At 38.7% G+C, this 142,466-nt stretch overlaps 11 protein-coding genes and 1 pseudogene across 16 annotated transcripts; 9 read left to right on the forward strand and 3 right to left on the reverse strand.

The window, feature by feature from the left end:
- The first annotated feature begins 4,636 nt into the window (after positions 1-4,636).
- LOC105044410 (metallothionein-like protein type 2) lies at positions 4,637-5,600 on the forward strand. Its single transcript, XM_010922290.4, has 3 exons — positions 4,637-4,792; positions 4,981-5,061; positions 5,324-5,600. The coding sequence occupies exons 1-3, from the start codon at positions 4,728-4,730 to the stop codon at positions 5,430-5,432; spliced, it is 255 nt and encodes an 84-aa protein (XP_010920592.1). The 5' UTR covers positions 4,637-4,727; the 3' UTR covers positions 5,433-5,600.
- Positions 5,601-5,966: 366 nt separating this feature from the next.
- On the forward strand, positions 5,967-9,199 carry LOC105044413 (pentatricopeptide repeat-containing protein At1g18485). The gene has a single exon (XM_010922292.4). It carries the CDS (start codon positions 6,015-6,017, stop codon positions 8,946-8,948), a length of 2,934 nt encoding a protein of 977 aa, XP_010920594.3. The 5' UTR covers positions 5,967-6,014; the 3' UTR covers positions 8,949-9,199.
- A 19-nt stretch (positions 9,200-9,218) lies between these two features.
- On the reverse strand, positions 9,219-14,350 carry LOC105044412 (uncharacterized). Its single transcript, XM_010922291.4, has 5 exons — positions 14,214-14,350; positions 13,555-13,765; positions 13,314-13,390; positions 10,488-12,363; positions 9,219-10,103 (listed from the first exon to the last, which is right to left on the reverse strand). Exons 2-5 carry the CDS (start codon positions 13,712-13,714, stop codon positions 9,388-9,390), a joined length of 2,829 nt encoding a protein of 942 aa, XP_010920593.1. The 5' UTR covers positions 13,715-13,765; positions 14,214-14,350; the 3' UTR covers positions 9,219-9,387.
- Positions 14,351-27,179: 12,829 nt separating this feature from the next.
- Positions 27,180-31,176, forward strand: LOC105044414 (probable protein phosphatase 2C 23). The gene is made up of 4 exons (XM_010922293.4): positions 27,180-29,020; positions 29,118-29,231; positions 30,394-30,658; positions 30,762-31,176. The coding sequence occupies exons 1-4, from the start codon at positions 27,329-27,331 to the stop codon at positions 30,875-30,877; spliced, it is 2,187 nt and encodes a 728-aa protein (XP_010920595.1). The 5' UTR covers positions 27,180-27,328; the 3' UTR covers positions 30,878-31,176.
- Positions 31,177-35,737: 4,561 nt separating this feature from the next.
- LOC105044415 (U-box domain-containing protein 33) lies at positions 35,738-48,001 on the forward strand. 2 transcript variants are annotated; one of them, XM_010922295.4, is made up of 8 exons: positions 35,738-36,136; positions 39,508-39,626; positions 42,073-42,182; positions 43,046-43,439; positions 43,522-43,659; positions 44,249-44,800; positions 46,658-47,380; positions 47,556-48,001. In XM_010922295.4, exons 1-8 carry the CDS (start codon positions 35,878-35,880, stop codon positions 47,736-47,738), a joined length of 2,478 nt encoding a protein of 825 aa, XP_010920597.1. In that variant the 5' UTR covers positions 35,738-35,877; the 3' UTR covers positions 47,739-48,001. The 2 variants fall into 2 exon arrangements, with proteins under 2 accessions (XP_010920597.1, XP_073113240.1); XM_073257139.1 differs by lacking the exon at positions 39,508-39,626 and having other exon boundaries at positions 35,902-36,136.
- A 2,092-nt stretch (positions 48,002-50,093) lies between these two features.
- LOC105044416 (pectin acetylesterase 5) lies at positions 50,094-71,264 on the forward strand. 2 transcript variants are annotated; one of them, XM_010922297.4, is made up of 12 exons: positions 50,094-50,669; positions 50,780-50,862; positions 51,334-51,463; positions 53,835-53,914; positions 54,120-54,209; positions 55,916-56,040; positions 58,383-58,443; positions 59,274-59,324; positions 59,430-59,507; positions 59,597-59,702; positions 59,807-59,952; positions 70,805-71,264. In XM_010922297.4, exons 1-12 carry the CDS (start codon positions 50,447-50,449, stop codon positions 70,937-70,939), a joined length of 1,308 nt encoding a protein of 435 aa, XP_010920599.1. In that variant the 5' UTR covers positions 50,094-50,446; the 3' UTR covers positions 70,940-71,264. The 2 variants fall into 2 exon arrangements, with proteins under 2 accessions (XP_010920599.1, XP_010920600.1); XM_010922298.4 differs by having other exon boundaries at positions 50,118-50,669; positions 70,811-71,264.
- A 19,529-nt stretch (positions 71,265-90,793) lies between these two features.
- Positions 90,794-94,896, reverse strand: LOC105044417 (very-long-chain enoyl-CoA reductase-like; annotated as a pseudogene).
- Positions 94,897-95,868: 972 nt separating this feature from the next.
- LOC105044418 (uncharacterized) lies at positions 95,869-99,552 on the forward strand. The gene is made up of 5 exons (XM_010922299.4): positions 95,869-96,442; positions 97,606-97,663; positions 97,759-97,876; positions 97,982-98,099; positions 98,367-99,552. Exons 1-5 carry the CDS (start codon positions 95,942-95,944, stop codon positions 98,418-98,420), a joined length of 849 nt encoding a protein of 282 aa, XP_010920601.1. The 5' UTR covers positions 95,869-95,941; the 3' UTR covers positions 98,421-99,552.
- Positions 99,553-99,700: 148 nt separating this feature from the next.
- LOC105044419 (uncharacterized) lies at positions 99,701-102,092 on the forward strand. Of its 2 annotated transcripts, XM_019850633.3 has the most exons (4): positions 99,701-99,915; positions 100,068-100,203; positions 100,407-100,553; positions 101,320-102,092. In XM_019850633.3, exons 2-4 carry the CDS (start codon positions 100,183-100,185, stop codon positions 101,809-101,811), a joined length of 660 nt encoding a protein of 219 aa, XP_019706192.1. In that variant the 5' UTR covers positions 99,701-99,915; positions 100,068-100,182; the 3' UTR covers positions 101,812-102,092. The 2 variants fall into 2 exon arrangements, with proteins under 2 accessions (XP_019706192.1, XP_010920602.2); XM_010922300.4 differs by lacking the exon at positions 99,701-99,915 and having other exon boundaries at positions 99,925-100,203.
- A 5,036-nt stretch (positions 102,093-107,128) lies between these two features.
- On the reverse strand, positions 107,129-110,930 carry LOC105044420 (E3 ubiquitin-protein ligase XB3). 2 transcript variants are annotated; one of them, XM_010922302.4, is made up of 8 exons: positions 110,622-110,930; positions 110,452-110,511; positions 110,257-110,328; positions 110,019-110,140; positions 109,755-109,895; positions 109,539-109,646; positions 108,695-108,953; positions 107,129-107,893 (listed from the first exon to the last, which is right to left on the reverse strand). In XM_010922302.4, exons 1-8 carry the CDS (start codon positions 110,802-110,804, stop codon positions 107,513-107,515), a joined length of 1,326 nt encoding a protein of 441 aa, XP_010920604.1. In that variant the 5' UTR covers positions 110,805-110,930; the 3' UTR covers positions 107,129-107,512. The 2 variants fall into 2 exon arrangements, with proteins under 2 accessions (XP_010920604.1, XP_073113241.1); XM_073257140.1 differs by lacking the exon at positions 107,129-107,893 and adding an exon at positions 107,913-108,513.
- Positions 110,931-121,637: 10,707 nt separating this feature from the next.
- Positions 121,638-124,969, forward strand: LOC105044422 (large ribosomal subunit protein eL36x). Of its 2 annotated transcripts, XM_010922303.3 has the most exons (4): positions 121,638-121,773; positions 122,086-122,193; positions 123,878-124,077; positions 124,802-124,969. In XM_010922303.3, the coding sequence occupies exons 2-4, from the start codon at positions 122,095-122,097 to the stop codon at positions 124,830-124,832; spliced, it is 330 nt and encodes a 109-aa protein (XP_010920605.1). In that variant the 5' UTR covers positions 121,638-121,773; positions 122,086-122,094; the 3' UTR covers positions 124,833-124,969. The 2 variants fall into 2 exon arrangements, with proteins under 2 accessions (XP_010920605.1, XP_029120231.1); XM_029264398.2 differs by lacking the exon at positions 121,638-121,773 and having other exon boundaries at positions 122,066-122,193.
- A 3,578-nt stretch (positions 124,970-128,547) lies between these two features.
- On the forward strand, positions 128,548-133,991 carry LOC105044423 (uncharacterized). The gene is made up of 11 exons (XM_010922305.4): positions 128,548-129,200; positions 129,313-129,447; positions 129,622-129,688; positions 130,941-131,037; positions 131,410-131,506; positions 131,609-131,692; positions 131,896-131,936; positions 132,326-132,391; positions 133,325-133,384; positions 133,488-133,539; positions 133,632-133,991. The coding sequence occupies exons 1-11, from the start codon at positions 129,041-129,043 to the stop codon at positions 133,718-133,720; spliced, it is 948 nt and encodes a 315-aa protein (XP_010920607.1). The 5' UTR covers positions 128,548-129,040; the 3' UTR covers positions 133,721-133,991.
- The last annotated feature ends 8,475 nt before the right edge of the window (positions 133,992-142,466 follow it).

Here is a 142,466-nt window from a genome sequence, read left to right on the forward strand (position 1 = left end):
TTAGGGCTTGCTCTAAGGAGTGTGCGGCCATCACGTATCCGATCCGGATGTTGGGTTCGGGGCGTGACACAGATCGAGTAACATCCATTATTTGAACTGTCTAGTCAATAATAGTTTATATGTTGGGGTTCGTGTATAACGGTGTTATTGGAATCTTTCACAAAACTATCAAAGGCGAGGTGCAATATTTAATTTCCCCATTCTAAGGGACGCACATGGGAGTGTCACGAACAAAAATCACATGAGACGGATATTATATAAGAAAATATAAAGCAGGCTTCCAATTTTATCATATTTTTTATAATATTTAAAAAAAATTAAAAATCTCAAACTTCTTCTACCAACAAAGTAGTCAGTTTTGTGATTAAAAAAATTAAAAAATAATTTTTTATTTTTAAAATATATTTTTTATCAATACATATTACATAGTTAAATGATATACATTGAGTTAATTAATTATTAAATAAATTAATATATATCTTTAAATAAATCGATACATAGTTTATAGAACATAGAATTCATAAGTATATAGTGCATGGCTAAATGATATATATTTAGCACATTAATCATCTAAAAATTATATATATATATATATATATATATTTATATATATATATTTAAGTGAACTAATTTATAATTTTTAAAACATCATATTTACTAATATATACTACATGACTAGATGATATATATCTATTTTTCTAATGTATATCATAAGTTTGTTTGACATATATTTAATAGTAATCTAATATATACCTCCAAATCAAAAGTATGTTTGAAAATTGTGTCGATTTATCAGAAGGTATGTATTGGAGTACTATTATGTGTGCATCAGAGAAGTTTGTAGCATGTATTAAATAGTCAATAAGTATGTACTACCTAGCTATATAGTATGTATTGGTGAATATGATATGCAAAAAATTACGATCAATTTGCTTGAAGATGTGTATTAGATTATTAGATGATTAATTCTGCTAATTGTATATCATCATGTATACAGAATAGTGATGAATATCATGTTTTAAAAATTATATTTATTTATTAATTATTTAATTTATTTGATATATATTATTTAATTATGTGATATGTATCGATGAGGTGAATATTTTGAATACGAAGAAGAAAGGAAATATTAACATTTTAAATTTTTTTAATATAAATAATAGAAAAATAATAAAATAGAAAATTCGTTCTATATTCTCTTCGCCTACCCCATGTGGCTTTTGTTCGAGATGTCACAAGAGGCATGGAGTGTTGCATATTTTTTCATGCAGAGGGACGATGAGAGTGACAACTGATAGCTCGACCACTTTCAGGATACCTGACAGTAGGGCCCATAAATTTTTTTCACTTGCCCCCTTAACCCCATTCATCAGAAGCTGTTGATTATGATGATTGATTTATTTCTAAACCTTGCTTTAATATAATATTATACATAACTTAAATTTTGATTAGAATTACTGTTGATAGTAGGATTTTTTAAGCTTTTAAAAATAGGGCTTCCAAGAAATAAAATTTTTATAAAAAAATATTTAATATTTAATAATTATATTTTTAAAATATTTTATTAATATATATTTAATAATTTAAATAAAAAAATATTTTTGATATGATAAAATGATAATAAAATGCATTACATGATATTGTATAGTGGATAATAATGTAATATAATATAATATAATATAATATATTAAAATATTATTATATTATATGATATTATTATTATATAATGTATTACTTAGCTATATAATATATATTAGTGAATATGATATTTAAAAAATTATAATCAATTTATTTAAAGATATGTATTAAATTATTAAATAATTAATTTTACTAATTGATTATCATCTGGTTTAGCATTATCCATTGGTGAATATTATATTTTAATAATTATAAATGAATTTATTTTTATATATATTGATTTATTAAATAATTAATTTATTTTGTGTATATTATTTAGTTGTGTGGTATGTATCGATAATATAAATTTTTTAGGTATAAAAAAAATAGGGAACAACAACTTTTAAATTTTTTTAATATAAATAATAAAAAAATATGATAAAATAGGAAATCCGCCGTATATTTTGTTCGCCCACCCCATGCGACTTTTGTTCGAGATGTCACAAGGAGTGTTGCACATTTTCCATGTAAAGGGATGACGAGAGTGACAACCCATAGCTCGACCACTTTCGAGGTATCTGACGGTAGGGTCCATAAGTTTTTTTCACTTTTGCCCCTTCAACCCCATTCATAATAAGCTGTCGGCTGCAATGCTCGATTTATTTCGAAACCTTTCTTTTAATATAATATTATACATAATTTAGACTGTTCTTGCACCTTGTGTAGAGATTCTTCCACTTATTTTTGGAGGCTGCATGTTCAATTATAAAAAGTAGATCGATGTGATCCCATCTCTTATGTAAATAGGTCGAGTTGAATAAGTTACTGAATAGATCAAATATAATGATAGGTTTCTATCATTCTGAATTCGATATATTTATTAAATAGATAAAAAATTTAAATTTAAATTTGATTATTTTATTAAATAAATAATTTAATTTGACCTATAATGAGTTGAAATAAGTCAAATGGATTACATGATTAAGTATTGCTAGCTCAATTTTTAATTATGTTGTTAGGCGATGATAATTCGATTAAATTGCCACTATTATTAGCATCCTCGCAATAATTGAGTTGTTGAAACTGCTTTCCGTGGGGACCCTCGGCAAACTCTTGAAGTCATCAAAAAGGGTCTTCATTATCATAGTGTTCTGGAGGAGCCTTTACTTTTGTTCCTACTTTATTTTTCTACTTTAAAAATCCGTCCTTCCCACTTACTTGCTCATCTTTGACAGAAGGTCTAATCTAATACCAGGCGTGCTAACATCTACTTAGGGGATGGGATACCCAATCCTCAAATCCTATTACGATGCCCGGGGATTTTAATTTGGTATTCATTCAGCAGCAGCTATGTTGTTCTGGATGGTGCTTTGCCGAGTGGTGCATTGAAGCCTCCCACCACCCTCTATGATACCTACAGTATAATGTAAGATTGTCAAAGGTGGAAAGGCCAGCATTTGATGATGAGATTCCTTCCTCGTCTGTAATGAGCCATCCACCGTGCGGTCCTCTCCGACCCCAGTGAAAAGAAGCAGTAGCTTTGGCCCACTCTTCGAGTCAGACCCTGTCGCTCCAAAGATGCCATAGAGGTCCCCCTTTCTCTCAGAACCACCTTTTGGTGGATGGTTGGGGGTTGGGCTCTCTCTTTCAAGACCTTTCTTTCGATGGCACTCGGTCATATTCTTTTCTTCGTGGTGGCCCCTCCCTTCCTCCTGTCCATCCCTGGGACGCTTTTCCAGTCTTTAGAAAAGAAGCATAGAATCACTGAAGATTTTTGCCTCTTCCAAAGCTTTGTTTTTGTCGAGTTCTGCTTTCTGGGCACGGTTTTCTAAACTAGTGTTTCATTAAACTTGCTAATGTTCAAATGATTACTCTAGATTAGGGGCTGGTTTTGGGGCCAAGTCCAAGTTCTGTACCAAAATGGGTAGTCTCAATCAAAGCTGGACCCAACCCACTCACTAACGGCGAGTTAGTGCTATGATGTTACCTGACCCATTCGTACGAGCAGGTCGAACACTACCAGCGTACTGACCTGCCCGACCTGTCAATCACTTGGCCCAACTTCTGCGGTGCAATGATCACGACCGCAAACAAACGGAGACCTGGTTTGGTAGACTTGGCACCATTAATTTTGCGTAAAGCGGAGGCACGTACTAATGTGGACACCAACAATCCAATGGGAAACATGTTCTGCTGCTCCTCCTTTTGATGTATATACCAACTTTTTTTTTTTTTTTTTTTCACTACATATTGAGACATGATTGAGGTGAACCAGTGAGGCTCCATCCTTTTCTGAATGCGATCATTTGCATGCTAAATCAGTAGTAAGCTTGACATCTAAGATTGACAGAAACAGAGTAGAATTATATAGATCTCATGGTTTCAGGTTAAAATCGCCACCTTCACATGAACATTTGTTATTGATCTTCATGCATTAGATCACCATTTCGCGCCGTTGAGACATTAAGAGTAGGGAAGTTATCAGTCTTTCTGTTTCCTCGCCATCTTCCTCTCATCACCACGAACAGCATGCAGATGAACAAAAATATCCACGCCTACAACTCGGTGCACAAATCAGTTCGCTCAGAACTTAAACTGGGTGGACGAGTGGTTGATTACTACCCAAGCATACACGAGAGTATGTGGAGTGATATTTTTCAATCAAAAGGCGGATAAATTCCTTCCTAGATTGACAGTTCGATGACATGGATTCTTGTAGAAAAAGTTACCCGGCAGATGCATTGTTATCCCATGGTGGAGACTTCCGGCAACACATATGGTGCCAATCGGCATTTGGAGTGTCGCATCTCAACTGTCTGAACTCCTTTCTGTGAAATTTGTGGGTTGTGCTAGCATTGCTCAAATGGATTGCCAATATGCTTCAACGAGTTGGATTCCTTAGGGCTCCTCTTTTTTGTTTTTTAAGGCTCTACTTCTTCTTTATAGGTGTAGGATTCTGATACTTGGGTAGTGACCCCCAGCTCTCTCTTCCTCTCCCTCCCCTGCTTATAAATACGAAGCATTAGTTTCGATCATTCCTCAAGCCTGAGATAGAGCTGCAAAGCCTGTTTGTGATATAATTCCTTTCTTGTAAGTTCTCCTGAGAGAAAATGTCTTGCTGTGGAGGCAAATGTGGCTGTGGCGTTGCCTGCAACTGTGGCAGCGGTTGCGGAGGGTAGAGAGAACTCCTTTTCCCTTCGTTTCTCTGTTCCTCTCACTTTATGCTTTAAAAATATAATGGATGGAAGTTTTATGGTTCAAACTTCAAACATACAGCAACGATAACAATTTTCCTTGTAGGCGTCCCATTAATTTGCAAGTTATTATAACCATTTTCTTCGTCTTTTCTCTGGATATATATAGGTGCAACGTGTACCCTGATCTGGGCGGGGAGGGGAGCACCACCACCAAAACCATGATCATTGGTGCTGTTCCTCAGAAGGGGTCTGTCACTCTTGCCACCATATATACTTTCATCTACATGATCCCCTGGAGCTGAGATTTTGCTATTAATTAGAAGTATAAAAGCTCTAATCTAAAATACACCTTGGCAGGCATTTCCATGTTTTCATGTAGAAATAACTTGCATATGTATATAGGTTCATGAAGTAATACGTACTGGAAGCAAATCTATGAGTCCATATATAAATAATCCCATCTACATTCTATTCACTACTGTATGGTTATAATGAAATGGACTTTGCAGGCACTATGAAGGGTTTGAGATGGCAGCTGGGTCTGAGAACGGAGGCTGCAACTGCAAGTGCGGGTGTGGGCCCAACTGCAACTGTGATTCCTGCGGCTGTTGCAAGTGAGACCTTCAGTGCTTGGTGGAGACAGTGTCCTACGTCTACAAATCTAAGGAGGTCTCCTTCCAAGCATCCAAGGATTAGACTACTATTATCTAAATAAGAGGATAGGCAAGCTCTAATGTCAAACACTCTCATGTAACAATCCCAAATGATAATTTTCTATTTTATATATATGATGTGTCCTAACCAGCACGTCAACTTTATTGCATGCATGATGGCATGGTGGGATTATCTTTTTGGTTTGTCAGCTGCTTAAGAGGACCAGAGACCACAAATGATAAATCATAAAAGAAAATGAAGAAACTAAAAGAAAATGAAGAAAAAAAAAAAAGAGAGGAGAAGAAAAAGGTGAACACCGTCGGGCTCCAACCCACCACCACAAGGTTAAGAGCCTTGCACCCTTCCAACTGACCTAAAACAAACTTACGTTTGAAGCCCATGAGATTTGGGCCCATTTATAGGAAAACTGGCCCATTTGCAAGCTTAACTACATGACAAAGGAGAATAGGAGATAGGTGCTTGTTAACCATCCCGATAACCGGTCGAAGAAGCGAGAAGAGAACCACATCTCTCGGAGTGGGGAGGATGGCTTTGGTGGCCAACACCGGAGGCTACTTCACCTCTCTCCCTACCCATCTCAAAACAAGCCCTACCCGAAACAAACCGCAGCGGCCCAAGCCTCCGTCCGCCTCCCCCTCAGCATCCTCCCTCTCTCTTCCCTCCACCACTGTTTCCCGCCAAGCCCCCACTCCCCATTCGCCACTCTCTAAACAAATCCACACCCTCTGCAGCGAAGGAAACCTTCCCGATGCTCTCCTTCTCCTCACACGAAACTCGCCTAAAAACTTCGACTTGGCGCCCCATGCCGAGGCCATCAGCACCCTCCTCCAAGCCTGCAGTTCCAATGGCGAGCTCGACGTCGGCCAACGGGTCCATGAGCTCATCTCCTCGTCGAAAGAACTCATGTCGAACGCCGTCGTTACCACTCGCCTCCTAACCATGTACTCCATGTGTGGCTCCCCGTCCGATTCCCGCCATGTCTTCGAAGGCTTGGAACAGAGAAACCTCTTCCAGTGGAACGCCATGATCAGCGGCTACGCTCGGAACGAGCTCTGGGATGAGGCTATCGACCTTTTCCACCGACTGATGTCGACCACCGACATCAAGCCGGATAATTTCACCCTCCCCTGTGTTTTGAAGTCCTGCGGGGCGCTTCTGGATGTGGAGAGGGGAAGGACTGTTCATGGAATTACCCTGAAGTTGGGATTGGGTGCTGACACTTTCATTAGCAACTCATTGATATCCATGTATGGGAAGTGTGGCTTTATCGATGACGCAGCTCAGGTGTTCGAAACGATGCCTGCCAGAAATTTGGTCTCCTGGAACACGATGTTATGTGGGCTTTCTGATAATGGATTGCCGGAGGAGGGCTTTGATTTGTTTAGAGAGATGATGTCGGTTGGTGAAGAAAGTATGAGACCGGATGAAGCGACGGTGGTGACGGTGCTGCCCATGTCCGCAGGGAAAGGATGGCTCGAGATTGGGAGAGCAGTGCATGGTTTGTCGGTAAAATCAGAATTGGTTCCTGAGCTGAGGGTAAGCAATGCCTTGATCGATATGTATGCAAAATGCTGTTGCTTATTGGAGGCACGGCGCCTCTTCAGTAGGATGCTCGGAAGAAATGTGGTGTCTTGGAATGCGATGATTGGTGGGTGTGCAAGGAATGGTGATGTTGATGGAACCTTCGATCTTCTGCGAGAAATGTCGATGGAGGATGGCGTAAAGGCTAATGAGGTTAGTGTTTTGAGTGCCTTGCCAGCTTGTTTGGGGCCGGCCGAGCTACCGAATGTGAAAGAACTTCATGGCTATGTGATCAGAAATAAGTTGCAGACCAATGATTTAGTGTCAAATGCTCTTATTGCAGCTTATTCGAAGTGTGGATCGCTGGAGTCTGCAGGACATGTTTTCGATGGCATGGAGATGAAGACGGTCAGCTCGTGGAATGCTTTGATTGGTGGCTATGCGCAGAATGGAGACCCAAGCAAGGCAGTAGATTTATTCCTTCAGATGACATCTCTGGGCATAGAACCTGATTGGTTTAGCATTGGTAGCTTGCTTTTAGCTTGTGCCCATTTAAAAGATCTCCTTAATGGCAGGTCCATTCACGGCTTTGTCCTGAGAAATGGATTGGAAAAGGATTCATTCATTAAGATTTCACTTCTCTCGCTTTACATCCAATGTGGGGAGACATCAGCTTCGAGAGCATTGTTTGATGCAATGGAGGAAAAGGATTCAGTGTCTTGGAATGCGATGATTGCCGGTTACTCGCAGAATGGGCTGCCAGATGATTCGCTCAAACTATTCCGTCGGTTGCTGCGAGATCGATACGAACCTTCCATGATTGCAATGACAAGTGCCTTCATGGCTTGTGCCGAGCTATCGGCCTTGCGGTTAGGAAGAGAAGCACATGGTTTTGCTTTGAAAGCCAACTTCTGCGAGGACGCATTTGTGGGCAGCTCGATCATAGACATGTATGCTAAATGTGGTTCTATGGAGCAGGCCTGCAGTTTCTTTAACAATTTGAAGAACAAGGATGGCGTTTCATGGACGGTGATGATCACTGGGTATGGCATTAATGGGTTTGGTCGCGAAGCCATTAATCTGTTCGATGAGATGCTAAGAGAGGGGCTGAACCCCGATGCTTTCACTTACGTCGGCATCTTATTGGCATGTAGCCATGCTGGATTGGTGGAGGAGGGTTTGCGGTATTTTGAGGAGATGAAGGATAAGCACGGTGTGGAGCCAAAACTAGAGCATTACGCCTGCGTCACGGACATGCTTGGTCGGGCTGGGCGATTGGCTGAAGCAGCGAGGCTCGTCGAAGAGATGCCGGTAGAGCCCGACGGCAGAATATGGGGTGCGCTGCTTGGTGCCTGCAGAATCCATGGAAATGTAAGCTTGGGTGGGAAAGTTGCTGACAAGCTTTTAGAATTGGAGCCGGACAGAGCTGAACACTATGTCCTCGCTTCAAATCTATATGCAAGCATGGGGAGGTGGGATGATGCAAGGAGGATGAGGAAGAGGATGAAGGAGTTTGGCCTGCACAAGGATCCTGGTTGTAGCTGGATAGATGTCGGTGGCCAGGTCTATAACTTTGTGGCAGGGGACAACAGGCTTCCAGAATCTGAAGAGATTCGCATGATGTGGAACTCTTTAGAGGAGAAGATACGTGGAACTGGATACGTTCCTGATACAGCTTCGGTGCTGCATGAGCTGGAAGAGGACGAGAAATTGGAAATTTTGAGGGGCCATAGCGAGAAGCAGGCAATAGCTTTTGGGCTGCTGAAAACGAGTGGGAGCACAAAATTGAGGGTCTGCAAGAACATAAGGATGTGCAGGGATTGCCACAAAGCCGCCAAGCTGGTATCGAGGGTGGTAGGGAGGGAGATCGTGGTGAGAGACAACAAGCGGTTCCACCATTTTAGAGATGGCTTCTGTTCTTGTGGTGATTTTTGGTAATTCCAGTCCAACTTACCATCTCTTCCTCCTTGGTTATTTCTAGAAATCCACGTACACTAGACATGGCTTGCACTTACTTGCCCAGTAAGTGCAGCAATTGGTTATGGGAAGCGGATGCCATCTCATCCGCTCCATTTCAGTGTATACCAGTAGTTGTAGGGCACGGCCGGGGGCGGCGATGGAGTGCTGGACCCTCGTTGTATTCAAGAAGATGGCTTGTTGTATTCAAGAAGATCTGCTAAGAGATCATATCAATATAAAACAAGAACATGCAACAGAACATTTGAATTCAACTCTTCATTTCCAAAATTATGGTACAGGTATTTCACTTCACATCTGTACAGATGTATATGAAGAATGGCATAAAATACTTGTATGTTACACAAGAAAAATGGAGAAAAGAATATTTCTATACTAATATGTACAACACACAATTGAACTAGGAAGATACAAACTGAGGATATGAGGTATCATCAAACTCAAGTATAAGCTCATCTAGCAAATTAGCCAGTATCAGATCCTCCAACCCTATCCCTACACACTCTGCATCCCACTGGAGGTTCAACCATCCATCATTCTTGGCAAAATCTCGAGCCACTATACTTTGAAGAGTGTAATTTAACTGTTTTTGTAAACTAAGACGCCAGCTAATTTTTGTCCACACTTCTTTAAGGATATTGCATACCCCAAACATTGGTCTACGTTGAGAACCAAAGCACGAGAGCCAGGGGGTACTAGCAAATGATGTTTCATAAATTTCCAATAAAACTTCATTGATTAGATCAAACAAAAGCTCGTTATCAGGAGACATGTCATGGTTATATGTTGCAATGTCAAATTCATGAGGTAGGCCGTCCACCTCTCCAAGCCGTAAGGGGTCCAGTTGTAGGTAGGGAGAGTACCATGTTCCAAGAAACTCACCAATAAAACCAGATTTATTCAATACATCCCTCACATAATTGAACTCAGCCTCATCCTCTTTATCCACTTGAATGTGAAAAGCATCAACATGGGTAAGGCCCTTTGTCTGTATCTTACCAGAACTAGGTTCAATAATTTCCGCCTGACTAAAGACTTCTGCATCCAATGGATTCTCTAGAGTGCGTGAATCATCCGGTTCCTTGAAGTGGAGGCTTCTAGGCTCCAGCTCAGGATCTGGCGTTGAATAAAAAGACACTTAAATTAAGAGCAGTAGTAGGTCCTAGCAACAAAATACAGTTAAGTTTGGCTGGCCTTTTTTTCGGCTGTCTGTTTGTTTACAGGTAGCAGGTTTCAGCACCATGCTATGCTCATTAATCTAATAATTCTGAAACATGGAATTTAAAGACCAGAATGAAGAGAACTATATATAATAAGCTGATCAGGATAATTCAAGTCTCACAGTTCTGATGACCTAGATGGTGACTAGAAGTTTGACATATCTGTGCATTAAATGATCAGTATTTATTTGTTATTATCTACTAGAATGCAAATCCAAAAATTACTTTCCAATATATAACAATAGTGCTAAAATACTGCTGATAATTTTAGAGACCTCACCTGCAGAAATTAAGCACTTTGCTGAAGTTACAGGATCCTCTTCCAAAAATGAGTCAAGAACAGAGACTGGGATTTGCTTATCAGTTGGGTCCATTTCCATTCCACTCTCCTGCTCAAGCAGTGGAGTGTAGGTTACAGATGATATCTCTTGTATTTCTTTGTGATCATGCTCACTAATTAACTTTGGCTGCGTAGAAATTCCAATATCTCGCTCATGCAGAGGCATATGGCAAATGTCATCCTGATCAGTTGGATATGAAACCTTACCTATGTCACTTTGGTCATGCTCGTTCGTTAATAAAGGACATTCTAGACTTTCATCTGTTATCCCACTAACATTTATATCTATACTATGTTCTGTAGTATCTGATTCCTTGATCTGCTTTGCGTGCACAAGGGTACCCACAGACTCTGGCCCAAGAAAACTATGGATATTAACTGCCACATCACTATCCAGAAAACTAGTAGCTGATACCTCTGATGACAATGCCGCACAAAATACTTCACTTTGCACATCTTCACTAAACGAATGTGAGCTCAAAAATTCAGGATTAGAAAAAATTCTAGCAGAGGTTTTCAGGGTCTTCCTATGCTGCAAGCCACCGTCTTCATTGCTTGACTTCAAGCTCTCAGGCAACCTTTTGGATTCTTTGGTTGAAATGGACTCAAGCAAATGAGAATACCTATCTAGGGATTCAGTAAGAGAGCGAGACCTTTGAATACTTTGATGCAGATACCTGTTAGCAGAAATGCCAATATTATCTCTTGGGTTGTCTCTGTCATATCCAGCCGAGGCAGACCGACACAACTTTTCTTTCATCACATCCTCGGTTACCTTCTGTCCATAAGGGACTTTATGGAGAATTCCATCCATTGAAATCCGATGATTCGCCTTCCTATTCTTGTTTACCACATTTTCTGTTCTCTGTTGAAGGTCCTTGAAGTGATTTAAAACAGTCCCATGATCCCTCTGGCTTTTCAGTTCATGAGTAGAACCAGGTAAAACCTCAGAACTAGAACCAACTACAGAAGCATCCATAGTTGCAAATTCTGATTTCAGAATATCAACTTTAATACCAGCCTTTGATGTCATAGCACCCTTACTCATGGTGCTTGAAATTGAAGGTGTATTCCCAAGCTGGGACTTCTTTTCTTGGTTGACAAACAATTCGCTTTCCTTCCACTTATGATTACGTCTGGATGGACCAGCTTTCCCTCCCGACAAGCCTGCTCGTGGGAATGAACTAGAGTGGGTTAATAATTTCTTTGTACTGGAACTATGACGACACCATAAAAAATTTTCCTGGACAAAGTTTTGATCTTCAAGTAATTTTATAAATAAGTCCCTGTCTGTCCTGAATAACTCCAACGAATTGATGAAAAAACTTGACTGGATAACCGCATCTCTTCCCAATCTTTTTGCATCCACATGCTTCTGCTTTGATAAGGATTCATTTGCTCCATTTATCTTTTCTACTAGTCTTCCTTGCTTCTCTACTGAATGATCTCCAAGCTCATAAACAAGGTTATCGTCCACATGATTTACAGTATTCATGGCCCTACACTCAGACATTTTACCAAAAATAGGCCCATCTGAGCCACTGGGTGACAGTGGAACATGTTTGCTGGCTGCAGAAGAATCAGACTCATGTGGACTTAATTCAATTGTTGAAGGTTCATTATCAGAAGTTACTTCATCATGAAGAACATAATCATCACACTCTAAATGATGGATGGAAATTGTACGCAGCAACTGTCTGGTTACAGGTGATGTTTTCCATTTCTCATTTTGTTTCCTGGCCAATGTTTTGAAAAATAAAGCTCTCATGTGTCCCTTGCTTCGCCTTCTTTTTGTAGTGTTACCTTTGTTTCCTATCTGATATGGTTCAAAGACAATTAGTTAAAACCAAAACACAAAATATAACCATAAACTAGAATTGTGCGGATCCATGCAGGCATGTATTTAGCCCTATATCAGCTATGCACTAGGTAAATCTTAGATATTTATACAGAGCCAAGAAATCCAAATAACAACCTTTTGGCTAACCTTTTTGGATGAGGTCCCAGCTTGTAACAAATGGTAACGGAGCAGTCCTAGCCCATGGCCCATATGGACTAGGAGATGCTGTAGCACAAGTCTATTAGGGTTGACCAAGGGCCGATTGTGATTAGATTTGAATTAATTTGGATCCTTAGTTTGGCAAGAACATCAAGGCTTAACTCGGAGGAGTATGTGAGGACCCATGCAAGTATGTATTTAATTCCACATCAGCTATGTATTCTTGCATAGCTCATGTTTCGAAAAACAAAATTATGTATTCTTGCATTAGGAGAGAACAAGCAACTATCTGTAAAGAGAGAAACTCATGAAAGAGAAATATCCACAACTTTCTGGGAGAGATCATCTTAATTCCAGAAGCACAGAAATCTATCCTTCCCCATATCCACCAGTCCATAAATTGCAAAGTTATACCTTCCTTTTCTGTTTCACACAGTTGGAAGACCTAAGATATAAGACGTTCGCCAATAATGTATACTTTTGAGCAAATGACATATAGATTAGATTATTGCAAATCATTTTCAGGATATGTTTCTTAGTTTGCTCAAAATACCACTCCAATTAAAACAAACACATAAATGTCCTTCCATACTTGTTGGATATCTGGTGCACAATTAGTTAAAATGGCACTGTGTTGATGCCACTTGACATGGTAAAGATTTAACAAAAGCAGAAACTATGTTGACAGGATACATCCCATGAGATTAAATTGTGAATCTAAGCAGGCTCCAAAAAGTTTCCTGACCGAACATTTTAATTGAACTTACCAGGATGTTTGTTTCACTTTTCACAATGTCATGTTTCTTGACAGTTGAAGGAACAAGTGATTTTGGAGTTTCAATTCCTACAACATGAAATAAGATCAATTAACTTAAGCACTAGAGCAAGTGTAAGTATTTTTTTTCAACACAGGATGATATAACATTAAAACAAAAAAGAGAGAGAAAAGAAAGAAAAGAAACGGAAAGGCACGGTAACAAAGCTAAATGTAAAGGTCTTACTTCTTACCTGCATAACTTTTGCCATCACCATGGTTCCGGTCTGTGAGCATCTTTCTGATACGAAGACGCTGGTGGAAATCAAAGAACTGACGGAAACCCCACAGACACCCTGAGCATTTCTTTTGGTACGCCAGATCGGAGTTCTGGCGCTGCAACAGCTTGGCCATTTGGATGACGCACACGAGCAAGGAGGTGTCCTACGGACACCTTTCTTTTTGCTGAAACCAAAAGATGTCAGCTGCTACTAAATGAGTCTGGCAAGAAAAAAAAAACGCGAAAAAGAAAAAAAAAAACACACACACGCACAGAGTTAGCAGACACCACAAACCCTATCTCCCCAAATCCAACAAGCTGAATTTGGGAAAATATCCAAAAACCAGCTTAATCGAGATTCCAGCATACAGAGTTATCACTGGGGCAAGATCATTATTTTTTCCTAAAAATAATAACTACTAAACAATTACGAGGAGCGCCAAAACGCGATTGATATGAAAAGACCCACGATTTCGTCGATTCATCGAAATTCTGCGGAATAAAAGCGATATCCATATCCCAGTGACGATCAAATAAAGAGAGAAATGCTTAAAAAACCGACGGAATCACGGAATAACCGAGGAGAACCGATCAGAAGAACAGCAATGATTTGGTAGGGAAGAAGGCCCGTACCGTGCGATCCAGATGTTGCGAACTCCACAGCAAGCGACAAGGGAGGCGGGAGGAGGAAGGAGGGAGATAGGTGCGATTAGGATTTGGTCAGAGGTGTGTGCCGTGCTGGATCAACGGCTTTCGCTTTATATCGTGACTTCAAATTTTCCAAATAGGCAACCGCTCCCAGGGCCATTGACCCCACGTGTCAAATAGAAAGAGGGAGGGTTTCTTGTCAAAACAGGAGGGTGCAATTAATCCCGCCGAGTCTGAACCTCTCCGGGTTTACTGCTTCGGATCCTCAACCTTCGGGCCCGTTCTTCTACGGTAGATATTATAAGAAAGCTCGTCAATTTTTTTTTATTAATTAATTTATTTATATTTTTTATTTTTTATTAATAATATTTATTTATAAAATAAAAAATTACCGTAAATTATTTTTTCATCAATCAAAAAATTTATTTTTTTATTTCTAATATATTTCTAATCTCGTAATAATAATATAATTAACTTATAATCTCATACAATGCATAAGATATAATATTTATAAATAATATTTAATTTTATTTATTTATATTATATATATTAAAAATAATTAAAAATTTATTAGATATTTTTGTTTTCATAAATTTTTTTTTAAAATTTATTATTTTTTATTATTTTTATTTTTATCCTGAGGATCAGTGCTTCTCTGGTATCTTACTGTTGTAATGAAGGCCGGGTTTTGTAATTCTAAATGATAGAGATTCTCTAGCAAAAACAGCAGCTTCATACAAAAGCATGTGAGTAATTTTATGTTTATTTTAAAATATTCTAATTTTAGCTGCACTATGACATCCAGTCCAAACACAACTAAAGCAATCTCCACAGAACAGTAAGACATAACGATATAATGAGCAATATCCTCAACAGAATTACATGTTAGATTCAAATTTACTTGGTCTTCATTGAATCATGGAGCCAGATTCCACGATACAACCAGTCGGCATGTCATCTCCCATGGTGCCGTTTCATTTCTTTAGACCCAGCATAAACAAATACAACGACTTCATGGGTGAGAGCACGACCACAAGTCCCAACTGCCTGTGGCTGCACAAATCTGTCAACGCCCTATGGTGTAACACCTAGTGATCATTCCCGAGATGATTCACCAAGAACCGTTAAATCAAAATCTTCTGTTTTTTGGTTTCTTTCAAAGATTTATATGAGAAGCATAAGAATGAATACCTGAACAATATGGTGGTCCTTGTGATTGGCGAGGCAATACAAAGGGCTTCGCATCAAGAACGATGGAGGAAACCATCGCAATCTTAGAAGCAAAAACTCTAGAAAGAAAAATTAAGGGGGCTAAAAGAGCTCCGATAAAAAGATCAAGAGGTGACCTCATTTGATCGGAGGAGTTACGTGTCAAACGGAAACTCTATCAACACAGAGATTTTTATTTTAATATATATATATATATATATATATATATATATATATATATATATATATATATATATATATATGATAATACATAATACTATCTTATATATAATATTATATATTATTATTATCAAAAAATAATATTTTACTATTTTAATATAATATATAAATATAATAATGTGATATTATAGTATAATATTCTATTTATTACTACAATATAACATTAATATCTTATATTATTATAATAATAAAATAAAATATAATAATATATTATATTAATATTAAATATATATTATCATATATATTATTTTATTATGTATAATATATAATTTATTATATTATATATATGTAACATATATTATGTATATTTATGAATATATATTATATAATATTATATATTAAGGATATAAAATATAATATATTATAATATAATATATTATACTAGCTTGTTATATATAATAATATAAAAGAAAGGATCAAAGCTGTATTAAGATAAGATGTTCATCGTATACATCGGGAAGGTATAGATAGCTTTCTGTTGTTGGGGCGATGAGATGAGCAGCATTTTTTCTTAAGATACTTTTTCAATCAATTATAAGCAATAAAAATACAAAAGAGCGGCTTCTACTCAATTTCAGATATAATGGAAATATACCAATCCCCAAAAATCTAATCCTTACTCTCATTTAATATTCAAATTTTATTCTTATTCGATCAAGAACCAAACATGTTGAGGGATATAGCTCTTCTCATCATATTTCAATCCATTCCATCCGATAATGAATCAAACATGCCTTTTATTTTTTCAAACCTTAAAATATTTTCTTCCACAAGGATCTCACTAATTTGAGAAATTTAACATAAATGTTTTGTATATGTGAATAGAAGGATATCTGTTAAGTGGGTGATTATCACGAAGATCATGGCCGATATTATATACCATGAATAGTTGATGATATACTTCATTTATAGGAGATTGTAAATACCATATATAATAGATGGCGTAAACCATGAATGGCTAATTGTGTATGGTATGTATAATTAATTATATATACTATACATAGAGGGTTGCATATACCTTATATAGCTAACAAGACATGGATAAATAAGGATCCTTATGCTCGCGAATGAGCAAGAGAACTCAACAAGTTTTTTTTTTCTTTTGATTCATACTAGTCTGATATGAATACAATCAAAAATATCAAAAATAAAACATCACAGAAACCATATGGCATGGTGGGCATATCAGTCCGAATCACATTCTTCGAGTGCTCCACCACAAAAGAGACAATCCACTCTGCTGTAATGTTGGCCTTCCTATATACATGCTTAGCACATATGACAGCGGCCCCTCTTAGCAGCATCACAATATCCCCTAGAAGCGGATAAACAGCATCCTCATTATCCCTTGTCTGAATCCATGTAACTATCATAATAGAGTCACCCTCAATGATAAGTCGGTCTGCCCTAATTGTATAGGCAATACCAGCCCACGCTCCCCATAGTTTCACCCCCGGGACTGTAGTATCCACCAGGCAACTCCCACCTGCCGCCAGTGCTCTCAAATTCGCACCACAAATCACAAATCTCACTCCCCCTCTCGAATCAAATACACTGCCATCGAAATTAATCTTGAGGAATATCGGGGGTGGGGGCTCCTAAAAGATGAACACCCAATGGATCGCTCGACGAGCCCAACGGGAGTCCTAGTAGTTCACCATCCTCAAGATCGAATCTGATAGTGAAGAGTGCACAAACTCTATCACCTGGGCCAGAGCTCTCTCCACCATAACAGCCACTGATGATCAATTAATCATCTCGACTCAAATACCACACTGTTCCTAGATAACTTTTTATGATATGCAATATAAGCTGCACGGATCCCATCCAACCTAACTGAATCTGAAGTCGAACTATGTTAGAGAAACTCTATAAAGGACTAGATCGGGGTCGCAGTCAGAATAGCAGATGCAAATGAGCCTATCTGCCATCATATCTGGACAACTCTAGGGCACTGGAACAGTACATGCTTCGTAGTCTCCTCCACCTCACAATAGGGACAAGTGGATTGGAGATCTAGACCCCCATCTTTCAAAATCGCTCTCAATGGGAGACAGCCCCAGACAACCTTCTAAATGAATAGGCGAACTCTCAGGTGAGTAGCCATCCTCCAGAAACAAGCACCGTCAATACGACGGACAGGCCCCCTTCGGAACATGTCATATAAGTCCCTCATCGTAACCCTCGATCTACATACAGATCTCCATACTCGCATATCCGGACTAGGATGAATAGTAACAGTGGTCACGAGTACTCTATCTACCAAGTCAACCCCAAAAACCTTAGCCACCGCCTCTATGCTCTAGCCCCCATCCCCAGGCCGGAGTAGGTCGGAGATTCTCATGGATTCCCCCACCTCCACAATAACAAAAGTCGAACACCTACTCAAGAGAAGGTCAGCCAACCAAGAGTCATGATAAAAGCTCACTGTGCAACCATCACCTAGCACCCATTTAATCTGACTCTTCACCACAAAGGCATGGGAATCCACATGAAGGAGCTAGTTTTGCTTGCCTGAATGTCACCACTAGAAGTCCATGGGCCATACTTAGCAGCTATCAGCATACTCCAGGAGCTCTCCAGATATATCAGCAATCTGGCAACATGTCTTGTCAAAAGTATCTCTCATCTCATCATTAAGGACTGAAAGCCAAGACCTCCCTTACCAACCAACTGACATAGCACCTTCAAAGCTAGGAGACGCATCCCCTTGCCATCCTGATTAGAGCCCCAAAGGAATTGATGAAACTGTTGCTCAAGCTTCATCAAATAGGACTTCAGTATAATGGTATTGGACAATAGATAGATGGGAATAAAGAAGAGAAACAATCTGATCAATGTCACTCTGCCCATCATAGATAGAGCTCCAGCCTACCACCCCTGAATGTGATCTTGAATCATTTGCACCATCCCCGAGCACTCCGCACTCTTTAGCCTCCAACCATAAATTGGAACACTCAGGAACTGCCAAACTCCAATCTGCTCCACAATATCCAACCTCCTCCTGATCAAGCTCCCGAGACAAGACTTAGTCTTCAGGCTAAACTAAACCACTGACTTATGGAGGTTCAACTATTGTTCAGAGGCTTGGCAGTACTCATCAAGGATCCTTGCAAAAGCCTCCACATTTCGGATCGACATCCGACCCACCAAAAGACAGTCATCTGCAAACAACAAGTGGGAGACTCACAAGTTTTTCTCTTCAAAAATCTTTCTTTGTTATCTCACTCTATTCTCTGGTTGTTATTACCAAAGTTTTGTTAGATTATCAATATGGAGATCATAGCTTGGAGACTTTATGGGTATGTTCATTTGTTGAAATTAGAGTCAAAATTGAAATGGATTAGAATAGAAAATGAAATTGTGATATTCTCCAAAATATTTGTTCATGATCGAAGCCAAAATCAAAATTAGAATAGAATTTAAATATCAAAAAATATTAAAAAATATATCTCAAGATTCGATCTACATTGAGCCCACAGCGAGGTCCAGAACGAAAAACGAAGTCTAACGAGCCTAAGATCACCCCAAACGGAGTCCGGACGGAAAAGTTACGTGCGAGAGAAGATGGCACGGTGCACGAGGCAGCGGCGGACGGTGGAGACCGATGGAGCGCTGCCCGACCCGACGAAGATGCGCCCAGCGCACAGCCGTGCGCAGCCTAGGTGCGGGTGGGCCCGATGTGGGCCGACCCAGCGTGCGCAGGTGCCCAGCCCAGCCCAACGCTTGCGTGGTCTATCGGGGACTGCGGGGCGTTGGCGGTCTACGAGAGGTGCGTGGACCGAAGTCGCGGTCCATGCACGGTTCAGGTGCATTTTTGCATGATCGGACAGCCCAGAATGCAGCCAGTCATGATCGAACGATTGTGAGTGAATCCGAGCATGATCAGGTGATCAGCGGGGTTGTTTTTCACGATCGGACGGCTCTGGTACGAGCCGGTCACGATCAGATGGCCACGGGTGATTTCAGGCTTGATTAGGATTCTGTTTCCTACTGAAATAGTATTTTTATGATTCTGGAGTCTATATAACTCTGATTGACAAACTGTTTATTGTGTCGGAGAACTGGTGATGTTCTGGAGGTGCAGAAAGACTTCAACAGAGATTTCAAAGAGCTTTTGTGAGGATTTTGAGATTTTTTTCTTGAGAGACTCTTGTACAAAGGTTGAGTAGTGAGTTTCTCTTATATTGATTTTTTTTTATTCTCTCATGGTGAAGCTTGCATACCCCATGGAGGTAGACTTGAGGCCGATCTACGTATTTGTATTATATTTTTTATTTTATTTTTTTTCTTCCTGCTGCACCTTTTGGTATCGGATTCTAGTGATACTACAATTGGTATCAGAGCAAGGTGGTGCCAGAGCATAGGTTGAAGCAGTGGTGAATGAGATAAAAGATGGAGAAGACAAGCACAATCAAGGTGGAGATCAACAGATTTGATGGAAAGAGTAATTTCTCTTTGTGACAGGCAAGGGTGAAAGATGTGCTTATCCAACAAAGGTTGATCGTACTCTCTTATGCGACGAGAAGCCGACCACCATGGAGGTGCAGGATTGGAGGTGGCTCCAGATGCAGGCGATGAGTACGATCTGCTTGTACCTAGTGGATGAAGTGGTGATCCATGTGCTTGGCGAGACTTCCTCAACGGTGCTATGGTCGAAGCTCGAAGAGTTGTACATGAAAAAATCTCTCACCAACACTCTCTTTCTCTGGAGGCAGTTCTATCAGCTGTGGATGATTGAGGGATAGAGCATGCAGGAGTATCTCAGCCACTTTCAGAAGATCCTCACCGACCTCCTCAGTATTGATGAGAAAGTTAAGGAGAAGATCAGGGCACTGGTCTTGCTAGCGTCGCTTCTTTCTTCGTATGAGTCTTTGGTGACTGCTTTTCTAGTGGGAAAGAGCACCATCAAGATGGACAAGGTCATTGTGACGATTCTCCAAAATGAGGTTCTCAAGAAGGAGAACCCAGTTTCGAGCTCAGGAGGCAGCTCAGTTTTGGTGGTTTTTGAAGGAGCAGGAGGCGGCAGACAAGGCGACAGGAGATCACGGTGAGAGCGGTCCAAATACAGGATGAGGGATTTGAGCAAGACCAGATGTTATCAGTATGACGAGTTGGAACATCTAGCCAGAGATTGCTCTTAACTTAGAGATCGGACGAGGACTACCGCAGCGATGGCCAGTAGCGATTCAGAGGATGATGCCCTGGAGATATCTGATGAGGTATCTACTTCTTTCCAGCAGTAGATTTTAGATTCTACATACATCTATCATGTATATTGCAGAGAGGAGCAGTTTGACTCCCTAGAGAGCAGTGAGGGCATTGTTTATTTGTCGGATGGATCGAGCTGTGTGATCAAAGGCATCGGGATGGTCAGCTGAAGGATACATCATGGTACAGTGAGAAAATTGAAGGAGGTCTGATACATACCTGATTTCAGACAGAATCTTATCTCACTGAGCAGACTGGATTTGAGAGGCTACAAGACGGTAGCTGGTAGATGAATTCTAAAGGTATTGCGCAGTGATAGGATTATTCTGGAGGAGAAGAAGAGGATGAGAGGATATTACTACCTGACGGAGAGCTCAGTGCGAGGTGAAGCTTCAGGAGCCCAGAGCGAGGTGAAGCTCCAGATGGAGATGAATCGGACACTAGACAGGAGACTCGGGAGGACGAGAGGCAATGTCGCAAGGTGAGATTTCTATTGCCGCAGGAGACTTCTCTGAGCAGGTCTTTGGTCAGAGTGGACACAGCCTCTGACAGAGGTGGGATCGAGCGTCCTGGCTTGACTCCCACATTTGTCCATCCATAAGACAGCAGACATGCCCCAGAGCATGGGGTGAGACGGATCACAGGCTCTCAGAGATAGGTGGAGGTCGAATATCAAGTCGAGATAAAGATTATTAGAAAATATGCTTCAAGATTCGATCCACATTGAGCCCATAGCGAGGTCCAGGATGAAAAATGAAGTCCAATGAGCCCAAAATCATCCCAAATAAAGTCCGGATGGAGAAGTTACGTACGAGAGAAGATGGCACGGTGCACGAGACGGCGGCGGCGGGCCGACGGAGCGTCGCCCGACCTAGTGGAGACATGCCCAGCAAGTGGCCACACATGGCCTAGCACACAAGCGGGCCCAGCACAGGCGCACGTGGCCCAGGCATAGGCAGGCCCAGTGTAGGCCAGCGCGTGGGTCGGCCCAGCATGCGCAGGTGCCCAGCCCAGCACTTGTGCGGTCCACCGTGGACCGTAGGGCACTCGGGGTCTATAGGAGGCGCGTGGATCGAAGTCACAGTCCACTCGCGGTTCAAGTGCATTTTTGCACGATCGGATGGCCCAGAATGCAGTCGATCGCAATCGGATGGCTGTGAGCGAATTCGAGTGTGATCAGATGATCAATGGGGCTATTTTGTGCGATCGAATGGCTTTGATGTGAGCCGATCACGATCGGACGGCCACGAGTGATTTCAGGCTTGATTAGGGTTGTTTCCTACTGAAACAGTATTTTTGTGATTCTGGAGTCTATATAACTCCAATTGACGAACTGCTTGTTGTGTCGGAGAGCTGGTGACGTTCTGAAGGTGCAGAAAGGTTTCAACAGAAGTTTCAGAGAGCTTTTGTAAAGATTTTGGAGCTTTTTCTTGAAAAACTCTTGTACCAGGTTGAGTGGTGAGTTCCTCTTGTATTGTTTTATTTTATTCTCTCATAGTGAAGCTTGATACCCCGTGGAGGTAGGCTTGAGGCCGATCCACGTATTTGTATTGTGTTTTTTATTTTGTTTCTTCTTTCTTCTAACTGCACTTTGTGGTATCGGATCCTGGTAGCGTTATAAAAAAGAGTAGGGATTGACTTTTTGGGAATTGAGGTATTTTTTCATTCCCTTGTAGAATCGGAATGAACATGGGGCTCTCTCTAACCAAATATTTAGAGTGAGAATCATTTATTTCTATTCCCGTTCTAGAGCACAGCTATCCTTAAGTTAGAATGAAAGCCACTCATTTTAGAGCTCAACTCCTTCCAACCAAACACACCCTATATTCCATTGATATTTTCTACTAGGATAGTGATCGTTAAAGTTGCACATGCTCCAATCAATGCTTTGGACCTACCTTAGGCCAATAAATTGATGTCTCCTGCCCCTTTCAACGCGCCCCAAGTAGTTGATTTGAACTTTGGACTAATGGTCCCCATGGTAGGTGATTGATACTTCCTCTAAAGTTTGGATATATTATTGAAAAAATCTTTGGACATTAACACTGCCAGGATAATATTCAAAAAGAATATATATTCTTTGTGGAGAAGCCATGTCTTTGTTACCAAGATGAAGCAGCCCAACTCAATGTCCAAGCTACTCAAAGATCATGTTACCTGTTATATGGTACACGCAATTTTCTTTTTATTTTAAAATTTATACATCATACATCTCTTAAATACTGCAATCCGGCAAACCTCGCCAGTGCGATCAAACAATCAAAACTTTCGGTTGTACAAGCGCTTCCTACTTGCTTTAACCTACTCTATTGGACACCCATTAGTCTTATTGTGACCATTTCCATGTCTTGCAACAAGGATTGTATCTCAACAAACAAAGATCACCGCTTTGCAAAAAAAGCTATGACTGAACAATCAAGCATTTACTACATATATATAACTTCTCTTTTGAAAATTTTTTTGAGGCTAAACTAAATTATGGTAAATCCTATCAAGGTATGTCCCAACGTAAATTCCTCAGTCCGACCAATTTAAGTTTAACAAGTGACAAAATGTTGCCTTATGTGATATGGTTTCTATGTGTAGCGAATGAAGTATTTGTGTCCTCCCATTGCCACACATAGTACTGCAGGATATGGACGATAGGTTGTAAATGGTAATTGGCTGAGAGACATGGAGCGGTGGACGCAGAATTTGGTGGATCAAACTACTTGATATGTGCTTGCGCAACATTGCCCCCTACTTTCCATTTATTTACCCCTGGGAGTCGGTATATGGAAATCTCTCTCTCTCTCCCCCCTGTAGGAGAGATGATATCCTACATGTATGCTCCAATATGGCTAGACGCCACATCAAACCTCGTCTCTTCGTTGTCCGCTAATCATTGAGATCAATGCATGATGAATAGAATCCATTAGAAGAAGATAAGTTTATGTGGTACACAACCACATGGCGTATATAGAATAGGATATAATTTTCTTTTTATAAGTGTGCACATGCATGCACATATTAAGGTTGTAAAAAAGATCCTCTACACATACATGCTCGAAAAAAATAAAAATAAAAAAATATTTGTTTGGATGATTGGCCTAAAATCTTACAAGAATCGTGAATTAAATCAATACAACCAGCAAACTTTGGCTGGATTGGGCTAATAATCGTAAAAACCCAGAGCGCCTTGAAGCGTGTTAGCTCAAATTCTATAGGAAGAAAAAATATACTTAGGTCATTTTTTTTTCTAAGAAATTCGGGCTGCTCCACTCCACGGGCACTCTAAGTAATCATGAATATAGACCTATCTTAGTTTAGTTTTACTGATTATACTAGCTTAATCCATAAATCTTATAGGATGTTAAATTCAATCATCCAAACAGATCCTAAAACCCAGTAACTTCCTTGGGTTAGAACTTAGATGAGATAGTCTGAATAGCTTCCCCTAAAAATGAGGGAAAGACATCGTTCAATAGATTTGGTAAGTTGCAAATATCTTCAACGTAACAGAGGTCAATTCTTCCCGCTTAAAACGAATAGGCGACTATATGTGGGCCATGGTTTGCATGCGATTGAAGGATCTGGTCAATCCATGCCAACGGTGACAAGAGTTTGGTCTAAATTAAATTCACGACATCACATGCCACCCGTGACCTAAATCAGGGGCGAAGAATACGTTGAGAATGCGAACGCGAGGCCTTCCAAACAAGCATCAGACTTTGTGTCTTTTTTTTCTTTTTTTTCTTTCTGCCAAATAGCATCAGGCTATGTTTGGTTTGAAAATATAACTGAAGAAATGAAAATTAGCAGGAGAACATGTCAAGAATAACACATTTCCACCCTTTTCTAGGTGTCTTCTTGCTTGCTTTCACACTTACCAAAAGACAAAAAGACTTTGAATCCTAGAATACTAGGAGGGTGTCTTTAGACCAGGCACGCTATAGAATTATAAAATATAAGATAAGATGACCAACAACCAGTAGTGCTGTTATCGTGTAAAATATATTGGGAGAGTATAAATAAATCTTTTTTGCTCTTTTTATCATGGAGGTTGAAAATAATTTCCAGCAAAAACTATATTATATTTATATATATCATGATAACACTTTTCCTGGTGTTTTTTTTTTTGGTAGAACACTTTCTTTGGTGGTTACCAGCTTTTTTCTTTTTTCTTTCTATAAATAACCCTTCTGAATGGTATGAGCCCTTCAGGCATCATAATATAAATAAATAACTAATCAATGGCTGGTTAATATTTAGATATAAACAGTTGAAACTATATGCTATTAGCCAAAAGATGTGTGGAGGGGGACATCAGTGTTTTCCCAAGGAAAAAAAGAAAAGAAAAAAAGAAAAGGGAGACGTCGGTCTCAGCAGCAGCACAATGCACTTTGGCTATGCTAGCGTCGGTTATGCTAAACAGAAGGCCTATATGCTTCCGATTCGACGCCACCACGAGTGAATGCTGGGGTGGTGGTACCCACGAACTGCCTCCCTTGAAGCCACTGCGTCCCCACGCCTCCACCACAAGCTAAACGCCAAGCGAAACAGGAAAGGGCAATTGATGTATTCCATTTCCTCTACAAGTAACAGCAGGTTCCCATCATTGTCAAAGTCGGCCTCCTTTGTATTGCAAGTTGAGGAGTGGATTATTAATACCATGGGAAAAAAAAAAAAAAACAAGAAGCATGGAGATAGGTAAAACTATTGGCTGCTAAATAAAAATTCAAGCCAGCTATCTTGAGGAGAGGAGGGGGAAAAAAAAAAAAGAAACTGATATTCGGGTGACGTCTAGAACTACTGAGATGAAATATTTATCCATATCACAAAAAAAAATACTAGTATTTTAAAAGTATAAAATTGAAAACCAAAATCTAAAACTAAAGAAAAAATTATGCAAACATTAAATGTATATTTGATTGGAAAGAATTACGCTCCCTAATAAAAATGGGAATGAGTAATTTTTATTCTAACTATTTAGTAAAAAAAATCTCCTTTTTATTCTTACTCCAAAGAAAAAATAAAAGTATCACAATCCTTCGAAATCCAATTTTGATTTTTTTATAATATTCAAAATATATTCTGATTTCAATCATGAAATAAATATATTAAAAATAATAATCATTTCGATTCTCATTCTAATCAATCTCGATTATGATTGTGGATTAAATAAATAAACCGTTAAAAGTATAGAGAACTTATATTTAAAATTATTCTCAAGAATATTTTCAATGTCCGAGTATCAATTCCAAAGAAAAAATAAAAGTATTCTAATCCTCCAGCACTCAATTTCAATTTTTTTATAGTATCCAGAATATATTTTGATTCCAATCATGAACCAAATATATTAAAAAATATAATTATTTTGATTTTTATTCTAATCATTTCGATTATAATTATGAATCAAATAAACCCTTAAAAATATATAGGACTTGTATTCGAAACTATGATATTTCCAACGTCTCAGCATTGACCCTTACTAATCTATTCGGATCATTTGTTCTGATTCTTGACAAATTCATAATTTACTTTTGTGATTAGAGGGACTACAAAGTCTACATAAAATAATCATGTGATATGCCAAATGATAAAGTGTGGAGCCGTAATTTAAGTTCCATGGCCAAATGAGATTAGAGGGGCTCTTTATGGACCCTGCTGCTGTGTTATGCCATCATGTTAAGAATTAAGTTGGAAGCACAGTGGGTACAAACATCGATACCCATCTCTCTATTAATTAATGTGCTTTGAGATTTGCGTTAAGATTGTTGGCTTGTGTTGATTCGTGGAGATCTGAAGAGAATAGTAAATAGCCAATCGATCATGAGCTAAAACAATCGTAGGCGCTCACCCGAGACCGGCGTGTACTGGATTCTCCCAGGCTTTCCTTAACGGATAAGAATTCATGTGAGGTTGGCTAAACTGCTAAAACACAAAACACCGTGCAAGGCAAGAGTACAATCAGGATCTCATCGGAACGGACTACGTGTCAGGCATTGGATCTGGTCGTACCGTCTGGGTAATCCCCCTAATCCGATTGCTATGTCGGAGTCAAACCCCACTCATGGCACGTCTCCTCCGGAAGCCCCGTGGATCCTCTCGAAGCCCGCTGATAGTTTGACTTCTGCAATAAAACTAAAAAACTAAAAATAATTCCATTACGTTTTTATTTTAAATTTTACTTTGGCGCTCTCTCTGTCTAGTCATCTTAACCCGATCTACGGTGTTACTCAACGCTATGCTTGGTCAACGCCTATAAAGAGACCTCCCGCATTCAACATCCCACCCCACACCGCTCCAAAACGTCAACGCTCCACCCTTCTTCTCCACTCCTCTCTTCCTCCCACCCACCCAATTTCCAATTCGGCAGTCCACAGTTTCTCCAAATTCGCTCATGCTCTTCCCATTCTAGCCCTCCTCGATCCAGACTCTTCTCTCTCCTCGATTGCCCCATGGGTAACGGCTTCGCGAAGTTGACCCCCTGCTTCGCCGGCGACGGCCTGGCCCTCCACGGCCGCCGCCACATCTCCGCTGCGGCGACGTCAGAGGCACCCGGCGACGAGAGCCTTGGCCACTCCTTCTGCTACGTCCGCCCCGACTTACCCTTGGCCCGCTCCGGTTCCTCCAAGGTCCACCACTCCGAGGAGACCACCACCTTCCGCTCCATCTCGGGCGCCGCCGTCAGCGCCAACCCCGCCACGCCACTCTCCACTGCCCTCCTCCTTCCCTCCGAGCTCACCTGCTCCTCCGCTGCCTCCTTCGAGAGCTCCACCTCCTTTTCCTCAGTCCCCCTCCAGCCAGTCCCCCGCTTCTCAGGTCCCCTCTCCGGCCCCCTCGCCGCCGACTACGGATTCATGTCCGGCCCTCTTGCCTCCGACCGAGGCTTCATGTCCGGCCCCCTCGCCGCCGACCGTGGTTTCATGTCGGGCCCCCTCGCCGACCGCGCCGCCGGTGGCATCTTCTCCGGCCCCCTCGACCGTCCCCCCTCCCTGTCCGCCTCCTCCTCCGGTCACTTCCACCGCAGCCTCTCCCAATCCCTTGCCCTCCGCCGGCGGCGGAGGCGGCTCCGGCCCCGCCGCACCGCCGCCTCCCTCCTCCGTGGAGCCGCGAAGGCCATTGCCCGCACCTTCTCCGCCGCCTCGAAGCTTCGAGCCGTGTCGTCCCCCATCAGGAAGTCCAAAGAATCCGATGATTCCAAAGCGACCGAGACTACTCATCCAAGCAGCGGCGGCTCGACTACAAACCCAAGCAGCGGCATTGGCGGCTTGACGACCCATCCAAGCAGCAGCAGTGATCAAATGAGCGTGGAGGGCAGCGAAGACTCGGATTCCTCCGAAGCCCCGACCAGCAGTCTCCAGTGGGCGCAGGGGAAAGCAGGGGAGGACCGTGTCCACGTGGTCGTCTCGGAGGAGCACGGCTGGGTCTTTGTCGGGATCTATGATGGCTTCAATGGCCCTGACGCCACCGATTACCTCCTCTCCAATCTCTACTTAGCCGTGCACCAGGAGCTCAAGGGCCTTCTTTGGGAAGACAAGTACGACGGTTCCGTGCCTTATGATGACTCCACTGGCGAATTCGATATAACAATCGCCACCTCTCAGCCAGGGGTTGATGGTTGTTGCAAAGAAGGAAAAAGGAGGTGGTGTAAGGGGGTGGCCGAGATATGGGAGGAGAAACACAGAAGGTGGAACGGTGAATGGGATCGTGAACGGCTGGAGCTTGATCGAAAACTGAAGGAGCAATTGAGCCGGTCGAGCTCGAGAGGCGCTGCGAACCATAAGGAGGTGTTGAAGGCTCTGTCTCAGGCTCTGAGGAAAACAGAGGCTGCCTATTTGGACATCGCTGATAAGATGGTCTCGGAGAACCCCGAGCTGGCGCTGATGGGCTCGTGTGTCTTGGTGATGCTGATGAAGGGCGAGGATGTATATGTGATGAATGTGGGAGACAGCCGTGCGGTTCTAGCACGAAAGGTGGAGCAGCCTGATACACAGAATTCAGTGGGAAAAGTGATGCAGGATTTGGAGCGGATGGAGGAGGAGATGGTGCACGACCTTGAATCATATGATGGTGGTGATCAGATGGATGGGGTGCCGAGTTTGGCTGCCCTGCAGCTAACCTTGGATCACAGCACCTGCATCGAAGAGGTACCACTAGTCTTTGTTGGTGTCTGTATGCTCTCTCTTTTCATGTATGATCCTGCTCTCATTTGTGTGGTATGGGCTATTGTTTGTTGTGATTCAGGAAGTGCGCAGAATTAAAAGAGAGCATCCGGAGGATCCTTCTGCTATCGTGAATGATCGTGTGAAGGGTTCGTTGAAGGTGACAAGAGCTTTCGGAGCTGGTTTCCTAAAGCAGGTATTGCTAAAATTTATCTTGTTGGAACTGTTCTTCTTGTAATCTAATATCCTGCTTGTAGTGTTTACGTCGGAAACAAATGTTAACACTACATCTATGATAGAGCAACACACACACACACACACACACTCATTGATGCTTCGTGTTCGTACATGTTTCTGTTTGGTGGTATTGATTGATTAATGGGCTTTTCTTTTCTTTTTTTTTTCTTTTCGGTGGTGGTTTTGTGGGGGGTGGGGTAGTTTGTGAACATACAGTTGCAAAGAATAATGGCTCTAAGATCTTCTGATCATGCCATTCAGCAATTGAGCTAACAGCTATCCATCTTTCAGATGAGCTGGTGATTGTGAAATTTGTCTGAAGAGGTTGGCCATTCAGGTCTTTTAGGAACCAGACCAAAATACATCTGCATTGCTAGGGTATGGTTCAAGGCTGAAAAAATTGGTTTACAATAACTATGCAGTCTTCATGTTGTGGGATTGCAAAGGAACATGTCAAAGCGACCAGGAAAAATAAATAAAAAGAGAAATGCTATTCTGAGCCTGACAGGAAAAAAACTACCAATGGTACAAAAATCAATGCCTTCAGCTGACTCAGAACAGTTTTGTTTAATTAAGTATTTTAATGTGGAACTGAATTTGACTGATACAAATTCCATATTCTAACTGTACTTATGGATGAAGAACAAATCCTCTAGGTTCTTTCCATTAAATTGAATTGCTGAAGTGATCATGTCCAGAATTCCCAGTCACAATGCTAATAATAAGAATCTTGGTCATCATGCATCCTGTGCACTAATTATAAATTCTGCATGATGCCTAAAATAGTACACTGTGATAGGGGTATCTGAGGACATTTCTTATCTGCAGCATAGAATGTAAACCAGTAATAGTTTCCCACATAATTTTGCTGACCCTGACTTTTTCAAAGTTTTTCTGGCCATGTTTCAAATTTAAACCTTATCGGTGATATGGACAGGATGGAACAACTTTATATAATGGAATCCTTGATCCATTTGCTCTAAAACTAAGATTCTAGCAAGTTAATTCTTGACAATGATCGGTCGATATTGAAATTCTTCTAGTTTTTACTGGTTCTAGAAATTAATATTTCGCATTTATGGCCATGTTAGATTGTATAACATCCGGTTTGTCTCCTGCAGCCAAAATGGAACAATGCGCTCTTGGAGATGTTCAGAGTTGATTACATTGGGACCTCCCCATACATATCATGCAGTCCACACCTCTTTCACCACAGACTTAGCCCAAAAGATAGATTTTTGTTGCTTTCATCTGATGGACTCTACCAATACTTCACTAATGAGGAGGCGGTCGCGGAAGTTGAGATGTTCATAACAACAACCCCTGAAGGAGATCCTGCACAACACCTTGTTGAAGTTGTTCTTTTTCGTGCAGCAAGAAAAGCTGGTAAGAACAAAATGTCCAGAAGTATGTATGGTTAATGAAGAACGAAGAAAATACCTAAAATGCTTAATCAAAGTCTTTTGCATTTCTGAATGCATGATTGCAGGTATGGACTTCCATGAATTGCTTGAAATACCTCAAGGAGTTCGACGACAGTATCATGATGATGTTTCCATCATAGTTATCTCTTTGGAAGGAAGAATATGGAGATCCTGGGTGTAAATAAGGATTTGCTGGAGAGTTTGGGCTTTTTCTGTTTTCCCCATTGCCATTGTACCATAGTAGTTGAGCTCTGGGAGGGACACACTGCCCATGTGTTGGGAGCTGGTGCGGACTGTAAAGGAACAAAAGGTTCTTCAAAATGAATTTAACTGTTGTAGAAATGACATATGTACTCTTCTAAATAATTGGTCCTCCCTGAGAGTTCCATTATTCAAAATTAAAAGTGAGACACAATAGTCTCATTTCTTCTCACCCTGTATTCCCATGCCCTCATGTTTCTATCAAATTTTTTATTTTTATTTCTTGCCAATTTGTTTTATTCAGCATAACTGTTACATTGAATGCAATGAGATTTGCCTTTCCTTCTTTTTTTACCGCTCCTTCCCTCCCTGAGAAATTTTGCCCAAGTATTGTCACAATGGAATGCCCACATCATATCTTCTTCACAGAAATGGGGTATTGGTTGGATGAGAATCGATTCTAGAACTGTTAATTTTATTGGCAACTTCCAATAGGTGGTCTGTCTTGGACCTTCAACAACTCATGACTTTGCTGTCGCTGTTGATCTAGTATTTACTGGTCTGTAACTGAAATAAGTTGCATTACTCTGAAAACAAAAGCAAACAACTTAAGCATAGTGGGACAGCTACTTGAAGGCAAAGTGGCATACCAACTGCATATAAAGTATGAGACTTAATGTGAAACTATAGGCTTTAAGGAACAAGGATTTTAATTACATAGGATTTTACTTATATTTGTTACAGTAAATATTCCTGGAAATACAGTATGCAATGACCGTAGTCTTTAAGCCTTGATAAACTGCGCTGAAAATGTCATGGGATTCATTATTAACCACTTCAATGGAAAAACTGGTGATCCTTCTATCAGTAATAATATCCAATATGCGAAACAGAAATAGTCATCATTCCAACTTTTGATATTGTTTTGACCTAGTCCTGTTTTATGACTACTCTAATTTGTTTTTCATATTTCAATGTTTTTTAGATCTTTTGATGGATCTGTCATTGTTATCTCACTGAAGCTTGGTGCTTGTCGCCCTACAGCGCCTGCATCGCACCTGGCTTTTGCTGCTTTCTTTTCTGGATCGAGAATCTGTAATCAGCTACTTGCTGGGTCAATAGAAGGCCAATGGACACGATCAAATAACTCTCCCAAGAATGTGCCTCACTGCTTAGGCCACTAGCGAAACTGTTCTGGCCTATCGCAAGTTGCCGTTTGCCACAGTTCTTCAAAAACTGTCATTATGCCAGCTGCCATGCAGCATTAAACTTAAGTATTCAGTGGTCATACGGATATGGTGATGGATAGGTTTCTTGATGTTGAAGTCCTCCCAGTGGCCAATCATCATCTTTTCTGGGACTGGAATCAAAAAGCAACTTGGAACTGAACTACCACCGTGTTGCTTTTGGTTGCTTCATCTCTGAACTTGGCCACAATCTTTTTGACTCTTACCAATCCATGAAAGCCTTCAGCATATGGAGGTGGAGGATGACTGCCATTCTGGAGTGCAGAGTTTGTTGCTAGTCGTAATCACTTTTATCACTTCACTGAACATCTCTGCTGCACAGTATCCTGTAAATGTCATGGAAAACTTTGAAGCAGACTACTAGAGCTACCTCATGACTGATCATCATCATATGCTTTTGTGCTCTTTCCTTTTCACCCCATCTGCAAGACCTAAAATAGGCTAAATATCACCCTATAACTTCTTACCATTTGACCTGTCTGACACCCTCTATCTGCAGTACCAACATCATTCCTACAACATTGCAAATAATTGTTAGATGATTGTGATTTGCTTTGACATATATGAGCCCCTTCTTGGCACCCAAGTATAATTTACTGTTTTACAGATGATAATCTCGGAAAAACAAAATTAATAGAACTAATGTTCACTTAGAATGTTTGACATTTATTGTTTCAGTCATTCATCATACTTCATATTTTACTTAAATATGATGGCATATATAGTCTTTATATCTCTAAATAGATTCATATATCCATGTTGGGATCTCTCTATCAAATTCAGAAATATTGTATTTCTGCTGATGTATTGGCTAATGCCATGCCCATCTAATCTCGTTGGATGTATTTGGATATCGTAGGATGAGATCTGATCTCTGTGCTCCTATATAACGTGGAAAGCAAGGGGTGGTTTAAAAAGAAAATTATGGATTAGGTTCCTGTTTGCAGAGTTGCAACTACTACAACAGTGGTCCACGTTCATGAATTATAATTGGAGTTAGTTCGGCCAACTGTGCTATTAAATATGACCACATGCTCTTACCAAAAGGAAGAAAGGCCTCGTCACCTGAAGTTTCTTGAGAAATTATTAAAAAAAGAAGAAAAAAAGTGTGGCATCCTAGAAAAAATTCATACTACTAAAAATGAAACAAATAGGCCTTACTGCTAGCTGCCAAGTTTCCACCGCCATGTTTACATGGATGTGGTCCGTGATACCGCGTATGGTTGCATGTGGGAAGCAAGAACGACAATGAGGCGATAACTTAGAAGACGACGACCCCGAAGACGGCGATGATAAGGGTTCGAAATTGTGGGCTTTGAGTCACGTTTTCACATTGGAAACTCTATGGATTGATGCATATCTACTGACTCATTCATCGAGCGGTAAAGAGGAGAGCAGTTCTTGTCGTCATCAGGTGTACTCCATTTCTCAAATAGACTATTTTTTTTTTTTTCCCCCTGAAAACAAAAAGCTAAAATGAACTTTGCTCCTCCATTTTTGCGAATGGTATCTTATTCTTTCCGAATTTCCAATTGACTTATGAGTTGATGAAGTTGCGCACTTGGCCTTCTATCGAAACATCCACCTTATTTGAGAAACATACATTTAAGTATCAATGCTTTTTTGTTCGTATATATTTAATTATCAATGCTTTTTGGTCTCCTATATTTGAATTATCAGCGCTTTTTGGTCTCCTATCAACCATAATCACAATCTTCATTCCTTCATAGGCTTTTAGTGGGTCTGGTTGGATCAGGGATAGCACTGACCTGAACTCACTTCATATTTGAATTGGGTCAAAAAAAATGAACCAAATGTTATCCAAATCCCTTCAAGCTAGATCAGATCGGATTTAATATTAATTTTATCAAATCATTGAAATTTTCAAGTCAAATAGGGCTAAAAGTAATCTAAACAATTACAATAATTAACACATATAAATTAACTAAATAGTTATATCAGAAATATATTGTTCAATGTAATAATAACAAAACATACATTATCAAAAATATTCTAGACAAGATTTGAATAATAGCTAACATATATTTATAATAAAAGTCACAAATTATGGACAAATTTTATTACGAAGAAAAATTTGCTTTCTTTTTTTATTCAAGGAAAATTTTGAACAGGCAGTATATCAGCTTTAGGCTGGTTTTGAGGTTGGTTCAGATTTGGGTTGAAAATTTAGTGATTTAAATCCAACATATATTTGAGCTAGGTGATGTTTTTCAATCCGCATCTAATCCAAATAATTTGAGTTTAGCTTAAATTGGATTAATTTCTGATTAGTGTCAGTGGGAGGACATCATTAGTCTCACATTGATTGCGAGTCAAAAGAGACTTTAGCTTATATGGGATGAGATCTTTTCTCCTATATGAGATATCTTTTAAAAAGCGGACAATACCTTACGTACATGATAGTGAAGACCGACCCACTCAAACCATGAGTTTTTAATCGCAATATTTGGCGCCCATCGTAGGACCAACGTGCTTTCGACAAACTATGGTGTATCTCCCATAACTTTGCCTAAAGTCCTCTTTTGACTAAGGGCTATGATGTGATGTATGCAAGAGTGCATCATTAGTTCCAAATTAATTATAAGTCAAAAAAAATTTTGGCTTATATGGGATAGAATCTTCTCTCCTATATGAAATATCTTTTAAAAGATAAAACTGTGAGTCTCTATGATATAGTGTCAGAGGTCGAAGTGGACAATACCTTACATTCATGGAAGCAAAGATCAACCAATCTAAGTCATGAGCTTTTGACTTCAATAATTTTAGATAAAAAATGGATCCATTCAATTCACTTGCAGCCCTATTTTTTTGTAACCATAATCATATACCCAACAATTCATACGAAAACGAAAGGGATAAGGATGATGCAGTGCTTGCTTCCTATACGCAATCAAGAAACCATGCTACATCCAATAGTTTATAAGCAAATAGAGATAAGAATGGTTGACTGCTTGTCAAGTACCTTCAATTAGAAACAAGTCGGTTCTACAGGCTGGATTCCATGAGAAAATCCTCGAGAGCCTTAAGATAGCCAACAAGAGCTGTACTGTCTGTGGATCTGCTACCAGGGAGAGACCATTAGGCATACGAGCACTGCCATGTGGTAGAAGGACATGATAAGCAACAATATTCAAAAGATAACAAAATCATATTATAATGCAAACTTGTTTCTCCAAGAATTTGAAACATTGTAGGTTGTGATTAACAATAGAAATTCTCATATAGATTACGTTTCAGATACTTGGTAGATGGAGACAGGGAGACATAAATTTCTTACTGTATTCATGAAACATACGTACAAAATACCCGTAGACATGTAAAATGAGGACATCATCATGTATGCTCATTTAACGGCACAATGACGCGGAAAGAGCCTGCTTTTTTTTTTTTGGTAAGAAAGAGCCTTCTTTTAATGAGAAAGAGCCAGGAAAGAGAGCACGCTATTTGATGAGAGTTGAAAAATATCAAATATCTTTAAAACTAAGCATGTGCCAAAAGATCCGTCGGCGTGTATGATGTGGACGCTCAAAGCACACCTACTCACCTCGGTTCAACATCAACGCGTCGCCAAAGTCAGCACTCGGACAGCCCTGGGACGGATGAGTAAGAGAAGCCGAAGAACGGTATCAAACGGAAGCGAATTCCTACTCGCCTTCTGCCCCTCATTCCTCTCCTTGCCCGAGGCTGGAAGAAGCCCTCGTCGGTTCTCGACATGAAGGTCCTGAGCCCCTCGCCGCCCCCCAGCCCCACCGTCGCCGGCTTGGGCGGGCCCCCGTCGCCGGCGGCCTTCCGACGCGCTGTTGGACGCGGCTCCACCGCGCCCGGTGAACGCGAGCGGAGGCTGCACGTGGCGGTGGGGAGGTCGCCCGAAAAGACCCTCCCGCTGCTCCGATGGGCCTTCCGGCGGTTCGGGTGCAGAGAGATTGGGTTGCTCCACGTTCACCAGCCGTCTCCGTTGATCCCCACCCTCTGTTAGTTTCTCTGAACTCTTGTCCCATCTGATTTTCAAAGCTTCTAGTACAAATTCGTCAATTTGTTTTTGGTTTTCTTGTTGTTCTTCTTTTCTCTCCTTCTATTGGTCGAGATCATGCTCGGATCGGTCATTAACGCTGAGTTTTCGTGTATATATACGCAGCTGCTGTTTTTTTTTGTCCCTCAATTTTTCGTACCATTGTTGTTGTTATTATTTTAAAGTTCAACTACTTTTTTGTTGTTAGCGTCCTTGCGTCTATTGTAATTGAGTGGCCTTTCCCGATTTTGGGTTTCCATTGATTTGTCTTGATAGCTCTTTCTCTTGTCTGATAGCATTTTTTGTCGCCGCTTCTGCTGTCTATAGCATCTGCATCATTTCTTTGATGGTAAAGTTCTAGTCTTTTGTCATGGAGTTGCTGTATTACATGAGACTTAGCATGATTTTTCTTTTTAATAAGTCTAGCTTTATCTTGGCCTCTTGGGCTCTTCAGGCAAATTAGGGCTCAGCTCTAGTTGCTTTAGCCTTTTAGGATGGGCAGGCTCTAGAATTTAGGAAAAGCTGTGCATGAATCTATATGAAAACCGGGTAGTGGACATATGGGCAAATTAGTGGAAAAGCTTTTTACAGGCTGAATGTGTTGTTTGGTATCATAGAAATGTCTTAGGAAATAATAAAGGAAATGTGCCTTTGAAGAATAATTGCGTGTACCAAAAAGCAATAAAACTGATATAACAAAAAAGCTGTAGGTAAAATTTATTATTTTTCTGAATGATTAATACACAATATGATATACTTAGATTAGTTTCAAGGACAATATTAGGTATGCCAATTGAGTTGGGGAGTTAATGTGTCTACAAGCAAGGTTCCATTCAGATAATGTAAGCTGGAGTTGACTATTTATGCTGCAACTTGGTCAATATACCTGAGCTATTCTTAAAGTTTCATTGGCATCTTTTTGTCTAGAGAAGATGGTTTTTAACTTGTATTATACATTTGTTCACAATAATGACATACAGTAACTGCACACCGCATGGTCACTATCTATAAATACTTTTATTTTGGTGTCATGCACAAACAATAACAATGACATTTTTACAAATGCAGAAGACTAAGCAGCCCCTTTTATATGTCATTTGTAAAGCAGAAACTTGTGATACATTGATGTAAGCATTCTCATGTTATGTGTTGGTTAACGAAGGAAAGATGTGTGATGTAGGTGTGTGTGGACATATGGTCCAATACTGTAGTTGTTTGTGTTTGCATCCTACATGTAGCTGTTGATTTGATCAATCTATGGACAATTGGAACTTCATCAGTTTGTAATACACATATTTACACAAATCATTGGTTTTCTCCCTTTTTTTTTATATTTTTTTTCTTTGGTAGAAGGAAGATGCTGCCTCAATTTAGTATCTCATAATAGTACAAGCAAGCAAAAATTAAAGAAGCAAGAGGAAGAGGAATAACATCTCCCATGGAGTTAGAGAGATCAGCTCTGCAACCAGCTAGCATGTCTGCTGGTTGGTTACCCTACCGGAACACATAAACAGTGGAAGCATGGTGCATTTGTAGACCCCATAGATCTGATGTCATAGATTATCAGGTAGTCTAGGCAACCACCTTTGAAGGAATCATGAGGCCATGTCGCTACGGTTTGGAATCATCTTCAAGGGCCAAATTCTCTGCATGGAGATTGTCTTAAGTCACTCTAATTATTGAAATAGATAACTAATTCAAAATGTTATCGCTAAGATGTGAAAAATCATTTGTTATAATTCCAGATGTCAAAGACAGCAAAAAATATTAGTCATTTAAAGGTATTATGTAGGGGCAACATGGATTAGCCTAGAAATGGAAGGTATAAGCTGCAGATATGTTATGCTAGTTATTTTAGTTGTTTTTTTGTTTTAAGTCATAAATAGTATGATCCAGATTCGCTGTTTCGGTATCGAGTACTGTACCGGTGCCAACTTGTTACTGTGTTGGTATGGAGCTGGTTTGGCGTACGCCCGCCCACCCACGTACGGTGTTCCGATATCGAATCGGTATAGTACAGTATGCTCGGTACCATTTGGTTTAGTCTGGTACGGCAAATCTTGAGTGTGGTTTTCTTCATACAGTTGGTCACCTTCATAAGGGTTTGACAATTGAGTATTGAGTGAAAGGTTACACCTATTGAGTTTTGTATTATAGGTCAATCCTATTCCACCAGCACCAATAAACACCATAGGGGAAGAAGCACTACACCAAGGAACCAACTATATGAAAACTCTGTTATAAATTTTCCTTTTCCATATTGGTATTGGGACCAACAAGAATAGTTGGGACAACAGACATCCAACTCGTTTGTACTTTGAATACCTGTATATTGATCAAAGATCGTTGAAGTGAGGTGTTGAGGATAAAGAAATTGTGGGAGTTACCATTTCCATGTAGCACTAGTAATATTGGTTTTAGAAAAACACCTCTTGCAGGGTTAAAAATATATATCAACAAGATTTGCATTCTTAATGTTAAAGGGATCATGCAAGAGCATATGGTGATACTTGCCTCTTTTTTGCCTCAAAAATTGGCATCAGGTGTACACCTTGCTTTAGTAAAATGGAAGCCTTAAAGGGTGTCCTTGAGTTGTACCCCTGAACTTCCCTTTCTCATCTCTTCTTGAGGAATAGCCTTTTTCTACCTGGGTGCATGCTTTCTTTACATGGTGGGCTGTATATAATTTTAAACATGTTATGTCTGGAAAACTGTTTATCATTTTAAAGATAACAAAGTGGGGCTTTTATAAATCTGAAGCTTGTTCAAGGGTTGTGCATTATCTCTCCTTGGCTTTATGTTATTTCGTGTGACAAGGAAGATAAACATCTGTTGGATGGACCTCGATGTTATATATTAGAATGACTGTTTTGCAGTGTTTAGTATTTGTGGAAGTACCAAAATCTGATGTCGTGGGCAAAATTCGTGGAAGATCTGCATATTATTAAATTCGATAAGTTGTTTGTGGTTTTCACCATATTAGAACTTAAAAACTCACCTTTTTCTTTCCAGTTTGCAGTAAATATGAATAGTAATCTGCAGGTGAAATATTTCACAAATTATATACATTCATCCATGCTTCAGACACATCCTGGACTAAGTTTCTACTTTTCAAATCTTATTTAATCAAGAACTCCTATTACGACCTAGGGTATGCCCTTGAAATTGAGTCACATTGTACAACTAATGTTCTTTTCTGCTCATCATTTTTCTCCTCTTTACTCTTCTCTTCAAATTGCCATCTTAATCTTTGGCAACTCTTTTATAATGTTTTTTGTCTTTTCTCTTCCAATGTGTTCCTATGAAGTCTTACTGCTGACATATTATTTGCAGTAGGAAAAATTCCTGCAAGTCAAGCAAATGAGGAACTGGTTTCTGTGTATCGACGAACAGAGAAGGAAATAACAAAGAGGATCCTACTGACTTATTTAAGATTTTGTCATGAGGCTCAGGTGCTTCTTTAAAAAAAATGAATGTGTTTTCTTTTACTTTCATAAAAGAATTGAATGATAACTGGTTTGTTTTCTATAGGTTTCTGATTATTTTGGATGATATACTTTGAGAACATGTCTCAAGCAAGTATAGTGTGGTATCTTCATTTGTTGGGAATGTAGTCCTTTCTCGGAATATGGATTGGAAAATTAGTGTGATAACATAGCAAATTCTGAGAATACATAGTTGGTTTCATCTTATGCATTAATTATTTTTCTCTCAGTTTTAGTGGCTTTTTTGCCGACACATAATCCAACCTTTGTTAATCTCCACTTTCTCCTCTGAAATTATTGCTATCTATATATAAGAACTTTCTTCACATCATCCTTGAACTGAAAGTATGAACCATTGATTATTTCTCTTGATGATGATCTAGGATACAGAAAATGCTGATTGTCGAAACAAAAATCATTTCTGCTGCTGCAAATCTTTATATAGAAGGATTTTTTTTTTTTTTTTGCTTATATACAATGTTTTCTTTCATAAGGTTTCCAAAAATTTTGTGGAATGCTCTAGCTAATTATTTTTCTAAGTCACTATGGAATGGAGGTTGTCTGTTAGACTTAGCGCAACAACCATTTCTCGAACATTTCAATTAGAGGTGAAGAATACTATAAAAGGAGTTCTATCGAACAAGATCCGCAATCTTGGTACCAGGTACCATACTGGTGTCTTATCAGTTCGGTATAGTATGATCAGTATGGTACGGTACATATCCTATGTAGAAAGAGTCTTCTAACCATCTTTCTCACTTTTTATCACAGTATGCTTTGGTACAGGTCAATACACACATTGGTACATCTTGGTACACCTTGGTAGGCCTTGATACTAGGCAGTACAGGACCTATACTGATCTGAACTCCGAGTTTCGTATTGGTTCCCATCTAGTATGGTATGGTACACCCCATACTGGGCAATATAAGGTGGTACAGCAGTCCATGCTATCAAATATGTTGGTCTTATTACTTGGTCTGGAGAGTGGAGCGTGGAGTTTGATCAAGTCTTTTTCTTGATGAAGCGAAGCAGATTTTTACAGTTTTGGAAGATTGATTCGGCAGTGAAATTGTGGGATTCCCACTTCCTATGGATTAGCTAGATCTCAGAGTGTCAAAATTGTGGGAGATACACAATAGGTCTCAATCACAATATGATATTAACTTATTTTCTTGAGTATAGAAAAGTGCAATGAGCAATACCACATTGGCCATTGGGAGGTGTCAGTTATCAGTGCAACAGATTTGCTATCCATTTGAGACTGTGAGTGATATTTTGATTGTTTCCAGTGCTGAAAATACTGAGTTAAAGCTAAGTGAGGCCAGATAGAATTAATTTGGATATTAAAGGTTAGTGAATAGGTAAACATGTTGTAGTGCCAACATGCATGACTATGGTTTTACGTGAAAACATGTGTCCAATTGCTAAGAGATTCCACGTGGTTAGAACAAAGTAATCTATGTAGATCACATTGTGAAAACCACAACAGAATTATTAGACAGTTAAAGTTTGTGGAACAATGTCCGTTACTATGCTATGCTACATGTATCAGATTAGGCATTGAAAGTCTACTTCTAGGGGCCACAGCACTGCACAAACACTAAGACTGTGGATCTAAGCCAGAGATTTGAGTGCTATAATATTTGTCTAAACATCATTTCCATGCAAAGGCAGCTGGAATAATGCAAAAGTTATGAAGAAAATTGTAGGACTGAAGCTTTTACATATTCAAGGTATTAAGCACATTTTCAACAAAAGTGGATGAATTTCTGATTTGTTCAGTTTTAAGAGAGATCCATTTAAACTTTGAGCCTGAATCCTTTTTATGCAAAGTCAGCAATGTGCTGCTGCACATAGCATGCTTAGAAGCACTAGTAACGAAAGGGGAAATGTTGATCATGATGTTCAACTTTTTAAATGCCTAGAAACAAAAAGTGAGCCAAGGTCTTTCCGAATGCTGTTGATGTGTTTCTTTTCAAATGAGTTGTAGGTTAGCTTGGATCTGTCAGCAATGTGATATTCCAAAGAAAACACTTTTGGAGTATTAAATCGAGGGGAAAAACCCATTAAATAGTTTAAGAATCCTACAGTAATGGGGTCTAAAAAATTTCATGGTTTGTGGTGTTTCATTAGTCTTAGTGCGTCATGACATGCATACCTGCATGATTAAGCCCATGTCTAGACTCCTGATCTAGTAGTAAAAGAAACTATCTGGGTAAATAATGATGGAACTTTCCAATTAATATAAAATAGGTCTTGGTTGTTCTGAAAGTTCTCTGAAAGGCATGATTCTTCTTTTGACTTTCTCAAAAAGTGGAAATAAATTGCATATTTATTATACTCCTCTCAAAATTATCTTAACAATGACTTCTCTGCTTTCTATAAACTTAGTAAGCAATAATTTCTCTGCAGGTGCAACCAAGCATTATTATGACTGAGGCTGAACAGATTCAGAACGGAATTGTAGATCTAGTGGTTCAACATGGTATCCGTAGACTTGTTATGGGTTCAGCACCAGATAAGTAAGTGGTTCTCCATATCATATTGATCCGCTTTTTATTTCACTGGCCTTTCAAATTAATAAAATTATGCTATAATGATCACATATATTTAGTTACAAGATTATGGTTTCCTTGCAAGTTTTTAGACAAATATACTTTTTCAGAAATAAATGAAGAAAGTCAACTTTGTCTCTTATGACAATCCCATCACTGTGGGGTAGGATGGACGATAACTCAAATGTGCCATTCTGCTTTGACAAAGATCAGACATTGGCATCCATCTTTACATCATATGTGACGAGATTTTTTGTAAGTCTGGCCGAAGGTGTAATGCATTCTCAGGATCTTTCAAATCAGATATATAAGAAAAAAACATAATGTTATCTTTAGAATTCAAGTGGGAACAACTTTTGAGCATATACTGTATAAACTATGGAATTTGCTGGAGCGTAGCTTGCAAGGCTTATTTGTCAAGCTTTTGGGTATAAATAGCTGTTTTAGAGACATGCCAAAAATTTGCCTCATATGAGATGTCAACCTCCTCAAATCCACCACTCTCATTGCACCAATTTAATGTTAAAAGATGAATTTGTTTGGTGGCTTTATGTTTTGCTATCCTTGAATAAACAAACAATTAATGCATGTCCAACATTTACTGTTCATGTAGACCAAATCTGATGCATGCTTTACATTTAATATGGACATGTATCCAGAGTCTAGACCACATAATTAAGTTTGACAGCTTCTTTTATTTTTTGTTTATGTAGTTGTTAGATAAAATTAAAAAAAGAGAGCAGTTTTATCCCATGAGTTTGGTTATATGATGAATAACATAGGCCATATTATACTACCTCTTTAATAGTGAAGTTTTGGGTTACCCACAGTTGTTTCAAGTTAAAAGGGAGCTCCAGCAAGGTAACGTATGCTGCAAAGAATGCGCCTCCATTCTGTGAGATATGGTTTGTCTGCAAAGGTAGACATGTCTGGACAAGAGAGGCTAGTGAAGGCACAAATTCTTTTTTATCGGTTTTTAGTCCAGATGCAGCTGTACTACATAAGGACTGCTGTGACCCTATGCCTAATCCAGAGTATGTCTCATCCAATACTTTCATGACTGCTGATCTCCAAGGAGACAGAGGCAAATCCAATAATACAGGAGTGGTGGTCTCAACTGATTCTAGTATTGTCGATAGCACAAATCTATCTAATTCAGAATGTTCCCCGTCATGTCCTACTTCACCTGTTGATATAGGGTTCTTATCAGAAATCAACTCCCAGGTATGTTTAAAGATGATATTCAGCTCCATCTGTTGTTTTGGAAATATTTCAGGGACTGTTGTTCATGTAGATTCCACTGCAGGATAAACTGGAGCCCGAAGTCTTTTTTGATCAGCTCAAAGAAGTTAATTTAGAAGTTGAAAGATCAAAGAAAGAAGCATTTGTAGAACTAGTGAAGCGCAGAGAAGTGGAAACAGAAGTTGAAGAAGCTCTTGACAAGGTAAGCATGTATACATTTATGTATCCTAACCCCATCACAGTAGTTCACTCAATCTTCATATGCTGAGATGACATCCATAAGATTCTACAATGGCACAACTCCGAATTAAATGCTTGAAATGATAGGTTTTGCCATTGAAGCCAATGTGAATTTTCATCTTTGCTAAGTTAAAAGAATATCTTGCTTATCTTTACTGCAGGTCTTCTATTTGCATGTTTTTTTTCCCCGACCTGATAGCTTCTGTTGTTTTCTGGACTAATGATGCACACTTTCTGAACCCCCACCCCCCCCCCCCCCGAACAACAAAAAAGAAAAAAGAAAAAAAAGAAACACGCACACAAAAAATGTGCATTTTATGTAACTACTATCCGAGATTCTACTTTTCGTTCTATTTCTTATTGCTTTTCCTTCTAAAATCAAATATTCTCATTATTTAGCAAAATTCACCACTGTTCAGGTGCTATGTTAGTTGACATGCATTGTGCTGCTGCTGCATATATCAGCTATTGGGATGCTAGCTGTTTCCAGAAGCTTTGTTAATAAATCCTCCTATCAATTTATTTGATTCTTCCCCTCTTTTTTTAACCAGGTAAAAGCTCTTGAAGCTGCCCATGCACGTGAAATTAAAATCAGAGAAGAACTTGAAGACCTTTTAACAACGATCAAGTTGCAGCATAAAGAGCTCATAAATCAAAGGGATGAAACCATGAAAGAGTTACAGAATGCCTTGAGTACCATAGCCACTCTTGATGCCGGTGCTCAAGAAATGTCTCTTCGCAGGGATGAAGCTGCAGCTGAATTGGATCTCATCCAGTCATCTATAGCGATTCTCAGGCTTGAAAGGCAGAAGATCCAAGAGCAGGAAGAGAAAGCTGTTGCACAGCTTGAGAGGTGGAGGTGTAATAGTCAAGCCACATCTCCAAATTGCAGTCAGCTTATTGGTTTCGGCGGAGATTCATATAATTTGACAGAGTTTGCATTGTCAGATCTGGAATCTGCTACTTGCGGATTCTCGGGGAGCTTCAAATTAGGACAGGGAGGCTATGGATGTGTTTATAAAGGAGAGATATTTAATAGAAGTGTGGTGATAAAAAAGTTGCATCCACACAATGTTCAAGGTCAGATGGAGTTCCAACAAGAGGTGTGCTAGTTCTCCCCCTCAAAAATAGAAATATTATGCAATAGTCAGGTAGATATTAAAATTCTAGTATGCGGTATCAAGATGTTTAGATTATGTGATGCTGGGGTGCTACTAGTAGTCAACTCAAGAGTGGATGGCCACCCCAGAAGTTTTGTGGATAGTGCAATGACTCCACTGCATAGACAATAACAAGAGGTCTGCATTCGACAAACCAGTCAGTATAGCCACCCACGATTTCACCTCTTGGCCTAATGGGAGGCAGAACATACATGTTATTTGTTAGGATAGCTTACAACTACTATTTGTGCAGGGCACAGAAATAGAGATACCTAACCATTGAATATGAGGCAAGTAGGTAACCAACAGTGTTTTCATATGTAATACTTAAGTATTATAGGTTGCTCTGGAGCAGACAAAACCTTTTCGAGGATGTAATTATCTGAATTGATACTGTGCCATTATTGGACGAATGCTTGCGTGATTGCCCCTGCATCTATTTGGGCCACTGCACAAATCAAGGTATTCTTTTGGTGGAGTGCTGTGGGAGCCTGCATGTGATGCAGATGAAACTCCTGCATCATTCAACTAATAGGCTCTCTTTGACTGGTTAATCATGCAACAACATTCTTCAAAATTTTAAAATCTCATATTACTGTGGAAGCATTATTTGTATGGTATTTGGATACTTTCTCTCGTTCTTAATTTGGCATAGCAGCATCTAGAAATAAACCCATCCAAACAACTTTTATTCTCTCTTATCTTTAGGAATGCTTCTTGGGCTCTTACTCTATGCTTATGTTCATACTTGTACTTTATACTTGCTGGAAAATGTTTCCTATCACTTGCATGCCGGAGCATGGTTGCAGCATTTGAGATGTTAGGGTTTTCTGGTTCTTGCTTATTGCATCCTAGCTCCAAATGTTAGAGAACTCCAATCCCCATTCATCTAATTCAGAAAACATTCTCCAATTTCTTGAGTAGATCATGTTTCGCTCGTTCTTTCCTTTTTGCAATCGGAATATGAATGAGATTGTAGATGCCATCATTGGTGCAAAAGATGCCATAGCCTTGGTGAGAGAAGCCCAAAATGTCGTAACCAAATTATCGTTTAACCAATGATGGATTTTACGCCACAGAATGAATCGAGGAACTGAGGCAATTTACAATACCAACAGCAGCTCTGGCTGAAGCATTTGTAACATCACTTGGGTTTTTCACCTTGGACGCCATCATATTTATTCGCCACTTTTTGTTTTTTCTGTCATTTTAGTACTACAATGCTAGATTTCTTTATCATTTCCTGATAGTGCATTCATTTTGGAGTACAATAATCCTATGTTGTACTAAGAACTGAAATTTTGCTCACTGTGCTACAGGGCTCTTATTTAATGATGTTATTATTCATGAAAATCTTATAATTATGAAGTCTCCATGACTTGGGTCATTTTCAGTCTGTGTTTTAATAGTTTGTCCCAGACCAGTTTGCAAATTGGTTTACTCCAAGTCTTTCCAGTGGGGAGATATTTATTCTATTATTGAATATGTGGATGTGTACCAGAATTGACAAAACAAGTCAGGTTCATATCATGGTCAGGCAATTTCTGAGTAGGTCTAGATCGACTTAATATTATGTACTTTTCAACCTAATGTTGTACCAACTTTTATATTTTGTGGCTGATGTTTTTGGTTTTTAAACCTGATTTGCAGAAGTCAGTTGAAGTGTATCCAGATAGCATGTTCCTAATAGTTGAAATTCTTGACTGACCGCAACATGAGTTCAATTGTGTCTTTGTATATTTTATTTTATTCCTTTGTTTTCTTGTTACTGAGACACTTTGATTTGTTATATGTTCATAGGTTTCTGTCCTGAGCAAACTTAGGCACCCGCATCTGGTGACCTTGGTTGGTGTGTGCCCAGAAGCCTTATCCCTTGTTTATGAGTATCTGCCAAATGGAACTCTCCATGATCGTCTCTTTTGCAAAACTACCACACCTTCATTGACCTGGAGGGTCCGAACATGCATTGCTGCTCAAATCTCAAGTGCTCTCCTCTTCCTGCACTCCTCCAAACCTGAAAAGATCATTCATGGAGACCTGAAGCCTGAGAACATCTTCCTTGATTCCAATTTTAACTGCAAAATTGGTGGCTTTGGTACTTGCCGGCTGGTGCCAGAGGATGTAGAGTATTACCCCTTGTTTCGCCGAAACACAGAGCGGAAGGGTGCATTCTCTTATGCTGACCCACAGTACCAAAGGACTGAAATGTTGACACCAAAGTCTGATGTGTACTCCTTTGGGATCATTATTCTTCAGCTGCTCACTGGGAGGCCTCCACATGGGTTAGCCAGTGAGGTACGGAGGACAGTGTTGTCCAGGAAATTATCCTCAATTTTGGATCCTGCAGCAGGAGAATGGCCTAGTGATGTGGCAAGAAGGCTTTCAGAGTTTGGGTTGCAATGCAGTGAGCTAAATAGCCGGGATCGTCCAGAACTGACACCTGAGGTTGTGAGAGAGTTGGAACAACTACATCTGATGGAGGAACGGCCAGTGCCCCCATTCTTCTTGTGTCCCATTCTTCAGGCAAGTTAAAAAAGCATATTTATTAATGATATTATTGATCTTGGCTCCTTCATTTTATGCAGATTATTGTTAACAACAAGCTTCTTTCTTGAAGTTTTAGTTTGTCTTTCTAAGTTCTAACCATTATTAAATCTATGCCCTCATGACTTTAATACTATAATGTTACATGCTGCAGGAAATCATGCATGATCCACAAGTAGCAGCTGATGGATTTACTTACGAAGGAAGAGCTTTGCGAGGTTGGTTGGAGAGTGGTCGAGAAACTTCTCCTATGACTAATTTGAAATTAAAACATCTGAATCTTGCTCCAAACCATGCCCTTCGGTTTGCTATACAGGATTGGCTATGCCACTGTTGAAGCTGAATACCATGAGCAGGTGCCATCACCCATAGTTCTGATACCATCATACATGATAGTGTATATTGATGTACACATAAAAATGCATTTATGTATTATTGGTGTACAGGGAAGCGATATCAAAATATATATTCCTACCACTAGTACTTCATCGTATCAAGACCTGATTGTAGGTCATGCGTAGTGACAGATTTTGGATCCAGTATGTCGGTCATCGATTCATTTATTTGTTAATGATTATTTTTGCAAGAATTTGTGCTTTTTGTGCAAGTCCGACATGCAGGTTTTGGTTAAATGATGCTTGCATAAACGGAAGCTTTGTGTTTGTTTATTTTTGTTGGAAGCATATCTTTATTTTACAGTCACAGTCAATTAGGGCTTGTGTGAGTGGTTATATCCCCTTAGCAATTAGAGGTCCTGCATTCATGCTTAGGTATTGCATGTAGCATTGGGTAGTTATGCTGTAGGCAGTCTCACCTACCCCCTCCCCCTCGCTCGCTGTGTACACATAAAAAAGAAAGAAGGTAGATATCGTTTAATTCCATCCAAATTGTTTGATATTAGGCTAAGCCTGTTGAATTAGTTTCAGGTCACAAACAACTGAAGAAGATTGATATAAAAGAACAACAGAAGGTCCCTCCGCTCATGAAAGCAGCTTGTTAATAGGGGAATCTGCTGTCCTCTTTTGTGGATGAGAGGGTATCTCGCTCGCTCTTCGTTGCCGGGTATTTGGTTAGGTAGCTCTTAAGACATTGGCTTCAAACGAAAAAAAGAACCATCCTCATCCCAGTCTGGTACTCTTCTTCGTTCTTGTCGTTCCCCACACTGTTACATGCTTCTTTGGATCGAAATCTAGAGTCTAGACCATATCTGAAGTAGCTCACACAAATATGGAATCAGAGATCTTTTTGGAGGTCTAAATTAATCAAACATGAAACGGGCAAAGATGAGCAAAAGCCTCAAAATCTCGTAGATGGAGTTAGAAGGAAGGAAATGGTGATGAATTAGAAGGGAGAAAGACGGCTCGTATATAGATCGAACGAGCGCGGGACGTGGGGTTGGATCACGGGACCAAAAGACGTCACTTCAAAATTACCAGAGACTTGCGTAGGTTACTTTAGACTGAGATGGAAGTCATGCGAAAATGTACACCAAAGTTTGAATGACTCGCTGCAGGCCGCGAACCGGGACCAGTTCAAATGAAGCCCAACCAATGAAATCAGAATCTATTTATAATTTAAAACTCAACTAGGGGGTTATACGAAATAATCATCTAAGTTCAACTCTTTAACTAGTCCGCTAGTTTAAATTGAGACAACAAGATGAAATAAAAAGCCGCTTGCAATTTCAACTCAACTAGGGGTTTATGTGCATATATTCATCATCTCATATTGAGTGAGTAACTACATGCTTTAAATCGTGCCATTGAATGAAACAAGGACAGATTTGTATCCTGAACACTATAAATATAAGGTTAGATTCACAATCATTGTCTCTAAATCAACTGGTTCTTGCACTTCGACTACAGGGATTAGCTCGGGCTGAGCCTTTGAGTAAAATGAGAACCTATTTGAAAATCTGGACTCATGTGGGGGCTACGTAACTTAGCTCAGTCTGGCATGTTTTAACCATTACCGGCATGTTGCCGGCTGAGGCTAGTTCAAACCGTGCCGACAAATAAAGCAGCGACCATACAAAAATGGTTGTGCACAAATATTTATTATTTCAATCTAAATAGTCCCTGCAAGCTGCTCGCTGCAACTAGCTCAGTTTTAAATTTTAATTATTCCCAGCAGGCCAAATGAAGGTAAAACGGGCACAGAGAAAGAAATAGGAATCTATTTGCAGTTATATGCAACACTAGGATGTTTTATAGAGAATAATCATCATCTCAGTCTAAACTAATTCTGCAGCTCGCTTGCCTGGACTGATACAAAGTAGGACATGTATATTTGCATATAACTCTCCACAAGAATTCAAATCCAGGTCTCCATAAACTCGTCTCAGATCCACTTCCATTCTTCAGTTGGAGATGGGATAGATTCTTGAAGTTCCATTCCTTGATTCTTGTCCTCTCTTCTCTCTCTATAAGCCCTCACCCTGACTTTGATCGTTTCTTTATGATCAAAGTCATAAAGAAATGAAGCAGCTTTGATCGTTCCAATTCCAAACCCCTCTCAAAAAGACTAGCCAAGAAGATGTTTGTTAGATTTTTATATCTCGTATAAGTAATTAAGATGTTCTTGGCATTGAATTGATACACGATTAATAGGTAGGTAACTCGCCGGATTCGAGTGTGGTGTGTTTAATCCTACATCAACTATGCATTGCACAACAAATTTTGGATAACTTCGAACGAAGGCAGATGCCCGTGCTATCATTTTGAGAACATGTATACTTGTGAGCCAAGCCGAGCTGAGTCAGTCGCATGTCTGGGGATCGAGGAAGTCGACAATGGCTGAAATTATTATATTTACCTGAAGACACGCATACGAGGATCTCTAATGAACTCCATCTGAAGGCCAGATCTTATTGATTTTTCTTTTAAAGCATACACATGTTAGGTGAACTGTGAAGTGATATTCTTTTAACAATTGAACCACCCGACGATCGGATATGGAAATAAGAAGGGAAGAGGAGGCGATCGGTGCCCCGTCGGCCCCAAGCTCGCATCGACCCCTCCTAAATTATTATTCTTCGGCGCCTCCATGGCCATCCACCCACTTCGCCTCTGGTGGCAAAGGCGAGGCGGTGGCGGCGGCGGCCAAGAGCGTGCGATCATCGCGCTGGGCCTCACCGTCCTCCTCCTCGCCGTCGCCTCCTGGCTCCGCGAAAGACCCATCGCCGGCGGACTTCGACCGCCCGCCGGCTCCTCCGATCCCGCTCTCGTCCATCTTACCCTCGTGCGCGACGCCCAGAAAAAGGGCGCCGGTATGACAAGTTTCAAGATTAGGCTCTTTTTTCTCCTTTAACTATTGATTTCTGTACCGATAAAAAACAAGTCTACCGCTTTTGATAAAGTTTCTTTTTCTTGGATGCAGTGTGTTTAGATGGAAGTCCTCCCGGGTATCACTTCCAGAGGGGTTTCGGGTCCGGCAAGGACAGTTGGCTTCTCCACTTAGAGGTACCCGCTTCTTGCAATTTTGCCCTAAAAAGATCGAATCTTTGGCACTGCAGTATCCCTTTACCCAATTACTGTCATCCGTTGTGTGCTTTCCTATACTGCCTTTTGTCTGGATTCTTGTTTTCTTGTGTTCTTATCGCAGTTTAAAAGAAATTATCTTGAAAATAAAAATTAATCAAGATTCGTACTGAATTAATGATTTGACCTTGAAAACTTCAGATTTCCTTCTATGTTTATGCTTGCAATTCTGCATTATATACTCATAGCTTTCCTGGCATTGTATTGGATGAAACTGAAGTTCTTTTCCAAGGTACGCAGCACAGGAAAGTCTAATGCTTGTCTCAGTTTTTGCTAGTAAACGCATATTGGTAATACATGCATGTGTTACTTGATTTAGGATAAAGACTATTGACTTCATCGAGCTTTTGCTTTTCTTTGACCAGTCATCTGATTGTTTTTCTTAAGCTGTAGGGTGGAGGCTGGTGCAACAGTGTGGCATCATGCGCGTCACGCAAGATGACAGCATTAGGCTCATCAATTTACATGCAACACCAGGTTCCTTTTGATGGCATTTTAAGCAACGTTCCATCACAAAATCCTGGTAATTGTTTGTTGTTTATATGAGATAGATTTTGTTCCGTAACTCGTGCTGGTTAAGTTTACAGTATGAGGTTTAACAAATAGTGCATGCATTCACCTCTAGTGGAGCTACCCCATGCATATTCTTTTGGCATCTATAAACTGTGGTTTTATCTAAATATTCCTGTTTCATTGACCAGTATCATGGAAAATAAGTAATCCACATTTAGGAAAACTTCACTTAGTCACTTGCACTAGCTATTTCTGAAGTTCCATCTATATGTTGAACAATTAAAACAATATTTCAGATGGAGATAATATTTTGCATTGCTGTAAGGATAAGTATCCTGACTTTATCAGTTATGACATGTAGTATTCTACTAATTTCCCTCCATCTTATTTTCAGATAGTTTTGACATAACTGAACTAATTTACTTGCTTGTTTGCATGGCAACTCAAACTCTTTTACTTCCTCTTCGTGCAGAACAACCTGATTATTGATTTTGCACTTTGGTACGAGTATTTAAGCTGTCTACCTATGGGCAAAGATTGTCCACATCCTGTTGACAATAAATATCTGTTGCAATAGCCAATGTCATGAATCTGAGGGTGCATCATACTTTAAGTTGGTATTTTTAAGTAGACATTGAAAATTTTTAGACATCTTAAAATTCACATCATATTATAAGAGGCATCTGGAATTTTTGCTCTGCTTTATGATGTTTGCATGTGCATAGACAGGAGTAAGATGATTATTAAGCAAAATGGGGTCTGCATATTTTTGTAATTTTTGCAATATGAAGGCATGAAATATGAACTGATCATAGAGGAAAGAAAAGCTCCGGAAGTCTGTTTCTTGTGTTTCAACTTAGCTATGGAGGGTGAAGATGATATTTATGAATTTGCAGAAAGTTAAAATATTGCATGTAGGTTATTTGGCTTGTGTATACTGCATCTAACTCTGTCAAAGAGCAATAAACAAGTATCCTTCGTATTGTCTTGGAGAGCAACTGTTTCTCCATCATTTCAGTTACTGTATGTTAGATATTGGACTCACAATTACACATATTTATGTTAAGAGATGAATCAAGTAACCTATGTTACATCTCAGCTTTGTCCGTCTTGATTGAGACTAATTCCAGATTTGGGGACAGATTACAGAGTTTCTTCCCCAGTTGCATCAACTTAAAATGTGTAGGTAGGTTTCTTCTCAAGTTATTGGATTTCTGGGTATTATGTTAGGCCTCTTTAATGCCAAACTTGCCTTGTCTGGGGATTAAAACACAACTTGATAGAGGATTGGGTCATGGGTGCAAAGCTGCTCATGAAACATGCAATTAGGATAAAGCTTACCTGTCTAGGTGTTCCATATGTTTAATTTTTTTTTCATGCTCTTTTGTATTGGTTTTGATTTAATGAAGTTTTAACATCAACTTTTGAAGTAATTAATCTACACTTGCCCTTAGAATTGCAGGCTCAAGTTTGATTTTGTTTTGGAATGCAATCATGAGATTTTCCCTCAAGGGGCTCCTTTTCTACATGCATTCCTTGAGGCAATTCCCATTTCTGCCCATGCTGGCATGTGGAGCAATGATCTGTGTGTGTGTGGGTGGGTGGGTGGGTGTATGTGTGTGTGTTCACGAGGCTACCTTTTCTCTTTCATTATCTTCGTGTGGCCTTAGGCAGGTGATGGTGCTATAGACATTTGTCTAATGATGAAACGAGAGGTGTTGTATAGCAGTCAAAATCCAGATCCTACTAGGGCCCTGTCTAGTTCTCAGTTGCTCTTTTAAGGACAATTCCATCTTCAGCTGTCAACTGGAGTTACTGGACCTTGTAGGTCTGTTGTGGGCTTAGGTTTTTGCAATTAACAGATGGTTTGTACTCATGCTTGGTTGATGCTGCCTCATTTTAGCCCAAATCCAGTTCTTTTAATTTCAGATGAGCCCATGGGGATCTTTGTCCAAGCATGGCTTGGCTTAGCTCATTTCAAGCAAAATGTAGTTGTTTTAATTTCAGGTGAGCCCTTGTAGATCTTTGTTGAAGCATACATTGGCTTGTTTGACATTTCTAACTAGGGTACATGAATAAAAGCAGGCTTAAGCTTGCCCATTTTGATTATTTTCAAATTCATTTCGAATATATACTTTTTTAAAATAAATTCTGTTTTCATTTTCTGTTTCTGTGGTGACTAAATTAATCTGATATTGCATGATTACACTCTTTATAGCTTGATTTCCCCTTTTTTTAAAATCTTATGAGAAATTGACTTTGTTTTCCTATTAATTAACCTAATATGAGGGCTCTTGGTGTTGATCATCCTTTGGATTCCCCACTTTTTTTTCTATTGTTGAGCATTTCCTGAGTTCTTCTCTCTTTGTTGTCTATATTAGATTTCTATAACTGGAACAAAGTTAAGATACGATACTGTGATGGTGCGTCATACTCTGGGGATGTAGAAAGTGGCATTCAGGTATGTGCGATGATGTTGCCGTGTGATATGTTTGACCTGTAAATTATAGGCTAACATTGTAATTATAGAGAGCGTAGAAGTCATACAAATTGTTTTGAGTCATATTTTTTGGTAATATGATTTACAGAATGGAACAAAGCTATTCTTTAGAGGTCAGCATATCCAAATTGTTTTGAGTCATATTTTTTGGTATTATGATTTTCAGAATGGAACAAAGCTATTCTTTAGAGGTCAGCGTATCTGGGAAGTAATAATGGATGAACTCTTGTTGAAAGGGCTGGCAAATGCTAAACAGGTCATTCCTTCATATATCACTTGATTTGTACTAATTCCTTTTAACATCTTTAATGGCATATATAATTGTATATGCATAATATAAATGGTAATATTGAATGCAATTATTTTGCTTGAACCATGATCTTTGATACACAATCACAATCCTCATGGGGGAACACATCAACACGCTGCTAAATACTTTCTTGCGCTTCTGTGCAATTAGATAAGTTACTTTTCACCTATTATTGGGTAATAGTGTAATTCATTGTATTTATTTACGCATACAAGATTTTCTTGGCTGCAAGCTGTTATATGAGATCTGGAAGTGGATACATGGCATGACTGTTGTCAAATCACATTCGCTTTGATGTTGAACATATGCACATTTGTATGCTTGGTACTCTTTAAAACTTGAGGAAAAAAAAGAATTGTCAAAATTCAAAAACTTGATGTAGCAATGAATACATTTTAACCAGCTTCGGTTATTCTAATATAAGAAGACTTGTAATTAATTAGTGAAATCAGTCTGATGGGGAAACATATAGAACATGAAACTTTTTTGTGAAGTATTTAGAATTTCCCGATACATAAAGAATCATGACTGTGAGACAATTACTTGCAGAATCCTCTATGACTATATCTCTTAGTGGTCGTCATTATAAAACTATCAAGCAATGTAAGTATTACAAATTAACTTATGCAGGAATTATACACATAATCTTGATAAGCATATAGATTGTTAGTTCCCTTCTAGTTTATGTGCTAGGCTACTTCTCTTCTAGCCACTGATTTGAGGTGGCATAGCATTTTTGCATCATTCATTTGTTTGTAAATAAGACTTTTATAGTTTTAACAAGATAAAGTAGATTAAAAGGAACTATTTGAAGAGCTCCTGACCATTCTTAACCATTCTTAAAATGCAAGATTGTTTTGGGTAAAAGGTACAGTTTGAAAAGGAAAAACTTGATGCTTAGTTCTGCAATTATGTATTAACTTGTTTTGGCCATCAGCTATCATGTTGGTTATGCCGACTAAGTGATCGCTTAGCATTCATATAAATATAAAATAAACAAGTAAATAACTAGGCATCTGTAGCTCTTTAATCAGCTCTTGAAGCATTTAAGTGGCCATTTTTTATAGCCCCGTGATAGCTGCTTGGATCTACGAACTGATAATTTAAGCACTGAAGGTTGAAATACAAGTAATTTACATTATTTGTCAAATAATCATGTTTATGGACATGCATTTTGCCAGTTGTAGAATATATGAAGTCTTTTTGGTGTGCATATCTACAACTAAGTTATCATTATTTTAAATCCATTGAGCACATGAAAGCAGCACGCACCACCATGTCGGTTATGAGGTTTTGTCATGCCAAACAGCAGTTCTTGTTGACACTTGGCACCCATATTAGGCCTCATGATTACACGAACATGATAATTGCTTTCATCTTCAGCTTTTTAGCTTAAGTACATGTTCCCCTTTTCAAATTATTTTATATGCTTTCACCATTAAATATTGTTTCATGATTACAGTTGTAACCTAGATTATTATCAGATGTATAATTCTCATTGTAAACAATGAAAATTGGAGATTGTAGCTGTAGACAAGACTAATATCTAATGTGTCTTTTGTGCATGCTGCATTGCAACTCTCAAAAGTTTTGGTGCAACTAGAAAATAAAGCTGCAGGCATAATGTTGACACACCTCGTTTTGGTTTGCAGGCTTTTTTAACAGGATGCTCTGCTGGTGGTCTGGCTACTTTCATACATTGTGAAGATTTTCGTGCACTTTTGCCTAAGGAGGTCATTGTTAAATGTCTTGCAGATGCTGGCTTTTTCCTTGATGAGTATGTCTCTAACAATATTTTGTGCACTTTATGAGTAATTCTTGCACAGCACTTCATGACTATCTCTTGCATGCACTGTTTTAGAGTGGATTTCTTAAGTCTTCTAGTTGGTTACTTTAAGACATTTAAGTTGTCCAGCACAGGGCATCTAAATGTAGGTAGATGTTGTGGCTTGTGTAACTAGGTCAGATATGCACCTCTCTTTTGAGTACATTTCATAGTAATTTTTGAAGAGTTGAATATGACATCATTTATTTGTTTCAGTCTGGCCATATTTGGCTGTGGTTGACTGTGACATTATTTTGGTTGGTCATAGTTGACCATTTCTAGTCATGCTGGACCTTAACCTCAGAAGGTTACTAATAGCTGAAAATATCAGTATTTGTTAATCCTGGATGCCCAAAATTTGAATCCACTTTCTAGAAACTAACTCGTGACGAACACACTTTCAGAGCCTACCAGAAATTGACCCTAAGCTTAGTTTTCATCTTGGTGACATTCAAAATCCTAGAAATTATTAAATAGGTAGACATTCTTTTTTGTAGGATCCATGTCTTTAAGGTTGTGTTAGGTAGCTGGCAATCTATCTAGATGCTGGCAATTTAAATTGGGCCCACCAAATTACTATGTTTGGTATGTCTTTTGGATGACAATGCAGATTACCTTGGCAATCCAGATTGCCTTCTATGAGGCAATTCAGACTGCCTTGGGGTGGGGTGGCTATCCAGATTACCACATCTTTGATAATCTTGTAATAAAAATTTTGGATGAAATTACCCTTATCAAAAAATCAAACAAAACCCTTTCTTTCTGTGAAGCCGCTCCTCGGCTCCCTCTTCACCCAACCCTATGTCTGCGCTACCGCCATCGCCGACCTCCTCGCCATCGCAACCACGCCTGCTCCTCCCACTTTTCAGGCCCACCACGTTGCTCACCTCCTCTGGCTCCAACAACACTAGCAACGTCTCTATCCTCCATGTCACTATGGAGAAGCCGCGGGCTGTCGGGGGGTGGGGGAGCGGGAGCCACGGGCGGTGGGGGTGGGGGATAGAGAGCAGAGAAGGTGCAGACCCCGGAGGGAGCAAGAGCCATGGGCAGCAGGGGTGGGCGGTTGTGCGGAGGAGCCGCGGGTGGCCGGGAGAGGGGTGGGGTGTAGAGGAGGCGTGGATGGCGCCGCCTGAGGGGGGTGGTGGGTGTGGAGATGCCACGGACAGGGAGAAAGAAGAAAGAAAAAAAAATATAATAGTAAAATATTATTTTTTAAAAAATAATAAAATATATAAAAATAGTGGTGGGCTTGTGGTGGTGACGAAGAAAACGAGATAAAAGGTGCAGAGAGATGCAGACGAGATAAAAGTCAAGGTGTTTTCATCGTTTCATGAAGAAGGGGAGAAGCAATCAAATCGAGCATGCTGTTGTCCTCTCGAAAAACATGTTTTATAACATATGAAGTTAAATTAATTGATATTTTTTTATTAATACATTTTAATTAAAAAAGGATAAAAAATTAAGTTCACCCACCAGTGCTGGTGGCGACGGGGGATGGCAGTCTACGGTGATGTTGGGGCCGGTAGTCGGTGGTCGGCGGTCGGCGGTCGGAGCCGGGTCAAGCATGTTGCCGTCTGGCAACCATGACGCTAGAATGATATTGAGTGTAAGTCATAATATATAGATTTTTAATAGATTTGACTTAAGAGTATTTTGAAAATTTTATTTCACATTATCGATAATCTGATTGTCATACCAAATTTGTTAATTAAGATTTTCAGTAATTTTACTACAACATTACCTGCATGTACTAAGCATAATAATCAACATTACTGGCAATTTAATAGTGACAATCTTTCTTGAAGGCAATTCAGATTACTTTTCACGATTGCCTGGCGATGCACCAAATGCAACCCAAGGAATCACATATAGGGAGGAATCTGGAGAGTCAATCATGTAGTACATGAATTACAGATGTAACTTAATTCAATTATACGTACTGTTTTTCTTTGTGACAGAGTGTTCTTCTTTCTAACTAAAAGTTATTTTAGTTCAGATAATGAATATGGATCACTTCAGTCATTCTGTACTTTATTTATATGTATTAATCAAAGCTTGACAAAATATGTTCAGGTTAACCTGCCTAGGTCAAACTCTTTGCCTTTTGATTTGATTTTGAGTTCCAAATTTTTGGATCATGGAAATTGTATGTTTTTTTGATCATTTTAAGCCAAGAGTTTCAAGATACAGTGCAAACATTACTGGCCAGATTGATACATCTGAAGATTCAAAGGTGGTGTTTGTCTTCATATTGACTAAATCTATTTTTCTTGTTTTTTCCTCTCTTCTTGCAGGATGGATATTTCTCAGAGAAGGTTCATCCGATCTTTCTATGATGATGTTATCCGCCTTCAGGTTTTCTCTCTCAATTTACTCATGTTACGAATAGAATATTTCTAGCTTTTCTTCTGATCTATATTTGTTAGGGGGGGATTATGTAAATTTTTATGTACAATATATCAACACTATATGCTTGCTCTTTCTGTATTCAATGCATGTCTCTTTGTAAAATTTCAATGTCTGTCTGTCATACCTTCTTAAAAGTGAAGATGATCCATAATGAGAATTTTCGGTGATTAATATTCTCCTAGACAGCATGCTTCAGATTCTAAATACATACAATGGATTGTGTGTCTCTTTATTTACTGGAAATATACGAGTCCGTAAGCTGTTCTGATATGCACAGACTTAATGATGTTGTCTCTGAAAATGACCCTTATAAAACCACATGCATTATATTTATTTTTGCATTTTTTTTTGGTTAGGCTATTTCTTTTGCTATGTTTATCCATTCTATTTAAATCTGACTATATGATGCAGTGGCTGATGCACCAGAATACCATAACTTTAATATATCTATCCATTCTTGTGTTTCTTGATGTTGTCTTAACATTCTTTTGAGCATGTAGAGACATATGATTATTCTAAGGGGTACTGGTTTCATCATCAAGCTGCATTTAAATATATTCTTGTTTCCATACTGTTTTATTAAAATTTTGAGCTTCATTCCTGATAATGTTCTCTGACTTAGCATCTTTGTCTGGTCTGTAGTTAATTTTGGTTCTGCCTCTGAGATTTCATGCAGAACCATCACTAGTTCTAATCACTGACTTTAGATGTTAAAGAATAGTTTTAATCTTCTTTTGATTGCATAAATGGAACCATCTTGACCAGTTTGATTTCAGAATGTAGGAAAAAATTTTCAGGATTGCACCTCAAGGATGGAACCATCTCAGGCAGGTCTTCATTTTGCCTTTTGTGATCATCTACATTATCACCAGTTGATGAAACAGCCTCTTATGCTTTTTTTTTTTTAATTTTGCCTCAACTTTGCTTTTCAGTGTTTCTTTGCACATGAGATTATTAAGAACATAGACACCCCATTCTTTATTCTCAACCCAGCATATGATATTTGGCAGGTAATGCTTATCTATTATGCTTTCTTTTGTTTATCAATATGTATAATTTCTCAAATATGATTTCACAATATGGTTTATAATATGTTCAGATACAACATATATTGGCTCCAGAATCATCTGATACTCGGCAATCATGGCAAAGGTGCAAGCTGAACATTCACAATTGTGATTCCAACCAGATTGAATCCCTCCAAGGTTATAACTTGCAAAAGTTTCATTGTGCATGATTTTTTGCTTGCTATTTCTGTTGGCACTAATTTTTAATACAAAAACTCTCTCTCTTGCATTTTTATTGGCAGGATTCAGGGTTGCCTTGCTTAATGCCTTGAGTGATTTTCAGCACAACAGGAACGGGGGGATGTTTATAAATTCTTGCTTCATACACTGTCAGACAATGAGCAATATCACATGGCACTCTCCAAATTCTCCAAAAGTAAATAATAAGGTAGATATCGTTGCCTTATTTCATCACTTTGTCCACTTCGAATAATGAAGTTATCCTGATGCCATAATACCTAAATGGAATAAGCTAATATCAATCTACAAACAGAAATTATTTCAGCTATAAATTCTGAAGTGTCCTGGAACAGGTTATGCATATGATGTCATATGACACAGCAGTCTTTAATAAGGATAGACCTACATTTTAATGTAAAAGTTGCCCATGTTTACTTTTGTGGACAAACATTTTGTGTCAGTAAGTGGAAAACAGAAATTGTTTAGGTTTGGACACATGACCTCAAATTGTAGATGTCTAAATTCATAGCTACAACCGAAACTGTTCTATCTAGTTTTAGGCTCAGATCTCATATTAAATTAGGTTATCTTCTAATTCCAGGTTTTTCAATGAGTAATTTCCAACCTTCCCCTCTTCTTTCTATCATAGGACCCTATGACCTCATGTGCAAGATGCCATTTCAAAATTACTAGCATGGAGTAGATGAAAAAAGTCAGGAGCACTTATTAGTCAAAGGGGAGTGATCTTATCTTGGCAAGCCTCTAACAAGACAGTTGAAGGAATAAGGAAGGTTTTCCCTGGGTGCCGATAACTGCATATTCAGTTAGTATGGGGTGCCTTGTACTTTATATCAAGTAGCATTTGGCATGTAATTCATGTGCCTATCTCCTAGTTAATCAATTAATAACCTAGACTTCCAAATTGGGTTTGAGCCGTGGTACATAACTTAAAGCTTAGAAGATTCCACTGGATAATGGAGTAGATTTTTACAAGTGCTTGGTAGCCTAATGTCAACCCTATGGAAATTCATGCCAAAATCCTAACCATGTAACCTTATATGAGAAGGGAGTCTTAGGAGCCATCTAGCAAGCTGAGTATTCTACCTAACAGGTTTAGTTGATGAGGAGCAATGCTTTAAGATCCTTCTGGGCTTGACAAGTCTTGGCAAAGAGGAAAGAAGGCACATTTTGGTATCTGAAATTTTATATTTTTTTCAAAGACATGTTATAAGATCCATTTTGCAAGTTCATTATTACAGATAGTTCTTACAAAGGATCGGACTAATGATGACCAATGCTTGAATTATCAATGTAGATGCTATATAGTTGGTTCTCATTTTTCTGAGATTACAAGTATAATAGGAGCATCCATTGATCACCCTAAGACAATCATCTCATGGCTGTTGAGAATGATTCAAATCAAATGGTTCCATTTCTTAATATTTCTGACTTGCTCCAAGGTCAAAAGGATAGAAAAACAATTGAATGGATTAGTAATCCTTCACAACCTCTAATGAAGGATTCCTCGAAAAGTTAAGCATTAGTAATCCTTCGTACAAATCAAATGGATCTTATACATATGCTGAATCCCTCAAATTCTTTCTAATCTTCATTGAACTTTATCTTTTCACACAAGAAAAGAGGAAAAAAAAAGATAACCCACGCATGTTTCCTGTGACAATTCTTGGTACCTCAGTTTTGACCCTTCCTTTTCCAAAAATATATATCACATATAGGATAAATAATATATAATATAAATATATATATATATATATACACCGCTTAGAATAAGTGGGGATCTTATTTGATGGACAGGCGAAACAAAGAATAGTGGACTATCAGCACTAAAAGGAATCTAAGTGCTCAAGGTTTCAAGGCCTTTTAAATCAACTTCCAACTTCCAAAATTTCTTTGGTAATTGTTTTATAATTTATATAGTAAAACTTTGTAAATAAATAGTAAAGTTTCATAAAATAGTAGAATAGTAAATTTGCAAAAAAGAATGAACAGTATCATTGCAGGGAGCAGTAAAATATTTTTAGTGGCCGGCTTTCACCACTCTCAGCCACAACTAGTTGTGTTTTGGTATATCGGATGCCTAAGCAGTTCACAAAGATTAGGGATTTGCCTTTTCTGTTGAAGCAGGAACATTGGCTAAGGTCCTTGTCTTTGGCTTGCCGTTAGGTCTTACAACCCTGGTTCAGCTACCGGGTGCCTTATGTGCTTTGAACAATACTAATGGTGATTGTGGGTGATGCAAAATATTTGAGAAAGATAAATAGTATTGTAGAAAACTACTCCTTACTCGAAACTATTTGAAGAGACTAAATGCTTCGGCAATTCTGTCACAAACATTTAAAACATGAGTTAGAAATTTGAAGTAACTTGCAAAGTTTATTGATTTGAAAAATTTGAGAATACAACCATTTGCCTTCAATTTGATACAAGGAGGCTTTTGGGTACAGGATTTTTGGTTTGGGTTTTTTGGAGGTACAAGGATTTGGTTTATTTGTAGAGGCTCTTGGTATTTTGGTGATTCTTTAAGGAAGAGCAGGAAGATAGGGGCCTCTCGCCTGGAGAGAATGGGAATTGTCTTTCATCTTTTCCCCGCTTCCCTTTTTATAGAGATTGCCTCGGACTTAAGGATCGGATGAGTCTGTGTAGAATAGGGTGATTATACGATTGTTTTGGATAGAGTGATGATACTTTCGGTGCCTTGAATAATGTGCTTGACTGTAGAGACTGTTTTCGGTGTCTTGGAAACTGAGTTTAACTATAGTTTGAATTATTTTGTTCGGATAAATTAAAGATGCTTGTTCTCATGCACTAACTGTAGCTTGAATTATCTGCATTGACTGTAGCTTGAATTGTCTTGGTCTGATAAAGTAAAGATGCTTGTTCATATACACTGACTGTAGCTTGAATTATGTGCATTGACTGTAGCTTGAATTATTTGTATTGACTGTAGCTTGAATTGTCTTGGTCTGATAAAGTAAAGATGCTTGTTCACATGCATTGAGTGTAGCTTGAATAGAATAAAGGTGCTTGTCCTTTTTGGAATTGGATCTGTTGGCGAAAGTGCCGTCCAAATTATGGATTAATCCAAATTTTGATGTTGTCACAGCTCTTGGAATTGCTCTTTTTCTAATTGGATGAAAGGATCTGAGGATGAGCTAGCCTGGTCTTAGGCTTCTTTTTCTTCTTCTTCTTCTAGTTTGGCAAGAAATTCTAATAGCAATTTTTTATATTCTGTTTTTGATTTAGCTTAGCCCCTGTAAGCCTTGCACTGGTTCTTGATTTTTGCTGAAGAAATTTGGCAGTCTGTGGATCAATAGTTGGTGTTGCTAGAAGGGAATAGTGAGCAAGCCATTCTAGGACTTTTGGCTTAGTGCCTCGTTTAGGGTTAAAATCTCGCCACCACTTAACTTTAAATTTTCTTCCCAAAGTGAAAGGTAAGGGTAGATTTTGCAAGAATATGTACTTCCAGTTAACAATCCATGAGAGAGCAACTTGAGAAAAGAATTCTAGGAGTATTGGAAACTTTTGATTTCTTGCTGGTAGGATGGCTTTTTCTTTGAAGAGTTCAAAGCTTTTTAGAGCAGTTGGTGGAAGAATTTTGAGAATTGGACCATAAAATTCCCACCAGTTAGAGAACCAGTAGGAAAACTGGAAGGGTACACCAATTTTAAAATAAAACAGCCATAAGAGTTTGAAGAATGGATTTTGATATAGGAAGGCGGTGTATCAAGCAGTTTGATAATTCCAATAATTAAAATATTGGGGAGAATTTTTGAGAAAGTTTTTTGTAGTTTGATGGATGGTCTCCCCAAGAAGTGGGAGTAAAGACCCTCAAAATTTGTACTATTGAATGAGTAATTATATTTGGATTATTTTTATCTTCATAGTACTTGAGTGCAACAGAATCCGTATCTACTAGGATGAACTCATAAAATTTTGGGGTTTTTTGAACATCTTTTGGTTGATAACGCCAGGTGGGTGGAAATTTTTTTGAGCCACAAGCCTCAGTGTACTTGCGATATATTCATCTTCGATAGTTATTATCTGCTGGGGAGTTTTTTATCAAAATATTGGATTGTGGAATTTTAAAGGGTAATTTTTTTAGTGGTGTTGGGTCAGAAATCCCAATGCCTAATTTTGGATTTAAAGACATCAACTGCAGTGTTTGAGAAGATTTTGCAATTGCCTTTTTAAAAACATCAATTTCCATGAGGGCCGGATTGGCTTTTGCTAATTCCGCTAATTGCTCATTTGTGAAAGTTGCGAAAGAGGATTGTTTTTCCTCCTGTTCCTCTTGAGTCATAATTTCATACCAAATTTTATGTTCGGAGGGTGAGTGTGGTTTTGGTATAGTAAAGATTTTAAGATTAGAGGTGGAGGTTTGAGCATAATCTGATTTGGTTTGCTTTGGTGTAGGATTGGATGTACTGGGCCTTTTAAGTATGGTGCCATCTGGGTTTTTCTGTAGAAATTCTTGGGATAAAAAGTCAGGCAAAGAGTTGTATTTTTTCTTTTTAAATTCGATATGAAAAATTGATAAAATTGCTTTCCTTCGGGCAAAAATGTGTTTTGAAGCTAGATTTTTGACATCTTTTTGTAAAACATATTTAGCAAACTGGCAGTCTGCTCTGAGCAAAAACTTTTGGTTTAGTAAATCACTTTGAAATTTTAGAATACATAAAATGATAGAAAGGATTTCCTTTTTGGTAGTTGAATAGTTTTGTTGGGTTGAATTCCATATTTCTGAATGATATTGAATTAATTCCTCGATGTTTTCTTTTTTTTGCTTAAGAATACCACCAAATCCGATTTCTGATGCATCTGTTTCTACCATCTTAAATAGTTTTGGGTTTGCTAAATGTAAACATGGTAGGGTTTTTATTTGTCCTTTAATTATTTTTACAGCTTTGGTTTGTTTATCCGTCCATGGGGGCGGGTTTTTTTTTAACCTATCATATAATGGTTTTGTTATTATCTTTAAATCTTTGTGATAGTCTCCTACATAGTTAAGACTTCCCAAGAATCTTTGAAGCTGGTTTTTATTTAATATCTGGTTAGAAAATTTATCCGCGAACTCAATTGATTTTTGAATTGGTTTAGTTGTTTCTAAATTGATTTCATATCCTAAATATCTTATTTTAGTTTTAAAAAGTTCTATTTTCGACTTTGAAATTACTAAACCATTTTTTGTTACTTCATTCTCAAAAATTTGTAGATGTTTGAAATGCTGTTCAATAGAATTTGAAAAAAACTAAAATGTCATCTATATATGTTATAATGAATTTTGTATGAGGTGTAAAAATATCATTCATTATTTTCTAAAATTCTAATGGTGCATTCTTTAATCCGAATGGCATAACATTCCTTTCAAATTGGCCAAAAGGAACAGTGAATGTTGTTTTGTATCTATTCGTCTTATCAATTTGTATTTGCCAAAAGCCTGATTTTAGGTCAAACTTAGAAAAAATTTTTGCTTCTACTATTCTAGTTAATAAGTCCTTTTTAACCTGGATTGGATGCCTAATCCATTGAAGTGCATCATTTAAAGGCTTATAATTAATAACAAGTCTGAGAACTCTCCTTTCAAGCTTAGCACGCTTTTGGACGTAAAAAGTTGCACGGCTTCAGGGTGATCTATTATGACTTATCAATTTTCTAGACAATAAAGATTCTATTTCTTTTTAATAGTGTTCTAACATCTGGCTATTCATTTGAATTGGTCTAGCTTTAGTAGGGATTTTTTTTCATCAAATGTCTTTTCATATGGTAGACTTACTATATGTTTCTTCCAGTCCCAAAATGCATGAGGTAAGTTAGAGCAATTGTTTCTTATAAGCCTATTTTTTATCTTTTGGATTTTTCCTCCTATTTCTGGAGACTTTAATTGTTCTTCTATCCTTTTAAAATTAACTTCTTCTTTTAAATACTCAATTTGCTTTTGCTTTCGTTCTATTCGATTTATTGATCAAGTGTTTTGTCAAAGGGCTAGTGAATAAAGGGAAAAACTAGTTATTGTCCTAAAAATCTTGTCTTAATTCCTTCATTATTCACTTGGAAGGGTTTTATCAGATTTAAGAAAGGAGTCCCTAGAATAACCATTTGGTTTAGGTTCTTGATTAAAATAAAGGAGGTTCTAAGGCATATACCTTTGTTACATACAAAGGCATTTGATAGTTTATATTTAATTTTAAGTTCAGAACCACTAGCAGTATTAAGTTTTTCTTTAGTTTTTTCAAAGAATTTTGTTGGGATCAACCCTTCCTGGATACAGTTTGAATCTGCACCTGAATCAATTAAGGCAACTGTATCAAGGCTAAAGTCCTATTATAATTGAAATTCTTACATTCCATTTTTGAATGGTATTGCCTATAAAATTTTGGTCTTCTTCATCTACAGATTCTTGAATTTCTTTATTCTTTTCGAACAATTTTATTGGATTTCTAATTTGAAGAATTTCTTCTTTTATATAATTTATTTCTTTTTGTAAATCTTGTAAAGTAACAAGCTTTCTTTCACTTGGTTCAAACCTCTTTAAAATATTTCCTAAATTATATGGTTGAATATCTTTTATTTTCTTTTCTTCAGATAAAGAATTCTTAAGTTTTAGGAGATAGTTTTTCTTTATGTCTGGATCTTGTATTTTGTCAATAAAGTCTAACAATAGATCTTGTTCTTTGGTTATTACACATATTTCTCCATCAAAAGAGCCTGTTTCTTGAGATGAGTTTGATCTTATTTCTGAATCAGAAGAGTTTGTGTCAGAATCTAACAAAAGATCCCTTAAATTTTGTCTGATGGAATTGATCGAGTCTGATTCATTAATTTCTATATTATTTATTTTTGTCTTCATTCTGCACTTATTACTGTAATGACCAACCCTGCCACACTTGAAGTAGATTGGTGCTTTATCCTTCTTGATAGATGGTTTTTCTTTTATAATAAAGATCTTAGGTTTAGTTTTTTGGGTTTTAAGAGATTTTTGTTTATTATATGATTTTTGTAACCTGGATCCAAAGTTTTTCTTTTTTGACAAACTTTACAAGTTTTATTTTTCTTAAGGTATTTTCTTGTTTTGTTGATTGGCTGCAAGCCAAATTGCTCACAAAAACTTTCTAATTCTTTTTTACTTGAGATTTGTTCTTTCTTTACTTGTTGCTTTAGTCTCAGTTCATTACATAGCAACAAGCCTTCTTTATTTATTATATTAACTAAATCTCCATAGGTCAAGTTATCATAAGGGATTCTGTCATTATTTTGGTTTCTTAGTTTGATTTTAATTTTTTTTGAGAAAATTGTAGGAAGCCCTGTTAAAAATTTTTCTTTCCAAAATGGCTGGTTGCAATCATTCTTGGTCATGACTCTTGTTAAAAATACATCCTTATACTGTTTAAAGTCTTGTAATTTTTTTCATTTTAGATTGGTTAGGATTTCAGAGGTTCTATCCCTAAATTTTGATGGATCACCCACAAAGTGCTTGGCAATAGCAAAAACTAAGGTAGGGACAGCATCTTATAACTCAGACCCATCTTCATCTCTAAGGATTTGGCCATCTACAGTTCTTTTTACTACAAATAGTATTTGGGCTTTGTCTTCATTATTCAGATAATAGTCCCACCATCCCTTAAGCTGGTCCGTGAAGCTGGCTACCAATGCTTGGGCTATAGCATGATCTGAGACATTACCCTTGGTGTTATAGGCCATAGATATCATGGTCATTTCTTGTAACATATTAAGGATGTTATATTTTGTTAGGCCATCTATATTTCATTCATAAATGGCATTGGTCGAGTACTGATTTTGGTGGATCATGGGCTTTTCTTCTAGACCCATGTCAGGCATTGTTGGTCTTGGCCAGTAGGGTCTTTGTGGGTTTGACCATCCGTGAATCTTGTTAATTTCTAAAGGTTGGTTTGGGCTTGAGAGTCTAGGACTATCAAGGCTTGAGCTTGCCTCAGTTTCTCATTGGATTGACTGAGCTGACTCATTAAATTTATCTTGATTCTCTTGAGTCAGGACAGCAATAGACTTCCGTTTGTCCGACTATTCAGAAGTATCTAAAATAGAATGAATCAATTCTAATGTGTCTAGCCTTTTATTGATTCTTCCAAAAGATTTTTTCCTTGTAACTGATTATGATGTTTTCTAGAAATTTCAAAAGGTTTAAAAATGGGAACAATTTCGTTCACAAATTGAGATTCAACTTTTGCTTCCCTAACTGTGTCCTTAATTCTGGTTAACTGATCTTCAATTGTCTTAAGATTTTGGTTTGTAAAATTATTTATTCAATAATATTTTTTATATCTCTTTCATTTGGAGTTTCTAATAGATCAGATTTTATTTTGAATGGGGATGCAGTTATCTGAGTATCTTTAACTAATATCTTAATTTCTTGTAAGGGTGGATGGATTTTCTCAATTATCTGGTCTTTTCCATCTTGCCATGAGATTAGTGGTTTGTTTCTAATCATATTAACTTCTTTGGGTTGAGAGGATTTCATTTCGAACCAGTCAAAGAAGTAAAAATATGCTTTAATTAATTTCATGAATAAATAATAATCTTCTCGTATCATTTTTTTTTTTGCTCATCAAAATTTTTAAAAAAACTGTTGTCTTTTTAATTTATTTTTTTCTAATTTTTTTAAAAAAAATCTTTTTATTGATCTGAAATTCTGATGTTATTGTACAGATTTTTGAATCAGTCATCTGAGAATAGGTTGGTGACATCCTTGGGGAGGATGGCCTTTTTTCATAACTTGATGGTGGTATTTTAGGTTCAGAGTTCACTTGGCTAAGTTTAGGTCCTGTTGTTGCCGAATAGCTTTGTCTATGGGATGAATTTGCTTGTACAGTTGTCTATTCCATCCTACAACTGTGGCTTTTAGTCAGCTTTGATCTATTAAATCTGATAGAGACGTCGCCCTCAGGATGAGTTGTGATAGTTTCTAGGTAACTTTGTTCTTGCCTGATAGCGGGAACAGATTTTTTGAGAACCCAGTCATCAAGTAATGATATTTGATCTCAAATTAATGTCCTAGGAACAAACACATTTTCCTTTCTCGGATCAATTTGGAAATATTCTGTTTGCCCTAGTGTCCTTTTATTAATAGCTCCAATATGATCCAAGGTGTTTAAGGTTTTATAATATATTCTTATTAAAATAGCAGCAGGAAAGGATCCTGGAAGTATTTTAAGATTATGAAGCTTTACTCCTAATTCAAAAGCTTTTAAAATATTTTTATCTTTTGCTTTTATTGTCGAATCTATGTTGCAGTTAAAATAAATAGGATCTTCAAACAAACTAGATTCAACCATACCTAATAATGAATCTTGATAATCTGTAAATCGGCCGTCTTTTAGACACAATAATATGGTTGAATTTAGACCTCTTCTAATAAGAGGTTTGACTACAACCTGAATTAAACCTATATGAAAAAATTCATATTTTGATTTATGGCTTTTTAAAAGTTCTTGCATTATTATTGGGATTATTTCATGATCATTTGAAATAGATATTGTTTTCTCGATTATTTTTATTCTGTTGTCTGGAAGGATCCAGTTCATCCTGTACACTGAGCTTCTTGGGACATATATATATATATATATATATATATATATATATATATATATATAGGTTCAGGTTTGAGTCAGGCCAGGTTGAAATTGCCAACTTAGCCCGAACTTTGTCGGGCCTAAGAATTTGATGCCCAACCTAACAAACCGAAAACCTCGGCCCGAGCCTAGCAAAAATTGGGCTATGCTGGGCCAAGTCAGCTGGGTTCGGCCCAGTTTGCACAGTCTCATCTGCTGTTTCTCTTAACTGCTAGAATGACACTAAATTCAAGATCAGTGATAATAGTTGATTGTATGATTTGAGATAAATTTTTTATGAAAGAAATTTTGAGATAAGTTTTGCATGTGTAGGAGGTTTATCCCTCTAATGTTTAATGATATCTGTTTTGCACAAGATGTGCAATAGGATGAACTTGCCAACTACTGGTCATTTTTTCATTAAATCAATCAGAAATTTGAAGGAAGATAAATTGTATTAGAGGGATACTCTGTCTTTATGACTCAAGTATATTTGGATTCAAATGTTTTAATTATTTATTGTGGCACTTGTTTGCACGCTCGTATCTAATAAAATTATATTACCTTCACACCTGTTCCTTGTGAACAATTCTGAGGCCCCTGATCCGCATAGACCAAGGGCGAACACTCATCGTTTATGGCATGGACTATCAAGGTATCTAATCCTATTCGCTCCCCATGCTTTTGCACCACAGCATCGGTAGGGACCCAGAGAGCTGCCTTTGCTTTTGGCGTTCCTTCGTATATCTACAGATTTCACCCCTACACACGAAACTCCACTCTCCTCTGTCTCGCTCAAGTGAATTGGTTACTAGAGCGTTCCACCAGTTTTTGGCAACTTTCACTTTCAGCCCGATTCACCGACTACGTGCCCTTTACGTCCTGTCATTCCGAAGAACACTTGCGCCCCCCCCTGGCCCAGTCTTACTGCATCTGCTAGCACGGAGTTAGCGGGGGCTCTTTATGACTCAAGTATATTTGGATTCAGATGTTTTAATTATTTATTGTGGCATTTGTTTGCACGCTCATATCTAATAAAATTATATTACCTTCTCACCAGTTTCTTGTGAACAATTCTGAGTATGCTGCATACATTGTGAACAATACTGAGTATTTTTCATGTGCCTATATATGAGGATCATTAACTAGTCAATGCATATTAAAAGGCACAGATTTGTATTTTGGTAAATGGGCTTTCCATTATCACCTTTGTTGAGGATTGGGCTTTTCATTATCACCTTTGTTAAGGATTTCCTAAGAAGGTGCCTCTTAAATGTGGAGATCCAATGATTATCTGAAGATTTAGAAAAATTAAAATCCAGGACAAAAATGCATACAGTTTTGTATGAATATCATACTGAGTTGTGTGTTTGCATGCTTTTGTAATTCACTTTTTATGACTATAGTGTAACTTTTATTCACGGATTCACTGACTAATTGTATGTTTATTTCGAGGAGCAGACAATTGCAGAGGCAGTTGGAGACTGGTATTTTAATAGAAGCAAAGTGAAAGAAATTGATTGCCCATATCCATGCAATCCTACATGTATTAATTTGGATCTTGCTCAACCTTGGCCTGGCCCTATGTAGGATACTTGCAGAATGAGGATCCTTAAAGCTGATCTCAAATAGTTCGGAAAGGCTGAATGGTATTGGTTATGCTTTGATACTCAACCTTATAAAGATTTAAGGCTGAGGAGCCACACCAGATAATCTTGCCTAGATGTCTTCCTCCAGTTTCTTGTTACGGTTATTTTGTTTCAGTGATTTAGCATGGCAAGGGATGATGATAAATGCCTTCAAAGTGCTTTCCTCCTGTATATGTTTATGTGGCTGATAGCCATCTCATTGTTCATGATGTCAGCTGCTGTGTATGTTTCTAATATAAATGTGAGAATTGTGTTTCTTGACATCACATTTGATGACTTCTTGAGGAAAAATTTGGTGTGTATGATGGAACGTGTATGTGTATATCATGGATATCACATCAGTTTGGAGTTCCCTGGATGCTAGTTAAGTCAAGTAGTGCTTAAGAGACGTGGCTTTCTCTTTCTAGAATCCGGCTACCTTCCAGGTGCTAACTAAGCAACCATCCGTCCGTCGGAACGGAGCCATGTGTACTAGTGAATTTTGCTTGCTTCTTGTTGTAACTAATTGTGTATTGTGATTGCTTGGAGTTAGATGCATGAAGGGATTCTTTTTTTTTGTTAAAATATGAAACATCATTATGAGTGCTTTGGATGCATTTTCTATGTCTACAAAGAGGTATATGGAATGCTAATATATGAAAGCATGGTTGTTTGCATCTAGAGTTTGCCGTGTAGCCATGCTTAATACCATCCTTTGTTGTACCGGCCAGTTCATCATTCCGGGCTTGATTTTTGAAGTCCGAAAGGTATTCTTTGCCTACCAGGTCCCTGCAGTTAAAAAATTTTGTAAATGTGATGTGTTGGAAATATTTTGTACACCATGTATTTTTGACCATGTTGGGCTGTTGTTCAGATAATTAATTGCCAGGTGATAAGGTGATAAATAGATCAAGTCCTGTATTCTCCCATCACTGAGTAATTTCTGCTTATATATCAATTTGATTATGAGCAAGGAATAGGTGAATGCAAGTGAACGGGAAAAAGGATTGGTTGGGAGACATGCCCTCGAGGGTTAATATTTTCTATGTTTCAATTGCAAATTGGGAAAGAACTCGTGGTTCAGTCATTAAATGATTTGAATGTAGATCACTTGTGGACGTGGGATCGGTATGGGTGCTCGGCTCTCCTCTGATTTCTGATGTTCAGCCATTTGAGAGCTTGGAAGTAGTGCACGCTTTGGCATAACAAAACTCCACACAAATGCAGAATTTGCCTCATGATTCACTATACCTTGGTTACAGATAATTCTGCAATTATTCTGGAATGCAGGTCCGTTTGCACATAAACCCATTTGAAGGAAAAGTTGATGATGTTTAGCTTCTCTAGGTTAAACTATCAATTTGCATTCAACATAAAAAGAATTGATTGGCCATTGGATCTTGACTGCTGATTTGATGTATCATTTCTGCTTTCGATTGAATTCTCTTGTGAATCTAGTGTGATTGATACCGCCATATTGACACCACCACCAAAGTTCCTTTCTTCGTTGCTTCCATTGATCATGAGATCATTGTTCATTCTCACTCTATTGCTGCCACAGATATCACCCTTTCTTTCACTGAGACTGGTGATTGGTACCTTTGTCATTCTTGCAGACCATGAAGTGTTCGTTCTTCCTTCTCCTTGCAATCAATATACAATTGCTGAAGGTAAGCAACCTTTCTAGGAACTTCTTTTTATACATACATACGTGCATACATGCATGTATCAATACATACATACATGCATGCATGCATACATACATACATGCATAAAGGTAAAATACTGGAGACAAAACTTAATAACAGTACACGCACAAGTCACAGTACAAACAGACTCCGGTCTGCAATCCGCGTGAACATATAGATCAAATATATGACCAAACAAACAGAGAGTATAAGGAGATATCAAACTCGTTAAGGATTGGAAAATGTGCGACAACATTACGGGTTTAAAATTAATGGCTTGCTTTCACAGCAGAGGTTCATGTCGACAAGAATACCTGTTTAAAATTAATGATACGTGGGAGATCTTTGGAGAAAGCGGCAACCGTGGCCAAGCGCCAAGAAATTACCTTTTATTTCCGTGGTCCCGACAGAGGATGACTTTTTGGTCGTAAGTCAGCAGGTACACTTGAATTATTATTATGTCTTTTAAAAATTAGCCTCAGCAGAGACCCACCATGTATCTTTTATTTATAGAAAGTTCCTGTAATCCACGGGTCGTGGAATGTTTGTGTCTCAAAAAATGGGATGCATTATTAGGCATGCAAGAGCAAAGAGAGAATGGGATTAGCCCTCAAAATAAAATATAAAAAATGCCTAAGTGGGGTTGGAGGGAGAAGAGAATTTTGAATTGCTTGGGGATGACTGCTGGACTAGGAAGATTATGATGGCTTGAGATGGGGGCAAAATCATGGAAGGAATGGGAGGAGTGGGCATGAGTTTTGAAATGATGTGATCAAAAAATTTTTGTGGGTATGTGTGTTTTGCCTTCTAAAGTTATAGCCAACTCTTATCTTTGTACTGATGAAAACTAATGCATCCCCCATGCCCCGGTCCCCCTCACATCTATGCATACTTTTGATCACTTTGGGTGTATTTCTCCTCATCTATCAGCAGTCTCATCGAAATTTATTTGCAACTTATAACACAAAACTTTAGAAGGTTTACTAATCACCAAACTTGATGTAAATTACTTTGACTGCTATAAATATTTAAAAAGATCATTAAATTCAATATGGATCATTTTGGTTACTTAAAATATCTAAGACGATCAACAAACTCACGTGTTCAGATTGATCATCAAACTTAATACGAACTACTTCGGCCATTGTGGATAGAGTTGAATAGAATTTAGTAGTAATATCTACTATATCAGAAAATTGAATCGTGCCGACTTTCAAAAAGCATAACCTGACACATGATTGAGATTTTTTTTTTCTAAATCAAATAACTTTTCAAAGTCTATGAGGAAGAACTAATCCTCTACAAGGTTACAATAAAACAAAATTCCATCACTTGGCCTCCAAAATGATCTGATTAAATCAAAAGTTTTCTTTTCAAAAACAATTTTGACCATCTCTCAATCTATAAAGAATCAGGTGTAGCAACGGAAGGCAAGCTACCTTCTATAGATTTTAGTTTTTTATGTTAACTTATACTAGTTATTTATTTTTGAAAACCTAGTTTTATTTGAAGTAGGAGAGAGGTCCAACCAAAATTGTATGAGAGAGGACTTCACTACTATTATAAATAGGAGCTATGTACTTCAATTTATAATATATGGACCATCAATGAAAGAAAAAAAATGATATAAACCCTACTTTCACAAACTTTTTATATTTTCTGAGAGATTCGAGTTACACAGAATGAGAGAATTAATTCTTCATTCTCTACAATCAGATCAGCCAAGATGTTATATAGTTCCTCTTTTTTTTTAATTAGCTTCTTCAATGACCTTGTTGCCATTGATCATGAAATTGCATAGATGTAACTATAAGCAATTTATCGATTCGACTTGTGAAAGCAGCTTCTCTCTCCATGTCACAGGAGATTTTAACCAGTTACTGTCCATGGATTTTAAAATTTAAATTGTGACCCCTGTAGTTCTCTAGAGAGCAACCATACTCCTGCACATGATGTGGAAGTATTGTGGGTCTGCAAAGGGCATTTTGTTAACACTCTACAGTGCTACCTGCATGAGCCTCCCTCAAGGTACCTTGAAGAACCTTTGTTTTTGATCAAATATCAGCTTAACATCACTCAAAATTCCATGAAAAAGATATGGGAAACACTCGATCGATGTGGCATCTTCCAATAACCCCTCATTCGAGAGATTACCAAATCACCAACTTGAATTCAGATGAGGTGCACAGTTAAGTCAATGAATCCTATCCAGGGTTCCACTTAATAATCATGCCTTATTTGACTGACTGACTGACTTCCTTAAAAAAGGAACTGGGGCAAATGGATGCCACTTTGTATCAAATTCTCCAGCACAAGAGTAATGGGTAGTGCGAGCACATTGACACAAGTCTAAAGTTTCGACCGTGGAAAGCCTGTTTCTCACTTGTGGGCATACATGTGATCAGACTATGAGGACGGATGCGAGGTGGTCACCACCTTTCCTTTTGCCAATTGCCGGTGACCCATGGTGGGCTCCAAAGGAGAGGGAGGGGGTGCAGCGAACAGTACACGCACCAAAGGTTCCCACCTAAAGTCCCAGCTGCTTCCATGTTCTTGGATGGGCAAAGAGGTCGGTCCCTGTGAGGCAAACCACGTGCATCCATGCATCGAGATCATCAGAATGGAAGAGGAGGAAAAGGACAAACAAAGGAGGTCTTTCAGGATTAGATGATGGTTTTGTTGGTGATGGGATGGGGAATGATCCCTCTCTCCCTATCCCTACAGCAATATTAGTTTTTCTCGCAAAACCTGCAAGCTATATATATTACGGGACATGTTTCTTGATATCTTTAACCTTATTTTTTTTAAAAAAATAATAATTCGATCTTATATTATTTAATATTGAAAGAACGATATCTTTATTTTTTAATCTCACATCAATTATAAGTCAAGAGAGAGTATGACTTATATGGATTGAAACATTCTCTCCCACGTGAGACGTCTTTTAAAAAATAAAATCATCATGAGATTCCAAATGATCAAGACCCATATAAGTGCTGTCATGAAGGGAGAGAAGATCGATTCACAATCGATGTGGGACTAAAAATCATAAATAATATCAATATTATGGTCAGAGGTTCGGATGAATCGATTGCCTATGTGAAAGGCACTTTCTTGTTTTTGGTTTTTAGCTAATTGAATAAAAATCTAGATCCCTATGCACGAAAAGGTTGGAGGAAAAAAATAAGGTGCTAAAGAATGGCTCTGTGTAATGAGAATGTCATGCATGAAAGTTGTTTTGGACAAATTGGCACTAACAAATACCGCCAATACACAATTCATGAGTTGGGGGAAAAGTTTGTAAGCCGAATAACATAATGCATTGAAGATTTGAATTTCCCTTTCACAATTGCATATTTGTATTTGTGGTGCAATTTTTAGGATGGGCATTCAATGCAAAGTACTATAACGCAAGATTAAGAAAGTGACACCTACAATGTGGGTGTAGACGATATTATGGAATAGTGTGCTTATGCATATTGTGTAACTTAAAAACATACAAGCAACAAGATAGAAAAGTTAAATAGAGAGAAAAAAAACAAAGCATAAAAGATAGTACCATACAATAATCTATGTTGCTGCTATGACTTGGATTTTCAGCTACTTTCATGTAAGGATTTTATATTTTATGAAATAGTGGACATCATGGGAGCACTGACTTTTACGACTTGTTGTTCTTCACAATATGGTTATAGTAGGGAAGGTTGGAAAATATGGAGAAAAAAGGAGAAAAAAAAGGAAAAAAAAGAAAAGAAAAAAAAGGAGGAAGACAAAAAAAAAATACAAAAAAATACAAAAAAGAAAAGAAAAAAGAAGAAAAAAAAAAAGAAGAACGAGAAAAAAGAAAGTTTATCACTAACCTTCTTTGTTTTTATTTGCAAGTTGTGGTATTAGAGGATTACATTTTCAATGCTACGAAGGAATATCTTGATAGTCATATTTATACATCTGCATTTCAATCTCCATCATACTCCAAAAGACTGGTTGCAAATATGTTTCCTAACTGCTAGGTGAACTTCTTTTATAAATTATGCTCCAACTTTCCTATGTTTAAGGTGGTGCATTCTCGATTTTCTTTGATAGTCGGGATAAATGATAAATCTCGGATTGAGTTTTTTCTGCATTCTGGTTTATGTCTTCTTACTCTATCATATATTATCTACTCATATGAATTACTCAAGACCACGACAATAAGAGGTTATTGTTATCATCACTATTTTAAAAGCTTACAATGGTTTCTACTAAGTTTGATGAAAATACTACATGCTTGGATTATCAACAAATATGAAGTCAGCTGCATCATTACTCGGATTTTATTCATGATGGATGTTGTGTAGGTTCATGTGAATATTTTTCGGATGTGTTTTTATTTTGGATGGTGGGAATGTTATGTCTTCTTTATAAGGTATTACTTCATGTACTACTTTGTTACTTGTCTCTTTCCCGTGGACAAAAAGTCTGTAAACACTTTTGGTATTTATCCCTTTCCTTTAGGAAGGAAGCCTGTAAGTTTTTTTTTTTTTTTTGTAAGTCAAGATGCCTGCGGGTCATTTTTTATCAAAAGAAAATACAATAATGTACTAAGATCATGCGCTTGCTATGTGATCTACCAGTAACCCTCCAACCAATTGAAAAAAATTTAAACAAAAATCATGATCCAGGACAGACCATCACATATTATTAAGAATTTTTTGAGGTTAAATATATAATGTTACTATGTGTTGCGGTCAATCCCCTCATCGTCTGATCGTCCGGGATGTGCACCTGCAAGGAAAGTCCTCACTGACCAGAGATATCTCTGGCGGAGACTCTCCGATGCTTAAGTCAGAGAGGAGACTAGGCAACAGTGGAAAAAACTAGGAGCTCAATGAGAGAGAGAGAGCTCATCAAAACTGTTGCCTTACCCCGTTTTATAGTAGAATGCAGTATGGTCCCGCCATTAATGGTGTAGACACCTGGAGAGTTGTCAAATCGTCGGGGGCTATCAAATCGTCGTAGGTTGTCAGGTCATCAGAATTAACCCATGTCTTTCGCAGGACAACAGCCCATTGCGGTTGTACGGCGTTTGGATGGGCTGGCCGACTATATGTCGGTATTTGGTTGCCGGGACGTCGGGTGATGACTCGAAAACACCATCGGCTGATCTGGTGCCTTGTGGAAGTCGGATGTCAGTTGCCACCCCCGACAGTAGGTCGGTGATATGGGTTCGGCCGCTCGGCCGGTTGGAAACAGTATTGGCCTGTTTGGCCGGCATATCTTTGGCTGGATATTATCGGCAGTCATTATCGGAGTCGTCTGTCCGTCCGATAGGTAGAGTCGGTCATCGATCGGACCGTTTCGAGGATAAGTCGGCGTATAGGAGTTAGTCGGTATATCCCAACAGTTGCCCCCCCACTCCTGAGTCTGATGTCGTGTTGGCCCGCGTTACCACGTGGGCGACGGCCTCGAATGAAAGGAGTGATTTTCCATCACGTTATGCCTCGACTCTACCGACCGTACCAACGGACGATCCGGTGTCAGACGTCTCATCGGGAACGCAAACCACCGTCGGTTAATTAATTTCGAGATGTGATTTTTTCGCCACGCATCAGGAGGCTATTGGGCTGGAACCGTTCGCGCGAATGGAGGCGACGTGGATGGAGGCGACATGGCTCGATCTGGGAAAGGTGAGTCGAACCGTCAGATCGAGGAAGGGCCCAGGTGCTGCCATGTGTCAACATCCGAAAAATCCTCGTTCGACGTGCTTTCAACTCGACCGTCGAAGGGCCTTATATATATACGACCACTCGTATTCAAAGCTTCACTTTTTACTGTCCTGTTTCTGATGCTGAGGCCCTGTCGAGTTATCCCCCAGTCCCAGATAGATGTTTCCATCCTCCTCCTTTGAAAGCTCTTCTCGAAGCTTTTCATTCTTGTCCCTTTGCATCTTCGCTCCCTTTGCATTTTCATTCCCTTTGCATTTTCCTTTTTAGTCTCTTTTTTTGGAGCTAGCGTTATGGCTAGAATCTCTCTTCGAGAAAGTCAGTCAGAGAACCCGACGGATGATTTTCGATCGACCCCAGAGGTGGAGGCTTCTTTACTTTCGGGGCCGAACGTCAAACGGCTTAGGAAACAATATGATATCCCGGAGCAGTTTTGATTTTTCGCCCCTGGGGCTGAGGATCGGGTTAACAACCCACCTCCGGGCCAGGTGGCCTTTTATGTTGAGGATCTTCGGACTGGTCTTCGCTTCTCGATTTTGGAGTTCGTCCGGAATGTCTTGGATTATTATGGGCTTTGTCCGGCACAACTGGCACCGAACTTAGTCCGATTAATAATCAGCTTCACTTTGTCGTGTCGGCTCTTGCCGACCTTTCCCTGCATCTCTCTCTTTCGGGTGTTCTTCGTCCTCCGACCCTACCCAAAAGCCCGAGGGTGGTGGTTCTTCAATCCTCGGAAGAACTTTTCATTCATTACCGATCTTTCATCGTCGATCCACGGGTGGAAGAACCAGGTTTTCTTCGCTACCCTGGAGGTTTCCTTCTCGCTGAGGCGAACCCCGAAGTTAGCCGAACGAAAACAGTCGAATGGAGGCAGAAGACCGAGAGGACTTTCACCGACTGAAGGATATGTCGGTGCCGAAGCAGAGAGAGCTCGTCATCGAGCAAGCTCTCTATGACGTCAGCCTAAGTTCGGTTCCTCACTTAGGTACAGTTTGGTCTGTCAGTCGTCTTTTGACTTTTTCATCTGTCTTTGGACTTGTGCTAATCTTTCGTTGAAATTGCAGGCACGCCACCGAGAGTATGACTAACAGATGCCGACATTCGATAGCACGCAGTGAGGAAGAGACCGGCGCCCTGGGCTAGACCTTCGCGGCCACCCAAGAGGCCCCAGACATCATCCCCGACTGTCGTTGCGATGGCGGCTGCGCAGCCTGACACCGAACGAGCGTCGGGCTTTGAACCGATCATCGTCTTATCGGTGCTGGCGGTGCCACCCGAGGCACCATCCGAGGAAGGGGCGGCAGAGGGGGTAGCCGAAGGAGTATCGCTGGCCTCGCCTGTGGAAGAGGTTCGAGTCGAAGCACGAGAGCCCGAACGACCTGCGACGGCTCCCGTCGTGCCCTCGGGAGGAGCTCAGTCGAGTTCAAGCTTTCCATCTTTCTCCAACCTCCGGGCCTGGGCGACTAATCGGGGAAAGGCTCCGATGGCACCGGCGGACAACTCAAGGTCGGTGGACCGCATCGCATCGTCCGACATTCAGGTTCTCGAGGGAGCATCGGCCCTGGCCAACCATATTTGGCCAGGAGGTTGTGTCAGGCAACCATTCTCCCGGCCGATCGGGAGCTCTTGAAGAGTCAGTAGGTGACCGAGATGCTCTCCTCATTCTATCCAACCATGATCGAGGTGAGTTCTTCTTTTTCTTTCCTTTTTATTATTATTTTTATCATTTTATTTTTCTGACGACTGACCTTCTACTTGCAGCTGATCTACAACATGTCTGAGTTGGAGGCCGGGTACCAGAGGTTTGGCGACATCCGGGCGGCCTAGAAGGATAGGGCGGAAACCACAGAGGCCAAGAAGGTGACGCTGGTGGAACAGCTGAAGCTGTCGGTCGATCACGAGGCCAGGCTCGAGGAGGAGATTTTTTGACTCACCGACGGCCTGACTGCCTCGAAGGCCGAACTTTAGTCGGCCCACGAGTAGGCCAAGCGCAAGACCCGTTCCGTTCACCGACTGCGGCGTGAGTGGGATGGTTGCATTAATGAGCTCGAGGCCAAACGCGAACAACTTCGGACCAGCTTGGAAAATCTGGCTAAGGCCGAGGAGAACCTATCCTCTGTCCAAGCTGACGCCGACATAGTGAAGGCAGAGTCGGCTAAAGAGGCACTGAGCCGGGTGGTGGAGGACTTTCGTGGCTCGGACGAGTACCGGGAGGAGCTTCTCGAGAGCGGCTTCGCCTCCTACCGAGTGGGGTACGAGGATGCCCAGAATGTAATTCAGAGACTATACCTGGAACTCGACCTGAGCAGCGTCGTCCCTCCGGGGTCGGAGGACCAGGCCGCAGAGGAGGAGGCCGACCTAATACCGAAGGATCAGACGGCTGCAGAGGAGGCCGTCCCTGGGCCAATGGAATGAGCTACCGAAGGTGAGGTGGCTCCAACCTTCGATCCCACTTCGACCCGAGCGGGTGCATCGGTCGCTTCCAAACCCTTCCCGATCCAGGAAGTCGATTCCGACGAGTAGTCAGAGTATCTGCTCCGTTGTTTTTATTTTATTTTTATTTCATCTTTGATACTTGTAATCGAACTTCGGTCCAATTTTGTAAGTCTAACTTCAACTAAATAAAATTGAAGACTTTTCAAATTTTTTTCTGCATGCGGTTCAAAATGTATGTCTCGTCGAGACATCCCCGAGGGTGTAGGTCGTTGATCCGACATACCTCATTAGGACGTTCGGTGGGATCCAGCATAGTCGATCAAGGTAGTCAGTAGCGTGCACCATGCTAAAGGCAGAGTAAGCCCCGATCGCAAACCGGCGTCCTGACTGTCATACAAATTGCATAAGATCCGATGGTCGAGTAGTGTCCGACGTATTCGATTAGGATAATGATGACAAGTCGAATATCTGTTGTCTGGCCCTTAGTCGGGCGTATACGTCGCGACGTATGATAAATGGTGGCAAGCCGAATATCCTTCGACCGATCGTGACCAAGTCAGGTAGTGTCCAACGTATTCGATTAGGATAACGATGAAAAGTCGAATATCCGTTGTCCGACCCTTGGTCAGGCGTATACGTCGCGATGTATGATAAACGATGGCAAGCCGAATATTCTTCAACCGATCGTGACCAAGTCGGTATGTCGCAAGTGCGACCTCGATCGTTTTGGCATTTTATCCTTCTTAGTCGAAGCCAAGTCGGCAAGTTAGCCAGCAATGCTGATCGAGAGTCGACTGTGGAAGGAGTGCGGCTTCAACTTAGAGAGGTTTCATCGCCAGCACTGGCCTTTTGTTAGTGCAGGCAGAACGGTTCTCATAAGAGTTCAATGTGTCGTCGGCAATCGGGCTGTAGGTTTCCAACGAGATGTTGGGCCCAAGTCGGGGCATCGGGGCTCGTACTTCTGACGAGGGCTGACCCACGATGGAGAGTCGAACTTTGTAGACTCTGGAGTTTTGAAATTGAGTTGTATTCCGAACAAGGGCATACAGAATTCACTGATGGTACAATTTCAGATTGTCGGCATTCCAAATCTGGGAAATGGCCGTCCCTTCCAGGATCTCAAGTCGGTAGGCGCCCGGCCTGCAGGTGTCCGCTGTCTTGTAGGATCCTTCCCAGTTCGAGGATAGTTTTCCTTGATCCTGAGGCTTCGAGACTTCCGTCTTCCTTAAAACCAGGTCTCTTGATCTAAAAAACTTTGGCTTAACTTTAGCATTGTAGTATCAGACCACTCTTTATCGGTAGGAAGCCATGCGGAGTTGAACCTCGCATCGGAGCTCGGGTAGGAGGTCCAAGTCAGCTCTTCGACACTCGGAGTTGCCTGGTTCACAGTACTGCTTAACTCTAGTCGATGGTAGCCCGATCTTGAGTGGGATCATTGCCTCCGTCCCATAGACCAAATTGAAAGGAGATTCTTCGGTCGGAACACGGGGTGTCATTCGATACGTCCACAGGATCGAGTGCAATTCTTCGATCTAGAGGCCTTTGGCTTCGTTCAGTCGAGTCTTCAATCCATGCAGAATGATCCGATTGGTTATTTCGACTTTCTCGTTGGACTGTGGATGCCCGACCGAGGTCAGCTTGTGCGTGATATGAAATCTTATACAGAACTCTCTGAAGTCTTGGTTGTCGAACTGTCATCCATTATCGGTGATGATAGTGTGTGGCAGTCCAAATCTGGAGATGATGGACTTCTAGATAAAGTTTTTCATCTTATGCTCGGTGATTTGCGCCAGGGGTTCGGCCACCACCCACTTGGTGAAGTAGTCGATTGCGACGACTATGAACTTTCTTTGGCCCGATGTCGGAGGGAAAGGGTCGAGTATATCGATTCCCCATTGGGCGAAGGGCCACGAGGAGACGATGGAAGTCAGCTGGTTGGCGGGCCATTATTGTATGTTGGCGTATTTTTGACATGGCTCACACCTCCGAACCAAATCAACCGCATCTTTCTTCATGGTGGGCCAGTAGTGACCTTGCCGTAGGACTTTGTAGGCCAGAGATTTGCCCCCCAGGTGACTTCCGCAGATCCCTTCATGCATCTCTCTGAGTGCGTAGTCTGCGTCTGTCAATCCCAGGCACTTTAGCAAGGGAAGGGAGAATGACCTTTTGTAGAGTCGCCCATCCATCGTTACATATTGGGAGGCTGTCCATCGGAGTCGCTTGGCTTCCATGGACTCTTCGGAGCTGGTTCCATCAGTCAGATACTGAACGATCGGATCCATCCAACTTGGCTCAGTCGTTAGTTGTAGCACCTCCTTAACCTTGTCGATGCTCGGTTCATCGAGACTCTCTACGAGTGTCTGGCCCAAAGCATCGTAGGCGGATGTCGCAAGCCTGGAGAGTGCGTCGGCCCGAGCATTCTCCATCCTGGGAATGTGAGAGATCTTGAAATACTTGAGGTGCGCCACGAGATCTCTCACTTTCTGAAAATATTTCGCCATGGTCAGATCCCGCGCTTCGAATTCACCTCTGACTTGCCCTATAATCAGTTGGGAGTCGGAGAAGACTCTGAGGCTGTCGATCCCGAGCTCCTTCACCACTTTCAAGCCAGTGAGAAGCGCTTCATACTCGGCTTGATTATTAGAGGCTTTGAAGTTGAATCGGAGGGTGTACTCGGTAACTACTCCCTCCGAGTTGGTAAGCAGGAATCCGGCCCCGCTCCCTTGAGCATTGGAAGCTCCGTCTATGTGTAATACCCAGGTTGACCCAGGGTTATATTCAGAGGTCGCAACTTCTTTGGAGCTCCTATTTTCTGACATTTGGTCGGTTGTTGGGCATTCCGCAATGAAGTCGGCCAGAACTTGGGCTTTTAAAGCAGATCGCGGTCGGTACTGGATGTCGAACTCGCTCAGCTTCACCGTCCATTTCGCCAGTCATCTTGATGTGTCAGGGCGATGCAGGATCGCTCTCAGGGGTTGGTCGATGAGGACCACGATGGCGTACGCTTGAAAATACGAACGGAGTCGTTGCGCTGATATGACCAAGGCAAATATCATTTTCTTTGCTTTTGAGTATCGAGTTTCGGCTTCGTGGAGCACTTTGCTGGTATAATATATAGGTTGGTGAATTCGGCTCTCGTTCTCCCGGACGAGTACCTAACTAACCGTCTCTGGGGTGGTAGCCAAGTAAAGGTACAATATTTCTCCGACCTCTGGCTTTACCAGCAGCGATGGAGAAGTCAGATATTTCTTCAAATTTTTGAAGGCTTGTCGGCACTCATTCGGTCAAGAGAAGTCCTTTGTCTGTCTTAGGGTTTTGAAAAATGGGAGGCATCTCTCAACTGATCGAGAAATGAATCGACTGAGTATGATGATCCTTCCATTGAGCTGCTGTATTTTCTTTTTGGTATTCGGATACCGCATGTCGATAATTTTTTTTATCTTCTCGGGGTTGGTCTCAATTCTGCATTGAGAAATGAGGAACCCGAGAAACTTCTCCGAAGTTACCCCGAAGGTGCACTTGGTCGGATTTAGCTTCATCCGATGTCGCCGAAGCATGCAAAAAGTTTCTTCCAAGTCTTGAACGTGATTTGAAGCATGTGCGCTCTTCACCAGCATGTCGTCCACGTACACCTCCATGTTGCGCCCGATTTGAGCTTTGAAGATCTTATTGACGAGTCGGTGGTAGGTGGCTCCGGCATTCTTCAGACCGAAGGGCATCACTCTGTAACAGTAAAGGCCCTTGGCGGTCACGAAGGCCGTATGCTCTTCGTCCTCGGATGCCATCCGGATCTAATTATATCCGACAAAGGCATCCATGAAGTTGAGCAGTCGATGACCGGACGTCGCATCCACCAGTTGATCGATCTTCGACAGTGAGAAGCTGTCCTTCGGATAGACTCGATTCAGGTCGGTGTAGTCGATACAGATCCTTCACTTTCCATTGGCTTTCTTCACCATGACAATATTGACGAGCCAGTCGGGATATGTGGTTTCTCTGATGAAGCCCGCCTCGAGTAGTTTGTCTACTTTCTCGTCGATGGTCTTCTGTCTTTCGGAGGTGAAAGATCGTTTCTTCTATCTCACCGGCCTTATGCCAGGAGTGATGTTGAGTCGGTGAGTCATTATTTTCGAAGGGATAACGGACATATCCGCTGCCGACCAAGCGAATATGTCGGCGTTGGCTTTCAATAGCTCTATCAGCTACTGTCGCTCCGGGTCGGACAATTGCGACCCAACCCAGATCACCTGTTCAGGATTCTTTGCCATCGGGATGGAAATCAGCTGTTCAGCCGATTCACCCCGTTCCTCCTCTTCTCGTTAGTCCAACTTGTCGACCGACAAGGAATCCTTCAATTTATTATTTTGAGTTGAGATTTGGAAGCATCGCCGAACAAGCCGTTGATCCCCGCGCATTTCTCCAGCTTTGTTTTTAGTCAGAAACCAGACCAGCAAGTGATATGTCGAGACTATTGCTCTGAAAGTATTTAGTCCAGATCTTCCAAGTATGGCATTGTAGGCCGAAGATACTCGGACGATCGTGAAGGTCAAGCAGATGGTGCTTTGTCATGGTTCGGCCCCAGCTGTCACAGGAAGAGCAATTTCTCCTTCCACTGCGATGGCATCCCCGGCGAAACCTACTAGGGGCATAGAAACTCTCCTGAGTCGGTGGATCGATAGTCGTATTCGGAAAAAGGTCGAATAAAACAAAATGTTAGTCGAGCTTCCATTATCAACAAAAATTTTTTTTACATCATAATTCGCTATTGTTGCTGAGAAAATAATAGCATCATCATGGAAAGTTTGGATTCCCCAAGTATTTTCATCTGTAAAAATAATTACATCGTTCTGGCGTGGCTTCTTCGTCGACTCCCCTTCAGCAGTCGTCCCTTGGTCCAATCGTTTGAAGATCATGTTGATGACTCCGGCAGTAGGCTGATTGTTTGCTGTCTCTTCGATCGGTTGGGGTCGTCGATCAGGAAGGGGTCGAGTCGGTGGATCTTTTCGGTACTTTTCAAGATACCCACATCATATGAGGGCCTCTATTTCATCCTTGAGTTGGATGCATTACTTGGTGTTGTAACCGTGGCCTTGATGGAATCGGCAGTATTTTCTCCGATCGCGGCCCTTTGCCTTCAGAGGCAGAGGCCATCGTAGATATTCCGCTCCTTCGATCTCCATAAGGATCTGCATACGATGAGCGAAGAGAGGAGTGTAGGAGTCATACCTGCGATGCGTCGGTCGCGGACTCTGCCATCGGGACGATCTCGAGCTCCATCATCGGGGCGAGACCCGTTTATCGGTCGGAGGCCTGCTGGGTTCAACAGGAGCCCAATTTTTCTTCCGCTTCTCCTTCTGGCCCTTGCTCTCGATCAGACATTGGTCAGAAGCTCCTTCGTCCGTGCGCATGTATTTGTACGCGCACTCCAGCAATTTGGCATATGTCCGGAGGAGGGTCTTGTCCAAGAAATATATAAATCGAGACCCCCTTAGCCCCCTCTTCATGGCCGAGATAGCCATGTCTTCGTTGAGGTCCCGAACCTCAAGTGTGGCCGCATTGAATCGGGCCATAAAATATCGGAGTGTCTCATTTTCTCCCTACTTGAGGGAGAAAAGACTGTCCGAGGTTCAGAGTGGTTTCCGACTGGTGCTGAAATGGGCCATGAAAGAATGCTCGAGCTACTCGAAGGAGTGGATACCTCCTGAGCGGAGGTCGGAGTACCAAGCTCTGACAGCTTTACGAAGTGTAGCAGGGAAGCCGATGCAAAGGAGGGCATTGGTTGCCCCTTGAATTGTCATGAGAGCCTTGTAGCTCTCCAGATGGTCAACTGGATAGGTGGAGCCATCATAAGGCTCCATATGAGGCATCTTGAACCGACTAGGGATTGGTTCGTCAAGGATAAATCGGGAGAGAGGTTGGGTGGTCCGGAAGTCGACGTCGTTCGAAGACTTCTGACCATCCGCCTGGAGCTGGGAAAGTCGATGGTCGATTTCTTCGAACTTACATTCGTAGTCGTCCAATCGTCGGTGTTGAGAAATCCCAGGGGTTGAACCCCCCAACGAATTTGAGAGGGAGGCAGACGGTGTCCGCGACCGCTTCTCCTTCCTCGCTCACTCCAGCTGGAAAGGAGAGGGATGCCGAGATCGGTGGGTGTCGCACCGTGACCGCTTCCCCCCTTCTCGGTGGGGGTGCTGAGACGACTGTTCTTTAGGAGGAGATGGAAGTTGATGCGGGTGTTGGCGGCTGCTTCTGAACAGCATCGGGTGCACCGCCGGTTGTTCCATCGGTAGTTGTGGCAACTGGGTCGGTTGTTGTTGGAGGTTTTTGACCGCGTCCGTCAGAACAGTCATTTGTCGCACGATTGCCGCAATCTACGTCTCCGTGGTCACCACAAGATGCGGAGAGCTGGGTTCCGCCATGGAGGATAAAGGAGGGCCTCTTCCCGATGGGAAGAGTGCCTCACCGATCCGGTAGCTCTCGATCGCTGAGCCTTGATTTTTATCATCTCAAAAGATTTTTCAAGCTCTATGGAGCTCGCTGTCTTACCGCCACCGCGATCGCTGCCCCCCTTCCTAGCGCGCCAAATCTGTTACGGCCAATCCCCTCGTCGTCTGATTGCCCGGGACGCGCACCTGCAAGGAAAGTCCTCACTGATCGGAGATATCTCCGGCAGGGATCCTCCGATGCTTAAGTCAGAGAGGAGACTAGGCAACAATGAAAAAAATCAAGGGCTCAGCGAGAGAGAGAGGAAGAGCTCACCAAAACTGTTGCCTTACCCCATTTTATAGTAGAATGCGATATGGTCCCGCCATTAATGGTGTAGATAACTGGAGAGTTATCAAATCGTCGGAGGCTATCAAATCATCGTGGGTTGTCAGGTCATCAGAATTAATCCATGTTCTTGACAGGACAACGTATTGGCCGGTTTGGCTAGTATACTTTTGACCGGATATTGTCGGTATTCATTGTCGGAGTCATCTGTCAGTCTGATAGATAGAGTTGATTGTCGATCGAATCATTTCGAAGATAAGTCGGCGTATAAGGATCAGTCGGTATATTTCAATACTATGCATTTTTCGATACCTAATATTGTTTTGATATTAGTGTTGCAACATGCATGCTCACCCTTTTTCTCCCGCACCCTCAAAAATAAAAAAACGAATAAAAAGTATAACGAAAATTTTCATGAATAATTTTGATCTTGTCTGTCATTAATTATATGACTCTATTAGTACGCTCTATTTTGTTCGGTTCACTTTTTTTTTTTTTTTTTGTGTTTCTTTCGGCCTAAAAGCAAGAGAGGTGCACCTACTAAAGATACAGCTTGTCTAAAGAAAGAGACGAGACGTGAGATGACTTGGTCCTCCATTGTGAAAGGAAACTCCCAATGAGTTAAAAAGTCTCAAAAGGATATAAATGATCACCGAGTGAAGACAGAGATCTGCGTTTCCCTTCTGTTCTCCCTCCCTTTAAACGCTGTGTTTTTTTCTCTATTATCTCCTCTCCATCTATCTTCATGTACTCCGAATTCGATATCTTCTTCTTCAGCACGTCCACCCCGCAGCTATCCCAATCCACAAGGACTCTAAAACCCATCTTAGGAATCCCGGATGAGCTAGAGAGCACCAAGAAACAAGCAGTCGTCATGGAACAGAAAGACGTCGCCACTTTTCCACCACCTTCTTCGTCATCATCTTCTTCAGAGAATCAAATAGATAAGGAGGAGGAGAAACAAGGAGAAGCAGCGGCAGCCAAGGATGATGATGGCTATCAAACTCCGACGTCTCCGAGGCATAGAATTCCGCCAGCCATTGAATGCCCCCTCGCACCGAAGAAGCCGACGATGCCGAAGCGATGGCACTGCGTAAGAATTAAGGCAGCTGGGGCCGGTCGTGTGCGTCGCCACATCGAGATTGGATCCGCTTTGTGCCCGGACACCGACGATCTCGACCAGAGGAAGAAGAAGAAGAAGAAGGCTAGAGGAGATGCGACCGCCTGTCCATGACTCTTCTGTGCATTGTTTTTGGTAAGAGAATCTATTGATAGATAGGCATGGTTTTGCTTATGTTCGTGTTGGATATTCAACATGGTGTTTCGGAATTGTATATTTTCACCAATTCTACTTTCTTTTGATCATTTAAGTTGGCCATCTATTATGCGAATTTCGGTAGTGCTTTCCTTATTTCTGGAAGTGTTTTTGGGTTCACTGGATCTGAGTCCGAGTAGAGAAAGGCAGAAGTTTCTGTCTGTAGTTGAAGGACTAGCAATGGAGAAGATCAATATTCTTCTCTGATTTATGAAGGGAACGAGGTATTTTGCCACGAAGCTTGTGGTTTGTGTTGGTTGAGATTGTCTTCTTTCTTCTTGGTTTTGTTCTTTCTTGCCCTGTTCTATTGACCTGGATCCACTCCGGTAGAGAAGGACCAGATAATTGGGTTGGAGATTCCCTGTGGTTTTCTTTATCTTCACATTTTCTTTTGGAGGGGAAAGATTTAAAAAAAAGAAAAGTCGAATTTCTTCCTTCTCTTTTATGGTTTTGCGAGTTTATGAGCAAAACATGTATTACATCGATGCCTTTGATAGTCTCAACCGACAAGATTGAAATTAACCAGTAAGAATCTACAGGAAGAGAAAATAAGAAAGAAGAAGAGAGAAAATTTATCTATCAGTTTTCGCCTTTTTCTTCTTTCAAGATACTAAATGGGGCAGTTAGGTTTCTGCAGTGTAGATCCTTACTACAAGATGAAAGATCTGCCCTCAAACATTGCATATTAATGAATATATGCAATTAGTTATAGGATTCATTGGGCCAAAATTTGTTTTTGACATCAATATGTTCCTAGAGCTTGAATAAGATGCAAATGCCTTCATGTTAATCATCTGAAAATTTTCATTGGAGAAAGTTGTTGGATCGGACCATCGAATCAACAATACTAACATATAAAACTCGGACAAACAAAACGCATGCGCTCTCCATTTAAGAGAGATGTTCCCTCTCCAACAGGAGCACCACCAATAAAAACACCAAAGCTAGAATGTGATTGAAATATAATGGTGAAAGATCTTATTAATAAGCCAATATATGCGGCCATCTGGGCTCCAAAATGCAGTTTGAACATATTGGACGCTCATTAACAATACATCTGAATTTCTTACACACGGCAAAGCTTCCTTTTTTTTTTTCTTCTTCTTCTTTTTTCTGGAGGGGAGTGGAGGGGATAATTAGGAGGCAAATAGTCGTCATATTTTTCTAAAAAAAAGCTGTATTTCTGAAAAGCTGCTAGCAATCATTGCAACCCCCGAATCATGCGCTCTGTTTTAGCATCAGATGGCTGCATGAATGAACCCCCGCTTTGATCACTTGGATCAAAGTTGAAGATAATCATATACACCAATGTACAGAATTCTGAATTAACAGCCTTGCCAATCAAGGAGGATTGATAGACGAAGTGGGGCTGATAGGTGATGCAGTCATATCAGATTCCACTGCATCAAGCGCCCAGATTCATTATCCAACAACCTTTTCTAGCAGGAAAAAAACCTCATGTTTCTTGAGAGGATTCTCATCATCTCATGCTTGGCTAGACCAAGGGACAAAATTTGCTGCTCGTCTATTCCTCCGCATGATATAGGAAGATATAATGGCTTGGCAAAAAAAAAACAAAAAAAATGAACGGAAGGATGAAAGCAATTGGAAGATATAATGGCTTTGATATTTGACATGGATAACCACTAGTGTGAAGAGGCACAAACGAGATAATGACACCTGGGATTATTAACAATGTTCGAATTTTTAGTAATAAAATTATGGACATCCAATTGGAGATTAAGAATACTCATCAAGAGGATCGATTGATTGAAAACCTAGAATCAGAATTACTCATCAAAAACTGTTCATAAAAAAAAAAAAAAACAGAAAATGATAAACAGTGGAAGATATAATCTCAACAGATCATTATGCTCAAGCAGAAAGGCTTAGAAATTACAAACTCATACAATTAGTTGTTTTCATTAAAACAGAAATCCTAAGCCATCACTAAGAAGGTTCAGTGACTGAGTGGATCTCAACATTAGAGAAACCAACTCAAAAAACCATTGCTCAGATAAATAGAGGAAGTATAACCCACGGATCATTATGCTCAAGCAGAAAGGTTTGGAAATACAAACTGATACAATTAGTTGTTTTCATTAAAACAGAAATCCTAAACTATCACTAAGAAGGTTCAGTGACCGAGTGGATCTTAACATTAGAGAAACCAACTCAAAAGGCCATTGCTCAGATAAATGGAGGAAGTATAACCCAGCACCGTGGATACCTAGGTCTTCTTTTTTTCCCATCAAATAACTGCAGGAAAAACAGCAGGTGTTATGCACCAAAAAAAAAAAAGCAGGTGTTAAAAATTGAAAAAACAAATTCCATGACACTGACAAGCCAAACAGCTGATGGCCTGATTAACCAAAACCTTATTGAGAGTATCCAAAGTCCAACAATTCTATTTACTTGTACAATATGAACTTCAGTATAGAAAATGAAATAAGAAGTCATGACTGTTTAGCATGAAGGACATTGATTAGGTAGATGTAGAACTCTGATAACATGACAGGTAAGGCATCAGGCATGTGCATATGTGTTGGAACATAAAAGAAATTAATATTTACCTTCCTCAGCTGGCGGTGCTTTGCAAGAGCCCAATTAGTCATTATAAGAGCAGCCACCATAAGGAACACATAACCTGCTACTGTCTGCATTGCAATATTGAAACCTAGCCACTGATAGATCTCTGTAGTGTACTTGGCACAATGTTGAACAAAAACCCACTAGGAATCTGATACCCACCTTTCCTTAACAAGAGATGGCAATAGAAGTTTGAAACTTGGCAGATCAAACCAAATCGAAAACCGATCTTCATTTGCAAATCACTCACAGGCGTATAAACTGGGTGATTCACATAGTAAGCAATGTATGTGCCAGAAGTCCAGTAATAGGCACAGTTTCTGAATACACTGGTCAAAGGTGAGGTTGCATGGCTAAGTCTGTGTACAAAGAATGCTTCCACGATACGCTTAAAGTAGTGGAAGCACTAGTAGTACATAGCATAGGCTTGGACTGGATGAATGGCATGCTCACCCTCATAACCAATATACTTGTACACTGGAAAGTAGTAAAAGATGGGGTAGATGAACAAGGGGCCCAAGCACTCCCAGAAGAAAAGTGTCCCATAGGAGACCTGTATGCCCACATCATTGAATACCACAGTCAAACTGTTCGCATTTTTATCACAATAATCTGTCAGGCATGACTTTGAATTGAGGACGACTGGCTTCCCTTGGGCTCCCAGTTGCAGGGGAAGCGTAAGACATTGCCTATAAGGATAGTACTTTTTAGTTGTGTCATAAGAAACAATATATAAGGAATCAACAATTGAGTTAAACTGTTAAAGTAATCGTGTGTGTGCATGAGTGCATGTGTGGCACTGTAGCATTAAGAATTAGATGCAAGAGAAGCCTTTGATCTCATAGAGCTATTCTGAAGGCCAGACCAATAGGAACTACCCATAGTTTTAGGAAGCAACTTGTTTGCTTAAATGATAGTTTCAACCAAATCGCTTCAGCAGCTTCAATTTATGTGCCCAACAGCGTTTCAATTTCATTGAAAAATCAACATCCATCATCCATTACCAAAATCAAGCCGTTTGCATAAATAATTGCATAATTTGCTATATAACAACCTTGGCCCAAGCATGATCTCATGGATTCAAATACAGGTACAATCCTTGCAAGCAAATGAGATTGGTTTAAGTGCTCTAGACCATGTCATCTTCAGATTTCAATCAGTATCTCTATTTACTGTTTCAAGATATGTGGCAAGTTCATGTTGGCATCTGGAAAGAAGCTTTATATCGTTTCTGAACAAATGAGGACATGTGGGACCTGTTGCCCAATTTAAATGGATTTTTCCAATGAAAATAAAGGTTTTGGATTACCGCACAGATCTTGTTACCTTTTCGAATAAAAACACCAAATCAACATTCCTGTTTACTAGTGCAGTTTTCCAAGTTATCCAAATTCTTCAATTCATAATTATTGTAGGTCTTTGTTAGTTAAGGATCTTTTATACCTAAGCAACACAAACAACCAACTACAGTCTCTTAAGTCTCTAGAGTGAATGAACTAGAGCATGATACTCTAAAGATTGGTCTATATATATATATTGGGGGAAAAGTAAATCATGAAGAGATTTTTCCTGTCTCTAGATCTAGAATTTACAAAAATCTAAGCTATTTTCATGGAAATTGTACATCCAAATCAGTGTTAATTTTTTTTTAAAAAAAAACACTTAAGACTAATCTCAAAAAGCAGAACCTGCAGCCTCATTCAGGTAAGTTCATCTTTTGTAATGTATGCCCCTTGGATAAATAAACAAGGTATAGAGGCAAATGCTGTGACATAGTCACGTAAATAACAAGAGTAAAATATTTTATGCTGATATAATTATCATAAGAGTCAACCAATACATAGATATTCCATGTAGCTTTATATATTGGGCACAGTAATACTCATGCTAGTTAGATTGAGTTTAATCCTGCAGTTATCTTGGAGAAGGTAGTTCTACAACAATATACCTCATGCAAGCTAAAGCAGAATGGTAGTTTTGAGCAGAACGTAATATTCTGATTTTTAATATATCATATATTGACAAAAATAATCAATGGTATGCTTTGGGAATGTTATTATGTAAAGGAATGTAAGGAAACAATCTTTTGCCACTTAGGTCCAAAGGTCGGCCCAAGAAATCATGCTAGCAATTACTAGCTACTTAAGATATAAAGACAATGCAGCAGCACTTCTAACAATGGAACGATAGCATTATAAGTACCAGGAGATACCCAAAGAAAAACATCTTCCAAGATGACATTGTGAGTTGAGAAGTTTAATTTTGGAACTCCCCCAACTTATCCTTACAAATTGCAAATTGCTGGTCATGTGATCAGCAATAATTCTAGTGATTTTTTTTTTTCCCAATGATAAACCAAATGACTCTTAACTTTCTGATGATAATTTCATATATATTTGTGATTCCTTTGAGTTAACAGTGTTTTTAGACAACATGAAGTTGTCTGTATTTGATGATTGACCAAATTAACATCTTAAATAAAGGTCCAACGATTTGGGCTGATAAATGACCACATCTACACATTTATTGGGATAGTCAATCAACATAATAATAACCACAATGCAGCACACCCGTTTCCCAAACGTCTTCAAATATTCAGTCAAACAGCTTCTCAACCCTGAGTTGTTTTTATTACAGACAAAACCCTGAGTTGTTTTTTTTTAATCTTAATATATATTCAGAGTTAACATATGAACTGCACAACTCTCTCCCTCGGACTACGGACACCCTTCTAACATTCAAATGTAACCTAATAGAAACATAAGCCATCAACAGCGTTTTAGGAAAAGTGGAACTACAGAATGGAAAGTAAAGTTCAGCTCATCAAAGATGACAATAGGCATAACTACAGAAAATGGTATAGGATTCGGGGAAAAAAAGTCAAGGGCCCCCACAAGAAAATTAAGCACCAGAAGACTTGCTATATTTGCGATCATCATTCAATAATTTTAAGCACCAACTTCGAGCACGAATCGCCTCCTGCAAATCCCTCACAGTGGCCTGCGATCACACCACCAAATAAGAATATATCCTCTCTCCTCACAGTCAGAACAGAACAGAAGAAGAAACAAAGAGCGGAACCATCTACGATCCAGTTCAGCATAAGAACAAACAATTGATGAGCAACCTTTAACGGATCTGACACAGAAGCCAGCATAGAAGAATAGCAGGAGGAACTTGCGGAATCCCTGAGCTCGATTCCACCCTCGATGACCTCTCGCCCGCTACGAGAAACGACGGTAACCTTCATCTCCCGCCGACGAATTTTAGAGAGCCCAACCAAAGGGCAAAAACCAGCGAGCCTCGGGGATCGGAAGCTCGCCACTCGTTTCTATTTGTTTTCGGTTCGTTCGGATGGGCCTTCACGGCATGGAGATCTTAGTTGGGCCGCCCTCCGTTTTAGGACGGCTGAGTCAGCCTAATGGGCCTCTCTCCGTGCTACCAACTTCATTAATAAATCTAATTCACAAAGACCGCTTCCCTTTGCTCCAGTCTATAGCAATTCAAAGGGAAGCCAGTGGTAGGATTAGGTAACCCATTATTGTGGCTTAACAACAAAAGTTACAAGTAACCAATCGAGTCTAGACTTATGTGTTTGGTGTTAATTATTGTGGGTCCAATTCTTGATTCATCGTTGGAAAATGCTTGACAGGAAAAATCACATGAAAAGATTACTTAAGAGAGCTATTACCTAATGCTTAGCCATCAACCATGTAGCTTTTCCATGTGAGGTTTATTTTATGTAACGCATTAACACTGCTTGGAATGTGGCTGACACAAGATTTCTGATCTTGGAAATATCTGCAACATGGACATGATACCAGGACAATTTCATTAGCCAAAAAAAAAATTGGAACAATGAAAAAAGTACTGATTTGTGAAAATGAACAAGTAAATATATTTTAGGGATTTCACATCGAAAAGTCCATCATACAACATAAGATTTGATTATATATTTGGTGAAAACGAATTCCTTCGAGAGGGACAAATGATATTTTACAGGGAGAAAAAAACATGCCATCAAATGGGTTAGGTGCTCCTGGATCGCCCATTCCACAATTCTACAAGCATCGGCTGTAAGCAAGAGCCTGCCATTCTAATAGAACAGGAACATTATTTACAGAAACTAATGTGTCAGAGAGAATCTTATAGAACAGAAAATATTTGATCCCATCTTAGTAGATTATTTTAGAGGTTCCAAAATTGTGACTTTCATATGTCAGCGACCGCAGACACTAAATTGTCGTTACGTCCTTATATACGCTAACTATTATTTACGGGCTTGATTATTTCATTGAAGCGCCCAGCGAATGTTAAAATTAGACCTAGATACGAGGCGTTTCTTTTGATGATGTTTTAATTTCCTCGTCACCACCCCACCCCACCCCGCCCAATCCTTTTTGAACCTCCCAGCCTCCTCCCTATTTGGAAGCGCGAGGAAAACCTAACAAGAACGCTTCGCCATGTCCGTCCACTTCGCCATGGACGACCAGGATCTCGACGACGCCGAGCTCTGGGCCGTCATCGACTCCGCCGCCGCCTCCCGCTCCCGCAAGACCCACCTCGCCCTCAAGAACACCAACTCCATGAGCCCCGGCCCCTCTCCTACACCTCTGAAGCCATTCAGAAACCCTAGAGCCCATCTCTTGGCGGTGGAGGAGGTCAGGGCTCCGGCAGACGGGGAGGTGGTGGAGGAGGAGCACTGGACGCACCGCCGGCCGCCGAAGATGGCGAGGCTTGTGGATCCTGTGGCCAGTAACGATCATCGGATGGTTGTCGTCAGGCATCCGTCCCGGACGCCGTCGCCGTCGTCTGGGGTGGTGAAGGAGTTGAGCCCGGTGGTCGAGAGCCCGCGGCTGCCCGATAGGTGGCAGAGCGAGGAGACGGAGAACCTGAATCACAGCTTATTTGGGAAATTCCCCTCTGTGTCTTCCTTCAAGCAGTACCAGAATGCAGCGATGGCGGTAAAATCTGCATCTTTTACCGTATAATTCTGATTGCTACTGTTCTTGCTGGGAATCTGAAATGCTTTTGCATCTGTGGCAGATGGTAAAGGTTTCGTGCTTCTTCTTAGCAACGCACAAAATAAATAAATGAAAAATATTTTGATCTCATACATACAATAAAGCATCGGCCCCATTGAATTGCTTTTGTAAATCATAGTGTGAGCACTACATTTTGGTTGTTCTCCAGGAAAGTCATATTTGTGTTGGTTGTAAGTGGAGAATATAAAAGGATTCATAGGCTTAGGTGCGCCATGGCCAGACCTATAGCTTGTGATGGAGAGTTGCTAGAGAACAATAGATTAGAGAGAGGTGGCAATCTTCTTCTTTATCAATGTCCCTATCCTTGCTTAGTCTCTTGTCATCTTCTCTTGCTTTTGGGGTGGTTTTACTGTAGTTCTTACTACAAAAATGGATGTCTTATCAAAGCAAATCTAAGGTGTTTGTGGTCTCTTGATATGTTTGAACCATTGACGTAGCCACTTTGAAATAAAAATTGAAAATTATTGAGTATATTATAATCATGTCTTCAATAGAAAGCTTACTTCCAGGCACGCAGGTTTGATTTTATGTATCAACAAATGATCTATTAAGCTTTGGCACTTTCATATGACCTTTTCAAGAAACTGTTTCTGATTGAAAATCCTTGCTCAAGCAAGTTCTGATCAAGATGTATGACTTTCCTCTGAATTAACTTGTCCTTATTGACTGCATGTGCCTGGTGAAAGAATGAGAGAGACAATAACACCACTTATCCATGCCCACCCTATGTAGGATTATTGAACCTTGATATGTTCAGTTTATGTACATGTCCGTTATCTTTCAGCGCCTTGCTTATTGAGTGTAATTATTTGCCTGTGTATGTAGTTTGATGCCCATATGGGAATAGTGCATTTGTTCCAACGTTGTTCCACTATATTGTCGCATTACATGGGTTTGCCATCTAAGAAACTTATGTTTGACCACCAGAAGCATGGAAAAAAAAGATTTTAATAAGTTAATCATGAACTTTAATGTTTTGATTTATTTTCTGAAAAAACAGAGTTGTTTCTTTAATATTATCTATTTTGAAAAGTAAAATCAGGACTAAATGATATGTTCTGTATTTGTCCTTCAATGAGCAGATCCTAGAGAAAACTGACTATGTCATGATATCTGGGAATCCGTATATTAAGAAATCAGGTATTCTGTTTGAACTTTTATAAATATTATTGTCAACAGCTCTGAACATGTGTTTAATTTCAGTAAATCTCTTATCCGGTCATCCCGCTTAACAGGATGGAGAAAGATAGCATTTTTCTTCAATCTCTCATTTGAAATCAAGGACAAATCCATTGAATTCGATGAAAATCGGAATGTTCAGCGTGCAGAGTTTGTTGTTCGTGCATTCATGCAGTATATCCAACTCCAAGGCCTTTTCTTTATTTTGTTACATCATATCCAACCCATGATCCTTTGTTTCTAAATTTTCTAATCTTGTTCTATTGTTATTGATTCTAGAGGTGGAAGGTTCTCAGATGGGTGGGGTTCTTGTGAACGACGTGAGAAAAGGTTCTTGAAACCAAACCATGATATTCCCAGCACAGCTGAAACCAGAGCTAAAAATAAAGCCTGTCAAGTGAGTTTCCTCTGCATGAGTTTTTTTTGTGCAATCTAAGTACTGCAATTCAATCTAAGTCTTCAAGGTACTGTTTTCTGCTATGCGGCCACGATGTATCCAGCATCCTGACAAGATGCAACTTTACCATCTATTCTCATTACTTGAAATATCAAAAGAAGTGTAGCTTTGTAAGGACTATTGGTGGTTGCAATTTGAAGAATTTTTGACTGTCTCAGAGGGTTAATTTGTTTTGTTCCTGATCAATGATAAAATTTGACCTTGCAGGACCTTCTAGGAATTGGAGAATACCGACCAGGTGTAATCAATGGCTTTCGGTAGGCGCAACATTAAATATAAAGCTGATATTGTTGTTGTGAAGTTCTCATAGAACTTGTAAATTTTGAGCTGTGGGCCAGTTGAAAGTCCGAAACGGGTTGATAGAGACTAGATGCTCCATGCATTTGGTAGGTCAGCTGGAAAGCTGAATCATCCTCTTTTTCCCTTAGTAAATTCTTGCTTTCTTTCACCTCACTGGATCAGGAAGCTCACGCCACATATGTTTTTCTTTGGTCCGGCTCATTCCACAAACTTTAATGATTATGAATGGACTCCACAAATTGCACGCAGCTCTGTTTCTCTTTTCTGCCATTCAATTAGTTTTTCAGTCTTTCTCAGGGAAAAAAAAAAAGTTTAAGGCACTGTTGGCGAACATGGTGTTGAGCAAACATAATACTCCGTAATCCTTGATGTCCACTCTGGTGTTTCTTCTATGCATGTATTGGTTAACCTTTATCTTATTGTATTTCTGTGATCTATTGGATGAGGTCTATGTTGTTGTTGTAATTTTGTTACATATTTTTTTCCATGTTGCGCGTGCAAGGGCGCGCGTCTGATTGTTCCAACATGCCAATTAAGCGCCTTGTTGATAAATTATTGGTCTCTGCATTCCCTTCCGTATATCGTTGTGGATGGAAGCACTCTTAATGGTTGGTTTGAGCACTTGTTAATGCTCTAGCTGATGGTCGTTTTCTTTCCCCATCATGGCAATAATCATTAGCATAACGTGGAGATGCGAAAAAGGTTTAAATTATTTAGATTCTATCTATCCTATGCCTAAAATAAGAATCAGTGATCTACAGGCTTCTTATCGCTTTTCACTCATAAGCTGTGAAATTCATGTTGAAGATCTTATGTCTTCTCAAGCCTCCCCAGCTTCAGAATATTTGGTCCCAATCCGTGCAGGCGCCCGTAAGTAGGATCGGCGTTGAAAGACTGTTAGAGGATCTACTCGTATCAGCTAGTGGACGATGATGGAGCTGTTTGGCAGCAGCGATGGACTGTCCCTTTATAGCGTGATAAACCCAAACTGTGACACAGAACCAGGAGTGACCACCCACTATCGTCTTTATATATATATATATATGTATGTATGTATGTATGTACTGGTATAGTGGCAAATAGTCGGTAGATCATCGTTAAGATCTTATCCAGGATTGCAAAGGTGCCCATTAGCACCACCACCAGGGACCCGCCCATAAATTATTACAGAACTTGATGAACATTTATTTAGAATTTGGCCCAACGCACTTGGTGGCAATGTCAGTTCGCTCAGGCAGTGGGTTCTCAGCTCTCATCATGCCGGCCCTGTAGAACTTGGCTGGCGAGCAGTTCGCAGAAGCTGTGACTGTGGGCCCCTCGGTCAAATTTATTCTCTTCAAAAAGGCCTCTAAAATCTTCAGAGAAAGGCACAGTTATCATCACGGCCTAGTGCTCTCCCATCTCAACTGATAGAGCTGTTCTGGCCATGGTGAAGAAAAGGAGAACCACGTCTTAGGTATGGCAATTGATGCCCCTGCCTGTCTTCTTGATTTCTTTTACTTTCTGTTAAACCGACAGTGGAAGAGCAGATTCTATATATATATATATATATACACACATGCATGGGGAGGATCATTCTCTTGTGGCTCACTTCTGTGTGTGTTTCAGAAGCTCGTGTTCCTTTGCTCTTCAACTGAGCCTCCTTTGGGCTCTTCCTAATGAACCGTGCTGGTGCCTGGTTCTATGTAGTGACTTGATAACTCAGCAGCTCAACAGCCAAGTGATGGAGCGAATGGCTCGACGGGTACATAAATTAGAATTCTTTGCATGTTCTCATATTGTTCCTCCCTCTACCTCTCGATCTAGGAGGTTCTGTCTGCTTCTCATGTCAATTCTTTATGGATCTCTCCGGCTGTTTCTCCCTGCTTCTTCCATTCAGGCTACTCTGTCATTTTATATGTCTCATTCTATGTATTTTTCTGACTCTGTTTATTGCCTGAACGACAGGAAGGTGGGTGGCCTCTGGGACTGCAGCCATTGAATGTGAGGGTTGGTTTAATAAGGAACCTCGATTTTTCTGGGTCTCTTTCCTTCAGTACTCGGGTCTCTGGTTCCCCAAGTCCTTCTATCACTTCATCAGATTTGGATACAGAGGTAAAACAATTAGTAAGGAGTAGAAATGAGGCAACCTAACTAGGGTTCCAATATTTGTTCTTCTTAATCAGGATTCTAGAGATGATGCGGGCAGACGTAGGAGTATGGCTTGACCTTCTTAAAGAAAGAAAAAAAAAAAAATGAAAATATTCCTTTGATTACAACCAAGTTGCCTATTCACCTTCTTGTAGTTCAGTCCTGACTATTCCTGTTCCCATAAAGGAGTCTTATTTCTTTTCCCACAGATTACATATCTTTTCTATATTATATGTTTCTCCATGATGGCCTTCTGTCAAACGTCATTATAGCCACAGCACCATCAAGCACGCTTCATCATTCTGGTGTGCTTCTGTGAGAATTTTCCTTGCATAACATTGCCACATGGGAAGCCTCCTTACTCCTCACTCTCCTCGGGGTCTTATTTATGTCTTTATGGTGCTTTTCCATTTTTTAATTCTTCCCAAAGAGGACCAACATCACCAACCAAAACAACATCATGTTGGGGTCCCTCTCATCTTTTTATCGAACTAGAACATACAATGGATGAGACATTATAGCATTGCCAATCTAAGTGCATCCAAGTGCAATTCTAAGTACTCACTTGGGCAGGACTTCGCCAAAGTTTGTCTTGGACCATTATAAGAAAATTTTAACAGATTTCTATAACAACTAAACTAGTTCAGCTGGTGTTTAGGAAGATGAAATGATGAACCGTATACCATCAATTGATTCATTATGTAACGTTGTTCAACATTTCTGGTTGCAGTCCACTGGTTCTTTCTTCCATGACAGGAGCATCACACTTGGCAGCCTTATTGGCATCAAAAGCATTCTTGAGCTGTCGAGTAGATCCCTTAGAAGGAGCAGGAAGCAAGACACTTCAAGAGGGAAGAGGAGCCATGCGAACAACACTTGGTTCTCTCTTTGCACAAAAGCTCAGCTTAAAAGTGAGAAGACCCGTAATGCTCCATCCCTTGGCCATTTTCTTGAGGTGGAGAGAAGAGCTAGTAATGGCCACAGGAGGAACAGGAATCCTATTACGTATGAACTCGATGGATTGCCTGAAAACCAATCCAACGCAGCTCCCAACTCTCTTTTTGCAAATGGCCTTATCGTTCCACCTCAAGTTGATGGAAATGGAGCTCTGGTATTGATTGGAGATGTTAAGAAATCAAATTCTAGAAGAGGCTTAATCCATGACAATGGCTACTGTTTTGCATTGATGTTTCCATGTATGGGTGGTCGGTCCCGTCAATGAAGACAGGCATCAACTTGCCTACTTCCATTCCGAGAGAATTTGTAATGTTTTATGATGCAAGTTCGGTTTTCAGTTCTATGGTCTTAGGTAGGAACATCTCAGTTATGGACGCCCTCTGAGAAGGTGGATCTGGTTTAGTTTATCCCAAGGCTTGGATCACCAGGCACTCAGCCAAAGGTTATGCTGGGGTTGAGTGGTGGGTTCTGACCCTGTTGTTTCTATTAGCACTTCAAGACATAATGAATTGAAGGGGAAAATAAGCATCTTCATTAAACCGAACTGGTTATTTCCCTTTTTTTTTTTTTTTTTCTTTTTGAGCCCAAGAAATAAAAGATTCTTGGTGCTTGTCTTATTTTCCATGATACCTGGTTCTCTCGATGCACTTGGGCAGGAGGTACAAAGAGCATATACTAATCTACGTAGATTGACTTTTTTATTACATTGTGCAGGTGTGTGCAGAACTTAATTTTGTGATCTATCCTTCCATAATTGGAATGGAATGGAAGGTTTATAGCAATATTTCTTGAACTAATTTTGAACAAATTAAGTTTGCGTATTGTTTCAGAAATGAATAATATGAAACCATCTTTTCATATATCGTTGCGAAAAGAATGACTCTTGCTCCTTCAAACAACTTCATATGCCCCGGGTGGTAAACAGAAATATCCCAAGTTTCTGACCTTAACATAATATGCCATTTGTTTTTCTTTTTCTGAGAGAAAACATGCAGATAAATGGTATAATCATATAACAACTACATGCACAACTATTCTCAAATTTCTTCAGCAGATCTTATCCTCTCAAGTTTCGTCCTCGCGTCAAGCCCGGCCCATATTCCACATTGCCATACGTGATGTTCTCGAAAGCCCATTAGACCAGCCCCGGGAGGTCGGGCGCAAAAGCACCGTTGGAACTCATTTTAGGATCCAGCTTTATGCCTAGTGTAAACATTTCAATTGACAAATTTCTTCTTTTTCTAATTTTTTTGAGATTAGGAGAGGTTAATCCTTACCTTTTCTATCCTATATCTTCACCATCAACCCATTCGTTTTGTCCACGTGGCAAAACAAAGTGCCATCCAAGCAAGTGTTTCATAGTTCTACCATGTAGTCTATCCTATGTTACTATTTCGGCCTATGTACCAACTAGCCCACTACTAAAGCCACCTCCCAATTGTTTAGATTTTGAAACAAACATGGGCTTTAAGGGTATAAGCACAGTGCTATCCTTCATACACATTTCCCAATCAACCTACTGAAATGAAGCATTTGAGGTCTATCATCAATTTCTACTTGCAATCATCCTTTCATATAATGTTGACTTGAAAGTTTAGTCATTATTATTATACGATACAGGATATATCAAAAACCACCGTGCATGGAAGGCAGTCCAATCTCCACTTTGCAGCCGACCTAGATGGTTTAATGATGCTATCCTATGCAAATGCTGTCAATTCGGTGTTACTTTGATTATTGACATGTATATGTCAAAATAGAAAACTAATTAAGAGTCATCAGCCTATAATTTGCAAAATATGCATTATTCATCAGACTCCATTCAAAAAAATACTGTCAAGACATTGCTCCTTTAGTGGTACCTAAACTCCACCGATAGTAGATGAGTGTTCACCGTCAAATTTCACAAGGAAGAGCTAAATTTTATAATGTTGCGCATATTCACACACATATAGAGCGTCAAATTAGAATCAGATCGATTAGATTTGGACTTAAATCTGATTAAATTAAAACTCTATAATAAAATTCTACATCAATGATTTAAGTTATTGAATGTGATGTACTATCTCAAAACTACTTGCACATAAAAAATTATATGATTTGGAGATCTCTAATCTATACATCAAATAGTTAAAAATTAGATAATCTAAATAAAATTAAATTAAATTTTTTTTGATCATTTAATACATAGAATAAGAATCTATATATTATATAATTTTTTGTATGCAAGTAATTTTAAGATAGTAAATTACATCCAAAAATTTGCATCATCGATATAAGATTTTTATTATCTAATTTTGATCTAACTAGATTTGAACCCAACTCGATAGGTCTTATCCAAATATATCCCTATATATATATATATATATATATATATATATATATATATATATATATATATATATATATATATATATATTATTGTGGTGTAAAGAGGGCTTCTTTAGTTCCACATCGATTAGAGTCGAGAGAGTATGGCTTATATAGATTAGAATCTTCTCTCCCATGTGAGGCGCTTTTTAAAGAGCAAAACCGTGAGACTCTAAATGACCAAGACCTCACATATGCGGAGATCTGACCCCTTGACCCATAACCGCAATATTAGCTCTGTCTGTAGGATGGGCTTCTTTAATCCCACATCATAAATTAGAATCTTCTCTCCCACGTGAGGCGTTTTTAAAGGACAAAACCGTGAGGCTCTAAATGATCAAGACCCACTAAAGCCCAAAAATAGTCATGAGCCAAAGCGCCCACGTGAAGTATCTTTTAAAGGACAAAACCGTGAGGCTCTAAATGACCAAGGTCCACTGAAGTCTAAGGCCCATTGAAGCCCAAAGACGATCATGAGCCAAAGCAGACAATACCTCACGTATGCGGAGATCCGACCCTTTGACTCATAATCAGAACATTGACGCCGTCTGTAGGATAGGCTTCTTTAATCCCACATCGGTTAGAGTCATATAAATTAGAATCTTCTCCGTGAGGCTCTAAATGATCAAGGTCCACTGAAGTTCAAAGATGGTCATAAGCCAAAATGGACAATACCTCACATATGCGAAGATTCGACTTATTGACTCGTAACTACGATATATATATATATATATATATATATATATATATATATATATATATCATGAATCTAAAATTTGGGTTCACAAATCTTGATACATTTTAGATTTTGGGTTCACAAATCTTGATACATCCTAGATATTGACCAACGAAATTTCGTCATTCTGTTTCCATGGCATCGGCCCTCCCAGCAGAGCATGCTCTTGGTACTCGAGGGCGTTGTCGTTATCCTAATTCTACAGTCCCTGACTCAACGAAATCGTCCGTATATCTTTCGGTATTATTCTTAGTAGTCAAAAACTAGACTAGTTTGGCAGGTATTCGTATATTTATTGTACGACAGTGTCCTACATAGACCTGACCATGCACCCCAGCATAGGAGACTCCATTAAAAGCACCGCCAATCTCAATGGGATCCATCCTTTACTGTGAGAGGCCAGCCCACCGGTACAGTGCAGCTTCCAACGCCTTTTTCTTTTTCTTTTTTTTTTTCCTCTACTTTTCTTTTCTGGATCTGTAGCATTCGTACGGTGTAATTCATAATGGATGCGTTCGTCCAGGGGAACACCGGTACCAAAACAAAGAAAAAGTGGACGCACGCGGTCTTCGTCGTTGGACCCACTTTTGGCCGACACCAGCCGATTTCGCGTCCTGTGGTCACGGGTTTCCCCGGCTGCGGCTGCCTTGCCCAGCGCAAATGGCGTAGCCACTGGTCCGCAATAGCCGAGACTAGAAGTAACATTTTGTGACATCGTGCCGAAAAATTCCATCTCTTTTTCCTTTTGAGGTTTAGGTGCATTAGATTTTTGGATCACAACCCTTCGTACAACATGCTTCTTCCAATTTCTTTCACACTCCAAAATATCTCAGTGAATTCATTTTCTTTTCATATAAATTCTACTGCCATTGTCAAATTGGATGAGGCTAGAGCTGCCCAAATTGTAGGAATTTCTTATAACTTTGTGTCAGAGTGAACTGAAGTATTATTATGATGACATATCTATGCCACATGTAGATGTGGTCTCATGTTTGGTTAATCAAAACTTTATTTCCATCACAGAGACAATAATACTTGGTACACTTCAAGATTCTTATTCGAATCAAGATGATATTTCGGTTCACCGATGAACACCCTTAGCACCATCTTACACATTAGATTGAATGATAGAAATCATACCTACAAGTGGAACCAATGCCAATTATCAGTAGATTGCCCGCACCGATACTTATTAAGAATGAAATAGAAGAGATGATCATCCATGTATTTGGTTATCAGTCATGGTATTAAGCATTTGACTTGTCTATCAAGACTTGCACATGATGCCACTACTACATCAACTTCGACTGCTTTGCCTCAACAAGAGACTTGTGAGGGTTGACTGATGAAGTAGATATTTGAGGACTTTTGCTGGAAAAAGGAATGCATCCGAACAAGAGACTCTTGTGATCTCACACCTCTATTCCCCACTCTGTATGCTATCTTGCTTTGATTGCAAAAAGATGCCATTAAAAGCAACATCAATGTGATGGAGAGAGCTTAACAATTGCCACTTCGACCTTTATGACCACTTTCTGTTGTTTAGTTCAATGTTTACCCTTCCTTCACACGGCACTTGGACCCCCACCCGGCCCATGTCAACATTTTGACCCAATACCCAGACCCCATCTCTCCCACACATGACATACTCACTCTCATACAAGATGGACCAATAAAGCGTCCATCTGGTGGAAGGATGAACACATCCTTTACCACAAAGGTAGGTTCCGTGCTCTAATAGAGATACCCTTTGAATCAGTTTGGGCTTGTGCCAACATCACCCAGGGGATCCCACAATCCGACCACCTCAACAGCAAATTGTAGAAAACAAACCGCCTTATGGTCAAGTCACACAAGTTGAACAAGAGCTTTGCAGAACCAAAAGACTTACTAATTCAAAAAGATCATAAGGTTTCATGTGGACCACTTTGACTCCTATAAGAAGAACTGAATAAGGCTCAAAAACAAAATCCACGGTATTAGGAAACCGACTCATGAACCAAACTTTCTAAAATCATCATTATACAATATCTGATTCTATCATTTAGATCCTTAAATGGATAGATCAGATCAAAAATTATCTTTCTAAAAAATTTTTGACTGAACATAACACCTATCGATAAATCTGATATAGAAATCAAGATCAATTTTAATTTTTTTTCAAATTTATTTTTCTATATGTATTTTAGAAAAATAAATCCTATTAATTTTTTTTGAAAAAAAAATTGATTCGAATTATACCAAGATGAATCTCAGTATCATAAATAAAGATTATATATCTTGATTTTATAATCATCAACAAAAGAAAATAGAAAAATAAATTATATTTTTCAAATTTTTCCATCATTTTTTTTTATTTTTTAAGGGATTGAGCTGAATTGGTCCAGAAAAATTTTCCTTCCCCTTATCGGTAAGAGTGGAGCCCCAACCCCATGTTCAATTATATTGCAGTCACATGGTAGCTAACAGCCATAGGTCATTTAAATGAATTGTTCATTTGTACCATCTCTGATGTTGCAGATGCAAACAGGCAACCCTACAGCTTCTCCACCCTTCAAAGAATCCTAGCTGGGTGACGGTGGTCCATGATGCAACCACTTCGAGTTCCCACAGTGGGCACCACTCATAATAATTACAACTACAATCTCTCATCAGCAAAGTTGAGGATAACCAGCCTTACCAAAAGCACTGCGGTGCACAGTCCTTTGTCAGTGGTACCCAACGACCGACCCAAAATCTGCACAAGGGACTGCTTATTGGATTTCTCCTCTTGCCTTTTAGAATGAGAGAATCTACACACAACCGATGGCCTGCTTCCAGGATTCCTCAAAATTGTTCACCTCTCGTGAATTGGGTACTGTTAAGGCTTGTCCACCACATCTTGAGCATCAGCCATTCGTCCCGAGCCACGGCCCATCTTTCCAAATGATCCCTTAGCAGAAGGTAGTCCTCTGAAGCTGCTGCTTCCCTCACCGACATTCCGAGACCTCCTCGACCGCCTTAGCTTCGGGCTGCCATTGTCGCCGTCATCCTCGGCCTTGGTTTTGGCCACCACCAGCCGGGCTATGTTGCTGCGGCAGAAGGGGCAGGTGGGCGCTGGCAGGCACAAGGTTGTGGGGTTGGGCTTCTTGTGGCAGCATAGAGCCAGTGTGCAATGTGCACACATCTGGTGCCCACAGACTTGGACCTCAATGGTGCAGACTTGGTCGAAGCAGATACAGCAGAGCTCGGTGTCACTTACCTGCAGAACATATCACCAGATGAACCAAATCAAAATGTTCCAATTAGGTGTTCTATCAGCTGGTATGCATGCTTCTCTCGGTTGGGAAAAATATCGAACAATGCACTAATATATTTGACTTCTGTATCATGAAGCCCGGAATAAATGGTTGTACACAGATAAACATTAGGCTTCATCAAATACGATTAAAAGAGATGCTGAAATTATAGTAGCTAAATGTATACTTGCGTATTGTATAAATTCAGCAGTTAATTATGAAACAGTCAGCATTATATATTGTGAGGCAGTCATCGTATAGTGTATGGGTTTGGTGGTCAGAAGCATCATACTGCAATCCTTATCCTAATCTGCATCACCTCTGCATGTGGTGGCCCAAGTGTATAACAAGTATTCTTTTTGATCGAGAGCAAAAATATAGAAGCTTGATGGAAGCCAGCACAGGGGCATACGTCATGCACCACAGCCACTATGATTACAGGTGTTGCATGCTCAGCAAGTCAGATATGGACAGCAGTATCATGATGTTATCAAGCATACCTAACTCCCCTTGCAGTTCAGCAACAATAAAAAGCATAACTTGTTAAGCTCGGACCATACGAGGATGATGAGTTTGCGAGAATCTGAAGCAACATATATACTATCATCACCTCAAGCCCAATACACCCACCACTACAGATGAATTTAAAGTTCTATCAACCAACATGCATTATTACTGCATCACTGTAAACTTATGGTAATGCTGATCTATTCAAAAGGGAATTGGGTCTAAACTGAAACCAGAAAGAAAGCACAGTAGGCTACCTCAGAGATATCATCATCAATTCCATCAACTGAATGAACAGGGGAAGGCAAGGAATATGCCGTCCCCTTCAAGATCTTCTTCTCCCTTTCCCTATTAGCTTCCATCAAAGCTGCCTCTAATAGAGCCTTTGCATCTCGATCCAGCTCACTGATGAACTTTAATGGAGAAGGCCAGACCAGAGGCTCTGCTGATGATGGATTTAGTAAGGCTGCACAAGCTCCATGGTTCCGCTTCAAAGCAACATCATATGGTATTCTCCTGCAGATAGCAATCAGCATACATTTAGAAGGGAAAAAAAAAAAAAAGGAGTGAAAAGAAGAAATGTTCATCATCATATCGGTAGCTACTATATCTATTGAAATAGCTTCACAAATTCAAAACCTATGGCCGAAAGGATCATTTCAAACCTATGAGTTAGTGATGAAAGCGAGATATTACTAAAACTTTAGAAAATTAAACTTTTAAATAAAAGTTTCACTTAAAATCATTTAACATAATAATTTATAACATTTTAAGATCACATAATAGGAACAAATTCAGTAAATTTAAGTGTTCAACAAAACTAGTAGTCTAAAACCATAGACAGATGTTAAGATAGAACTTAGGAACATTGCCAGCATCAAGATCATATAGAGATCCAGATCTGCAAACTAGATAATAAGACAGGCTAATTAAAACCCCTCGTACGGAAAATCTTGAAATGAAGACGCAATCTAACACATTAAAGATAATTTCATCATGAGTTGTTCATAATTCTATCGAAACATTAAGGTTTCACAAAACGGTATCAAACTTAAGACTTTCCAAATTGAGTGGCATGACTGGTGTTGAAAGAATCTTTACCCAGATGCATCCCTTTGAAGCCGATCAGCCCCCCATGCAAGCAATCCCCGAACACAATCCAAGCATCCCCCACGGGCCGCCAAATGTAGAGGAGTGCTTCCTGGGCAACTGCAATTCAATACCTACTAAGTTGGTAGCTTCTCTCACCACCTCCCAAACTCCAAACAATGAAAGCAAGCAGATCCAAAGAGGGAAAATATGGAGCTGTGAAATTACCCATATCCACCAGTAAAAGCACAAACAAGAGCACCATTGTCCAAAAGAATATGGACGCAATTAGGCCGTCTCTGCCTCGCTGCAAGATGCAAAGGCGTCGCCCCATGGCCATCTCTTATGTTCACAAATCGAGCAAATCCCCTGCAAACATAAACAGCACATGAAGAGAGAATAATTAGAATTAGAATAATCCCCAGAGCGCAAGACCTCGATCTATCATAGCCACCAAACAACAGTGAATGGAGGATTTGACAAGAAACCCACCAAGAATCAGCTACAGAAGTGGATTGAGCTGCCGACAGAATCGCTTGCAAACAATCCGAATGGCCGTAATATGAAGCATAATGCAAGCAAGTTCTTCCATGCAACGAGTCAAACATCAAGATCTAACACAAACAAAAAGAAATCTAGATGAACATTCCATTCCTAGCTCAATACTTCGGGAGGGAGAAAAAACAACAAAAGTTAGGAAAATAGGGAACGACGCAGAAATTTGGCATACATTTGCTCCGGCTTGGAGGAGCTTTTGCACGCAGGCGATCTTCCCGTGCATCGCGGCCAGCATCAGGGGAGTCTTTTACCACAGAAACAGACGCAAAGGTCACGCTTTTATGCTCCAAGATCACCAATACAAACAAATAAAACCATAAAACAGGAAAAACAAACAGAAAAAATCGAACTTGTACGATCTCCTCACCTGTTTATTTCGGTTTAGGACATCAGGATTACCAGATCGTCTCAGCAACATAGAAAGAACCTGAAACCACAGCCAAAATCCAGCGATCAGAACCGAAAAATTACCAAGATTCCACCAGAAATGGCCGGGAAGAAAAGGAGAGATGATCGATTCGAGGAAGCAAGACGGACCTCGACGCGACCATTGGCAGCGGCGATGTGGAGGGGGGAGATGCGGTCGTAGATGGTGGTCTGGCGGAGGAGGGCGGCGTCCCGGTGGAGGGCGGACTCCGCCGCCTCCAAATCGCCGGCTCGGACAGCGCTGAAGAACTCGTGCTCTTGGCTCGATCTGGCGCAGCTGAGCTCCAGACCCATCTCTCCGCCACCTCTGAGTCTCCGGCGAACCAACCTCCCGAACGGCCCGGAGAAGAAAGAGGAGGAGGTGGAGGACGAGCGCGTTTAATAGGAAAGTAGCGGAGGTTTTTCTAAGACTTAGCAGGATCTAGGAGTCGAGCATTCCTCTCCTCGCTTATTTATATGTATATCCCACTACACGTATCAAATTATATGGACATTCTTATAAATAAATAAATAAATATATATATATATATATATATATATATATATATATATATATATATATATATATATATATAACGTCTAATATTATTAAAATATAAATTATTTGAAAATAAAATAACTCAAATATATCCATGGATATGCAAAAAAAAAAAAAAAAAATTAAAGATGTTAATTCAATGCTGTATATGTAGAAGGGTGTATACATAGAAAAATTATTAAAAATTAAAGGTATATGATCAAATAGTAAGAAGTTAATTATAATAAAAATAATATGAATATTTTTGGTTGAGCAGAGAGAAAAAAATCGGTATCATTATGCTGCATGATCTATTACTAACATCAATTCTTTTAGAAAAAATTATGTTATCTTTATGAAATTGAATCATGTTATCTTTACAAAATTTCCGTTTCAACAAATAATCAACTCACAATATATAAATCATTTCATTGATCTTAACATCAATAATTAATTTAAATCTAATATATTTTAATATTTTAATATATATATATATATATATGTCATAGACTCAATAATAATGATTACATCAATATAAAATATGAGAATATAAAAGATTTAGCAAATTTTAACCGATTTTTAATCATTTTTTAATAGAATTTTTTTATTGTATAACTTTCTAAATATGCAAAATTATATAAGTACCTTCATAAAGTTTCTATTTACATATATACTTTTATAAACTTTTTTTTTATGTATGTCTATCTATAAGAATATTTTAATTATTTTAATTTTAAATTATTTATTTTTAAAAATATTAGATTGTATAGGTACATATGCAAAAGAGAAGAAAAAAGAAAGATATATATGTAAAATAAATATTTTAAATAGAAAAAATTAATAAGAAATTTCTAATTATGTTTAAACTTAAAAGTAGCTATCCACTTAAGTTTCAAGTAAAAAATCTTCTCCATTTAAAATATAACTTCAAAGCAATTATATAAATGGGATAAAATGATCCAATTATCCTTGTAATTATAAATCAATACTATACTATTATAAAATAATACTATACTATTTTAAAATAATATTACACTATAATAAAAGTAACACTACACTATTATAAAGTAATACAATAATATTATAAAGTTATACTATACTATTATAAAGCAATACTGTGCTGTTATAAAATAATACTATAATAAAAAAATACTATACTATAATAATATAATAGTATCTTATTATAAAAGAATACTATACTAATATAATATAATAAAATAATACTGTATTATTATAAAAAAATACTATACTAATATAATGTAATACTATCTTATTGTAAAGAAATACTATACTAATATAATATAATAAAGTAATACTATATTATTATAAAGAAATACTATACTAATATAATATAATACTATTTTATTATAAAAAAATACTATACTATGATAATGTAATACTGTAATATTTTAAAAGATATAAGGATAACTTCAGTTAAAAATAGATAGTTGCTTTTAATTTGTTTTTTAAATTGATAGTTACTTTTACATAAAATTCATTGAGGGAGCTATTTTTAAGTTGAAATTAAAGTTGGAGATTTATTTCTAGTTCTTTATATTTTAAAAGAGTATACATATAAATAGCAACTTTATGAGAATATTTAAATAATTTTGCATATTTAGAAAAATATACATGCAAAAAATTCTAAGAAAAAAAATAATCCCATCTATTTGCCCTTTATTCCTAAAATAACATCATTTGTGTTGAATAAGTTTTGTTTTATAAGAATTTTGGATGGCCTTTTCAATAAGGATTTTGGATAACCTTCACATAAAAATTTATAACTCTAAGAATCTATCCTGCCACTAACTATTAATTTGGTTGGTTAGTATCATGTCTTAAAAGTAAGGATGGCAATTTATGATCTGACTCATGAATGAAGCATGTTTGAGTTTAACATAAATAGATCTAGATTATGAATGAATCAACATATCTATACCTGTTTATTAAATAGATAGGATTCATATTTATGTCTTTGACCTATCTAACCCATTTTGACCCATTTAATAATTTGGCTGGATCATTATCTCACTCATTTAATTTGTTTAAAATTTATTTAATCTATTTAATAAATGAATTATGTGAGTCGGATCGAATTATTTGTTTGACAAAAAGATCAATTTTAGATTTTGATTTTTGACTTTTTAATAAATAGATTGGATTCAAATTGATGATTTTTTTTATTTGACTTACATTCGATCTGATCGATATACGATCCAACCCAACCGAACTGCCACCCTAACCTAAAATATTATATTTAAATCTGAATAATTTTTTTAAAAATATAAAATTTATATTTAAATATATTGGGTTCAAGATAGTTGAATTATAAAATAAAAATAAAAATAAACGATTCTCACTCTAACCATTTAATTGGACATTAAAGAATGTGACCATTCCTATTTCTTCTCTAATTCTTCTCTAATTCTTTCATGTTTCAGTTTTGATCAAAAACCAAACATACTTTTATTAGAAAGAAAATATCAAAAAAAAACAGAAATATGGGTTGCAAAAATCTCTTTCTAGATATTATCTTTTGAAAAAATATTACTGCAACCACATTCGCAACATTCACTAATAAAAATATATTGAGAACTATATTTCGCAGGGGTTGGCCATAAACGGTGAGGGGGTGGTGGATCGAGGAAATGGGGCAGGTCAAAGTTGCTGTTGTCAGATAATTTGGCAGAGACCGGGTCGCTTCTATGACGAAGAGTGAAGTGCTTGGAAGTCCACAAGTTCATGAGTCCAAAGAGTCTGATATAATCTTAAAGTTTCCACGCTGTAGCATTCGTCTTCTGTGGACTTATTGTAGCCGTTCAACAATCCCGCGCCTCCAATTATTTTGACCCTTGGCACTGAATTTGGACTGGCAGCTCATAAAAAATAAATAACTAAATCACCCACAATTTTTGGCTCTTAAAAAAATACAAACTGGAATAGCAAATTTACAATTTAATTCCATTTTTTGTTATTATTCTATGACAAACATATATTTTTAGAGCTTAGAGCCTCCTTGAGGACCGGAGTATCCAGAATGACTTATCAGATATTTAGGTGTTAAAATATATATATATATTTTTAAGAAAACATATGTTGATTCTTCCACCATCTAATATGATTCTAGTGGCCTGATGGGAAAAATGGACCCAACTTGTTGAGTGTTGATGGAGAAAGTTCGTTCAGAGACAAGTGGTAATGAGAACCAAGTTGGTCTTCATGAAAAAAACGATCCAGCATCTTGTTAATTTCAAAATAATTTGATGTTTCGTGCAAATTCTGTCACTCTCCAATTCAAAGAGTTATAAGAAAGGCCATCGGTGTTCTATTTCTATCGATTTCTCTACGTTCATATAGAAAAAAAAAAAAAAAAATTTACACCCTTTTTTTGTTAAAAAGAATTATATCTCCGGAGTAACGTGCCGGCGAATTGTATATAGGAAAAAATTTAAAAAATACCATGCTTAAGTTGTCAAGCTATCTTTTTTTTTTTTTTTTTTGATATTATTATCCATAAATTTTTACAATATTTAGGATGGTACTTTTTAAAAATTTTTAGCAGTTGTGATCAAGATGAATGGTAGACTGGCATCCTTATATGCGAAAAATCTAAAATAGGCAGAAAATCTTTTGTCTAGGAGTACAGATAAGCTATAAATGAAGGATCTTACACCTTTCCCCTACTCGATTCCATCTTCTCAAATAAAGAAGGCACTCAAGTTTTAAGTAACCGATGCCTTGTTAAGTATATCAACCAATTAACACTAATAACTTCTCTTAGGGAAAAGCAATAAATTTGAAACGACCAAAGCATTTATTTTGAAAAAATAAAAAGAAATAGAACTTGGTCAAGGAGAGTCGGAGACTGCCACCTTCCAATGGAGATTAACCATGTGTTTACTGGGACCTCACGACATGGGAGCATCTGCTGCTTATTTTCTTGCTAATTATTTAAAGCATTCGTGATGTAACTGGAACTGAACTTTAGTATATTGTTTGAGGATTCAGTAAGCCAGGAGTTGTAGTCTTTTTAGACGAATCGTAATTTTATCTTCAGTCTTAAATCTTTTCGAGCCTCGATGCATTGAATACGAAAATGACGGTGCTGCAAGTCCCTGCTCCCATGCAAGTCACAAACCTCGGGCATTGTGGATGCTCCATGGCTTCCGCTTCAAGCAACCCTCATGACTTTTGGCGTCATGTAATTTTTTCTTTTCTTGGTGACATATAATATTTTCCACCGAAGAGGATCAAGAATTTAGTACTACGTAGGTGTACGTATTCACACCATTCCGTGCAAAAACCTGACATCATAGTTGTTTTTCTATCTGGATTATGATTTCTATGGTGGAAGTCACTGGAAATTCAAAGATCCTAGTTAGCTTTGATCGAGAAATGCACTTAAACCTTTACAAAATAGAAAGTAAACCACCCATCAAAGTTGCCTCCCAAATATGGTTGGAAGGTGATCCGTCCTAGTTCCCATTAATGATACTTTTTCCAATGCTCCCTCTCACAATGCTTTGATGCCTAAATATACGATCGTCCATGAGATCCATTTGAGCCTTTAATTAAAGCCACTCATATTTACAAGAAAAACAATCAAGTTGTAGTTTGATTGCCACGAAGACATTAAACTCGGGTATGGTTTTGGAGCATTCTTCATCGATTCCAGTCTAACTTGCCTTCTTGTTACAAGCGGCGTCCAGATAGAGAATGATGAATGTCAAATCTTAGTCCAGCTGGTTTCTCCTCCTTTGTACCCAAAAAAAAGCAAAAAAGAAAAAACACCCATTGAAGCTTTTACTAGTTCAGGTAGGCACTTAAGAAACTGTGTAGTATAATTATTATTCTGTGCTTGCCCAATAATGTCCTAAATCATGTGGGGACCTCATTGTAACTTTATGGATCCATATTCTTCCCCCTGCTGCAAAGAAACAACCAAAACATTGGAAAGTGAAAGAGCTTGCTTGTAGTATTAATGGTTTGGTGTTGAAGGATGGAATCCGTGGAGAACTGTGGAGCAGTAATGGTTTCTTGAGTGACACTACCGTCGTGATATGGAAAACTTGAGGCCCTGTTCTATACGGAGACATGCTTTTGTGGCTTTGTGCCCTTGCTGCTAGCAGCTACATAGCATGTTAACAAGAATTTGGTGGCAAACACACTCCTTGAAATCAGGCTTTAACGCCAAACGGTGGTTCTCAAATCAGAGAAAAAGTGCAGAGGAGGAAGACCACTCGAGAAGGCAAAGTTAGCTTTTAGGACACCTTGAGGTGGACCATGTGTGGCCGTGAGAGCCACTAAAATCTTGCAAGATGCAATGGTTTCCAGACTTTCCATTGCTCCGAGCCTGTTCTTGATAGATGATGGACAACGACTACTCGACCACGCGATGTGAAGCTCCAGCGTCCAATCAATATAGTGGACCAACATGTGGAATGGAGTAGGGGTGGCACCGGACGCTAAGGCTGGCACTCCAACCCCAAAAACTGGTACTACCGGACCCAGCACCAACCTGGACCCGATCAAAACTCGACAATGAACGGGTTGGGTATGAAATCAAAATCAAATCTATAGGAATTTCAATATTGGATTTAAATTCGAGGTTTTTATATATCCGATCAACCTGCATCGGACTCAAGCATGCATATATGATCCAACCATCACAGAGAGGCATTAATTACTTGGTCCAATGACTGGGATGTTGACCAATAAATTTAAAGAAAATGTTTGATTTGCAATCGAAATCAGAATGGGAATAAGAATCGGAATGATTTGAAATTGGAATCGGAATGATCAAATTTTTTGAAACGTTTGGTTCGTGATCGGAATCGAAATCAGAATTGAAATTTGAATGAAAAATTGAATTCATAGAGAAGAATAGGGATTAAGTTCTATATAAATTAAGCCATTCCTATTCCACCTTCGAATTGGAATAGGACTCCTCCCAACTAAACGATTGGAATGGGAGTTACCCATTTCGATTCCTATTTGAGACTCCCACTCCCTTCCATTTCAATTCCTATTTCAGACTCCCACTTCCTTCCATTTCAATTCCTATTTCAGACTCCCACTCCCTCCAACCAAAAATCCTCAAAAAATTACCGGCAAAAAATCCATTGATCTAATCTACATCCATCTTGTAGGGCATAGAAATAATTATAAATTTAAGGCATTAGAATAACCAAAAATCCTCAAAAAATTACCGGCAAAAAATCCATTGATCTAATCTACATCCATCTTGTAGGGCATAGAAATAATTATAAATTTAAGGCATTAGAATAATTATATATTAAACTAGTTTTTTTCTTAAAAAAAAAAAAAAAAGTAGAAAACTAACAAGTGGGATTAGACTTTCACCACTTACAATATTCTATGAGAGAAGTAGAAAATATCTCACCTGACGCCACCGGATCATTGGCTACAACCATGATCAAATATTTACTTGCTTGTTTATATACCCTTGTCCGACTTGATTACTTGCTTTGATTGGAAAGGCTGGGGGGCCCATCTATATTACAAATGATGTAATGCGCAGCTGATATCCGAAGATGAAGATGGGCAGTCCAAATAGATTACAACAAGCATGCACTCGTGCTCAAAAGAATAAATATAAATATATCACATTGCCTTGTTTATGCATGTGCTCGCATGAGGCATATTTATGTGCTCCATGTTGCGAAGATGCATGTAGGCATGCATCACATGGCTATATATGTCAGTAATCGCATCCGTTTGTTAGTGCAGCAGTGCACCAAGAGAAACATTTGATGAGTTGGGTTTGTAGAAATGAATGGCTGTGATTGACAGCATATACAGCCGCATGGTGCACATAAGGTATAATTTCTCGTAGGCACATACAGGGAACCCATGTGCAGTAGAAACAAGGTCATCTTGGACAAAGATGATGACACCCAACTGGTTAAAAGCTCCTACCGTTCATATGAAAAGAGACAAAACTTTAGGCACGAGTGACTAACCAAATAATTCCCTATAGACATGCGCACATTGATCGAATTATGCGTATGAAGATTATGTGGCTTATATAGTTTGTTGCTGTTGAACTCCAAGGTTATACTGAAGTTGGTAAGGTGGAGGAGATGGTGAGGCCGGTCTTTTCTCAATGTGCGATGAGATTCGAGTTTGTGGTTGTTGTAGCTTCACGATTGATAGATGGATCTAAAAGAAAAATTTTTCATTAAAGGTTTTTTTGTAGAGGATCTTTCGATACTCAAGTCAGTCAGAATTCAGAGAACAGTGAAAGAGAGAAAATGAGTGGGAGATCTAATGTGGGTGCTATTGAATGACTTACCTGATGATTTCTTATTTATTTTATTTACGGAGGAAGTTTGGTAGTTGTTACTTAAATGGACGGGATGAGTATTAACTGCATGGCAATGACTATAATTGTGCTAAACTGCGCAATAACTGTTTCCTATGTAATCTCGCAATTATAACCACTTTAAACATACAATAATGGCTCATTAGGTGTAATTGCTACTGCTAATCTTGGGTCAATACGATCATTCTCTCAGTTCATTCATGTGGTGAATGAGATAGAATATTATTGAGATGGACCAAGTTTGATGTTGTTGAGATCGGACAAAATATCTGCCACATATATCTAATTATTTTTTCATAGAAAAGGAAAAAACGACCTATTTTGACACTTTCGATCAAAATAAATCTATCTCAATAATCAAGAAAATGTGAAATTATGAGTATAACTGCTTCGAGAAGAGAACTTCAAGAGCTAGATCACTAAAATGATGGATATGGAGCAAACTATTGTTAGGATTTGACGTCGATCTACACTGAGCTCATAGCAAGATCTAAGATGATAAATGGAGTCCAATGAGCCTAAGAACAGTCTCAACGGAGTCCGGATGGCGAAGATATGCGTGATAGAAGTCTGAAGTAGGTGGTACGTGCGCAGGCGCAGCTCACACGGATTTCTCACACGATCCACGTGCAGTGCATGGACCGGTGGTCCATGGAGACCCGTGTGAACTAGGTGGGCATTTCTCTTAGGTTTTTCGCAGTCCACATGGATTGGAAGGTGGTTTCTATGCAGTTTCTCGCAGCTCACGCGGGGTTCTCGTAGACCAATGTGCGATCTAATGGTTGCGAGTACTCGCAGTCGTGATCAGACTGATCAGAGGAGATCAGAGATGAGTAGGGTCACGATGGGACGTGATCCAACATCCAATTTTCGATCTGAGGCTCGATCGGATGGCAGAGAAACTATAGGAGTCCGATCAGGAGTCTGATTCTGATATAGTTTGGATTTTAGGGCTTTGAGAGGCCCTGTGGGCAAACAGAACTGAACACACGTTGAGAGTGCAACAAAGAGCCGTGAGCGGAGGCATTAGTGTGAGGGAGGCTCGTGTAGCCATTGGGAGGAGTTCGACAGAGCTCCGAGCATGCGCAACAGGCAGAGCAGATTTTGCTGAGTCTGACAGAGAATCAGGGGCAGAGCAGAACGTTAGGCGGAGTAGCTGTGGAGAGGCACGATGTAGCAGTTCGCTTCACAGAAAGTGTTCAAAGACGTCGATGATCCTAATATTGACAGACCTGTGAGAGGGTCTCTTGGGAGAACTTCTCAGAGAGCTTTTATAAGGATATCTTCTAGTTGAGAGATGTTTATATACAAAGAGTAGAGAGTGAGTATTCTTCTCTTGTATTGTTTCTTTCTCCTAGTAAAGCTTGTATGTCCCATGGAGGCAACACTTAAGCTGTTCCACGTATCTGATTGTGTGTTTTCTGTTTTGTTTCTTCTTTTTTTTACTATAATATGAGTGATATCGAAAAGATCTTATGATTATAGTGGTATCCTGACCAAACATCCCCAACAACCATCACACTCTAAACCTACTACTTGGACTAGCCCATGATACACCACATATTTCAAAGGATAGCACTCATGGGGTTATACTCTATAAAATATGTGGCCATATCAAATGCCAGCCCAATAAGTATGTCTGGGGTGTGACACATATATTTTTACATGATGTTGAAAGAGTTTTTGTAAGGTAGCAAAAAATTTGCTCAACCCATCCTATATTTCATTTGGGCTCGGTTTGTGACAAGGATCTCAATTTAGGTTAATTATATGTTGGACTTTATAATATAAACTCTAAAGGTGCATTTGGTTTATGCCGATGCGTTAGATTCACGATTGAAATTAGAATCAGAATTGGAATGGAATTTAGATACTAGAGAAAAGTAGGAATTGGATTTAGGATGATTAGGATATTTTTATTCCCTTTGGAATAGAAATGAGACTCTCCCGATTAAATATCTAGAATATGAGTCACTCATTTTCATTCTAATTCCAAAATCCTATTTTTCCTAATCAAACATGTCCTAAATAGATTAATAATGCGGTTGGAGATTGACTACACTCGGGCTATAGAGCTGTATTTTGAACAGTGGTCTTCTGTAGACATGTATTTTGGAAGTGGTTTGTCTTCACCTCTTGGTTTCGGTTGCTAAATTTATCTTTGACAAAATGGTTTCTCAAGAATTGAAAGTGTTAGGTGAGGCATGCCAAATTAGACTAATAATAGTTAGGTCATGCAGAGTGAACGAGGTTGCAAATTGTAAGTGTCGAAGAGGTTTTACCCAAAAAGAAGAAGAAGAAGATAAGCAAGGGGTACACAAAAATGCAAACTAAGAAAGTGACTAATAAAAAAATAGTGAAATTTGATAGAAATAGGATAAATAATGAGAAGAAAAGTAATTGCTGCCTTCTAGAAGATAAAAAATTATATGAATGATGTTAATCACTAAGGTCCTCCGCTCGAACATTGTCTCTCAAGTTACTGGTGGTTTGTCTTCCTTGTAGACTTCACATCTAAGTTCTTTTGGGACTCACTTGGCCAAATATGCAAGTGCCTAGGACAGGTGTAGTTATTTACTCCACCTCATCGGGTATCCAATCTGATCTTAATAATGCAGGTTTTACTCGATCCATGATGAATCTAGGATGAGTATCGGTAATGATAAAATCCATCCCAAACTCAATTTGAAAATATATTGATCTGCAGTGAATCCAAGATTAGTACAGATAATGATAGAACCATGGTGATCTTATTCATCATCCATCCTGAGGTAAGTATGAGATTGATATGGATAATGGCTAATCCAATGTATATCTTGTTCATTGCCATCGCTATTTTAGGGATCAAAGTGTGCTTAAAAATGAGAAGCTATCGCTGATATTAGAACTGGGATGGTTATGGGCTTAGTTCATCCACCAGGCCTACGACGATGGTTCCCAATATAGACCAAAAATCATAGCCACATATATTATTTATATCTCTATAGCCAAAATTGCTGCACAAAATTCTGTTACTAATTTTTAAAATCGATTCGAACCTTCCGTGTCTTGGTGCGAATTCAACCAAGATTCGTTTCCAAGAGGTTTTGGAATCGGCTCAACCCGAGCCAAGGGGACAATTTTTGGTGAGCGGAAATGGGTGCACTTCATCCTTTGTAGGTCCAATAATTCAGAATCACAGAACCAAGCAACATGGCCCGGCCAGGAAGGTTCAATATAACCTTAATCGGACGGTCGTGATCTACTCAGGGGTACTTTCGCTAATAACGAATCACTGAGGCCTTTTTTGTCATTATATCGCAAAATCCGGCCTCGCTCCGCGGCGCTCTTTATTAGGGTTCCATCTTCCGCCATTAGGGTTCTTCGGCGGCCGCTGGGGTTTCTTCGGCACTGAACCAAAGGTGAGAGATGGATCGCTCCTCCCGTTCTTTTTCTTCGATCTTTCTCTCGTAGCGATGCTCGTTTCTTGGTTTCCAATCTTAAAACCCCAAACTTTGTTGTCGGTTAACAATTTTTTTTCTTGTATGCTTTCATTATATCAGAGGGAAATCTAGATCATCGGATCTGCGCTTATCTCTCCGTTATCATTTTGTATATGGATTTCATTAGTTTTGATTTCTCTCCCTAGTATATTGTCATTGTTTGCTTTAAGATCGTGTGCTACGAACACGCTGATCGCTCTTTGTTGTCGGTTTTTTATGGATTTTCTACAGAAGGAAGCGATGGCTCCGCAGCCAAATACTGGGCTCTTTGTCGGGCTGAACAAAGGCCACATCGTCACCAAGCGGGAGCTGCCTCCTCGCCCATCCAGCAGAAAAGGGGTAAGAGTCCCAAGTTAATGTTTAGAATTGATTTATTTTACTCGATCTTGCTCTGTTCTGTCTGTGAGCGTGGAAGAGGTACTTTTTGTTTATGCTATTAAGGATAATCGTGCTCATGCTTAATGTGATCCTACTTTTATTTGTAAGGAGGAAAAAACATCAGTGGGGAATCATAACCGTATGTTAAACCTTTAGTTGGTGCACGCAAATTTAGAAGTCTATGTTAGAATGAAACAGAGACTTTTCAGTAGCTTGATGAGAATCTGGTACTTGCAAATACTATTTAACTTCTGTGGTTTTCAAGATCCCAGAAAATGACACCATGCATGCATGTCAATGAAGTGTTTCTTTTTTTTTTTTTTTCTTTTATAAAAAATCTTGTTTGAGTATGGATTGTCTGATTTTAATTTATCATGAAATGGAAATGCATGTTGCTTGAATGCAGAATGACTTAAGTGGCCTGTTTAGTTATTTCTTTTACCAAGTCTTGGTTCTCTGAAAGAGGCAATATAAGCAGTTTACTGAGGATGTTTAAATAGGCAGGTTTTGCATGCGACAACGACATTAATATGATACTGCCCATATGCGAATGTTTTATTTTTCAATTTTGTGCTGTCCTAGTGGATTAGATGATCTTGGAGATGGATATATAAAAGGTTATAATTTCAATTAATAGACTCCTTGAAGGAACTTTAGGAAATGAAAGGATTCAATGCTGATCCAAAACCAATTCTAAAGTGGGTCTTAACTGGTAGGACTTGTATCTGACAGGTCTATTAAGTTTTGGTTATTCAAATAAGAGATTAATATTTTTTTTCTTTAACAAATTAGGGTCCTTATATGTAGCTGAACATGATTTGCTGCATTTTCGTGTTAATGCTTGCAGGTATTTGGATAAAATGGGGAAATAAAACTTCACTAGTTTCTTTTGGGTTTGGTTGGAATATATTCTAACATTATTCATGTTGCGTTTTGAGTAAATCTGGTTCAAGAACCCTTGTTCGAGAAATCGATCATATATACTTCTGATTTAGATTACTTGGATGCATCTTTTTGTATAGGTTTAGTTTGACTGTTCCGTATGAATTTGTTAAAGTTGTAGCATACAAGTTTCCATTGGTTTTATATTTGCAAACAGCCAAAACCTTACATTGAAGAGGTTTAGGCTTATAAAACTTCCAACATTTCACTAGTTAAAATATGTCGATATAAATTTTGCATCTGGTATTGCTTGTGGTGCTGATACTTCTGCTTTTTGTTTGCTCTATTAGGAGTAGTATATTAGAATTGTTCCTCACATATCGCAGGTGCTCAACCAATTGTCATTTGAGAAGATCAAGACTTTAGTCTCTCTCCATGCAACTTCATTTTTTCTGATGTGATAACATGACATCCATTCTTTATGTGTAGTTTTGTAGTTTTAAACCTCTCATTCAGTTCTTGCTTTGTGTACTGATCAGATTTTATCTTAGTTTTGGGTAAAATAAATTACCATTGCCTCCAACATGATGCACTCTCAGCGTGCTTGAGAACATTATGCAGTCTTACATGTAATGAATCCCCTGAACTGATGGATATTGATGTTTGTTGCAATGAATCTGCTTCATCGGTTAACTTCGTTTCTATTATTTCTGTGCATTGCAAAATTGTATTGAGATGCCTTACAACTTTTATGTTATTTCAGAAAACCAGCAAAAGGGTGCACTTTGTGAGAAACTTAATCAGGGAAGTTGCTGGGTTTGCTCCTTACGAGAAGAGGATTACTGAGCTTCTTAAAGTTGGAAAGGACAAGCGTGCCTTGAAAGTGGCAAAAAGAAAGTTGGGTACGCACAAGAGAGCCAAGAAGAAGCGCGAGGAGATGGCTAATGTTCTGAGGAAGATGAGGTGAGTGCCTATTTTTTTTTTCGACTGTTATTTTGTTTTTTCATATTGTATCAGAATATACTATTTTCCATTTTAAACGTCCACCGAGGTTCTGCTAAAAAAATTCTCTTGCAGCATAATGTAGGGTCATTATTCAGTTATAAAATGTAAATTGATGATATATTTTAGTATTATATATTCAATATAGCGTTAATCCTAACCAGGTTATACTTAATATATATATATGTATACATATATATATATATATATATATATATATATATATATATATATATATGTACACATGTATACATATATATATAGAGCTTGTCAGTTTTTACTTTGGTGGATTGGAACACAAGCATATTTAATTGTTAATTCTGGTTCTTGGTCTGGGTCTAGTGTGCTCTAATGTACTATATTGTGATCCAGCATGTTACCGGTTCTGCTTAAGCATTTGAACATATTTAATTGCTGCTAACACAATAATCCGCTTGAACTATTATATCAATTGAACCTTGATTCTCCAGGAAATTACATGAATGAGTTAAGTTTTTTGGATTTTTTTAAAGTTTAAGTAAGTGCTCGTGATACTGTTGTTAGCGTATTAAGCCAATATGACATGAGAACATCAGTGAATTTCCTGTATGAACATGATATGCTGTAATGTTTGGACTGACCTGTGGACAACTTGTAGGATTTCTAATTATTATTTTTGGATTTCTTGTGGCGCTTCCACCTGCAGGTCTGCTGGAGTGACCGAGAAGAAGAAATAATGTAGTTTGGGGGAGTCCATGGTCAAGTATTTTGAATTATGGGAGCTTATGAAGTATATTTCTTTATGTGCCCGCTAATGTAGGGTCTTGTAGACAGCGAGACAATTTAATTTTGAAATTTGACGATTTTTAGGAAATCTGTGTTTTCAGTTTTTGAGTGTTGTTTTTCTTTATTTGTGAGAGGGTGATTCACTAAAATTGTTCCATTGTGGCCCAGAGATCTTGGGTTCAAAATATGAAAATATCCTCTCGGTACTAGAATAAGGCTGTGTGCTGATCCTTTCTATCTGTCAATCGCGGTCATAAAATTGAATCAGTTTGTGTGGTAGGGGTAGCAATTAAGTTAGATCGGATCAGATATGATACGAATCGAATAAAAAAATATTAAAATTAAATTTAATTTATTTAATAAATAGATCAGATTTTTGAATTTGAATTCGATCTGATTAATATATAGAATATTTTATTCGATTTATTTAATCTGTTTAGTAAATAAATAATTTATTTAATTTAATCTAATTTATTTATTATTTAATATATTTATTAAATAAATAATCTGTTTAATCGATTTAATTTATTTAATTTATTTTTAAATAAGATAAATATCATAAATAGTTGGTATGTTTAAAATAATTAGAACATTAAAGAAGGAAAGAGAAAGAGGGTTCAGATTTAGTATTTTATTTATAATTAAATTAAAATAGCAACAATCGAGTGCATGTTGAAGGTCGTTTAAGATTATTGTTGTTAGAAATAATTAAATCAATAAAAAAATATTTTAAAATTATCATAATATTTTTATATAAATTTTAAAATAAATTTTTGCATCTAAATTATACTGTACATTTTGATATTCAATATAAAAAAATAGAAATCAAAAAAATATAAAATATAATAAAAAATAAAAAATAAAAAAATATATCTTGAAAAGATTAAGGAAGCACGAAAAGAAGAGAAGGGGGAAAAAATTTTAGATCTTGAGCGACCAATCTTCCTAGAAAAGAAAGGGTACTGGCTATCGAAAGAGGAAAAGGAAGAAAAATTCTTAATCTTGAGTGGCCAAGGCGTCAAGCGGCACACTTTGAGGCTTCGACGATAGCTGTTGGGAAAGAAAGCACCGGCTACTGAAACAAAAATAGAGAGAAAATGGCGTAGATCCGGGCTCCGATGAATACACCCATCTCCTCTCAAGGATCAAAGGAGGAAATCGAGGGAGGGTGGAAATATTGGAGGACATGAAAACATTCGCCGGCAGCCACCGAAGGAGTGGAGCTATGAAGGATTGAAGGAAAAAATTTTAAAGCATCGAGAGTCGAGAAAGAAATGAGATGAAAAAATAGAATGGGACTGAAGTGGTGAACAGCGAAACCAGCAAAGTCAGTAAGTCACTGAATGATCAAACCCCTAAAGCTTCTAAAGGATCCAGCTGTCACGGATTAAACGGATTTATGTTACAATCTGATCCGATCCAATTCAATTCATTTATTAAATGAATTAAATTGATTAAATGGACTAGTTATTTAAAATCTGAATCTAATCTGATTATTAAATAAAATAAATAAATTAATTTATTTATGATTTAAATTTATTTAATTTAAATTTAAATTTATTTAAAATAAATCGAATACAGATTATATTGACGGATCGGATTGATTTTTACTATCCCTCTTGTGTAGCACAGTCGGACAGTATAAAGGCCACTGTAAAAATATGCGTTCCCAAACGGTTGGGTGTTTTTTATGATGGAAAATGCGTGAATGCGAACCACGACGGTGTGTGAAAAGGGACGCAGATAGCCGCTGACGAGGATATATACCAACGTTTAAAGTCTAGACGCACATCTGCCATCGGTGGAAGTGGATTTCGAGCAAAGAAGTATTTACGGTGGCGAGGGATAAGCCCGGTTGACTTTGGCCTTGTTTGACTGGGGATAGGATGCTGCCGTGCTAACTCACAAACATCACGCGACCGTCCGTCCTCCACCATTCACGTCGCTTGATCATGTGACACAATTTGCAATGATGGAAACATCAAATGGCCCATCAGGGAGGATGGTCTTGGTATTATCCAGTCTCTTGTGGTGAGATACGACGCTTTGATTGTATATGTTGTCAGATTTCTATTACAGCAAGAGTGCCTCTAGAGTGCAGTGGCGAGGATTCGATATAGTTTTTGATACCTGATGATGCTATCCAATTTGGTTGGTCTAGTCCTTTTATGTGGAGAGAAATTTATTCTCGAACTTAGACGGTCCTGGATTGAGTTAGATGGCGAATAGGTGACGATCAAATGATTGACATCCTACGAGATCTATGGATTGCTGAGCTCTCATTGAACAAATAGCCTATTTTCGTGGACATGGAGATCATGAAGGTGAGTCATGTTTGCGACCTCTTTCAGCTGGGGGAGTATGGATGGAATGTTGGAGTAGTTACCCATTGTTTGGCGATGAGCTGGTAGAGAGAGTGCTTTCTATTATATTGCCTATTCACATCAGTCTGAATGTGAGAGTGTAGGGATTGGCCTGCAGTCCGTGAGTGATAACTAGGGAGCTATATGAGGTTTACAGGAAGGTTCCAATTAGGAAACTGAATGAGACCTAGATATGGCAATTGCACATTCATTTGAAAGTCAGCTTGTTCATTTGAAAAATTGTTTGGTCTCAGCTCCCGATCAGAATGATTCTGCGTGCGAGGGGCATACAGTCTTTGACGGTTTGCCTATCCTGTGGTTTAGAGGACGAGACTGTTGATCATGTCATGTTCCTATGCCCTTGTGCTTGCTTGGTGTGGCGGATGGCCGGTCTTCATGCCATGACCATTGCCTCCCTGGAGCCTACTCAGACCTTTTTAAAGGCCTTTTAGAGGAGCATGGAGAGTTATGTGTCTATGGTCGTGGGTATTCGAGCAACCTACATTGTCTATACATTTGACTAGCTAAAAATAGGGACTTATTCGAGAACGTTTGGCAGTCTGCGAGGCTCACTCTTAAGAGAGTCTTCAGGCTACAGAGATCATATGCTGGATCTTGATCGGTTCGATTTTGGCTATCTAGGAGACTTAGGACTCTCTAGTTGTCACAGCTGTGCCCTAATTGATATTTATCATTTGGGAGTCCTCACTCTTTGGATATGTCAAGGTCAACTTTGATAGTGGCAAAATGATCCGCAGGTGGTGTGGGCAGACATTATCTTTACTAGGCTAAGGGTTGGTGCAGCAAAATTTGTGCTCAAGAAGGACTGCCACGATGGTTGTCTGGTGATATGGATAGCCGTCATTTGGGATAGAGCATCCTCTAATTTATGATAGTCAATATGTTGCAAGGAGTTGCCTTTCTATGGCGGTTCGTCATGTGTATCAAGAGACTAATAATACTTTTGAATGGATGATCATTTATATGGTAGAACATATCAGAGAGACGATATGGATCAAAAGTGAAGCCTTTTCATCAATCTTTGAGGATATTTTTTTTTAGATCTTTTTGAATATATTCATGTTAGATCTGGATGAACCATCCGGCTTATGAAAAAACGCGCGCGCGCACACAGAAGGGAGCAAAGAGAATGTAATTTTTTGAATTACAGTTCGAAGTTACGCAAAAGCATTTTCTTTTTTTATTGTGGGGCCACTGTCCGGTTCTCATACTTGGGTTCCACGAAATACGGGAAAAAGGGAACTCCAAAAACGGAAAAGGATAAAGAGGTGGGTGAGGGAGCTGGAGGATGAACACCAGGAGGAGGAGAAGGTTCACAGTGTCGTCCCCCCTTCCACTCCTCACCATCGCTTCCTTCGTCCGTCCCCTTCCTCCTCCTCCTTCTCAATTTGTTTAAACCCAGACCCTCCTCTTGTCATCAGATCTCGATTGTTGCCCGGAATCAGTGATCTGTTCGACGAGCAGTGCCGATTAACGCTTTGGTGGTGGTCTGGACGCAGGCGTTGCCGGCAGTGGAGGCCGCCAAGTGGGATCCAGAACGACCGTTAGCCGTTGGATCTGGATCTCCGTACTGCTACATTACTTGCGTGCTTGACCTTCTCTTTTTTTTTTTATTTGTTAAACCAACCTTCTCCACCGCTGTTAGCTGTCGTTATGATTGATTCTACCGGTATGCATACAAGAACTGGTCCCTTAGAAGGAGCCATGTAGCGGTTTTATTTCTTCTTTTTTTTTTTTTCTTTTTTTGTTCTCTGGCCCTTTCCCTCCAATCGAGGATGCTAGGGTTGGGGTTCCAGAGGCCCCGGCGATCGCCGTGGGAGCTTCTCCGGTCTGCCGCCGTTTCTTTCTTCCTCGCCCTTCTCTCCCACATCGCCCTTGCCATGGTTCCCCGCCTCTTCCCTTCTCTCTCCCTCCTCTCCATGCTCCCCATCTCAGGTCCCTCTCCTCTCTCTCTCTCTCTCTCTCTCTCTCTCTGTCGATCATCTTCTTTCTCATCTTTCTCTTTTAGATGTTAACGGAGTTTTTTTTTTTGGATTCTTTCGTGCAGCTTTCGTTCTGGTGGCGACTATTTTCTTGGGCAAGTGCTGGAGGCGGCTTCTCGGGATATCAGCGTCCGCCCCGGCTTTTGTTCTTTTTAACATACTATTTTTATGGGGAGTTTATGTCGCTGTAATCCGAGGAGGTACTTTCTTTCCCTTAAACCATCCCATCGAGTTCAGCTAATGAAACCACTGGTTTCCTTTATTATCTGCATATTTAGAAGTTTAGTTACTCTGTCCATTCGATACTAAAGATTTAAATATTTTTTCACTCCATTTGTGGTGCTGATTTCTTCTTTTTCTTCTTTTTATTGCAGCTATTCCTTCTATACTGGATGCCATTCTCAATGCTGAATGTGCTTTACTTGTGTTTGGTTTCTACAAGTAAGCTTCACTTTTTATTTTATTCTTTTTACCTGGGGGAATCATTAATGATTCATTTAGTGTCAATTGACTGTGATTTCTCTTGGAAAAGTTCTCCTTAGTTGTCTTCGACTTAAAGCAGCTAGTTTTTATATTTGCCATCTACATGCTGTTGGCTCATGTTGCCTTTAAATATATAAAGTATGTGCTATCTGTCAATCTCCATTCTTTACAGGTTAAAACAATCAAATCTGCAATTGAGTTGCCCTCTTATATGAAACTAAATGTCTCATCTGTTCTAAGTTGATTTCTTAATTTTACTGCAATTTGGAAATTTAAATATTTGCCAGTTAATGTGCATCATGATGGTTGCATCTGGTTTTTGGCTTTCCTTTTTCATGGATACAATCAAGACGTAAGGTCTTACTATAAGCTCAGCAAAACAGTTGAGCTGGAGACAGAAAAAAAAAAGATTTGATAATATAACAAATTCGTTGGATATGTATTGCCTCACTAGCCTAGAATGCACTATTTGAGAATTATTACAAAGGGGGGAAAAAGAAGAAGAAATTTAAGTTAATGAATAGAGTGCTTAAGATATTTTATGAAACTAACAAGTTTACCTTGTTGTCCAGTGAAGCTCTTATCACATTTCTTCACCATAAACTCCCAATCTCTTGGGTCGGTCCCTTAGAAACCTCATTGGAACGATCCACCTAATAGCTGAGGAAACCACTTCCTCTGCCATCCACCTAAGAATTGTACTATTTTGGATAATAACCTAGCAAACAAAGATGAAATTTGGACATCCAAATGTGAATTCTATGTAATGACTAGCTTCACCTTCTCTTTGCAGCAAAAGCCCATCAGGTGGTGTCTCTCAGCTTTCTGAGAAAATATTTTGCTTCACACTATAGCAGTTACATGCTTTTTGTTACCATATTACTTCCATCTGTTGATCATGTCTTCAATCTCTGTTAGTATAGATATTCACAAATACATTCTTGATCATTGTTGGCTACCCATGATTATTCCTGAGTTTTGATATGGTAGTTCTCTTCCTTCCACCTTTAGGGGAAAAAAGTGGTTTTGATTCTGATTCACACCCTACATCTTTAACTCAACAATTTTATGATTATTTTATGGTTGTTGAGTTGTATGATGCTGGTAAACAAGACAAGCTTTGAGCATCCTTTTATATTTTTTTCTCATACTTTGATATGCAAGGAGGATTTCTAGGGCCAAACCGATAATGCCTGTTCTGTGGTTGCAGAATTTTTTCTAGTGATCCTGGAATGGTTGCACACGACTCTTCTTGCTCTATGGAGTCAGAGCAAAAAGGCTTTTCTGAATTTAATCTTCAGTATGAGGTTCTAAATCGGATCCTAAATTCTTTTTTGTTACAGTACCTCATATGTATAACTACATCTCTTACTACTGGCAGAAGTGGCGCTAGTGACAATTAATATGGTCCATTAATTGGTATATTCTAATGATGAAAGCACTTTGATAGTAGTTTTCCAAGTAATTGGTGGTATATTCAGTTCTTAATAATAGCATATTTATTGAAGGCAAATGCTTTAGGTAACTTGTAGTTTGGTCAGTCTGAGAATGCCTGTTGTTGGCTGAATGTTCATCAATAGCATTTACTTTGTTTTTCACTACCATATGCAGTTAATTGTGGTACTGAAACTTGTCTTATAGCTGTTGTAACCTATTTGTTTTTTAATTCCTATTTTCAGAAGTCTCCCTTATTTTCAAGGGTCAGGTATTGCAACATCTGTAAGACAAGCATTAGGGGATTCGACCACCATTGTCCTGCTTTTGGGAATTGCATAGGTAATGCACCGTAAGTTGAACTTTTCTAATGCTGTTGCAGTTTTATTAGAAATTAGGAGTTGTTCCTCGCTATATCATCAAGCATTGATGCTTTGTTCACAGGTCAGAAGAACCGTCGTCTGTTCATTGGTCTTTTAGCTGGATTTGTTATCACTGAGGCCTCCTATACAATGTGTTCAACTCATTGTACGTGATTAGTATGGTGTAGTTGCGCTACTAGCTAGTTTTTGTCATATAGACCATCGCACTCAAGCGATCCCTGATATTCTTGAATGTCAGTTGCATTCAACTTAAATTCTTAAATAGAAACACTGTGCATCTGGAGAAAATGTTATTGCCTCTCTTTGCTTTCTAAATTTCGTTAATATATTCATATTTTTGATTTGCAGTCATCACAAAATCTCTAAATACACAAAAAATAAGATTGGAGGTACGTTCTGCATCACAAATTTTCCCGTCATGCATATACAATCAGATGTAGTAGTTGATGACAGCTTGTGATGATGGCCATTCGCAGAGTGCTCCTTAAGTTCTTTTGATTTGAATTTGAGTTCTATTCATCATAATAGTAGGTTCCATAAGCAGCATCTGTGTAACTGTGTTATAATATCCGTGTATCATATTCCCTTTCAGCTATACTTGTATTCCTGTTTATTTAGGTCCTCTTTTCTTTTTTATTTTTATTTTTATTTTATTTTTATGCTTATCTGATGACAAATTACAAATGATGATGATGCACAATGAATGATTAAAACTTCAAATATTATATATTCTGCAGAGCATCATTGATTAAAACCTCAAATATTATATATTCTGCAGAGCATCATCTCTGGCAACTTGGTGATCAGCACAACACTGTTTTCTATCCTCCAGGTGCTATGGCAGGTCTGATTTATGCCCCATGTTTTATCTTATCATGAGAATATTAATGCCCCATGTTATCATTTACATACTTCTACTTCCTGATGACTTTTTGCATTAAAAGTAGCAGTACATTGTTCCTATATTTCTGTCATGAATTAAAAAAAAAAGAAAAGAAAATGGAGAGAGAAAGTTGCCGTTCTAGTTTACGGGTTGAATACAGAAATGGAAGAATTGTTGGCAAATTTTGGCAATCTCTTTTTTGTCTCATCTTTTTTTTTTTTAGCCCCCTAAAAGCAAATTATGGCAACATTCATTAAGTTCTTAGTGGAAGGAATATTTGCTCTCTGCCGGTCAATACAAGAAATGGTGATGCAGCTCTAAATGGATTGTCACATAAATTTTTCTTGATTCATTAGTTACCGATGCAGAAATTAAATCGATGAGGTTGACTTACAGACATGCACGTGGATACTTAAGTAGAATCTTTCCAGTTTGATATATGCCCCCCACCCTCCCCCTCCCAGTTACACCCACAGAGCCGTCCAAGTGGAGCATTAGAAACCAAGATGCCATTTTTAATTGCCTTGCCTTTGAGGGAACAATATGATGACATGGATCATGTTGATGGTCACTTTCCTCTCTCATTGACTAAGTTTCCAAGTAACCTCAATAAATACTTGAGTTTCTAGAAATCAATTTGCAGACAACAGTCACCCTACCGTGCTTTCTAGTCGGGTAAAAAGGGCCATTTCTAACAACTGAACTAAACTTTTAGGTGAACTGTCATAAGATGTTTCCTTTCTTTTTTTCTCAGTATTTTGAGCATTCTTGTCCAATTGTGTTTCATTTAAGCATCTGTTCTTTTCTTGAATGCTGCAATTATCAACACTAGGTGGTCTTCCTAGGTGGTCCAATTGTATAATTTAATGATGTTTAATTGTTCTTCTTCACTAGGTGGTCTTCCTAGTGTGGCATATTTACTGCATCTGCTTAAATATCAGAACAGAAGAGTGGGTAATTACTAGAACTTTGCCAACATTTGTAATTTCTTAGTTCAGGGGTATAGGGGTCTTTTTATGATCATATTGTGTATGACCAAAGCAAGACAATTTTCCAGATTAACTGGAGGAAATATCCTGAATTCCAACTCATCATCCAGCCCCAACCAGGTAGCTTTATTGTACAAGTTTTAGTTGAACTTTTCTGTGCCAAAATGCATTTGTTACCAATTGATTGGGTTTTGTTGTATGTGATCTTGCAGGAAGTCCCACTCCAGAAACTCGATTTACAAATCCATATGATAAGGGTTTTATTGGCAACATGAAAGACTTCTTTAAACCAAAGGATTAGATAAACTAAATGATATGCAACGAAGATTTAGAGAAAAGAGATTTATGTGATAAAGAGTAGCAAAATTAAATGATTGATGCCAACATCCTCCTTTTTTCTGGAAAAGGTAGTTTGATTGTCCACATAACTTCCACTTAACAAGCTTCATGCTTGAATGTTCATTCTATTTTTCAGTGGTTATCGGCTGTATTAAGTTTTGCCTACGGGAGAGAGAATGCTCAGCTTTTATTTTTCAAAATAATTTTATCCATTGAGCATTTGAAGGTTGAAACTCTGAAAAAAGTTTCAAGAACAAGGAAGTCTTTTGGCTCTATTCTTATGCTGAGAGGCTGAAGGGACTGGAATCGAAGGAGCAGTATGAGGCGACGAGTTGCAACATATCATCATGAGCTTCTTCCCGAACTTTTTCTTGTGATGAATCAAAGACAAAGTAATTATCTAGCATCAATCTCTTCATAAAAATCCCTTAGAATTTCCAGTATGAAGTGTTGTAGTTTCTTCATGCAACTTTTCTTTGTTTGCACGTGCAATCTTGGGCGAGGTTTCGATATTAGCTCATATTGTCCAGGGCAGTCCGGCGGGGGTGGTCCTGCCGCTTCGCAGACCATAGTAGGTGATTGAAATGGATTGCCTGTGCTTGTACTGTTGTCCTTAGGTATCTTAAGGTTTTAATCATATACATGCTTTTAATATTATCTTTACGAGAAAAAAAAATATTATCGTGAAAAAAAGATTTTAATCATATTATATGCTTTAATATTGTCTTGGGAATAGAATAGTTGAGGGTGTACATGGAAGTCCCAATCCTCTAAGGTTAATGTTTTGCAGTGCAAGGGGCTGTATGAATTTGAGCCGCTACATCACCTATCTTAGGAAATGAACGGCCATACTTTGTACCCAAAAAAAAAAAAAAAAGCCCATACTTATCTGGTCTGTGCAAAACAGGCATCATATAAGATCCCGACTCAAGTGCATAGACTATGCCAATTTTATGGGTTGGTTGATCAAATTGAGGTTTGGGCTCATAACTTGTAATTTACTCTATCTAAATGAATTTAGTTTGAGGAAAGATGAGATATTAATTAATAATTTTGAAATTTTTTAATAAATTATTTTTTTTTTGATAAGATGGATTATTCAAACTCTTTTAATGTGAATATATCTAGGAAGCGTTTGGTATGAGGTGATCCATTTAAGATCAAGAGTGATATGGGTAGAGATGATAAGATCATTGTATTTGGTTGCATCCATGTGTGGCATTGATTTTAAATCATATTTATTTCTCAAATCATTTTTCAATCTAGTGATGGGATATCCGTCATCAAGCTCGAGAATCTAAGATTATCTTCAGACAGTGATCTTGAATTGAAATATAAAGATAAAAATATTCTTTAGTTTAGCAAAAAAATTGATATATTAATATATTGTTAATATATTATATCAATTATATATGTATGATATTATATTATATTTGATATTGTATATTATATTTATGATATATACCATATTATAGTATATTATTAATCATATTATTGTCATATTATGATTCAATGATAATTTTAAATTAGAGTAAAAATATCTTATTATACTTTATATTTATATAATAAAAATATTAATTTTATAATAATAATTAATATATTTTTATAGGTTTAATAACTTATAGGACTAATAAATATATTTATAGAATTTATTAATTATTAACATATTAATAAATATAGTAATATTTTATTTATAATATATTATATATAATTAATAAATATATTTTTATGGAATATATCATGAATAATTTTGGTATTATATAATAAGTAATCTTGGATTCTCATGGAATACTAAACAGGTTATTCATGAATATCCGAGGATTTTTAATCACTAAATTATGGCCTACTAAATACGATAATCTTAGATCACTAGTGATCATATCATCACAGGATTTAGATCATTAGTGATCTTAGATCACCGTGGTGATCCCATTTGGGTTACCAAATACTATCTTAAGGTGATCAAAAAATAAAATATCCCTAAGAGAGTTGGGAATCTTATATAAGTCAGTCTAAAAGCACGATCCAAAATACTCCATGATAAATACAGCTATTTAATCAGCTACAGCGTTCGCCTCTCGGAAGATGTGTTTGATGGTAAGGTCTGCATAGTCCGACAGCATAGTCGTAATGTCATGCAATAGGGAGTGACTAGTGTCCCCCGGCATATACCTCTAAAGTCAAGACACTACAGTGGCCGAGTTACCTTCAATGAATAGATGATTAGTATGAAGAGTCTGACGCGTATAAGTAATCCTAACCCATATGGCCTAAAGCTCTGTAGTAGGAACGGACGGATGAAAGAGATGATTGCCTTTGACTATTATAAGTCTGCAAGCATAATCGTGGATCACAAAATCAGCTCCACCACTCCTACCTCTGACGCTACTGTCGAAGTTGACCATAAGAAATCTCGGAGGAGGAGGCTCCTAGATGATGAACTCTCTATAGGCCGCTGCATAAGCAGGTTAGAAGTCCCAGATCTCCGAGGGTCTTGAGGTCACATGAATCACCTCAACAGCCAAAGTCAAGGCTCTCTCCAGAATAAATCTTGTCGGACATCTTCTGGCCTCAAATATTAGGGTATTTCTAGATAGTCAGATTTGCTAAGCAATATAGGCTACCTGAATGTCAATCGGCCTCAATGCTTCGGTGCTAGAGGTGGGCATCGGGCCAGGCCGCCCATAGGTTGGCCCAGCTCGGCACAAATTGGGCTGTGCTTGGCACGGCCCGTCAAGTATTGTAGCGGGCCATGCCAATACTAGAGGCCGGGCTGGGGTTTGGTGGCTCGCGGCCCAGGCCCGGCCCGGCCCTTTAGGGCATGGTCTGGCATGGCCCGCTGTGCAAAGCACAGCACGGCACATGCCCAGGCCCGGCATGGCCTGCGTGACAGCCCATATGGCACGGGATGTTTTTAAAATTTTTATTTTAAAAAATAATTTTTATAAAATAAAATAGATTTGGGACTTGGAGGATAAATTAAAAAAAAAGGAGATATTGATTTTTTTTTTGTAAAAGTAACAACCACCTTGTAATGGTGGAGGATTTGGTATGAACCCCTACTAGTTTATTAATATAAATCAAAATTATACAAAAGAGGGAGAGGAGCTAGGCCTGATCTCCAAAATACAATGAGGGAGAGAGAAAAAAAATAGAGGTGACTCATCTCAACAAATTAAAAATAAAAATGTACAATTTTAAAAATTAAGAATTAAAAATAAATCTTACTAATTATCTGTGCCGTTTATGTTGTCCTCATTATCAGATCCAGTATCATGTCCTCCTCTGTTTGAAGTCTCGTCTTTGCATCTAGCTAATCTTTGAAGCAGAACAGCATCTCAACTGTCTCACCCATCATCCTGCTCTTTTTTTCATCCAGAATGCGTTGACCTACACTAAAAGCTGATTTTGATACTACTTTAGATATCGGTATAGCTAAAATATCACATGCAATTACAGACATCATAGGATATTAATTTTCTATACTCTTCTATCAGGCCAACATCTCAAGATTTTTTATTTGATTTTCATCTATTGTAGAAGAGATTTCATTTTGTAAATAAAATTCTAATTCATTGCTTAAAGATGAAGATGCAGATGAAAAAGATGCATGTGAATGTCTCCTTTGTGTAAGAAATGAGCAAACAAATGATGAACAAGAGGTACTAGAAATGGGTTGTGAAGATGATGCAGACTGTCTAGATCCACGAATTTTTTCATCATATAATACAAAAATATCATAAAGTAGCTGAGTTACCTCAGCTTTAGATGCTTCGAAATCATGATTCATATATTTATCAATTTCATGAAGTAAAATATGTATGCCACTTAATTTAATCTGTGAATCAAATACAGCAGCTAAGTTATGCATGGGACATACCACGTCCCAATACTGATTCCATTTAGTTTTCATTTTATGAATAATAGACATTCAAACATCATAATATCTATATTGTGCAAATTGACTACAAATTATATATGCTTGTTGTAAACATGCACAAGAGGTTGGAAAATAAACACCAGAAAGAGTATTTGTAGCATTATAAAAACTAACTAATTTTTTTTTAATTTTTTTTTTCAATCAGTTTTAGTCAAAATAAAGCCTAATCTACGATCATTTATATATGTATTTAACAGATTTTTGTATGAATATGCATCATAAATTATTGTATATGTAGAATTTCAATGAATAACTATATCAAGTTTAAATTTTTTGAAATGCTTACCATGACCTAGACACAATTGTTTAAATTCTTATAATTATGCTCTTGAAGATTAAATAAAAGATACTGTATTTTTAATTCTTGCAATTATATCTTGAACAATATCCATTCTAGCTTGAACAGAAAGATTCAAAATATGACATGCACATCTAATATGAAATAAATTTTCATTAAGAATAGAATGAAAAGAGTCCTTCAATAATTAGATAGCTAAATTATTATTAGATGTATTATCAAATATAACAGACATAATTTTATTACTAATACCATATGTAGCTGCAGTTTGATAAATAGCATTGGATATTTGTCGGTCAGAATGGGAATAATCAAAAAAAATGAAAAGTAAGAATATGCTTATTTAATTATCAATTATTGTCTATATAATGAGCAGTGACAGAAATAAAAGACATACTATCTACAGATACAATCCATATATCAAAAGTTAACAATATTTTTGCATTTAAGATAGAAAAAATTTCAATCAAATTATCCTTCATTATTAAATAATTAGTCATAGCTACTCTTCTAAATGTACGTCTACTAGTTCTTCTGTAAGTGGTTGTAAAGCTGATTGAATATACTCTTCAAAATTAAAAGATTCATATATACTAAAAAGTAATTCATTCCTAACTATCCATTTTACAAGTATTTTTTTTTATTTTAATAATTGTAAGCAAAAATTCCTACAAGAGCACCCCCTTATGTATTAAGGATGCTTTGAAGACGAGAATCACTTGCCCTATGAGACTCTTAATGTCTCTTCAAATAGTCAGTTCCTCCAGAACTTGTACAATTATATAATTTGATATATTTTTATATTTTATCTTATAGACTCCATCAACTAAAACTTATTAAAATCATTCTATACAATACTGGTCCTCTTATGGGAAGAGGATCCAGCTTCAACAGAAGGGGCTTCAGAGGGAGTAGGAAGAGTTTCTTTCTCCTTAAAAATTAAAAAAAAAAATCAGATTGCACGGGGACAATATTCTCATCATCATAATTTGCTATCTAAACTCAGTAAATACAAAAAAAATAAAATAAACCCATAACCAGAAAAAAAAATTGAGAAGAGCTGAAGAGGAAGAAGAGGTAGAGTAGAGAGTTGGAGAGCCGAAAGAAGAGGGTTAGATCAGAAGAGGAGAGTCGAAGAGAGTAGAGCCAATAGAGTAGAGCCGAAAGTACTTCCTCTTAAACTTCATCCTCCAAAAGGAGATGCTTCTTTCTTTGTATAACTCTTGAATTGCTAAACTATAATTGCTACTTATTAAAAATTGAATGAAAGAGAGCAGAATTGCTAGAAGAGAGAATAAATAGGAGTAGAGAGATTAGAGAGAGAGAAGATTAGTTTGATGAATTGGTGTAGTGAGAATAAAAGAGGAGGACCTTACTTATAGAAACCCAAAACTTTCATTTTTCTAAAATACCCCTCAATCTAGTCCTTTTTTGCTTGTTAGAGGGTCGAAATGGTCATTTTCCAAATATAACCATTATAACCCCCCAAAAAAAAGATTTTAACCATTATGGACCGGGTCTGGCCCGCAACGGCCTTCAACGGACCGTGCGTGGCATGGCCTATAACGGGCTCAAACGAGCTATGCCAAGCACGGCTCGTTTGGACAGATTTTTTTTTAAAAAAATAAAAGGGCTGAGCCATCAGGCCCGCGAGCCTGACGGGCCATGGGCCGTGCTTGGCATGGCCCGTCAGGCCCCAGGCCTAGGGCCATACCAAATCGAGGTCAGGTGTAATCAGACCGTGCCCGGCAAGGTCCGTTTATAGAATGGTCGTGCCCGATGATGTGCAAATCTTAAAATTTATAAATAAAACCGCAAGCGCACGGTGTGCAGAGTAGCACGACCAGCGAGTACGGGTCGATCCCACAGAGATTTGGTTTAAAAATGATTTTCAAATCTATGCTCAAGCGAGCTTTAACAAAAATCGAAAGTCGAAAGTTGTTTGCTAAAGACAATAAGACTAAGGATCTAGGATTTTTGAATCCACTAGATCTAGATTAGAGAATTCTATCTAGAATTTTTCTTATTGATCCTAACGACTACTCCTCTTGTCTTTCCCAAGCATAGATTATGAAGGGACTAAGGCCCAACGATAACCCATCAAGATTCTTTACAGGGGAGTAGTAACTAGGATCCCTTAGGATTTTCTCCTCCTATGCACTGAATCAAGCATGAACTATGAAGGGACTCTGATCCAACTGTAGTTCATCCAAAATTCTTGACAAAAGAGGAAGAAAAAGAAACCCTAAGAAAAAGAAAGAACCCTATGTAAAATCCCTACTCATGATCTAGCTTCATCGCAAACCTTAGAAGGGATGCTTAGCTAGACATGATCTAAATCTACTTGCAAAATTTAAATGCAGAAAAATAAACTACCCTAATTTCATAAATTAAACTATCCTAATTGCATAAATTTAAATTGCATAAATTTAAACTAATAACTACTAATTGCATAAAATTAAATTGCATAAATTAAACTATCCTAATTGCAAGAAAAATAAATTCATAATGTAAAGAGATGAAATTGCATAAAATAAGATTTTATATAAAAAAAATTTATTACAAAAATCTCAAACTCGAGGCTTGAGAAGAGAGCTAAAAACCCACTATCTAGGGTTACAAGCTTGATCGGAAGGAAGAATACATAAAACAAGGGCCTTTGGGGGCTTTTTATAGGCATTTGGGGGTTATAAGGTTTTCAAAACTTTAGATGTGGGACTAAGAGGTTTTAGAGGGTTGTTAGGGGGTTTATGTGCCCGATGGGTCCATGGTCCATGCGTCTGTTGCTGTGGACAGGCGGCTAACCAGATCACCAAATCAGTTGATTTTTGACCAATTTTGATCTGATTTGATTCGGGTTTGACCCAATTGAGTCTTCTTTCTTCATTCTTCAATTCCTGGGTCAATTTAACTCCGTTTTGCATAAAATTTACGCGTTGGAATCCTCTTTCCTTGTTCTTTCTATTGATGATCTCTTCTTCTGCAAAATATAATAACAAGTATCAATTTCTTAATAAAGTTAGATAATTTAGATATTAATTGATACTTTTTATGTCAATTTGTGACATAAATCACACCCCCCAACTTAATCATTGCTAGTCCTTAGCAATGTACCAAAATAAGATCATATTCAAAAAGATCCTTCTTTGCAAATTAATTTAAGATCGAAATTCAAGAAGTTTTCTAGTATTACTAAGTAATGAGCTTCGAATTAGAATCGGTAGTCAGTCTACTTAGAAGCTTTCTTAGAGTACACTTAAAGTTTTATAGCACTTGTGTGAGTGATAACTAACTTAGTATTTCAGTATTAACTTGTACAGGCCAATTGTATCATTTTTCATAACTTAGTTCGATTAATTTTTTATACACCCCAGATTAAACAAAGAACTAAGGTAGCTTTCACACTTTTTTTTTTTTTTTTTTTTTTTTGCTGAGCATCCTGGCCTTCCCACCACCGTTTGACGCAATCTCAACACTTGACTTAGGTGAAGAGACCCGGTTACTAAGCTTAGGGCAATCCACATTTACTCTGTGTTTTGTATTTTATTTCAGGCAGGTACCTCTTTCCTTAAATTCAAATTTCTTCAATTGAGTGTAGAAAAAATTATCTAATTTAAATAATACTCAAATCCTTAATTGGCCTTACAATTAACACCTACTTTACCTTGTTAGTGTGCATGTACAATTGGAAGTGCTAATAGTCTTTAAATGACCTAAGCCACCAAGAGTCTAACCAGCTAATCTTCTCCGTGACTCACTACATTAGCAAATACTTTCTAACTTACTCTTATTTCTTTTATAGATTAATTTATTTCATATATATATATATATATTTTATTTTTTTTACATAATATATTAAATGCAAGAAATAACTCATAGTGGAAGGAAAAGGAAATGATAACACCTGATTTTGTTCAAGCTCTCCCCCCAACTTGACCGACATTGTCCTCAATGGAGTTTATCTAATTTATTTGTCCTAAGCAAACTGAAAACAAAAAAGCATTAGAAATTAAATAAGCTGGGTTGCCTCCCAGAAGCGCTAAGTTTTATGTCTTCAGCCAGACCAAACCTCGAAGCAACTTAATCATCAGGCATCTTCAACAGTCTTGACAGGTAATTCTAAGAATGGTTTTAATCGTTGACCATTAACTTTAAAGATAACACCATTACTTGGGTTTTCAATCTCAACAGCTCCGTGTGAAAAGACTTTCTTTACTAAAAATGGTCCCGTCCATCTAGACCTAAGCTTTCCTGGAAACAGATGTAATCTAGAGTTATATAAGAGCACCTTTTGTCCGATATTGAAAGTTTTTCTTATAATTGATTGATCATGAAATGCTTTGGTTCGTTCCTTGTATATCCTTGCATTTTCATAGGCTTCATTTCTAAGTTCTTCTAATTCATTCAATTGAAGCTTCCTATGGTTTCCAGCATCGTTCAAATTTGTATTTAGTTGTTTGATGGCCCACA

This window comes from Elaeis guineensis, chromosome 5 (assembly GCF_000442705.2).
Source record: "Elaeis guineensis isolate ETL-2024a chromosome 5, EG11, whole genome shotgun sequence".
NCBI lineage: Eukaryota > Viridiplantae > Streptophyta > Magnoliopsida > Arecales > Arecaceae > Elaeis > Elaeis guineensis.

Bases quoted from the DNA above. Each gene is read 5' to 3' on its own strand.
- LOC105044410 (XM_010922290.4), top strand. From the start codon at position 4,728: ATGTCTTGCTGTGGAGGCAAATGTGGCTGTGGCGTTGCCTGCAACTGT. The intron at 4,793-4,980 runs GTAGAGAGAACT...GGATATATATAG, and splicing joins TGTGGCAGCGGTTGCGGAGG to GTGCAACGTGTACCCTGATC. The intron at 5,062-5,323 runs GTCTGTCACTCT...TGGACTTTGCAG, and splicing joins GGTGCTGTTCCTCAGAAGGG to GCACTATGAAGGGTTTGAGA.
- LOC105044413 (XM_010922292.4), top strand. From the start codon at position 6,015: ATGGCTTTGGTGGCCAACACCGGAGGCTACTTCACCTCTCTCCCTACC.
- LOC105044412 (XM_010922291.4), bottom strand. From the start codon at position 13,714: ATGGCCAAGCTGTTGCAGCGCCAGAACTCCGATCTGGCGTACCAAAAG. The intron at 13,391-13,554 runs GTAAGAAGTAAG...TTCATGTTGTAG, and splicing joins TGATGGCAAAAGTTATGCAG to GAATTGAAACTCCAAAATCA. The intron at 10,104-10,487 runs GTGAGGTCTCTA...ATTCAACGCCAG, and splicing joins AAAGTGCTTAATTTCTGCAG to ATCCTGAGCTGGAGCCTAGA.
- LOC105044414 (XM_010922293.4), top strand. From the start codon at position 27,329: ATGGGTAACGGCTTCGCGAAGTTGACCCCCTGCTTCGCCGGCGACGGC. The intron at 29,021-29,117 runs GTACCACTAGTC...GTTGTGATTCAG, and splicing joins ACAGCACCTGCATCGAAGAG to GAAGTGCGCAGAATTAAAAG. The intron at 29,232-30,393 runs GTATTGCTAAAA...TGTCTCCTGCAG, and splicing joins GAGCTGGTTTCCTAAAGCAG to CCAAAATGGAACAATGCGCT.
- LOC105044415 (XM_010922295.4), top strand. From the start codon at position 35,878: ATGAAGGTCCTGAGCCCCTCGCCGCCCCCCAGCCCCACCGTCGCCGGC. The intron at 36,137-39,507 runs GTTAGTTTCTCT...TATTATTTGCAG, and splicing joins TCCGTTGATCCCCACCCTCT to TAGGAAAAATTCCTGCAAGT. The intron at 42,183-43,045 runs GTAAGTGGTTCT...GGTTACCCACAG, and splicing joins ATGGGTTCAGCACCAGATAA to TTGTTTCAAGTTAAAAGGGA.
- LOC105044416 (XM_010922297.4), top strand. From the start codon at position 50,447: ATGGCCATCCACCCACTTCGCCTCTGGTGGCAAAGGCGAGGCGGTGGC. The intron at 50,863-51,333 runs GTACCCGCTTCT...CTTAAGCTGTAG, and splicing joins GTTGGCTTCTCCACTTAGAG to GGTGGAGGCTGGTGCAACAG. The intron at 59,325-59,429 runs GCAGGTCTTCAT...TTTGCTTTTCAG, and splicing joins CAAGGATGGAACCATCTCAG to TGTTTCTTTGCACATGAGAT.
- LOC105044418 (XM_010922299.4), top strand. From the start codon at position 95,942: ATGTCCGTCCACTTCGCCATGGACGACCAGGATCTCGACGACGCCGAG. The intron at 96,443-97,605 runs GTAAAATCTGCA...TTCAATGAGCAG, and splicing joins ACCAGAATGCAGCGATGGCG to ATCCTAGAGAAAACTGACTA. The intron at 98,100-98,366 runs GTGAGTTTCCTC...TTGACCTTGCAG, and splicing joins CTAAAAATAAAGCCTGTCAA to GACCTTCTAGGAATTGGAGA.
- LOC105044419 (XM_010922300.4), top strand. From the start codon at position 100,018: ATGCATGGGGAGGATCATTCTCTTGTGGCTCACTTCTGTGTGTGTTTC. The intron at 100,204-100,406 runs GTACATAAATTA...CCTGAACGACAG, and splicing joins TGGAGCGAATGGCTCGACGG to GAAGGTGGGTGGCCTCTGGG. The intron at 100,554-101,319 runs GTAAAACAATTA...TTCTGGTTGCAG, and splicing joins CATCAGATTTGGATACAGAG to TCCACTGGTTCTTTCTTCCA.
- LOC105044420 (XM_010922302.4), bottom strand. From the start codon at position 110,804: ATGGGTCTGGAGCTCAGCTGCGCCAGATCGAGCCAAGAGCACGAGTTC. The intron at 110,512-110,621 runs GTCCGTCTTGCT...CTGTGGTTTCAG, and splicing joins CTGCCAATGGTCGCGTCGAG to GTTCTTTCTATGTTGCTGAG. The intron at 107,894-108,694 runs GTAGCCTACTGT...TATGTTCTGCAG, and splicing joins TTGATGATGATATCTCTGAG to GTAAGTGACACCGAGCTCTG.
- LOC105044422 (XM_029264398.2), top strand. From the start codon at position 122,071: ATGGATTTTCTACAGAAGGAAGCGATGGCTCCGCAGCCAAATACTGGG. The intron at 122,194-123,877 runs GTAAGAGTCCCA...ATGTTATTTCAG, and splicing joins GCCCATCCAGCAGAAAAGGG to AAAACCAGCAAAAGGGTGCA. The intron at 124,078-124,801 runs GTGAGTGCCTAT...TTCCACCTGCAG, and splicing joins AATGTTCTGAGGAAGATGAG to GTCTGCTGGAGTGACCGAGA.
- LOC105044423 (XM_010922305.4), top strand. From the start codon at position 129,041: ATGCTAGGGTTGGGGTTCCAGAGGCCCCGGCGATCGCCGTGGGAGCTT. The intron at 129,201-129,312 runs GTCCCTCTCCTC...TCTTTCGTGCAG, and splicing joins CTCCATGCTCCCCATCTCAG to CTTTCGTTCTGGTGGCGACT. The intron at 131,693-131,895 runs GTACGTGATTAG...TTTGATTTGCAG, and splicing joins TACAATGTGTTCAACTCATT to TCATCACAAAATCTCTAAAT.